At 34.2% G+C, this 144,179-nt stretch overlaps 6 protein-coding genes across 6 annotated transcripts; 2 read left to right on the plus strand and 4 right to left on the minus strand.

The window, feature by feature from the left end:
• Window positions 1–31,545: 31,545 nt before the first annotated feature.
• Window positions 31,546–48,174, plus strand: Axud1 (AXIN1 up-regulated 1). Its single transcript, XM_089631463.1, has 2 exons — window positions 31,546–32,262; window positions 45,497–48,174. Exon 2 carries the CDS (start codon window positions 45,518–45,520, stop codon window positions 48,002–48,004), a length of 2,487 nt encoding a protein of 828 aa, XP_089487589.1. The 5' UTR covers window positions 31,546–32,262; window positions 45,497–45,517; the 3' UTR covers window positions 48,005–48,174.
• A 2,286-nt stretch (window positions 48,175–50,460) lies between these two features.
• On the minus strand, window positions 50,461–75,546 carry LOC149424684 (protein FAN-like). The gene is made up of 13 exons (XM_089630937.1): window positions 75,414–75,546; window positions 74,695–75,304; window positions 74,389–74,460; window positions 71,902–72,104; window positions 69,605–69,848; window positions 67,194–67,316; window positions 65,950–66,211; window positions 64,452–64,914; window positions 63,123–63,211; window positions 61,221–61,368; window positions 58,851–59,049; window positions 56,795–56,939; window positions 50,461–55,622 (listed from the first exon to the last, which is right to left on the minus strand). Exons 1-13 carry the CDS (start codon window positions 75,425–75,427, stop codon window positions 55,522–55,524), a joined length of 2,673 nt encoding a protein of 890 aa, XP_089487063.1. The 5' UTR covers window positions 75,428–75,546; the 3' UTR covers window positions 50,461–55,521.
• A 2,415-nt stretch (window positions 75,547–77,961) lies between these two features.
• Window positions 77,962–79,330, plus strand: LOC149424685 (uncharacterized). Its single transcript, XM_089631465.1, has 3 exons — window positions 77,962–78,137; window positions 78,229–78,547; window positions 79,005–79,330. The coding sequence occupies exons 1-3, from the start codon at window positions 78,097–78,099 to the stop codon at window positions 79,182–79,184; spliced, it is 540 nt and encodes a 179-aa protein (XP_089487591.1). The 5' UTR covers window positions 77,962–78,096; the 3' UTR covers window positions 79,185–79,330.
• Window positions 79,331–79,451: 121 nt separating this feature from the next.
• Window positions 79,452–80,776, minus strand: Prosalpha4 (proteasome alpha4 subunit). Its single transcript, XM_089631464.1, has 3 exons — window positions 80,580–80,776; window positions 80,021–80,491; window positions 79,452–79,724 (listed from the first exon to the last, which is right to left on the minus strand). The coding sequence occupies exons 1-3, from the start codon at window positions 80,676–80,678 to the stop codon at window positions 79,548–79,550; spliced, it is 747 nt and encodes a 248-aa protein (XP_089487590.1). The 5' UTR covers window positions 80,679–80,776; the 3' UTR covers window positions 79,452–79,547.
• A 1,442-nt stretch (window positions 80,777–82,218) lies between these two features.
• Window positions 82,219–114,514, minus strand: Set2 (SET domain containing 2). The gene is made up of 17 exons (XM_089630938.1): window positions 114,299–114,514; window positions 111,821–113,899; window positions 110,632–110,760; window positions 109,249–109,548; window positions 108,410–108,494; window positions 107,611–107,832; window positions 104,233–104,453; window positions 102,558–102,924; window positions 97,533–97,738; window positions 96,726–96,945; window positions 93,615–94,283; window positions 92,929–93,094; window positions 89,022–89,147; window positions 88,808–88,914; window positions 87,075–87,245; window positions 86,187–86,384; window positions 82,219–84,437 (listed from the first exon to the last, which is right to left on the minus strand). The coding sequence occupies exons 2-17, from the start codon at window positions 113,863–113,865 to the stop codon at window positions 84,279–84,281; spliced, it is 5,391 nt and encodes a 1,796-aa protein (XP_089487064.1). The 5' UTR covers window positions 113,866–113,899; window positions 114,299–114,514; the 3' UTR covers window positions 82,219–84,278.
• Window positions 114,515–118,443: 3,929 nt separating this feature from the next.
• On the minus strand, window positions 118,444–123,821 carry LOC149424688 (outer dynein arm-docking complex subunit 4). Its single transcript, XM_089631091.1, has 3 exons — window positions 123,300–123,821; window positions 118,838–119,136; window positions 118,444–118,735 (listed from the first exon to the last, which is right to left on the minus strand). The coding sequence occupies exons 1-3, from the start codon at window positions 123,819–123,821 to the stop codon at window positions 118,444–118,446; spliced, it is 1,113 nt and encodes a 370-aa protein (XP_089487217.1).
• Between the last annotated feature and the right edge of the window lie 20,358 nt (window positions 123,822–144,179).

Below are 144,179 nucleotides of genomic sequence, written 5' to 3' on the forward strand. Positions count from 1 at the left end.
GGCATGAAATAAAATTCGGGTAGGTACTTTCAAAATAAATTTTCCTCGACGTTCGAATATTCTATTTTTAAAGTGTAATGAAAAAGGCAAGAGTCGCTAACGGTTGAATTATTTGAGGAAAAACTGATTGGGGAAATAAAAACGGTTTGGGACCATTAGGGTTACATGTGGGTTTGTAATAGGTTAAAGGTTAGTACGTAGTGATTTGGAAATGATTTGATAGGGGTAATTTTAGGATAGTAAATAGAATTTAAAAGAAAATATGGAACTATTTTTATTTTCGTGATTTTTATGCTAAATTTGTATATGACGTTACAATGCACCCAGACTCTATAATATCTCACCAACCCAACATGAAATGTGGCAAGTAAGAACACTCTTGTTTCCAGTAAATTATTAATTCAATCGTTGTTCATACAAGACAAATATGGACATTCAAAGAATGTTCGTATGAACGAAATAAACGATAGCGAGCGGCGTTTTCGTATTTACGTCGAATACTTCATTCGCTTACTCGCTTACACTATAAGACGAACACGGAATACTGTATGAGACGACCTAGTGGTATTAGGTACTGGTATTACTTGGCTTTTATTAGTGTTTGCCAAGTAATGAAAACATTTTCTCATCACACACAAGTACATTTTTAGACTTTTCAATGCAATTTACTTAGATGTAGCACCCGACTTAGTACTACTTAGTACGACGAGCATTAAAACTACGAAATTGAAAGCAATTTATATGTATATATAAATTATATATTTTTACCTGAGGAAGGAACGGTTGTTCCGAAACCATGCATTGAAAAAAAACATCTTTTTCCAGCAAATGGCGCAGTTTAAAAAAAAACATGGTTTTACCTGTCACAGGTGACATCTTAATAAAATAGGTATATAAAAACACACGCGTATTCGAATGCAAAGTTGTGTCAAAATTTAAAAGCAATTTGTGAAGAACTTTCGTAGATTTAAGATTTTGAACAAACGAACATCATTTTTATTTATATAGAAGATGGATAAATACATAGTGGTTCAAACAAAGTTAAATTGTTTCATATATTTGCAATACAATTGTCTTGCTTTTGGCTTACCGCTTTGAGATTCCTACAGTGCGTCTTTATATATTTTTACGTCTTTGCTATACCTAATGTAATTCGTTCCAAAACGTAATTATGAATTGTGAAAACGGCGCTGCAAAAACGGTCTTAATAGTATTGTAATTAACGTTGCTCAAGTTTTATAGATTTACAAATAAATCGGTAGAGGCGGTCAAAAGAGGATATCATGAACAAACCTTTTTACGCTGTCAGCCCAATATAGAATTTTCCCAAAGTTCGCTACCTATCCAAAACATTTAAGGCGATGCCATACGTAGTAATGCAAAATCATGTGTTTTTGGTTTGAAAATTTGGTCGCCTAGAAATGTTTCAGATGCTTTAATTAAATACTACGAGTAGAATACATCTTGGCCTTTGAAATAATCGAGTATTTTTTAGATAAGTCTTTTTATAATCCAAGAAAAAATAATGTATAGGGCCTATGAAAACTGCTTTCAAGTTCAAAATCTCCTACTTACGAACCCATTTTCAGTAATGATTTTATTGTATAATGTGGCTAATCAAGTTATTTATAAAATTATCGAAAAAAATTAAATATCTATGACCGAACATCCACAAAATAAAATAAAAGGCACGTTTTGGCCGTGTTTTTTTTGCATAAATCAAAACAGGCGGATGGTGTTAAGCGGGAATTTAAACCTTATCGCCATCTACGTAAGGGTTGTTATTGATATCGGCTCAATTTAAAATATTACACGACGTAGTGCATCGCCTTAAATAAAATTTTATTAACTAATTTTTTTTCCTGTTAATTATGCGCTAAACTATTTTTAAAACGAAAAATATTTGGTTTATTTATCACATTATTTAAAATATATTTTTTTCCTCCGTTCTAATGCCGGGCGAAGCCGGGAGGTGAAACTGGTCAATTTATAATAAATACCTTATTTACATAAAACTTATTAATAACAGTATTTTTACTAGCTGTGGCCTATTGATGTACACACTTCTACGAATATTACTGGGAAAATTTGTTGCATGTCGCGTAGCTACAAACGCCATTATCATTTTTACGGAAATTGGTTTATTTATTGAATCATACTCGCGAACCTTGTAAATTGTTTCTTTATCAAAAGACCAAACATCATTATGTCCCGACTTTTGTCACAACATTTCTACAATAATAAGATTTTACTAATAATATATAGATCAATAAACGCTGATTCTGAATACATAAGTTATATTATATATTATTATACGTAGAATTTAAAAACCGCCATTTAAAAACTGATTAAAACCATCACAATATTAAAACACACCGTTTGGTTGGTAAGACTGAATCTGCTGATTCTGTCATCACAACCACGTGAGTAATCAATATAATATGGTATATAAGGTCCAAGTCACATAATATGTTCATTCGTAGTAATGCAGGTTTTTAAACACTGGTAAATTGTTTATCAGATGCGGTCATGGATGTATTTTTGCACTTTGGTTCAATACAATAATAATCTTAAGAATAAAAAAGGTCTCGACTCCCATACAAAATACAGCGCAGGTTGGAAAAAAACGTAGGCTTCTTGAGACCGGAAACTGGTGACGTCACGGTTCACGTATATTTTAACTATTAAAACTAATTATAACGATAAAAAATATATTTTGTTATTTAAGTTAATAAAAAATGGACTGCAGTTCCTTATTATAATAACCATAGACAACCAAATAAATAGACTTGCCCTAACATGAAATCTGGATATAATTTCAGCGAGCTGGAAGTAAACCACGTGACAATATTTTTGGCACCAGGAGGGTTAGAGAATGCTTGTGTAAACTAAGACATAAGTCGTAAAATAACCGGTTACAACAAACTAACATATAAACCTTACTTAATCTATTTAACTTAGTTTTTGTTTTATCACTTTTCATAACTTTATATCACTTTTAAAGGTGTGTTGAATCATCATTTTGTTGAGTTATCCGCTTACCAAATAACCAGACTCTGTACAGAAAAGTAAAGTTCATACGTGACGTCCATAATCCAATAATCGATGCGATTTTGGGAGAAAACTAAAAGAAAATAAAAAACTTAATTAACTTAAAAACTTAACTTATAACTAAATATAATTATATTTAAATTAGAAGATTCCCTATCGTTTCAATTGAAGAGCCTACAGGGATCATGGAATGGCTTATCGAGTAAATAATCGGAAAACCTGATCAAGTTTCGTGTTTTTTTCTCTGGTTAAGAATGAGTTTCCGATATCGTATATGAAAGGAAAAACTTGTAGAACACGGAAGCTAGTTGCAGATAAAATCAGTAGGTAGCGTTATTGTGTTGACTCAGTTATATTTCCAAACGTGCTAAAATTGGCAGTGGTGTGAATCTGAAAAAAAAAATTAACAAAATAATCCATTATTCAAAAATATGCTTTCAAGAATTATGATTTTGTTTAGGTAAAGCTACAAATTAAGTAGTGATTGAAACTTTTTTGCTTATCCGCAATATATGACTCTGACGTTACTTGAATCTTCACTGAAATGTTAAATTTTTTTAAATTTTTTTTAATTACTTTATTTATTTTCATTTCTTCACACATATTAATAGATATTATATAATAACACAATATATAATACCAAATAGTATTCACAAGAAATGAAAACCCACTAAGGCACTGCCTGAGTGTGGGTAATATAAAACGATTACTATATTTCAAGTACCTAAAGTATAATATACATTAGTTGAAAAGTTTTTTTTTGTTTATTGTTATTAGTTACATTTTATTTTTTTTTTTTTTTTTTTTGATACATTATTTTACAGTATTTCATATCTTAATTCAGTAATGTTGGCCTCACTGGGTTATTTACCCGTGCTGAGGCCCCCATTTTAAAATATACGAATTTATACATTTAAACAAAAAACAACATTAAAATAAAGATAAATTTAAACTAAAAATAAAGATTAGAGATTAAAATTTAATTTTCACACTAAAATAAAAATATTAAAAGAGAATGGAAATCGGCATTTATAATGATTTATGTTTTCATTTTGATCTTTTGGAATTCGACTGACCGTTTGACATTTCATCTATCTGTAAATTTGTTTGTATGCTCCGTTTCCGGTTTCGAAAAAGTGCTGCATTAATTTTATTATTCAAGCAAGCCTTGTAGTTATGTTCGGTATTTTTTTATTAATAAATTACTACGAAACTTTGCTGAAGCGGTTTTTAATAATACATCCGAAAACAATAAATAAACGTAGAAAATACAAAAAAATGATTTACGAAAGGAAGGTTCGAGAATGTTCCGATGTAGGTAAAATAATTCGATCTCGATGTCGCGGTTGCTGGTACTGTACTGACTATTTCGTTCACGTTGTCGCTTTTCTAGGTGGAAAATAAAACATTCTCGAACATTCCAATTGCTACAGAAACAAATATTAAAAAATAAAAGAAAATCCAAGAAGCTTGTTTGGAAACTTCTAGAATAACGTTTGAGTCAAGTAGTGGTGTACCACTACAGCCTTACTTTGACTACGCTAACTTTAACTAGTTGCTTTTGATCTAAATCTAAATTGGAATGCATTTTTATCAATTCGACAATACATTAATATGTGTACCATACCATACCATGTTGGTATTACCGATATTCGTACAGTTTAAGATGGCGGACATTATTTGACAACTGCCACCTCTTATTGTTTTATGTTACTATATTACGTGAAAATGTTGCATGTTTATTCAGTTTTATATAGTATTAATAAAAAGACTAGAATATGTATTAATTACTGGTTTTGAATATGTATTAGGTACTGTTAGGTTACTGTTGTGAATTTCGCATGTATTTTTGATTATTTGACATTTTGTTGTGAGGAAATAATGCACGAGAACTTGACATATGTACTGTTAACTCATCATTATTAACAGTTATTAATAATTATTATTTAATAGTACTATTTATTTATACTGGGTTTTTACAGACGATCTCACTTACGTGAGAACAATCCAGTTATAAAAACTCAGTTAACATACAAATACACATACAAAGACACATTAGTACTAACATCAAATTATATTTATTTATTTATTTATTAATCTTAAGTTAGCTCACATCTTCGTGTGTGCTAATAGTTTTATAAACATATAAACTTTTATTTATTTATTTATTATTGGATAATTTGTATAGCGCCGCTTTTGTGAGATATCACCTCAGGGGCGCTTTACAGTTGATGCAGGTATTACAGAAAATATAAATATTACAAAAATAGAGTGAAGTTAAGTTAAGTAAAATGAAGTAAAGGAACAGGTGACACGAAGATAGAAGATGGAGACTCTGCAGCAAGAATCCCAGGTGGTGAAGAAACTGGTCCAGCTGCTGCAGCGAAAGAGTCCACCGCGTCCACCAACAGTGCCAGCACGAGGTTCGTCATCCGTCCAGGTATGTGTCTGCTGCTAATAAAGCGCTGACACACTATCCTCTCACAGATACCAGACCTTGACAGCACCGCTGTGACGTTCTACGAAGATAGAAGATGGAGACTCTGCAGCAAGAATCCTAAGTGGTGAAGGAACTGGACCAGCTGCTGCAGTAAGAGAGTCCACCGCGTCCAACAACAGCGTCCAGGTATGTATCTGCTGCTAATAAAGCGCTGACACCTCACATAGATAAGAGACCCTGGCAGCACCGCTGTGACGTTTGGCAAGTCCATCATTTATCTCCATGTAATCCTGTTCCTGGTAATTGTTGAAGTGGTGCATTCTGTCCGCAATAAAAAGCGACGGTTGGGTAATAAATTGCCCTGGGCTTAGTAAAAAACTTGCCAGTGTCCAAGCTTGCCCAGTTTCCGAGAATTTTGTTGAAAACATCTGGATTCTGGAGTGCATTTACCGGTCGCCGTTCGTTTCGAAAGTCCGATATTTTTGAGCAAATTTCAGAATATTCACTTTAAATCACTGCACTCAAATCACATATTATAAAGTTCTAATAATTATTAAGTTTATTTTTATTTAAGTTCAAATGTTGATGGATTGATTTTAAAAATAATTTCAAAGGGATGTTGCCTCATTTCCCTTGAAAATACTAAAAAAACACAAAGCGGTTGGAGGAAGCGTTAGGACGCGTCCTGCTGCCACGAAGGGCGCTACATTCAATGTACATTGTTTGGCAAACATAATCTTTCTTTAAATATTTCAATAAAGTCACAAAAAAAAGAAACATTAATAATTGAGATAGACATATTTTCTTAATTCATTTTTGAACTTGTTAATATTTTCTATCACAGCAATTTCCTTCGGGATTTTGTTATAGAGTTAAACGGCCTGGTACATCAGAGATTTTTGGGTGCTTGTTTTTTTTCTTGTTGGCAATATGGCAATATTGTAACATACTCTCTAATTAATTAATAGAGACAGGGTTGTGACAGTTATTGCTTTGGCATCTGCCCTGCTATGTTTGATAGTTTTACCTCATTTATTATATAAACATCGTATCGATCAAGATACGGTTATCAGGTAGGAAATTTTGACAAGGCAAATATCTATAAAAATCATTTTCATAAAATTTAAAAGACGAATGGGTAAACAATAACATAATAATAATATAATAATATTTGGATGATTTTTTAGCGCCGTTTTTGTGCAAAATCACCTCAAGAACATCTATTAGATAATGACCAAGCACGTGACACAGCTCGCAAATAACAGTGACAGATGCTTTCATGATTGTGATGTATGGTTATATTCTAGGTGTTGCCATTTTTTCACGAATAGTACCGTCTCAAAATATTATTTCTTCTCTAATTTCAACTATCTGTTTAAAATCGAAAGTATGAAAGTAAGGATCGTGTAAAGCGAAAATAATCGTGGTTCCGATATAGGGATCGGTATGAAAAAAAGTATCGTGTAAGGCAGGTATAAGGAAAAATAAGCTAACAGGGAAGAAATTCGAGATTTGACAACAGTAACAAAAATAATTTACGTAGCAGGAATTGCTACAAAGTTTTTTTTTATTTATATAAGTTGTTTTCACCAGACCATGGTATAAGGTTTTTTTATAGCGATAGATCTTTTAAATTACACTTATTTCATTTCAAATCGAATCGTTTTTCTCTTCTACATTGACTGAGCGTAGCGAAATCCTATTTTAACAATCTAGCCTATCTGTAAATTTGTTTGAACGTTCCTTTTCCATTTCAAGATAATGGCCGTTTGATGGTAAAGTAATTATTTTTTTCAAGTCGTGTTTATTTGGACTTCCTTATTTTCTTGTTTTTTCAATAATATTATATATATTATTATGGTAGGCCTACCTGCATGAAGAAAGTTTGTAAAAAATAATTTTAATTGTTTTGTTTTTCATTGAATTTTTTTTTTCAAATGTGGGTAGGTAATTTAGTAGCTACAACCATACTTACAAATCTGATGATTTCTGAGGAAAATTTGGTGTTTTTAAAGAGAGCTTGTATTTAAATGCCGAATAATTTAAAACCGACGTGTTACTGTACAAATAAAAGATACCAACGTAACATAACATGTATTCCTAGGCACTTATTGCCTATCAACTATCTAATCAATATATCTAACTATATCATCATACCATGGTAACGACAACTTCTTTCGCATGTACCGTATAAGAATAAGTATAGGAATAATGAATCAACAACCGTGGTCCTATTGAAGACCTGGGAAGTAACGCACAAGTGTGACAAAAACACATAACGTTTTAATGATATCTTTTAACCTATTCAACTCAGTACACGGTAAAGTTAGTAGGTACAGGGAAAAGTCGTAAAGCGTAAGCTTTGCTGTTTCACAACTTACGCTGATGTATGGAAGTAATACATTGTGTGAGCCAAGAGTCAAAGGAACAGCGATCCGCGGTAAGGTTACAAGTCGGGACCCCGAGTCGCTTCCTCCAAATCAAAGGTCTTATAACCTTTCAGTGGTCACAAACCTAAATGAGACTTTTTTTTGGGTGGGGGTAAATAGAATCATATAAATAAGTCGTCTCAATGTGACCTAACCACAGATCTGGAAAGGCGTTGAACGCCGAAACAGATCATCTGATGTTAAAAATATTTTTTTCCTATTTATGACTACTAATTTATTCAACTTTTTTTAATAAGTGGTTGCTTCTGAAAGATAACTTGCATGTAACTGCTTGAACAACTTACGATTAAAAACGTAAGAAAAAGACAAGTAAGTATCATTATTTTAAATTTTGTTAAACTATTGCACAATAATAATGTTTATTATGTACTGTCAAATATTAAATGAATGGAAAATGGAATTTTACTAAAAAAACGCTATTTTTTACAATCTTACACGGAGAAAAATGAGCATTGGTAAATTATGAATCTATTCAAATTATTTTTAATCCGGTTAAAAACGCGATTGCAGACCGTTCCTGATAAACTTTTAGTAAATTCCTAATATATCGGAACACCTGCACTTGCTTTGATAATAAATAATGACGAAATGCGAAAACATTCGGATTTTTATGAACACGTATTCATACTTTATAAGTTTATCAGGAAACATATCAATTCACTCGTTAAGGGCCTGCAATCCCGTTTTAAACACGATTACGAATAATTTTAAGATATTCTCAATAAATTAGAAAAAGTACTAATTTTTCTCCATTATTAATAAGAAATCAGAGAAAGCAGTAAGTACATTTATCTAAATCAATATTCTACATTTTTTTAGTTTTTTTAGGAACTTGTACGTGTAAGTGCTTTTTTTAGGTCTTCAACCCAACTTCAACATGACCATAAAATCTTTAACATGACTTGACTGGCATACATTTTCATTTTGCACAATTTCAGCATTTTGTACCATCTTGCTTTATTGCGACATGAATTACAAAATGCACTCCGCACGACCTCTTTAGGGTTAAAGCGAATTCTGGGCGTTGGCTGACATGGAAATATACACAAACAAAACCAAATCAATACCCTCTACACATCATATACTTTGGTATCCTTAGTATTATAAAAACGCCTGCATTTTCATATGAATTAAGGGAAAAACTGTTTATTTAATACGATACTCATTTGCCACATCCCGTTATTTCTATAACTACATAGATTACTGTACATACATTGGTAATGCAGTTTGTCGGTTTGGGTTAGTCTTTGAAACACCTAGAAAAAGGAATCAAAAGATTAATAATTGTCTACTCACACTATATGATAATGATTAATCTTTTTTACATTTAGCAAAAATTATCCAACCTAATTTGAATGCTGTAGCTCACTTCATACGTACTTATTGTGATCAATAATCAACCCGAAGAGAGCCGAACTAAGTCGAGGATGCCCGAAGTTGTCCACTGTGCACTTTCAAGCAGTAGCCCGAGTAACATGTCCGAGCATAAATTTAGTTCGTCTAGTATATCTGTCTCAATCTTTTCTATGGTGAATAACAAGGACACAACACTCATGACAGTTAATTGAAATATGTTCGGACGGAATGATCGTTCTGACGAGATATTTCAGTACAGATCAACGGCGACAAGCAACGAGGAACAGAATTCAACGGGTAAAATTACTCAATCTTATCCAGAAAAAAATACATGATCAAGGCTATTAATGCATCGAATTTAGTTATCAAAACATATGCATCAATTCGTGAAGTTTTTGTAGTTCGCTACAATTTGTGACCTAACACTGACATCAAATTATACTACGATATTATTCACTTTTACTGAACGCTGAAATTATATGCGCTGTATTTCGGTTAAGTTTGAAGTTGTCTACAGGTCAGAATACATAATATTGTCGCCAACTGACGTAGAGGCCATAAATAATAAACTATATTTCCCGTTTTGTTGTGGAAGAAAAATAACATTCGTAGCATTAAAAAAATCGTTACCATTGTAGCTAACGTAATTTCAACAAATGAAATAAACTGTAATGCAAACGTTGGCTAACATTAACAGATACAAAACTTTAAATGCAGTTTATATAATAACATTAGTTCTATGAGTATTAACATCAGTATAAATCTATCCAGTATTTTGTACGTGTATATGTTTTTATTTGAAACTGTTCCCATCCGTCTGAAGCCAGTGAGATTATGGCAGCACCAATTGGAGTGTGTTGTGAGGCTGAAGGTAGATGGAGATGTTGAAGATGAAAGTGGGGAAGTACCTGGCTAATCAGATCTGGTCACTAAACAAGGCCAAAGCCATTTCAAGCAACTTTTCAATTCTGAACGTGGTCTTACACAATGGCGACAGTGTTGCCAACGAAGGCGATTTATCGCCATTTAGGCTACTCAGAACGAGAATCGGTGACGTAAAAATTAAAAAGGCGAATCATTTAAAGGGGGAATCAAGCTCACGTAGAATATTTGTGGGGAATATGTGGGCAGAATTACTGCAACTGAAATTCGGCTACATTAGGCTACTAAATGTTTGAAAAACGGCGACATTAGGCCAAGATCCGTTGGCAACACTGAATGGCGACACTGAGAGTATCTTCCACTCTGGAACATGCCGCAAATATACTATTAATTACTTTAAAAGACCACGGAGGCCTTAAAATATATCAATATAATATTTAACTAAATTTCGTTGTACGCACTACGTTGTAACACTAGTCTAAAGTATTTGAGATGATAAACACGAAAGCAACTTATAAAATTTGGGTCAATCACACACAATATTTAGTTGGAACTCGTGAAAAGATGGTTGATCCGCAAATTCGAATTGTAGCTTCCTGAAAATGCCGCTAGATGGTTCGAAATTACGAAAAGTTCGTTGACTTGCATTGTTCTTGCAACTCTTTCCTAGTCTACGATTTCGACACACGAGTACAAATGCATTTAAAGTTCATTTTTATGCACTTCAAATACAAATATGTATTTATACTTTCATGAATCGTCGTCAGAATGAATGCATTAGTTCATTAGATGTACGAGTTTGTATTTCAATGGAAAATAACACAATCATAAACGTAATTAATTAGAAGCAGGATGCAATTATTTGTCCTATTTGTTAAGAACCTGTTGTTTCATCAAATTTCAAAAGCAATATTCAAGTTCTGCACTGGGGAAAATGAGTATGGCTGATTTTTTTAAATCCTGTGAAAAACGCGATTGCTATTTATTTTCTCATAAAATGTTAGTCATTTCGGAGTGTATCGGAACACGTGGACATGAACATGCAGATGCTCTTTTCCTAATATATATAATGACGAAATTCGACACTATTATAATGACATCTTAAGAACATATTCGTGTTTTACAGACGGTTTGTTGGGACACCTATCAATTCATTCATTAAAGGTCTGCAGTCCCATTTTAACAGGAATACAAATAATTAGACCATATTTTTTAAGAAGTAATATTTTATATCGGTAAGTTTTCTCCGTGTATATTCTATTCGGTTCCATGATAACTCAACACTGTGACAAGTCAACACACTCTTAAAAAGTGATATAATGTCATTAGAAACGATGAAAAAAGAAATTTAAACCTAACCTAACCTAACCTACTTAACCCACTTAATAAAGTTTTTGTTTCATCACTTTCCATGACTTTATACATATAACGTTTTAAATATGTGATGAATTATCATTTTGATGATTTATCCGGTCACCATTCTATTCATGTTCCGTTATTATTCCATTATGGGTCAGTTGTTTTAAGGTATTTCAGCGCCCTTGAGGTGATTTCTCACGAAAACGGCGCTATATAAATTAGCCAAATATTATTATTATTTAAATATAACTTTCACAGAACTTTTAATTGTTCAAATTCTGTGACATCTATACATTAGGTGAACATATTTTTAGATTAAAAATTCTTCCATCCAACTTAGTAAGTAACTAATTAAATCTAATCATCGAGACATTTCCCCGAAGGATAGGCAGAGAGACTCGGTCTTGACACACACTCCTTGCTACATTCACATTCATATATCGCCTCATACATACTCCACTTTCATTTTACTAAGCGTGTACGTAATTAATATTATTCCCATGATGAATACAATGACAAGATACACTTGTATGCACCGTTTTCTGTGTAGGTACCTAATTCAACACAGATTTTCATAAAATAAACAAATAATATATATCTTCTTTTCAATAGTTTGTCAAATTTCTTTGTGGGGTCATTTAGGAAGAGTTGTTTCAGAGAATATGAACAATTCTTCAAATTTAATTTTCAAGTTTTGTGAAATTTCTTTTCAAGTGCTGCTATTATTTCACTTCTGTCAAGTAACTGTCCCATAATGATATAATATCAGAACTTGAATAGGACTTTCACGGAACCCGAAAATGAACGTTGAAATTCTATGAAACAATCCATCCTTAGATTAATATTCAATCAATAATAAATTTGTTGGTAATATTTTTCCTTTCTTATTTTAATTTTAGCTTTTGCTATTTATATATTTTAGTTACTCTTTGATTATTTTATATTAATTTATGAAAATTTTCGATTAATACATAAATGTGTTATTTTATAAAAAAAAGTTGCTATGTACATAAATGAAATATTTGACCGGTCGGTGGCCGAGTTGACATCGCGTTTGGGTCCCACCCAGGCGTAGTGTGTTCAATTCCTCGGCTGGCTAAGTCCTCCATCATAACACAAGCAACATTTTCCACTTACTGTGGTGGTAGTAGGAGATTTTCAAATATTGTCAGGTTATTCGAAACCCGGGAATGTTTGTCTTTCTTTAAAAAAAATTAACTATTTTACAAATATTTCTTAATTTATTATCATTTTTATAAAATTACCTAATTAATCAATGTTCATCATAATATTTTTATCTATATGTACTTATTTGTATAAACTTATATATTTTAAAATTCGTTAATTTTCACTATCATGACGAAGAAGCCATTGACTTTGAAACGTGTGGATTATTATGATGTAAAGAAAGTATTTAATTTAGATACCTATAAACTATTTTAGATACCACTTTGCCTCATCAGGGCATGCCCAAGGATGGTGTTAAATAAATATACATGTATTTGAATTATTTAAACAAGAGATTTGCGTTAATTAATAAAGCTGTTGTTTTTTTATGTAATATAGATAATTATATAATTATTTTCGTATTTTCTTGTGAAAATATGGACACATCATTAACATTTAAATTAAAAACGTTCTTGTATTATTCTTATAGTAAAAAAAAACGTCTTTTGCTCCAAATCCAAACATCTTTTGTCCCTGATCCAAACGTCGCCTGGCGCGAGTAAAATTTCGAAGTCCCTTGTTCTTGTCCCAGTCGCCTAGGGCGGTGTGTGACTGTTGGTGCTGCCACACGCAAAGCTCACATCAAAAGTTAATGTACAGCGCATCATCTTTTCTACCGACACACGACGCTATCAAATATTTCTTCCTATGGTAGGAGAGGGGGTCAGTTGAATTCGAGAGCGGCCGAGGAACATAATTTCATCTGTCAAAGTGACAACTTTACTTACTGACAGCTTGAGCACGTTTTCGAAATGGATGATACTTGTCGCCTATTGCTGGATCTGTTGGACAGCTCATCCTCAGATGATGATGCCGCCAACTATATAATTATAAATGCTATTTATAAACTTTTTAGATTTTAAACAATCTGCGCGTAAATAGCGCATTTTCACATAACCTGACATAACCTCTCCGTCGAATCAGGAAATTCGCAGTTCGCACGCCCATCGACGAAAGCGACATATAATAAATTATTGTAAAATAAGCTCACGTCGATTTCCAAAAATGTCGAAGGCAAAGGCGGCAAGGACCAACACCAGGGCAGGGAACGAGAAGAGAGCACGAGAGCTGACGAGAGCAAACCAGATTACCCAGGAAAACAATTGAAAACAATCAACAAACGAACAAACTAGAAGCTTCTCTATGTAGGTATCAGGCCGTCCAACTTTATCAAAAAACCGAATGATATTACCATATAAACATACTGAGTTAAAAATATGATTAATTTTGAAAGGGCGAAAATTTGTTTACTTCAAATTCAAATATTGATTATATTTATATTTTAAATATATGTTAAGTATGTTTGCCAAATAAGGTTTTTTTTATGTTTCTAAATTTACTAGCACACATGACGATATGAGCTAACATAATAAATAAGAAATGCATTATTAGGCTGCTTATGTCATGGCTGTCAAAGGGAACACGGAACTTAGTTGGTAACTCCGTAATTAAAATGACCCCCTCTCCTTTTTACGACGGAGAGGGGGACGCATAACTTTTCAAATATCGCGTCGGGAGCGGTTACGTAAAATAAATTCGGTTAGCGAAGTTCAGAACCACACTTATAGCGCGTTATCTTTTTACGTGTGTCGGGTCTGTATGGGATTGTATGGCGAGCGCTATTGTGCTTTATATTATCTGTTGATGTGAGCTTTGCGTGTGGCAGCACCTTTAGGTACGGCTTGGCGCCTTGACAATTTGGCTCCCTGACGGACTGTTCCATTGCGCCTAGGGCCGGCCCTGAAGTTAGATTGAGTTAATGAAATGTGTTATAAGTTATGCCAAAATTGCATAAATGACAAAAATCAATACGAAGTGAAATGATACAATGTTATTGGGTTTTCAGTATAAGTTTTATATTGAGTTATCTTCCGTCACACAGAGACGACCACAACACGTTTCTATCAGTTTACCTCCATCGGTGGATATACCTACATGCATAGTTACCTACCGTAGTTCCTACGCAGCTTTAGATAGGTATCTTCTGCGTAGCGTAGGCGTAGGAGCGATTCATTATCAAAAGTATCTTAGCCGTCAATGGCTACAAACAGCTATTTAACGGGTAGGCGGGTCTAACCCTATTGGTATGTAGTTAATCTGATGTAATCTTTCCCTCTTTCTAATATACTGGAGGTGTTACGGAATGAGAGCTTACAACGGAGCTTTCAGTGGCTGGTCCAACGTGTACTTGTCGGTTTTCTTGCACACATCAAAGGATCTTGGCGCCAATCCACTAACATTGTTCACACGTTGGTCCAGTCTTCAGTTCGCAATAAACGTTCAGCGGAGACAGTCGTGTTAATTATTGTGTGAGTGATTATTTACGTTTACGATTTACGAATTACGAATTCCCATGATTCATAATTAAACGCGCTGTACCATAAAATGGTCGCGACTGCGATAATTTCCGAATCCATGTAGATTTGACGGCCTCCGTGGTCGAGGGGTAAGGCTCTCGACTAGCAATACGAAGATCACGGGTTAAAATCCCGGCGTGCGCAAGTAAATTTTATTATTAAAAATTAATAAAATACTTCGTTTTAACCACTTTTATTGTTTATTACCAACATGTTTCATGAGCAACGCTCACTTCTTCAGGGTTTTTGATAAAACTAATTATAAATAATAGACATAAACAATGGTGTCAATAGATAATTAATATACATAGACAATGGTGTCATTAAAAAATAATAGACAAAAACAATGACAACAATGAAAAGATAAAACGGATAGGGGAAAGAGAGGCAATATGGAACAATTTACAAAGGGAATAGGTTTAATATTGGGTCATTTAAAAAATATTATTAACAATCAAAAATTATTTTTAAATGACCCAATATTAAACCTATTCCCTTTGTAAATTGTTCCATATTGCCTCTCTTTCCCCTATCCGTTTTATCTTTTCATTGTTGTCATTGTTTTTGTCTATTATTTTTTAATGACACCATTGTCTATGTATATTATTTATCTATTGACACCATTGTTTATGTCTATTATTTATAATTAGTTTTATCAAAAACCCTGAAGAAGTGAGCGTTGCTCATGAAACATGTTGGTAATAAACAATAAAAGTGGTTAAAACGAAGTATTATATTTATTTTTAATTAAAATGGTGCCACAAAATAAGTTTGCTGAGTTAGAAGAAGTAAATTTTATTAATTTATTGAAGACAATATTAGCGTTTCTTAAACGAAAATTTGGAACAGCAAAATTATAAAAAGATACGGTCGCATCTAGGAATTGAACCCAGGTCCCTCGCCTTGCCGGAGCGCCATTCTACCAAAAATAAATTATATTTGATGAATTTGTGTTATTTCACAATTTATTATTTTAAAAATTATATATTTGCGACACGTTCAAGAGTGGATGATACTATCAGTATCACCCTAGTGTAAGACCACCATGCAGAGACGTTGCTTGAAATAGATTTAACCGTGTTTGGTGACAGGGTACTCCCCCACCTTCCTCTTCCCCATCTCCCTCCCCTCTCCTACCTTCAACCCCACAACATACCCCAACTGGGGAGCCGTAGTCTCATTGGCTCGTTGTTGAGAGCAGTTGGGTCTCTTATGCGGTATTTACTTTAAAAAAGAAGATTAAATGGCCAGCGCAGAATAGGGTATTTTCATTGTTTTATTATTTCTCTAAAAAATACGATATTAAAGGTATTTCTATTAGGTTTATTTTATGTTGACGAATAAATTTTCTATGACGATTTTAATTGTGCCATTATCGATATGTCGCCTAAGTGACATGACAGTTTTTTACTGGCCAACGTTAGCGAGGGCTAACGTTGGCAACGTTGTTCACAAGTTGGCCCAATCAATGCATTGGGCCAACATGTACATTCGGCATTACATTCAAGTGGAAAATAATAAAGTTTTGCCTTAACCTAACTTTTCTTATAGATAAAGTTAATGGTCTAATCCCAATAATCTACAAATTGATCTGATATATCGTAGTAGCATACTAACATGTTGTGTTACCATTATTTGTTCATTACTGTTAAAAAACATGTAATATTTTAGTTATCTATCAATAAATAATATTTACTTGCGCACGCCGGGCGTAGCACCCGCGACCTCAATTGTGGGTTAGACTCTTAGTTCACTCTTGCGCCTGTGCACGGAGAAAAAATACTGATACTGGAAATTGACAATTTATTAAGAATCCCGTTAAAAACGGGATCGCAGGCCCTAAGTTTCCTTATAAACTTTTAGTAAGATACAAACGTCTTATGACGATGTCCATAAAAAATCATAATATTTCCGCATTTCGTCATTATATATTATCGGTTCCATGATAACTCAACACAGTGACAATCCAACACATTTTTAAAAAGTGATATTAAAGTCATTAGAAACGATGAAAAAAATTTTTTAATCCTAAACTAACCTAACCTAACCTAACCTACTTAACCCAGTTAATAAAGTTTTTGTTTCATCACTTTCCACGACTTTATATAACTTTTTAAAGATGTGATGAATTATCATTTTGATGAGTTATCCGGTCACAATATTATCAAGGCAGGTGCATGAACACGTGTTGCGATATTTGAGGAATTTACTAAAAGTTTACCAGGAGACGGCCTGCAATCCCGTTCTTAACCGGATAGTAATTTGAAGAAATTTTTAATACATTAGCAATACCTACTCATTTTTCTCCGTCTGGCCACAATTGCTAGCTTAGCAATATTACATTGTTCGTGTATTTATGTAGTTTCATAAATTAATAAGAATCATAAATAAATTGATTGTGAAAGTAATAACTGCCGTAATTTAAAATACTACTGTTAGGTTAGGTCACGGATATTGATTTCTAGTATTAGTTACTTTTTATTAGCAAACTGATTGGCTAAAGTGGAGATATGTATTTTTGCTTCAAACAAACGGGAGAGAGGCTTATTCGAGTCTAAACCGAAATATCGAATACGATTCCCAAATAATATTTCATATATTTTAACCTCAAAGGCACAAATAAAATATGTTGATCCTTTTAGGCAACTCAAATGGCGAGAACAGTAACGTTTTTGATCGATATCAAGTTTAAGAGGAAGCTACAAGCCAAACATGTGTATATTCTTGGTAAACCTTATATCGTTGGTAATAGGCATTAAAATCACTTGACAAACGGAGTCTAGAAACGTTCGATTTCAAGCAAAAAACTTTTTATTTATTTTGTAAATAATTTTATAACAAAGCAAAAAAGTTAATCAAGTGAAACTGTCACAGATAATCTTAGCTATAATACTGTATTTTTTAAAAGTTGTTTCATTTATTCATTCATACATTTCTATTGAAAAAATATTTTTTTAGTAGTTTGCATTTATATTTTTTATTAAGTATTTTATATATTTATTTGTATTCTACTCAAGCGAAGCGATAGGAAAACCTTCAATTTATCTAAAGAATATTTTTTGTATTCATAATGTACACCAATTCGTTATAAAGATTAATCAAAATAGTGATTTGGCATTAACCTTCGCCTTAATTTGTAGAGCACCATTTTATTTTTTGGTTTTTCTATTATACAATCAATAAAATGATTATTAAATTTGCTAAGAACAGGATCGACTTTTTCTCTAACTTTTTAACCTCTAAGTTTATAGTTATCAATGTAATACATCACTAAAGAATAATAATTAATCTAAACGAAACATGAAACAGAACAAGACACAGAAAAAAATATATATAACGGTCACAACTAGGAATCGAAACCAAGATCTCTTGTTTTACCGGGACAGTGTATTAACCACTTGACTATTGGGACCTATGGTAGTGGTAAGACAAGAGATCCTGGATTAAATTCCTAGTTGTGACCGTTATCTTTTTATTTTCTGCGTCTTGTTCTGTTTCATCTTTCGTTTAGATTTATTAGTATTATCTTCTTCTTCAATAATATATTACAAAAACCGTTTATTTATTTACAATTTCTGCTGTGTAATTACTATTACGCGTGACAGCTGTTTCGCCCTCTGGAGGCATTATCAAACTGTTTCATGCCTTCTGACTTTTATGAATGCATTCAGAGAGCGAAACAGCTGTCACGCGTAGAAATAATTACAAAACAGAACTTGTTAATAAATAAGCTGTCTTTTTGTAAATTTAATAATAATATTGTTCAATATGTAAAAGATAAACTAACATTTTTTTTTTAAATATTGTTCCACGAATTTTTTTTAGAAATAATATTTTGATACTTCTCCCGCAATACCAAACATGACAGCTTTGACAAAATTCAAAAATTGACATAACATCGATTCGTCTTTATACCATAATATATTTTTCTTAGAACAAATCCTTAAGCTAACGTCATTCAGTCCCAAAAAGCCAGGAAAACATATTTTCCTCTCCAACTCTCTGCTGATTTTCAATGCTCTGATCAAATTTGCGTACCTATTCGCTGTGTTATTGACTCACCTTCTTCGTTACGACTAATTCTGTTCAATATCCCTTCCCGCTAATTAACTTAGTGTTAATAATTAGAATTTTCTCACTCAGGTATTAATTACCTATAAAATACTTTAATTACAGTGAAAAAAAAATAAAAGTAACAAACTTATGAAAATTAACTCACTGTTTAATATGGTTTATTATTTACTTACATTGTAATTAAAGTATTACATTGTAAGTAATTAATAAATTACTAATAAATTATAAGTAATTAATAAAAGTAACAAAAAAATATTAGTTTGTTACTTTTATGAAAAAAAATAAAAGTAACAATCTTATGAAAATTAACTCACTGATTAAGGCGATGCCATACGTAGTAATGCAAAATCATGTGTTTTTGGTTCGAAAATTTGGTCGCCTAGAAATGTTTCAGATGCTTTAATTAAATACTGCGAGTAGAATACATCTTGGCCTTTGAAATAATCGAGTATTTTTTAGATAAGTCTTTTTATAAGCCCAGAAAAAAATAATGTATAAGGCCTATGAAAACTGCTTTAAAGTTCAAAATCTCCTACTTACGAACCCATTTTCGAATATGATTTTATTTTATAATGTGGCAAATTATACAATAAAATGATCGAAAAAAAAAATTATGCCTGAACATCCACAAAATAAAATAAAAGGCACTTTTTGGCCATGTTTTTTTCTTGAATAAATCAAAACAGCGGGAATTTAAACCTTATCGCCATCTACGTAAGGGTTGTTATTGATAGCGGCTCAATTTAAAATATTACACGACGCAGTGCATCGCCTTAATATGGTTTATTAATTACTTACAGCGCAGTTTTCGTAAAAATAACTACCACAGGAAGCTTTTTAATTTTAATTACATTAAAGAATTTATAAATATTATTGTTTCCCACATAAGTATCTACATTTTAATTTAGCTCACTAATCTTTAGAGCAAACAGTTTTATCCTTAACCCCTCAGGCCTCTGACATATTGACCGTTATATTTCGTAAAGAAGCTGTCAGAAAAACGGAGAATTTCCGCTTCTTAATAAAATCCAAAATAAATGGGATATTTCTGAACGTATTCAAAAACTAACTGTTTTTAAAAGGTGATGAAATATAAACTTTCAAATTTTAATAATTTGTAATTTTTGAAATATTAAAATTTTGAAAACGAACATAAAAAAGTTTAAAAAATGGGTCGCCTTAGGTGTTCGTCTAAACTAAAATTACTGATAACAAAAAAAACTTTATTTTAGAATTGGAATATAATATGAATCGTCGTCTCGACGGGTTGTTTCGGAGAATTTGAACAATTCATCAAATTTCAACGTTCATTTTCAAGTTCTGTGAAAGATTTTTTCAAGTTCTGTTTTTATTTCAGTTTTGTCAATCAACTAGCCTATAATGATATAAAAACAGAACCTGAATAAGTCTTTCACAGAACCCGAAAATGAACGTTGAAATTTAATGAATTGTTCAAATTCTCCGAAAGTTATAAATGTATTTTAAACATTTCAGACACCTCACTTTTTGTCTTTTCATATAAAAATAATTTATTGAAAGTTCAAAATATTTCATAAATGTTTGTCAAATTGCGGTCGGAACCTTTGGTTTTATAAAGGTGTACATTTTTAATTATTCTGTGGTTAACTATTTCTATTTGCGAATATAAAGCTTGGTGTTTTCCTTTTTACGTCGTTTAATTCATATTTCTAACTATAACGGTAAGAGAGACACAACGATTTATATAGGAGCATATATGAGCTGTTCATAAAAGTCAACACGTTGACTCTACGGGTACTAGCTGTTTGTTTAAAAAAATTGAGGAATTAAATGTATTCATTATATTCACTTTTGTCAGGCTATCGGGAAGGAGATTGTATATGTGTATACCCTCAGAGTCCACAATGGAGTGCTGGTACCTACCCTGATGTATGAAAGTGAGGCATGCAACTGGCAGAGAAAGGATGAAAGCAGACCGAATGCTGTAGAAACAGAGGCGGATTTGCAGTCTTTGCCACCCTAGGCCCCAGACCATGTAGCCGCCCCTTTCTCAGTACCCATCATATTGACCAGGAGTATCCAAACTTTTCAGTAAGTTCCTAGGGTCAAAACCGTTTTAATTTTCCTGCCATTATCATTCATGGTTCATGGGGTGAGATTTGTCCAGGTCTTGGCGAGCGATATGCTGAAATACGCCATCCCACGCATATTATAGCTCTGTGTGTGAACACGCTATTATGCATAACAATACCTAACGCGGTTCAGTCACTAGCGCAACTGAATCACGGTAGGGATTAGAAATACGCGAGCGGGCGAGCGACGGAGCATGATAGGTGTGGCGGGGGCGGCTGCGGGGCGTGGGGGCGCGCTGTGTGCTGTGTGTGAACACGCTCTTGCATATCGCTATTTCGTACGTAGAATATTTAGGTACTTAGGAAGTAATTTCATCTTATCATCTGTGACGTTTTTGTCACGATTGGCCGCCCCTAATATCTGGCCGCCCTAGGCCAGGGCCTACATAGGCCTAAGGGCAAATCCTCCTCTGTGTAGAAATTAGATCCCTGAGGCGTACGTGTGGTAAAACCATGTATGATCGTGTGAGAAATGTGGAGATCCGCAAAGAGTGCAAGGCTGATATAAGCGTAATAAGAAATTTTAAGAAAATTTAGAGCGAATGGGCGAAGAAAGGAGTGTAAGGAGAATATATGATGCAAATGTGAAGGGTAGGAGAAGTCGGGGCGCCCGAGGAAGACATGGCACGACCAAGTGAATCAGATACATACTTGAGTCGGGCCATGTCAAGGGTCAGAATAATAGAAGAGTATGTATGAGACGATGTATGAATGTGAGTAATGAGGCAAGGAGTGTGTGCCAAGACCGAGTTGTTTGGCGGTCCGTCCTCTCTGCCTACCCCTGCGGGGAAACGGCGTGATGGTTAGTTAGTTAGTTCTACACCCTCAGAGTCTATGTTTCTTTTACCACTTTCAGTCTTTACTGAATGTGTATAGTTTATTATGTTGTCTTGTGTAGTGTTCATGTACTTGTGATGTTTTCATAAATGTTGTGTTCGTATGTATAAATCAATTTTGAATTTTGTAGATTAATAGGCATATGTTTATTCGAACAGATTATGATTTTCCGTAAGTTCGTTTTGGTATAACTTTAATAAATATTGTTTGTAGGTCGATTAAGTACGTAATGTATGTGTTTTCCCATATTTCCGTTAGATAATTAAGAAACTAAAGTAAAATTTTAAACTTAAGTAGAACTTTTCAACCAGCATTACTATTTAAGTAACTTGAAGTTCAGTGAACAGTAGACCTCGCGTCCAAAATTAACTTGTAGTTCTGTGAACAGTAGACCTCGAGTTCAAAATTAACTTGTAGTTCTGTGACAGTAGACCTCGCGTCCAAAATTAGCTTGTTGTTACGTGAACAGTAGACCTCGAGTCCAAAATTAACTTGTAGTTCTGTGAACAGTAAACCTCGCGTCCATAATTAACTTGTAGTTCTGTGAACAGAAGACCTCGCGTCCAAAATTCACTTGTAGCTCTGTGAACAGTAGATCTCGCTTCCAAAATTAACTTGTAGTTCTGTGAACAGTAGACTTCGAGTCCAAAATTAACTTGTAGTTCTGTGAACAGTAGACTTCGAGTCCAAAATTAAGTTGTAGTTCTGTGAACAGTAGACCTCGCGTCCATAATTGACTTGTAGTTCAGTGCACAGTAGACCTCTTTGAACAATTTATCAAATTTCAAAGTTTATTTTCAAGTTCTGTGAAGTTTCTATTCATGTTCTCTTATTATATCTTTATTGACCAGTTGCTTTACAAAACTTAAATAGTAACAGAACTTAGATTGTACCTCCACAGCTCTTGAAAATCAACTTTGAAATTTATTACCTTTGCAGATGATACAGTATTATTATTTGAAGGAAAAACCTGGGAAAAAACTCATAGTAAAGCAGAAATTGGCATTAACAAAGTTAAAAAGTGGCTAGACAGCAATCTCCTCACTCTAAACTCGGATAAAACTAAACTCATCTGCTTCAGTGCAACTCAAGCGGGTCAACCTAAAGAGATGCATAGCATTTTTGTACACCATTGCAATGCCATAAATGTATGTAAATGTAGTACCTTAGAATGTGTGGACAGTACTAAATATCTAGGAATTATCATAGACAAATTTCTGAGGTGAGATAAACATATAGACTTAACTTCCTCAAAAGTCAGGAAACTTACACATCTTTTCAGGGCTATTAGAAATATTCTCTGCATTAAAGACATGAAAAGAATTTACTTTGCCATGTGTAATTCCTTATTAGATTATGCTTCCTTAGGCTGGGGCGGTTGTACTAAAACAATACTTGATCCCTTAGCAAAAGCTCAGAAATCACTTCTTAAAGTTATACTTAAAAAACCGTTCAGATACCCCAGTGATTCATTGTTCGAAGAGTTTCGTGTTCTTGATGTAAGGCAATTATACATGAGGAAAATCATATTACATACCCAAAGAACGCGTCACCAATACACTTCCGTACTCCATTATCACGATACTAGACATGCTAAGAGGAACCCAGTTTTTCCTCCCACCACTTCTTCATCCTTAGCTCAAAGACAATTCTCGTACTTAGGCCCTAAATTGCTTAATCTTATTCCCGATGCATGGAAATCAAAAAGTGCTAACATTCTTCGAAATCTGGTAAATAATTGGCTTCTGATCTTGGAGAGAGTTGAATGCGAAAATATACTAATTAACAGTCATTAAACTTGCTTTTCTTAAATTTCGTTTCCGAACTACCCTGTATTTTATTTTATATATATATATATAAAATAAAATACATATATATATATATAATACATATATATATATATATATATATGTATTACAGTAAATTTATGTGTTTACCATTGTAAATTCAAAATCTGCTTATAACCTTTCTTTACATCTTTTTATTTTATTTTTCTTTGTTTTAGTTTTTCAACTCTCTTTTAAATTTTTTTATTTTTATATATATATTGATTCTCTAGAGCAAACAAAATTTATTCAACAAAAGCAAAACAAAATTTCATGGAATGGAGAAAAAGCAGATATGTTTTTTTTTAATATTAATTTATTTTTCAATCTTCTATCTATTTCTACTCTTCCTTTCAATTTCTTTTCTTTTTTATATATTTTTGATTCTCTGGCGCATTAATTTCACCAAATCAAAAGTAAGATTTCACGGAATGGTTGAAAGGTTACATGCCTCTATTTTTTTATATTTATATATACATATACTTTTTTTTCTTTTTGCATATTTTTTAATTCCCTATTTGTATTTTTTTTGCTTATTTTTATTCTCTATCTTTTAATCTCCTTTCTTTCTTTTATCTATTTTTGATTCTCTAGCTTATTAATTTCATCTAAATAAAAAGACAAATTTCAATTTGATAAACTCACATATCAATTTTTTACTATATTGCTATTTTTGAATTATCATATTTGAATATTCTTTTAGTCTATTCTCTAAGTTTATATTATTTAAAATATATAGTTAGCAACTTCTTAGATCAACCAAGAAAACTTTACAAATTATTTATAAAGTGCAATAATTAAGTAAAAGTCAATACACTAGACAAAACAAGAATCGCATTTAATAAATCTGCCTATTTCTGATTGTCCTAAAACAGGTTAATCTCATTGTTGGACAGCCAAAGATGACTGTAATATGTAATATGTCATGTTTTTTAAAAATTGAATAAATAAAATGTGTTGAATTATTAAAAAATTCAGTGAAATAACTCGTCCTAAGAAAATCCAAATGATTACGATAATTTTACATTTCAAAAAAGAATCTTTAATTCACATACTTATTTTATTTGGTACTATAACTTTTTATTTGATAATGTGGGCCTCGCTGAATGCTTTATCCATACTGAGGCCCCCATTTTACAATGTAATAAAATTCAATAAAAAGATTAAATGAAATAATAAATTGAAATAAAATATAAATGACATGAAAGAAAATAAAATACAATAATTAAATTCAAAAATCTCAAATATTATGATGTACATTAAAACGACCACCATCTTGAAACGGAAACGGAACGCACAGATGAAATGCAAAACGGTCGGATTAAAAACAGGTTAAATTAAGAATGTATTCAGGTTTGTGCAACGTCATTGGTTTATTTGTTAATTTTTTTTGCGTCCCAAAATGAAGTTTTCGACTTTCAGTCTTATAGATTTTGGTTTTATTTTTGTTGTTGTTTAAACAACAACAATAACAAAAAATCGTTCTCGTAAATTTATTACAGTTATATTATATTTTGTGAAATTAGAGCTTTTTTTGTTATTAGACCTCGGACTCTCGATGGGGGTTTTGATGTATTTCTTGAAAAGTGCCAGGCGCATGGCCGCACTAGGAATTTATTTTCAATTCAATCTGGAATATTCTCAGTTCTCGGAAGATTGAATGCAACTTACCTGAGGTTTGTGCAACGTCATTGGGTTTTGTGGCAATTTATCTAAAATAATAATTCACACCTGAAAGCTTTGGTATTTTTTCTAGCTCACAAATAGATTATTGAAAAGCTTTATCAAATAAAATATTGTATGATGCAAGGTTATTGTTATGTTCGCAAATAAACGTATGTAATAAAGTCTGATAAGGTCTGCTCGAGTATGACTGTAATGAGCCTCATTCGTTATGGAGTAGCTAATTAGCTAATGTGGCGTAGAACGTCAACGTAGAACTAATTATTATATTGTAGGTAAGTGCTACGCTGCAGCTAAGTGCTCACTTTAAAACCCCTCATTACGCATTTCTTCCGATTTAAAACAAGTCTTAAAGTTGTTGTTAATGTTGTAGTTGCTTAATAGATGTTATTTTTTAAGATAACATCTATACATTTGTTTAGCTGAAACGGTAATTATTTGATATTCCCTCGATAATGTAAACTCCGAAAATTATTAAAAACACGTTTTGTTCTGATGAAAAAATTCTCAGTGTATCATTAAATCGCAACTTGCGAAGCTTAATACTAAATCACTATTTTGATTAATCTTTATAACGAATTGGTGTACATTATGAAAACCTAAAAATATGCATTAGATAAATTGAAGGTTTTCCTATCGTTTCGCTTGAGTAGAATACAAATAAAATAATAAATTACTGAATAAAAAATATAAATCTAAACTATTAAAAAAAATCCAATAGAAATGTTTGAACGCGTAAAGGAAACAACTTTTAAAAAATGCAGTATTATAGCTAAAAACGTTCTCCATTTTCCCTTAATTATTATTTTTTTTATATCAACGCTCTTCCTTTAACTTTCGTATTTACATGACACCCTTAATAACCATCTTTGATCGCTTACTATGGAGCCTTCAATTCGTATTGTAATATTATTCCCGATATTAAATACCATATTAGTATATGTATATGAGAAATTTAGACCTTGCGTCCAAAAAAACAAGTTTCTAATTTTTCACATTTAGTATAATTATTCTATTATCAAACTTTTTTCAGAAAGGTACTATACCAAGGCTAGTCGGGAATCACGACAAACGGGTGCTCAACATTTGTATATGGTTGGCATTTTTCACATGAGAACAAGTAATTTCTAGAACTCTTTCTTGTGTTCAAAAGCTCGGCTGTGGAAAGATTATTTAAAGAGGCCCGCAACACAGTACCCCCAAAGACTATGCGCCCTTGACGTATTTTTTCACGAAAACGGCGTCATGGAAATAATCCAAACATTACTATTATTTATCATGACATGGGCCCTGGGGGAAATTATTTTCCTCGGGGCCTCCTGGCGGAGTTAATGTAAAATATATATTTGGAATATTATCTATTACATAACTATTTTATCATGATTTAAAACAGTTCATATGCGCTGTGAGGCACTTGCTTGAACGAATTGATTTATTGGCGTTCTGTTTTTCCGTTAGTACGTACGTAACTTTAGAGCAGACATGCCCAACCTGCGGCCCAATAGATTTTTTTTGCGTCCCAAAATGAAGCTTTCGACTTTCAGTGTTTTGGATTTTGGTCTTATGTTTGTTGTTGTTTATACAACAACAACAACAAAAATCGTTCTCGTAAATTTATTACAGTTATATTATATTTTGTGAAATTAGAACTTTCTTGTTATTAAACCTCGGACTCTCGATAGGGGTTTTGATGTATTGCTTGAAAAGTGCCAGGAGCACGTCCGCACTAGGAATTTATTTTTAATTCGAACCGGATTTTTTTTTACCTCACAGTTCTCGGAAGATTGAATGCAACTGACCTGATGTTAACCTTTTGTACTCCGTTGTCGCCGCCACGGCGACATAGAAAAAATCTAACAACTCCGATGACGCCGCAGCGGCGACATAAAAAATTGGGTTACTTTTTTTTAAATTAAAGTACCTTTTGCAGGTTATATTCAGTTGTATACAGTACCCACTGGCGATAAGTTGTGCTTTTTGCTCTGTTTTATATTCATAACATTAACTACGTATTCATGTTATTTGAATAATTTTTACTGCGCAAGAAATATGGAGGAGAATTTTTAGTTCAGTGGCAGTGAAGACGAGAATGTTTTTAAACTCATACATTATTATGTAATTTTTTTTTAAATAACTACAAAAAACCATCGAGCCGTTTGATATTTATCAAAATTTTAATAGATCAATTAGTGGATGAGTACAAAAAGCCTCAAAATATACATTCTACTTCCACTCCATCAGAGACCAGGCTCAATGGAAAACTCCATATTTTGAGAAAAGGTCCCAATAGGGACTGTGTATGTGTAGTCTGCTTGAAAGGGGCAGAAAAATATGGCAGACTGAAAACCAGTGAGTACTGTGACACGTGTCCTAACAAGCCACGTATGCATTTGGGCGACTGTTTTCTATGATTCCAAACGTTCAAAAATATTACTATTAGAATGTGCAAATGTTTCTTTTATCAACACAACTACATCTTTTTATTTTCTGCCGCACCAAAAAATATCGTAATTTTTACATTACAATCTATGGAGTATCTGGATACCATATTAAAAAAATTGAGTGCAACGGGTTAGTAAGTGGAGGGTGAGTGCAAATGACACGCATAGGCGCGTGAAGAGCGAGAGAGCTAGAACGCCCGTTAAACACGTGACATTTTTTTTATTATTTATAACGCGCCAAGGGCAAACAAGTGGAAGATGCAGTATTTAAACGAGGATAATAATTTAGTGAAAATATAAAACGCAACATCGATTCGTGTCTGAAGATGTCAAGCAAACATACAATGAATAAATATATACAATAAAACAAAACCAAATCGAGAGTCCGAGCCCTGCTAGCGGCAATAAAATAGTGATGGTACGCTTTTTAAGCAACTGTTTTAAAAGGCGATGCACTACGTCGTGTGATATTTTAAATTGAGCCGCTATCAATAACAACCCTTAAGTAGATGGCGATAAGGTTTAAATTCCCGCTTAACACCATCCGCTTGTTTTGATTTATGCAAGAAAAAATCATGGCCAAAAAGTGCCTTTTATTTTATTTTGTGGATGTTCAGGCATAAATATTTAATTTTTTTCCGATCATTTTATAAATAACTTAATTTTCCACATTATACAATAAAATCATAACCGAAAATGGGTTCGTAAGTAGGAGATTTTGAACTTTAAAGCAGTTTCTCATAGGCCTATACATTATTTTTTTCTGGGCTTATAAAAAGACTTATATAAAAAATACTCGATTATTTCAAAGGCCAAGATGTATTCTACTTGCAGTATTTAATTAAAGCATCTAAAACATTTTTAGGGGACCAAATTTTCAAACCAAAAACAAATGATTTTGCATTACTACGTATGGCATCGCCTTACCGATATTTGTGAAATTATGAAAATCAACCGATTTTGTTTCTTAAATGTACCGAAGTTTTTGAAACTTCGTATATCTTAGGGATTTTATTTTTCAGAAATTCTCTAGCTGCGAAGCGTAGGTACACCAAACGATTTGGGTTGGGTACCCCTGTCTAAGAGACAAATGGAAAGGGTAAAACGAACCTTATAATGATAACGTTTACTATAAACTAAAATAGACTCAAGGAAAGAAATTGGTAATCCAAAAGGAAAGTTTTTTGTGTTACGCCCCGTTTACATTTGGAGTTAATTTTTTTGATTACAGTTTGTAAAGGGATCCCTTTGAAAGTTACCAATTAATCGTCTAGAAAAATAAAATCTGGTGCTTACGGCTAATTTTACAGTTATAAAATTTTCAAAAGAGTTTTTCCAAAAAATATTCGTATTTAGCGTGTACAGCTGTTCAAAAATTTTACCATTATTTGTATCACCTACTCTTAATTAATTAAGAATATTCATAAAATAGCTACGGTGATTCCGTGCATGGAAAACAATAAAGTCAGATTTTTCAGGACACTGACTTTTGCGGACACTAAAAACTCCGAACGCAGAATGCAGATTATTCCGCACTTATTTTTATTAATAAGGCTTACAATTTTTGTTCTTATTATTGGACTTTTAAAATTCCTATACCCGCGGACACGAAATGAAGAGAGATAATTTATTATTATTATTTTGTTAGATTTCATTAAAGTGTATTAAAAATAGATTTAAGGGGAGCGGTTGCGCGATCCTTTTCATAATTTCCGACACAAAGAACGCTTTTTTGCAATGTTTTATATTTCAATATATTAACAAAGTATACTGGGAAAGATTTTTTAACAAATATTATTAACTCACAAAAAAATTCTTTAATGGTCCATATTTTCTAACAAATAAATAAAACAGCACACATCCATACTAGAAATTTGTTATATCTTTGGATTAAAAAAATATTAATCCGTTTTGTCAAGAATTTTTACCTCAAATCCAAATTTTTGTTTTGAATGAAGAAGGCCGCAGATCCGTACCTCTTAAATTTTCATATCGTATAGCTGATGTGTGTCTATTTTTTTAAATTTTATTTGGATTTTCTTATTAATTTGCATTGAGAAAAATTTTTGAAACAAAAAAGTCAATGTTAAATTTGTGAAAATAATTTATCTTCAGAACAGCTTGTGTTCGGAATTTTCAGTGTGCGTAATAAACTGTCAGTTGAATAATCCGTTTTCAGATTTTTCATGTGCGGAATAATCTGTGCGCAAAATTCGTAGCCGAAATATTCGTGCTCGTAATAATCAGAGCACAATAAATCCATCGTCAGAAATCACCGGGCACAACTTTCATCGGGATGTTATAATAGACATGGCGGTAAAAACATAGCCACCGGAAAATTTTGCGTTCTGCATTTTTACCCATATCTTATCTTGCTAAAGATAACGATTAAAACGTGAAGATTATTTCAACCACTTTAAAGGTCACGTGGGTCCATCCATATATTATTTTGAATTGTTGAAATACATACCTACATATTCTTTTATTACTTAATAAAAGTTTAAAATATTTTCCAAGAAACCTGAATGCATGGTCCGTGATAACATGCATCAAAATAATACAGGCCTCACTTTCTGCGTTGTCAGTGAAGTTTTTGTTTTGTTTTTACAGTGAAATCAACCATCGCAACCGTCTACAACCAACACTATAGTAAAATTATTATAATAAAACAGTTTCACCAACGCACGTTCAAGGCCCTAGCGACCAGCAGCTAGCGACTTGCGCCTTATTGATGATGTGTTGATTTCGACTCGTGTGTGTATACGATAGCAATTTGTGTTGGTGTGCGGTTTGCTGCATGGCGCATGCGCACCGGGTGGGTTGTAATAATTTACTCGATTCGACGCCAGTGTTGCTAAAGTAGAAAAAATCCACAGATGTGCGTTAAAATATATATGCGCGTATGTGGACATTCGGAATAATTACTTTCCACAATAGATATAGAAAGAAAAACTAGTAAAATGGCTTAGAACTTTATGGTAAATTTTGTACTAAGACATGATATATTAAAATAACGACAATGTTTGTTGTTTGACATCATAAGATAAAAATAAGTGTTAAAATACAGAAAAGCGACTTTCTCATTGTACAACAAGGGAAAGTATTGTAAACATTGTATTAACATCTTTTCAGCATCAATAATAATAATAACGTTGAATTTATATGGCACAATTTTACAATAGTTCACCCCAAGTTTCTGCACCTTGCACCTTATCAATTATAATGTTATTACATTGTCAATTTGGGAGAGGACAGTAATAATTTAAGAGCGGTTTGTAAAATTGGTATGTTTTCACATTTGTACAGAAAATATTACATTTGGCCTGTTTTGCCTACATATTTTTGGTAAACCGCCGTCTCCTACCTGGCAACGCTGTTGGAAGGAGAAACGAAACAAGCGAATGGACGGGCAGGCAAAACGACGCGATCACTTTTGTTCGTCTTCGCTGTTTCCAGTGCGGAGGCGCAGCTCTATCGAGTCGGACCTGTTCTTATTTTCTAATTATAAAAAAAACTACAAAACAAAGAAAATAATTCAACAGTTAGTTTTTTTTAATAAACTAGTAACGTTAAAAATCGTTTTACTGCATCGATAAAAGTGGCGAAATCAGTGAACCCGCTAACATTTGAACTGTTATAACGTCGTGAATAAGTGTTTACAAACAAGAAACGTTATTTTCATCGGACAGTTCATTTAAATTTTGTTACAATTATTATTATTCAGTGTGTGACGTTTCGTAAACATAACCTCAATTATTTTACGCTGGGAGCGGACGCAACATACTGTGAATAGCTGCGCTGCTCTGAAAGGCCAATTTCCTGAGACTTCAAAAACGTTTTAAATTCCCTTTTGCACCATAGTTTCGCAAAAAAAAACTCACGTAAAGCTAGGGGCTGCATATTTGTAAATCATTTCATATTTTACGATCGCCTTTTACGAACTAATCGCAGTGGAAAAATAATATCAAATAATGCCCGGCCCACATAGCTTGGAGCTGCCGGAGCGAGTGGGATAGAGTGAGAGGCAATATATCGCGCCCCTTGCAAAAGAGAGAGACGCAGCTTACAGACCAACGTAGAATGTTTCACACTAGCCATAGTTTGAAAAATAAACCGGTACGAGCGCTGAAATATCTTTTCAGCGAATATAATCTTCTGCGTTTATAAGGTGAGCACTCTGTTGTTATTTTATATTATTACTTTTATGATATCTATTTAATAGTTTGTACATGGTTTATTATTAGTTTTTATCTTTGTTTAGCATAATATCCGCTTACAAAGTTAGCGCGACGGACAAACCAATACATACAATATTAAAAGTAGTGTTGTGTTATCTGTACAGTACCGCAAATGGGAGCGGTGCGGAGTTTAGAGTACAAGCGGCAAATTATTGACTAAAATATTTTTATGATTTTTTTTGGTGGTGTGCTATTTTTAGGTTTTTAGGTTACAAAAGTATCAACCGTAATCAAATAAAAAAGTATTACTTCTTCATATATCAATTAACATTTTCGTGCATTATTTATTAGATCTAACATTGTGAAGGTATTAGACGCTAGGAAAAAAATACTAAAAGTACAGAAAATATGTTTTCTAAAGTAACAAAAACTCGTGAACAGTGAGCTGTGGCGTCATGAAATTTGTACGGATTTTCTGTCTGAAGTTTCCAGATCATCTCAACTATTTTCTGATCGCAACATAATTTCTAACTTAGGTTATGGAGCCTAGAAATATCCATTTAACTCTCAAAACGACTCAATAGTAGTAACTACTAAACTACTAGTTCTTAAAAAAAACGATTTCACGAACAGCACAGTTTTTTTCACCTGCGGGGCAAATTTTGGTGTATACATGTAAAAATGTGTTCATAAATACGTGCAAATCGGAGTTTTTGCAAAGATATACATACCTTTATAAAATTTTGACGTGTAGGTAATAATAATATTGGATATTTTATACATGTAGGCATCTATTTTCAGTGACTTATATTATTTGACATAGAATTCGTGTACAGTTTGACACGGTTAACGTTGCAGTCTGTACTGAATATAAGTCTAAACTTATGGCGCACAGTTTACACGCGTATCAGCATCGGCTAAAGTTTAAAAAAAACTTAGTTCGTTAGTTGGCCGCCTGCAAAGTTAACCTTGTCAAGATGTTATTCTATTTGGTTTACTAATAAATAGATGTGTTTCGCTATTTATATTTTTGCAAATTCTATAATATTCTATAGTATATAAATATTTTTTTTTTACTTTTTGAAATAATGGCATACAGAGATCCAGGCCAAAAAGGCCTTTCTCTTTCATCATGATTAAAATGAATAGGTTGTTGAAAAATAGGTATAAATTAAATATGTACCTTCCTATTTACGTACAAAATTTCTAGGTACCTACTTACCTGCTTATTTACGTACTAAAATTAGAAGGTACCTGCTCAAATGGCATGAAGAAACTTCTTAGTATTATTTAATTTATGTTTTAAGGTACCTACCCATAAATGTTTCAAATGGGTAGGTACCTGCACCTGCGGTAAAATACCAACCTTCTAAGGGGGAACACTACGAAACGAACGATATTCCGAATGTTGTTGTTCCGCAAATAGATGGGAAATGTAAGCAAGAACTAGTCACAACTCAACTTGTAGGATAGGCGCTGGGCCTCGCCGGGCCGGTCCACCTGCCAATTTCGCCCACCATAGTTGAACAAATACCAAATGAATGTTCGTAATCGTTACCCAACTCGTGACAATAATAATAATATTTGGCTGATTTATATAGCGCCGTTTTCGTGCAAAATTATCCCAAGGGCGTTAAACTTTTTTTAAAATTTGTAAAATATTTTTTTGTTACCCTCGTGACAGAACAGTAAGATTCTCGGACGAAAACATTTTTTGTTGTTTTTTTTTCGCGTGATATAAATGAATTAAAATGTTGTGTGCATATTTTAAGTTTATTCTTTGTTTAAATAGTAACATTGTCATTGCATTATAATATTGGTGGCAATCACGTACATACATACACATGCGGACATATACGCATTTCTCTGAAATCGGATGACATTATAAATGCCGGTCCTACCCGATTGGCATTTGGCGAGGTTGTTACCGCGATTGACTCCAGTCCTCGGGAAGGAAGGTACAATCCTCAGCCAAACATTTTTTCTTTTCAATTTTAAAATAGGTGTATAATACTAAAAAAACTTTGTTTCCAATCCGCCACACTCATTAATCTGATGATAGGATTATTATCTTAATGACTGTATAGTTTTGGATTGTTGTATACGGAAGTGGCGCCCTCTGTTAATTTCAAAAAGAACCGTTGAAGTTTTCAAACCGCGGCGGCGTGTTTTTATCGGCTAGTACGCAAAATTACCAAAAATAATACCTCCTTTCAACGTAAGAATGTTTTTTTTTCGTAAGAAAAATGTATTCAAATAATTATTATTTTATCAAATTAATCTATTGCTTTTCAAGGCTGAGAACTGCCGCTTAGCACTGTTTTAATGTTTAATTAACATTTATTTTTGTTAATTAGACATTCTTCACCATACTCTATTTAAATGGTGGTTGTCCAGAAATTAACAGAACATAGTCAAACAGATTGAAAACTATGGGAAGACTGTACTCAAGTTCAGATCAAATGTAAAGGGGGTGACAGATTACGATATACGCATCAAAGCGTTTTATATAACTCCATACAGTCCTATTCAGACCTGTCACACCTGACAGATGATGTTTTATAAGTGCGGGCGTGGCGATGATGATGCACCGTGATCTACTAGCCAGGCTATATTTGAAAATGATGCCGTAGGCAGGACAGAGGGTCAGATCAATATACGGAGCACCGTGATCACGCGGCTGTCATCAGTCAAGGATAGATCCCATTCAAAGAAATAATATTCCGCGGCAGTTCCCCAGTTCATCTTACCTCCTGATCTGAGGAAGCTTATAGCGTAGTGTAACACCTCAACATATTATCTATATATGCCACGCCCAAAAATGCGTACTAATACTTGCAGAACTCGAAAATAACATTATTATTAAATTTAATTTTAATTAAATTTTTCAAAAATAAATGGAGTTCTACGAATTAAACACAAAAACAATAAATAAAAAAAACTATCTTTTGTGATTTCTTAAACTGTTTTGGCTTGCAGTGTAAATAAAATATTGTAAACTAGACAAAACATACTCATATGTAAAGCATTTAAGCATTAAAATGAATCATCAACATAAAAAAGTTTTTTTTTCAACGAAGTTTAAAAAAAAAAGCGCAAGTTGCGCCACAATACGAAGTATTTCAAAAAAATACACACAAATAGTAGTATATCTGTGTCTAAAGATATAATGGCCAACCTTATGATTCCAGAGATAGCCTCATTTTTAATGTCAGTGCCATACAATTTTTTCTTAAAAAAATTAAGAATAATGAAGAAAACTCCTTCATTTGTACACGCAATTGCTTCATACGTAATTTTATAGCATAGTAATGATCAGCAGAATCCATTTCTAGCCTAAAAATACCCTTAAAAATAAGAAAGGCGATTTTCAGCCCACTGTGCGCCGTGCTGAGGGCCAAGGTACGAGTACGTACGCGTGGAGCGACTGGCTATTGTCATACTGTCTTGTCCAACCGCGTTTACACGCGGACAATGCGGCCGGCGCACAGTGGGCTGAAAATCGGCTTTCATAGACATAGAGACTTGAATTTTCAAGGGTATTTTTTTGTTGCTAGAAATGGATTCTGCTGATCATTACTATGCTATAAAATGTCGTACGAAGAAATTGCGTGTACAAATGAAGGAGTTATAATTTTTTTAAGAAAAATTTGTATGGCGCTGACATTAAAAATGAGGCTTTCTCTGGAATCATAAGGTTGGCCGTTCTATCTTTACACACAGATAATACTACTATTTATTTGTATTTTTTTGACATACTTCATATTGTGGCGCAAGGTGCGATTATTTTTTTTAAAATCCTCAAAGTTGAAAAAACCCTTTTTATTGTTGATGATTCATTTTAATGCTTAAATGCTTTTAGGCTTGCAGTGTAAATAAAATATTGTAAACTAGACAAAGCATACTCATATGTAAAGCATTTAAGCATTAAAATGAATCTTCAACATAAAAAAGTTTTTTTTTCAACTTTGAGGGTTTTTAAAAAAAAAATCACAAGTTTCGCCACAATACAAAGTATGTCAAAAAAATACATATATATAGTAGTATATTTGTGTGTAAGGATATAATGGTCAACCTTATGATTCCAGAGATAGCCTCATTTTTAATGTCAGCTCCATACAAATTTTTCTTAAAAAAATGATGACTCCTTCATTTGTACACGCAATTCCTTCATACAAAATTTTATAGCATATTAATGATCAGCAGAATCCATTTCTAGCCAAAAAAATACACTTGAAAATACAAGTCTCTATGTCTATGAAAGGCGATTTTCAGCCCACTGTGCACAGTGTTTTGGCTTGCAGTGTAAATAAAATATTGTAAACTAGACAAAGCATACTCATATGTAAAGCATTTAAGCATTAAAATGATTCATTAACAAAAAAAAAGATTTTTTTTCAACTTTAGGATTTTTAAAAAATAAATCGCACCTTGCGCCACAATATGAAGTATGTCAAAAAAATACAAATAAATAGTAGTATTATCTGTGTGTAAAGATAGAACGGCCAACCTTATGATTCCAGAGATAGCCTCATTTTTAATGTCAGCGCCATACAAATTTTTCTTAAAAAAATTATAACTCCTTCATTTGTACACGCAATTGCTTCGTACGACATTTTATAGCATAGTAATGATCAGCAAAATCCATTTCTAGCCAAAAAAAATACCCTTGAAAATTCAAGTCTCTATGTCTATGAAAGCCGATTTTCAGCCCACTGTGCGGCGCGGTGATGGGGGTAAGACACTGTCCTGCGGAGATAGCTTGTCTGGTTCATTGTCCTGTCAACTGCTTTTCACACTAGGTCAATGGGTCCAGATATGTGACAAGACAGTGGTCTATGACTGGGTGGGTCAAGTTGGTCCGGGCTACATTTGTTTCTGGACTTCTGTGCATAAGTTAGTAATGCAAGGTTCCGTGTTTGCATTATCGCGACATCTGTCAGTTCGCTAAGCCCCCGTCAACACAAAACGCTTCTACAACTCCCACCATCCCATCCTTCTCGTGTATCATCTGCGGAGGTCACTGCACTAATGCCTTGCCTTTATCATTCAGCAATGATTATTCTGTAGCACTTGAGTAAGATATGTGCATAAGTTGCACGGATAAAGTGAACTTGACGTATCTGTATACATGTATCAAATAATGTCGTGCAAAATGTATAGCGAGACGTCTAAAAGATGTCGCTGAAAATAAAACATTAATATTTTTTGGTTCACGACCGTCCATATCACTCACCCCTTTCAGTGTCGCATTTTTTTTCCACATATATACACCATATTTTATGCTTGATAAACCTACCTAATTATTTGAAAAATATTGGTGTGTAATTTAGATTTTATTCCAACTAGATTTTTATTGTTTTTAGGCCTCAAAGGGTTATTTTTATTAGTAAGAAAAAATTTCATTTCAAAGAACGCAAAAAATTAAAAAAAAAAAAACAACATAAAAATAATAATAGATCCCAAGTCAAAACAAAATAGCCGAAACGGTTTATTGACGGTATTTGTCGCTGGAATGAGGATTGCAACTAGCAGAAAAAAATAGACGCCATTAGGAATATCCTTCAACATACATTTATCATTTATCACAAGATTATGAGATATTATTTTTTTCTTTATGTTCCTGAGGGAGAACACTGGTATTGAAGCTGGATTATACAATGCACATCCTTCTTTGTGGGGTTTTGGGTTTTACTGGGTTTCTTAAAAACCCTTTGTCAAAAGGAACATTCCGGGAACCTATTGTTACTTGTTATGCTTGCAATAATGAACTCCATCGAAAAATATTATGGTTTTAAAATTTTCATCTAGGTCACCTACCGCTGATTCTGAATATGTAAGATTTATTATATATTATTGAGCATTTTTCTTATTAGTTATTTTGATGGCGTCACACCCATCTTCATCGTGGTAATTATAGTTTTGGAAGACGTGGAAGGCCGAAATTGTTTATCAAGAGCGGTCACGGGTGTATTTTTGCTATTTGGTAGAATACAATTACTTTAATGAAGAGCTGCTGATATTTTACCTCAAAAGCGGTCGAACTTAAGAATAAAAAAATCTCGACTCGACGCCGTCATACAAAAATATACGAAGGCCTCCGTGGTCGACCATATCTGATTAGCCAGGTACTCCCCCACCTTCCTCTTCTCCATCTCCTTCTTCTCACCACTACCTTAAGCCTCACATACCCCAATTGGGGACGCCATAGTCTCACTGGCTCCAGACGGTTGGGAGCAGTAGAGACTATTATGCGGTATTCACGTAAAAATAAATGGTAATTCTTTCTTCGATAGCCACGTACTCCGATATCCGCTCTGATGATGTGGATACAAGAGTACTATCCGCGGCTTAATCAAATATTCCCCTGAAACTCATACATTTGACCGTTTTTTCTGCTGAGCAAAAATGAATCGGATATACCATCGAAACTTTTCCAATGCCTCCCTCCTCACTCCTTCCTTATAATAGCTGAAAAACGCTGTTTTCATCTCCAACCCCAGTGTTGTCCAACATTTGTACATGGCTTCAAAATCAGGGTTTGGGAACAGGTTCTTTCGATTACTAAAAGCAATAGTCATTATTATTTTTATTTACGCACATCCTCAGATGAATAGAGGAAGTTGCGTTATAGGTCCTACACACGATCCGACTTGCAGAACCCGACATGTCGGGTAGTATCGTTTGTAGCAAAACCTCCGAGCGAATTTTATTATTCCCTCTAATGATTTGGTTGGAGGTTCAAAATGTCGGGTTCTGCAAGTCGGATCGTGTGTTATGGCCTATGAGTTCAGTGGACACCTTAGCGGGCCGTTCATTCGTAAACACATTATTTGAATGGCTATCCTTTTGATAAGCGATGCTACACGTTTTGTTCGATTAATATGAAGATAACGTGTCTTGTATTTTTATAATGTCATTGCGCACATAGTTGACATGACGATGTTTCGAATAAATATTGTCAAAATTGTGTAAGTAATAATTGTTTGTCATCAAACTACGATAAAAAGATAACTATGTGTCGTTTTAATTTCCGAAAACCTCAACAGGGAAGGAATATTCTGTTATCAATTTGTCGATTATTTTTTAAACGTGCCATTTCATGTTATGGTTTCCTACACTATTGCAATATAACTTTTTTAAAATAATAAACGAACTATGAAATTATAATAAGGCAAGTGCGTTTACCCGGCGTTGTTGGGGGTTATTTTTAGGAGATATACATATACATTAGGGTGGATCGATTTTTTGTTTTTATGTTTTTCTTAGTAGCGGGGTGTGGAATGGATGCTCTATGGGGATACTTTTAAAAGTCATTATGACAGCATTAAGATATTTCGAGTGCAAGTACTGCCCCAAGTCAATTCAAATTTAAAAAAAACAGCGAGAAACTATAAAAAGAAGGGGTTAATCTTTGCTCAATAAAAGTAGTAAAAATATTAAAAAAATAACATTTCATTTACTAATAATATTATCTACTAATCAAGAAACAATAAAAGTACCATTGCTACACAAAAAATCAAAAAACAATGTTAAAAAATAAAGTCAAAAATCATAAAAGTTATTGTGTTTTATAGTCCTTCTTCGAATTGAATTCTGGCATTATTCGACAAGATTCTAACTTGTTTTGTATCCACCCTTCACGTCTTTCAGGGTCGCAAATAGCAAAGCATGATGCCGTTACCACTTTGATGCATCTTTCCGTGGCTTGCGTGTGACTGGGCATAAAACGGAACTTACACAAAATGTTGGATTCGATAATTTCGTGGTCTGCAATGGCATCAATTAATGTCTCGCTAGATATCAGTTTTGTAAGAGGTGGTTCTGATGGTTTTTCCCAGTAGATCAAGTCAATATAGTCTGTTGCGTTGAAATTATAAGTGGGTAGCTTAAATACTCCTATTGGAGAGAACCGTGAAGTACGTTCTCGGATACTTAGAATACGTCTCAGAGCCAACTCTCTAATTAGTCTTCCTTCTTCGTTTAACATACTAATAAGTGTATTTGAATTACGGGATCTACCACCTTTTTCAAATGCTCTGGAAAGTAACGAGACAATTTTATGGTTTCGTGGAGGTTTCTCGCCCCGTAAACACACGAGGGTTGTGTTTTTATTTTAAACCACATCGGAGCATACACTCTTACTACAAATTCAGTCAACATCACCTGATTTTCTGACGGATTCTTGGTTGAAATGTAAAGTCAAAGATTAGAATTGGCTGTTGTTAATCAACGCGTATGACAGATTTTACTCGGGTTTCTTTTCGCTAAGTTTTCGTTACATTGTCCTTCGGCGATTGCTCGGCACATTTCCAATAAATAAATCTAGTCTATACTAAGGTCGTCACGGAATTTTGTAATGTCCGGTAAGTTGCATTCTATTGCTTGAAATTCTATCACAGAAAGATGTTCACAGTTCTTGCGTAACTTTCCTAGTTGGCTGCTGAAGCTTCTAGGACCTGTTGTTGTTCCATCAAGATATTTGAAAAGGTGTCTTAAACTTAACTCGTTAGCATGTAACTGACAGACCAACCACTGAAGTGGACGATGGAGCTTTACTTCGAGAAAGTCGAATAATTCCAGACTCAGTTCCAGTATTAACTGCTGTTCCGTCACATCCGATAGCCACGATGCACGCTAAATCAATGGATTTAGCCACAAAATATACAAACAATTTGTGAGCTATTGTTTTAGCATCGTCGTGGCCAATGTATTGTGAGCCAGGTTCTTTCAAAAGACTGATATGTTCTTCTATCACAACTTTTCTGGGTCCATCCTCCGTGATTAATGTTTTATCCTTTCGACTGTCAAACGATATGCAAATGCACGAATCAAAATGAGGCTGATTGATGGCAGTCAGTGTGGTCCTAGTTTTAGCACGAGCACGTCGAATCTTATAACGATCGATCACGTTTGTTAGATTATCTGTTGTCACTAATCCAATATCTTGTAATGTGGCGCAGACGATGGCAGCACCTGCCCGATCAGAAATACTGTATCAATCCAATGTTCTGAATACAACAGATCCACTGTCTGTTGGATTTATTACATAAGAAGAAGAAGTAGATGAAGCAAAGTATTGTTGGTCAGTTGGAAGATCAACGTTAGTAAAACTTGAAACTGTACTGCGAGATGTGGACGGTTGATCTAAATATGTTTGTTGTTTTTTTGGTAAAGTTTGCGCTTTAATTTTCTTAACATATTGCTCTCATTTTGCTCAGTAGTTTTTCTATCTAAAGAACCAATCATCATTTTTCTGTCACCTCTTTGATCTATCAAAAAATGTCTTTCTTTAATAGGTACTTTTTGATCTTGCGCACAAAACAATTTTCGAACGAAGAACATTTGCAAGCAGCGATATCAAATAACGTCTGGGTGCGTATTTTGAAATCATCCATTTTTTTAAGGTAACTCTCACTATGCTTTCTACCTTTGCATGGTTTAAGAATCACCCGATATTTTTCATGGTAGTCATTTATTCGCGCCAAAATTGTGCGATGTTCGACGATCGGTAGAGACGGTCGTTTCCAAATACTTTCTATTTTAGTAGCAACAATTTCACTAGTATCTCTTACCAAATCCTGGAATCGTTTTTCTGTGCTTTGCGAGACGTGAATAAAATATTTCATCATGTCTTCATAACTTGGTAACACACTAGCTGCTAATTACAATTGTTTACTGATGATTGCAATAACGCATGCAACACCCCCGCGGCCCCGCGTCATTGCGCGCGGGAATGCGCGGTGCGCGAGCGAGGCGCGAAATTGGACTCAGCAATTTGTCAAATTTTCGCGGGAAAATAAATATTATCACATTTTTTTAATGTTATTATTTAAGGCGCGACAATTTTTATTCATTATGATATGTAAAAGTAAAAATTGAAGTATTAATATTGACACAAAACTGTTTTACAAGGGGACATTTTTTCATCAGATTTTAAATAATTCAACTGCTTTGGGGCAGTACTTCCTATCAAAATTTTAAATTGATATTTTGTATGCTTAATTGTATGTACCTAGAGCATCTATTCCGCACCCCGCGAAAACTGATTTATAAAAAATAAAAAATTCCATACAATGGCGATCCACCCTAATATACATACCTCCACGGACTTTTCTGTAAACTTTTCAAGATATACAATTCTGTGGAACATTATTTTGATGTATCTTAGAAGGTTTCGCCAGCGTTAGCAATGAAAGCTCCCGAAAATATTTTTTACGTCTTGATTAAAAAACATTGACTTTTCTCTACTTTCTATAAGTATAATATGCATGCGTTATATATATAAACCTCCCGGAAGAAATTCTCTAAATCCTATCAAAATTCGTTGCGTAGTTTAGAAGAACTAAGCGTACAATTAGACAGACGTGGATAGCGACTTTATTTTATAGTGATGATGATGATGAAGACGACGACCACGATGTCGATGATGTTAATGACTGCCACTAATAAGTTCACTATTGTTGTCACAGAAAACTGCTCTTGGTCAACATTATAAACAAATAGTTTTAAAAATGTCACACACTTATGTGAATTCGGTTAAACACAATATTTTTCTTTTGAAATTTCAAATAATCGGTAGTATACCAATGAAATCTTATACAGTAATATGGGTAACAATCCATTTTGGGGGAGATAAATGCTGTACATGTTTTGTAATTTGGTCGTAATATTTTTCCACAACCTAAAACCGTAAATTAATACACTTACTTACTCATTTACTGTAAAACCTTTTTGTTCGAGCTTTTGGTGGTGACCACATTATTGTTTTTTGAAAATAAATTGACGGCGCACGTATTTACATGCAAGGTGTCCGGGGGTAAAGTGAACTAACTTTGGAAAATGATTCTACATGATAGTACATTTTAATCATCAAAATGTTGAAAAAACACCAAATATACCTGTGGCACACTAAACCTCCCCCCCCCCCGCTCCCTTATATAAGTCCTTAGTACCTATTTAAATAACAGGCAAAGAAATCGTACCTAATCGAAAATACGCTAGGGGTACTTCAAGGATCAGTTTTGGACCCGGTACTGTTTAAACCATATCATATAAATGCCTTAGTGAAAAAACCAAGTGCACATATTTACGTAGAATAATAATAGTTAATTCCAGAATATATGCTGGGGTAGTGCAATGCAATACATTCCATCTTTTCAAATAACAAAAAAAAAACAGTCAAATATAAAGAAAATAAATTAGTCAAAATAACAGTACAAGATAGGCACAAAAAATGCGGAAAAGAAGTGAAAAAATTTTCAACACAAATAATTATGGAGGATATGAGAACATTACATTAATTACTTTATAATTAATGACATTCAAAAATTGTGTACAATGAACATTTAAAATTGTGCTCTTATTTAATTATTATGTTAACAAAAATTTAATTTATTTATTTAAAAAAAGAACTGTCAGATTTTTTTTTTCTGTCAATAATACTCCATAATAACATCTGCGTTTATTTATTTTATTTATTTGTCTTGTCCTTTCTAATGTTGTCTTTCCCGAAATGAGTTTTATAAACTCACTGGGAATAATACATTATTACTTTGTTATCATTTTGTAATGTATTATCTTGTAATAAAAAAATAAATCCATACATGAAGCACGCAAAGTACAAATGTAGTATGGTGATAGAATAAGTTTTTTTTTCTGTAAATTTTTCACAAAAATAAAAACTGAACATCTCATCACTGATTGACAAACTCCTTCTCCAAATAGTGTGCTTTTGCTGATGGCTTCAAAATTTTTCTCTCCTGCAAAAATCAATGAAATTATGGTACATTATACAGGGTGTATCGGCACTAACCCGACAAACTTTAACCAGCTATTCCTTAGCACATTTGGAGTAAAAAATGTTATGGGCACTTTGCTGTCCGGTAGCATTTTTTTTTCAATTAAAAACAAAAAAATTTAAAATTTCCACACTACATCACTGTCATTGGCATTGCGTTTCGTGTTCAATAGCTGTTATAAGCAAGTATGTCAAAAAGCGTCTTCGCTCTTTCGCACACACTAAATAATAATAGTTAAAAATGAGACGAATGGTGCCGTGCCATTTCGTTGTGATTGTAGAAGTGCGCCAATATAGGTATACACGTGCATTATTCAACGGAATGCGAATAAAATATTTGCCAGATGGGTTTTCAAACTTTGACAAAGGATAAAACAGTGGTGACATGTGGTGAAAATATGAATAGTAAATTTAAAAAAAAAAACTTTTTGCCACACAGCAAAGTGCACATAAGATTTTTTACCCCAAATATGCTAAGGAATAGCTGGTTAAAGTTTGTCGGGTACGTGCCGATACACCCTGTATATAGACGTGTTGTAGAAATCTCAAAGTGGCGAATCAAAAGTACGTCAATCGGAGTACTTTCCATTAACGTAGTTTTAGTACTAAACGTCACATAAGGGCGTGTGTTACCTCTAAGTAAGTTGCCTTAAAAAGTGCCAAAATGCCCTTGTGTGTGATAAAAAAATGTTTTCATTACTCGGCAAACACTAGTAAAAGCCAAAAAATAAAATTTCATTCTTAAATACACAAATTATTTTATTATTAATTCAGTATTACGTGTTTGTCTTATAGAGTAAGCGAGTAAGCGAATCTCAGTTATCTTCTTGTCTCAGTCACGCCTGTGATTTAGAATGTAGTATTCAACGCAAATACGAAAACGCCGCCAGCTATCGTTTATTTCATTCATACACACAATTTTTTTTTAATATAGAATTTACTTTGATAATAATAATGTTTCTTACTTGCAACATTTTATCTTGAGTTTGTGAGACAATAGCAAGTCTAGGATGTATTGGGTGTAACACCATAATTTTTCTACAACGAGATATTATCTAAATAAATAGAAAGTATTATTGGGTTTATAAAAACAGTTTATTTTTAAACAAGTTCTGCTGTGTAATTATTATTACGCGTGACAGCTGTTTCGCCCTCTGAAGGCATTATCAAACTGCCTTCAGAGGGCGAAACAGCTGTCACGCGTAATAATAATTACACAGCAGAACTTGTTTAAAAATAAACTGTTTTTATAAACCCAATAATAATATTATTGAATATATAAAAAATAAAAAAAATAAAAAATAAAAATAAAATGGAGTTCTACAAATTAAACTTAATAACAATAAATAAATAGAAAGTGTCTAAAATTTTTCTAGTTACTTAATAATGCATCATATTAATGAAGTTTTCAATTATTGTTTCAGATATATCAGTAAGAAGTCACAATGGGGACCAATATGAGTGAGGATCATCCCATGAAGGGTCTTCAGATTCCTTCCAGTCCGGAGTCGGTTCCAACATCTGGATCTTCTCAGGAAACCATTACTGCAGCTGCTTTACAGAACCAGGATATCTCAGATGTTCTAATGCTGTCTAATTCTAATGAATGTGATAATAGTTGTGTATTAAGTAACAATGAACAAAGTTCTTGTGATGAATTCAAATTGTATACATTTGATAAACAAACCGTGGGTGGTGATAGGGTCGCAAACAGTGATATTAAGTTAGATTCACAAGTTGGGAAAGATGATGAACGTCAGTTCAATATTTCCCATAGCTTAATAGGTAACTTTGGCGAGAAACTCGATATTGATCTAGTCAGTGACTTTGAAGATAACAAACCAGATGTGGTGTCAGCTGACAGTGAGGACTCTGCCCTCGGAAGTCTGCCCTGTGAACCTCCAACGCTGCAAGAGGGAGACGATGAACCACAAGATAGATCAGATGGGAGTGACTCTGGTTTGGGGTCAGAAATAGCCGAGGATATAATCGCTCAGCAGCCTTTTAATAATATACCTCCTGTGGAGGCCAGTGCCAATGAAGTCATCACAATGGACAGTAACAATTTCGAAAACTTCGAAATCCTCAGCACGGAAAGTCCCAGTGACAAATTAGAAGATCCATTGAGTTTAATGACCTTTAGTGATGTAACATTTCCTGGTGATAAAACTGTTAAATTTAAAGGTGCTTTGAAAAGAAAACGGGAAATGGATCTGTGCGATGAGCCTAAATTAAAAAAGCGAAAACGTTTAACATTTGACGATGTGACAGTTTATTATTTCCCTCGAGCGCAAGGATTCACCTGCATTCCCTCACAAGGCGGGTCTACTCTTGGAATGGCTAACCAACATTCCCACATTCAGAAGTTCACCCTGCCTGAACACACCACGGAGCAGCGGAGATTACACCGGCAGATTCTGCAGCAACTCCGCAGCGAGCGGCATACTGTACAAGGATCATCAGTATCTTCAAGCGATTACAGCGATTCAGAGGATGAACCCAGTGAAATCTCAGAGTCTGAATTGGATCTAGACAGTTATTATTTCTTACAACCCGTCCCCACTCGGCAGAGGCGGGCACTCTTACGCTCTGCCGGTGTCAGAAAAATTGAAGCCTTGGAAAAAGATGAATGTCGAGACATTCGTTCGTCCAGAGAACTTTGTGGATGCTCTTGCAAGGGTTACTGTGATCCAGAAACATGCTCTTGCAGCCAGAATGGTATCAAATGCCAGGTTGACAGGCTCAACTTCCCCTGTGGCTGCACAAGGGATGGCTGCGGCAACACTACGGGAAGAATAGAATTCAATCCAGTCAGAGTCCGGACACATTTCATTCACACTCTCATGAGGATAGGTTTAGAAAAGAAAGCCCAAGAGAATTTATCAAAGGCTGAAGCGTCCAATGAACATATTCAATGGGCCGAGTCTTCCAGCAGATTATCAGCCGCATCCACAGCATACATAAACCAGCCCGACAACACAACAGCCGGGATCAACAAGTACAGTGGAAATCTACTGAGAGACGTCAATCTCACATCGCAGGTAGAAGTCGAGTCCTGCGTCAATTCCGGAACATTCAATAATCTGCATTATGACGTGAATGCAAGTAAAACTGCTGCAAATATGCAATGCAGAGAAGATGCCTTGGATTTGTACACTTTCCGTGAAGATTGCTATGGGGAAGAGCGTCTGAACCTTAACCAAGATAGGTTAACCAATAACAGCAGCACTCCAAATCAGCTGATTGAAGCTTACTCCTCCAGCGCTTCTAAAGGTCACGCCACCTATTCCGGGAGCCCTTCTCCCATGTCTCGATTTCCTTGCGACATTAATAACTTTCCGTACCCCCCTCACCCGGAGCCCGGCCACTATCCCAGCCACCTCCCCGCCCACCAGCAGTATTCAGCTGCCAGCTTCGAGGACTTCTCGCAGCAATCGCACAATGTATTCAACCACTACAACTCCATGTACATGAATGAGTATGTGGCAAAGCCAACTACGGCTGTGCAAGATCCAAGTATTAATTTGGCCGAGTATCAAAGTGTTCCATCAGCGGCAACATACAGTTCTTATAGGGCTGCAGAAACTGCGTGTTTTGCTCAAGTTACTGAAAACAAAGAAGCGAATCAATATACAAATTTGCATTCTCCAGCCTACCCTATGACTAACAAACTAGAATCGTTCTCCGAGCTGATTCAGGGGAGGTATGCATACAGTTCATATGATTCTGGAGCTAATACCCCCCTGCTACCGGGAGTGGGGACAGAGCCGGTCTTGTCCACTGCTCCTCCCCTGTCGGCTCCAGTGCAGCCTACCCTGACACCTGATGAAGTCCCCCTTGACTCCCAGCGGGTGACCACCCCTATTCCCAGTGAGTGTGATGACTTTGGAGAAATCATCAAAAAGACAATGGTTGAATCTGTGTCGACGTAAATAATGATTAGTAATTTAATTTATGCTATGTATTGAACAATAAAGTATAATGTCACATCCGTTTTAAAGAATTACTTTACACACCTGACCAGTTTTAGTTTAGATCTTGTGTAGGACACAATGTTAAGTGATAATTCTTTAAACTGTCAAATACTGTTATGTAGACTTACTTTTTATAGCAAATATAAAACATATTCAAATACAACTGGCTTTCTTTCACAAAAAGGTACCTACAGCTGTCTAAAAACAGACTTCTAACCATAGGGGTTAACTGAGTAACTCCGCCATTACAATACTGCCTCGGTAACTAAAAACAGAATGTATTCCTTGAGACTCTCGAGGAAGACACATGTTTTTATTTACCACGGCAGAATAATTCACCAAGTAACAAAAGATGTTAATATTTAATTTATTGTGATGGATTGATGCACTCCAAATGAACGCATGTGTTTATGTTTATACATAAAAAATTCTACAGTATCGAACAAATGAAATAGCAGAGAAACAGATTCATAGTAGGTAATTAATTTAAATATAGAGTGGAAACTCTCATAACGAGCATAATTTGTTCCAGATATATAAATCAATTTGCAAATAAAAATAAAAAAATTGAATTTCTAGTTGATTATTTTATGACGAATAATTAATTATTTTATACAAGATAGCTCTCTAGAGACATTTGTTTTTGCCGATGCTTCAATTGGAAGAATTGTTGTAGAATCACCCCCCCAAAGTTAGTGCACTTTACCCCCGGACACCCGGTATTTATGGCTTACTTTGCTAACCACCTTTAAAAATAGTTATTGCACACAAGGAATCTAATAAGCCAACATAATAATTTCAATTGTGAAAAAAAAGTTCACATAGTTACCTACCTCGAATGTATCTAGTGTGAACATTTCATAGGAACCTGTAGGTTGGATAAACTAGACTGAAACTAACTGCATAACTTGCAGAGGTAATTTTATGATTTGATGCCAGACGCCTGTTTGTCTAAAGCACGTAAAAAAAAAGCACGTTGCACCTAGAACAACGAGTGGTTCGAGTGGAAAGACTTTTGATGTTTGGCGTATGTAATTATGTACCTTCGACGAGACTCAAGAATAAGAATGTCGAACAATGTATGTACTTTCAACGGCATATATTTTTAACTAGTAGTTCTGTGAACAGAGAAGACTTTAGATAGAGTAGAGGTGTCCATAAAAGTATGTTTAAATTTTCACTTATTTTATACCTAAATAAAAACCAAAATTTCCCCTCAAATCATAGTAATTATAAGTAGGTACTTAAGATGAAGCTACAAGCCAAAAATGTGTATATTCTTGGTATACCTTATATCGTAAGTAATAGGCATTACAATTGCTTGACAAACGGAGTCTAGAAATGTTCCATTTCAAGCAAAAAACTGGTTTTTATTTATTTTGTAAATAATTTTATAAGAAATCAAAAAAGTTAATGAAGTGAAACTGTTACAGATAATTTTAGGTATAATATTGTATTTTTTATAAGTTATTTCCTTTTTGCATTCTAAAAAATTCATATTGAAAAAAAAAATTTTTTAGTAGTTTGCATTTATATTTTTTATTGAGTAATTTATTTTTTTATTTTTATTCTACTCAAGCGAAGTGATAGGAAAACCTTCAATTTATCTAAAGCATATTTTTTGGTATTCATAATGTACACCAATTCGTTATAAAGATTAATCAAAATAGTGACTTGGCATTAAGCATGCATTAAGCTTCGCCTTAAATACCTACCTACTTTCTTAAAAATCATATAATATTTTATCTATTTATGTTTTCCATAAAACGGTTATCCACCCAACTTATTATGGAGAAGATAACAAATTTGAGAATGTAAGTATAAAAAGCCATGGGGGCAGTTTTACTATTTATGTGACATGCGTCAAAATATAATTGCTGAAATGTCTGTGAATATATACACGTAATGCCAAACAGTCAAGTTAAAACAAGACTTTTTACGTTTCAACAATACTTCACCTCTTCAAGCTCCTGTGCAACTCTCAAGCGGTGTAAATAAGATAGTTTTAAACACCCAGGGCCGGTCCTATGCGGGCGCAATTGGAGCACTCCGCTCCGGGCGCTGAATTGTCAAGGCGCCAAGTTGCTGATAATATCTAACACATCGCCCTTGGGATTATTTTTCACAAAAATATCGCTACACAAAAATACAAATCATCCGAACATTATCGATTAGAGTACCTAGGCCGTACCTGGAAACACTAACTCAGTTTCAGGAACCTAGAGCTTCGGGATTTGAGCATTTAGAAGGGAGCTTGAAGCTTTGAGCAAAGGCACCTGTCAGGAATAGATTCCGCAATGTACACTTTTTGGAAGCTAAGCAGATTGCGTAATAATCAAGACTATATTAATGGAAATTATAACAAGGCAGATTTTTACTATTCAAATTTATTTATTATTTAAAAATATATTCACACAAAAAATTAATGAGCGCTTGGGGTCTTTTGACTTCCGATGCGAAGATGTAGGATTTTTTGAGACAAGGGAAAATGCGCTTTATTGCCAAACAAACAGAAGTGAAAGTCATCAAAATTAATGTATCAATTTGTAAGCATTAAATTATGAAGATATTTGAGAATAATAATAAAATTTAATCCACTCCGTTGTTTTGGGTGCAACGGTCAAACTGCTAGTATCTTATATTATTTGTAGAATCAGAAACTTAATTACGTAAAATAACAGGAATATCAAAAGACAAACAATATTACTATACAAATCAGTCTTAACATTATCATCTCAAAAAATCATGTCACATTCTGGGTAGCTAAGCACAGTCAATTGATAAAGGCTTTATCGATAATGTCGGTAACTTGTCATCGTTCCCGAGCTAGACTGTAGATCACCAATGAACAAACAACATTTCACAAAGACCAAGTGATCTGAATTCATTCAATGAGTACTGTACTGTCAGATCACCAAACACAGCTGAAGCCATTTCAAGCAACGTTTCAATTCTGAATGGTGGTATTTCGCCAGGGCGATACTGAGAGTATCTTTCTGTCTGGAATGTACTGCAAATATACTAGATATTACTATACTGTACACTCTCGTCCAGGCCGTCGCCCAGTGGAAATAAAATTTTAGTATGTACCATGTTGTTATTTAACCAAGCAGGGACAATATCAAAGTACAATCTTTGGTTTGGTATATCCAATGCGTGTATGCTAATTAATACTTATTATGCATTAATTAGCATACACATGTTAGGTGTTAAGTGTTAGGTTAGGTTAAATTAGGTAAGCAATTCTTCAAATTGGGTATATTAATTGGAATGTATGATATGGAAAAAGTGATTGCGAGGCAAAGATTTTCAAAACTAAAAATTAACTTCTAGCTCAACTAAACTTGGGGGTGGATATTGATGGAGTTCATATCAATAAACTTAAGATATTTCTTTTGATTATTGTACTGGAATACATCGATCATACGTCACTATTTATTACTTCCGCATTTATAGAGCAAAAAAAAATAGCAATTTTAAAATGGGTTCCATGGTAACTCAACAAAATGACAATTTAACACAACATAGTGATACAAAGTCATTAAAAGCGATGAAAAAAAACTAACATATAAACCTAACCTACTTAATCTACACTCAGCATCACAAAAATCGCACATCTTCGAAAATAAGATTCCAGCGTAAGTTTCCCCGAGCCAATACATCTAACCCAAACAAAATTAATATCAATTGAAAGTACATTTAACAACCACTTATTAGTGGCACAAGTGAAAACACCACTGCTGACGAAGCCGCTCAAGTGGTGACCCTACTGCAATCAGGGATGCGACAGCGTGATGTTGCTCAGCAACTTAACTTGAGCCGTTTTTCCGTTCAATTGGTTTCAAGAGACTGGTGGCTTCATCCGGAAGCGTGGATCAGGGCGCCAGCGTTGCACACCCGAAAGAGACAATCGCTTTATTGTCTCATAAGATTTTGCAATAGGTGCGATATTTTTTACGCCGAGTATAGTTTTTGTTTCATCACTTTTCATGAATGCATCACTTCTTAAAGATGGGTTGAATTGTCATTTTGGTGAGTTAACCGGTGACCTATAAAACGATGAAATTAAACGACAACTAACCCATTCCCGAAATTAAATTCCCTTTCTATAAAAAGTTATGAACTAGGTACCTGCTTAAGATAATTTAAAAAAATGTATCAAGAGATCGTGTAGATTCAACAAATACATTTAGAATCATAATTATATTGTCGTTGGGTGGTTAAAACCACCAAATTATTATTTTGCTTAAAACACATTATTCGTGCGTATTATGTATCCTAACAATGAGTCATAAGTTTTAACTTATTTATTAAATATTGTTTAGTATTATGTACTATAGAGTCAGCTGTTGACTGAAGTCTGATATTTAACATACTATCACAAAAATCAATTTGATTGAAATTTTTAAACAAACTTCATTTTAACTGCCTTATTTAATCTTCTTATTATTATTTGTCTTATTCGCCTGCCCTGATGATGAACACTGTAAACACTGTCCGAAGCTTCGGCTAAAGAAGGAGAAAATGCAACACGGTATAATTACAGAAAAATTTCATCACAATGTTTCATCTTTGTGGCCATGAAAATCTCAAATCAAAAATTTCGGTCTTCTTCCTGTTTCACTGGCTATTAAAATGCAGTTTTAATATACCCCATTAAATAATCTCATTTTAAAGACGTGTCTCTTATGGTGACCGGGTATATCATCAAAATGACAATTCAACACACCTCTGCACACACTAGGTTAAATAGGTTACAAAGGTAACTATTAAACCTAGTTTATGTTTTATCACTTTTAATGACTCTTATATCACTTGTTAAAGGTGTGTTGAATTTTCATTTTGATGAAATATCATAAAACCGTCTCTTATATCTGGTTTTATATGAATTTCTGAAAGCTTGGGTTTAATATGAAATGAACCATTCTTAAACTCTGGTCATCTATTTAAAATATAATCAAAACAGAACAACAACAAAAAATTGGTTAAAAAGTCCGTGAAAGCAAAATAAATCTTTGAAGGAGTTAAAAATATCACAAGAATATTTATTAAATCGCGGGGTAATTACTACATAAAATATGTATTTGTGGCATACAACATGTACGCCCGTGTAATGCCACAACAGGTATTATGTGTGGGCGATATAGAGGTATGGTTTTGATATATACGGACGAGGAAATAAAGGTATGTTTTTGTGGTATCACAGTGTCATTATTTTGGTAGTCAGTGTAGTTGTGTCGGTGTGCATCGTAATGGGATGCATGTAGGTCACATCACAGCAGGTGGAGACTTCTAATGGTGATGTTGGTGGTGAAGATCGCGGGTCTTCCAGGTCCCCCAGTGCCATGTGGTTCGGTCCTCGACGCCATGCGGGCAGAGTGGACCTCGACAGTGGACACGCGGCAAACGCACGGCGGGCATGGTGACTTGTGACCTGAAACTGAAAGCCGGATCCGGGAGCAGGCCCGCGGTGCGGCTTGCGACGTGCGTGTCGCCAGTAGCGATTGTAGCTCAGTTGCTGCGGCTGAGAGCAAATGCGTACTAGACTGACTGTGAGCGCAGTGGTGGAGTTTATAAAGAAGCACGCGTCTAGTAGGGCCACACGGAGAATTCTAGAACTTGCAGGTAGACCGGTGCGCTTTCCTCGTGAATCTGGAAGCTTTCAGGTATAATGCATGCTGGCCATACTGGAAATCTCGAAGATTAGAGACTGTGCTGCGCTGAGAATGGCTCGTATTATTATAGTAGTGTGTCGTTACAGTTTTGTGTGCAACTCGAAAAAGCCGTCAGAGTTACCTAGTTGAAGTAATTACCCCACGATATTATAAATTGACTAAAAACTAATAATATTATATGCACATTTGGCTTTATTTGTATAATATAATATGCATTTTACTTTCACAGGCGATCCTTCGGAAAAATCACATATAAAATATTATTCAATACAACACATTATTATAAAATTTAGTACATAGCGATACAACTTTCTTACAATGACAAAAATCACGACTTAAGATTATCGCCACATCAGAAATATAATTATTATTGTTTTTAAATAATAAATTTCATGCTCAAAATTAATGTACATATTAACAGTCATAAGAGGAACTAATTTGTGAAGAAATTATTTTTTAAATCCACAGATTATTGTATCCACAAAATCTACACTTAACTAAATTAATTATTTAATTTTCGCACAGACAAAGTAACAGCTTCCACGGTAAAGTGAAATTTGACTTATCAAGAGAATATGGGTACACAACAATATATTGTCGCCGCAACCAAATAATTAAATAATCATTTTATTCTGGGCATACAAAGATGCGGCTGGTCTGGGTGTTGTTGAGATAACTTAGGCTGAGAATACATGGACTGCTACAAGCAGTCGATATCTACAGCTTCAAGCAATGCTACATAGTTCTCATAGAAAAAAAAAAATTAAAAAATGACATGGCAATCTGCATATTTCGAAAATCAACCACCTTTAGCAGTCCATGTATTTTCAATTATACAATAATTGCTTTATAGTTGTCGTAAAGAGCCTCGATATGTAAACAAATTTTAAAAAAACTCCAATTTAGTATGAAAGGGTAAAAGTACCTACTTTTAGTTATTTTTTTGTAATGAAAAGTTTGATGGCTTCAACCATTGTAAATTTATAGGCATAAATCTTTGGCATGACCAGAGACAACAGGACACTGTAATATATTATAATGATTTCCATTTGAGTACATATCTCCATCTTTAACCACTCAGAACATTAGAATGTCAAAAGACGTAAATATGATAATAGCGGTCAAGACATTAGAACGTCTTTTCACGTAAGCGCGCGAGATTTTACAAAAATCGATTTATTTCCATCACTAGTATACGGATTGCCATGATTTAAAAAACAGAGTATCGATAATGAATAACACTACGCGTCTGTATTCAAGAATATCTATGGAACGTAGAGGTGCATTATCTAAGCCGATTGGATCTGTCATCTTGTTCGTTCATAATTTATTGCGTTTCTAAATAATTTATTAAAAATATTTTAGTTTGGACGGTTAATATTTTGAGGTGACTAATAGTTTTTAATTATATTTCTTCAATATATGAAGTGTTATTTCTTTATAGTACATTTTTCACGGCTTTGAAATAATGGTCAGCGATTTTTACATATTTTTGACGTTTTCATAAAATGTATATTTAGAAACGCAAATATTTACGTATTACAACACAATGCGATAGTGGATTTCATAATCTTTCCAAAAATTTTTTTAGAATGAGGCTACGTTTCCCAAAACGTGAGTTATGAAGCTTTTAGCAAAACTCGTAAATAACACAAAAATTATCAGGTTTTGACAGTTCTCAAAGGAACACACAGTAAATAAAAGTCTTTGTCTGAGAGGTTAACTTAAAACTCAAATCATCATAAGTAAAATTTAAATCAACACAATGAATTATGTAGTGAGAGCATGGGATTCTTGTATTTAGTCATCTGCCACTGTGTCCCAAACCTTGACATGACGGTCATCTCCTCCAGTGACGATGAAGGTAGAGGCAGCACTAATGGCTATGCTGTTGACAGCCGCTGGAAAAGAAATAATAAAAAAAACTAAATAGATTCAGAAGGAAAATGTATGAATTTCATAGGAAAAAGTCTCAGACAAAATTAACAGTTTTTTTCAGAAATCGTACTGAATTTATTTTCCCTTTCTTAAAATAAAATACATAAATGGATGTTTTCTGTGACTCTTCACAAATAATCATGTAATCCCAATCAACCTTATTATTCAAACCAGCTGATAGTCACTGCTATTTAGTACTTACATACATTTATGGCGTGTTGACGCAACAATCTTCCTTTAAAATTGTCCTTGATATTTTCCCATCCTATTACCTACAAGTACCTGTCATTATCCGACAATACCCACGTTTGTGTGACATTTACAACAATAAACTTAACTGTCAAATCAGTTTATTGATGAAGCCAGTGTGATGAACATCTCTTTGTGATCATCTCCTGTGAGTGAACCAACATCAACATCGTTGACGAACATCAAAGGGGTAAGTCGGATTCCTTCCTTACTCCCTCCTGTTCACCATCTCTAACCATCGTTGTGTCAACTTCAAGTTCACAATTAATTTTACAGTCCATTCTTGATTCGCCTTGCGATTACATGGCGTTTATCATAATCATATTTTTTAATAACAATATAGGTTTATTAAATATTGGTTACGCCATTACACATTATACATCAATTTATACACACATCTCAAGCATACATATGTACATACATGCGACCACTGTACTGATATAATATTGTTGTTCCCTGTCCTACCTTCATTCTATTCCCTCACCTTTTCTATGCACAATGAGTTGCTTTTGTAAGCAACACAAGGTTATTGTTAACCTGCACTGTTTCGTCTATGAACCGCTCCCGCGCGCGATCTTATCATAGCTTAACCGCTGGCTGAAACATATTTATGAACTGCTTTATCTGCATACATTCTACATCCGCAGACGTCTCGTGCCAAACCACTTTGTGTTCAGTGCCACCGCTGTGATACCTGAGGAGGATAGACAGGAAGAAAACGAGTGCCCTTTTTCTAATGGTGAGTCCTTCCTTATCCATACAACATATTATTGTCTTACGTGCAGTGGTAATTACTCTAACATTCAAGGTCCTTCAACAAACATTTTTTACACTCCTTAGAAACATACCATAACATCTTTTACACACCAGGTATTGTTGAACATACCTGCGTGTACTTTGACTTGTACAATCTGAGCGACAGTTTGTAAATTCCACAGGAATAGAGATCCGTTTGCTCCTCCCAGACAGAGCAGCCTATCGCCATCCCATGCCAAACATGATAAACCTTCCGTCATGGTTTTACTGAAAACCTGTATGAAAATAAACAAAATATATAAACTGCTACATAAATAAAGTAAACCAATGGCGTTACAAAATATATAGACGCACTGTAGAAACCTCAAGTGGCAAGCAAAAAGTACGTCAATTGTAGTGCTTTTGATTTCGTAGTTTTAGTACAAGCGTTTTAATTACTCGGAAAACACTAGTAAAAGCCAAGGAACAACATTTCATTTGTAAATACAAGCAAATTACTTTTTTTTAGATTATTTGCAAATTGTCGTTGCTTTATTATGGCACCGCACTGACTTATCACTCGAAACCTCAAAAACCATAAAGCACCCAGGCTTGTAACTTTAGTCGGCTTTGAGATAGTATTCGATGCAACTTTTGAATACAAAAACGCCACCCGTTCTTCTAGTTTATTTCGTTCATACACATAACACCTTTTTTAATGTTTATCTTATTTATTTATTTATTAAACGCCCTTAGGGATTTTACAGACATAATATAGTTAAAATAATGCATAAATTTAATACCTAAGTACATTTTGCACTTCCAGAGTCTTAACTCTGCTTGGAAGTCATACAATATATTAAAGCGAACTTGCATTGGAATATTGTTGAGCTAAATATATCTACAACATCGGAGTAAATGTTTCCCAAATTTTGGATTCGTCTCGCGGCGCGTAATACTGCGAAGTTGTAGAAAAATTGTTACAATAGGTACTAGTAGCTACTGTCTTGTAACTGTCCTGCCAGGAACATGGAACGCAATTAAATGAAGCAACTCAGGGGTATTCAATGACGAATTAATAATTTTAAACAAACACATCAAATCGCAAATAATTCTTCATTCGGATAATTTTAATAAATTTAATGAATAAAGAAGGTAGCCGTAATTTAGGCATTCTCTAGGAATAGTAATTCTAAAATTTACATATCTTAAGAATTTATTTTGGATTCTTTCAATGGTGTGTGAACTTCATAATATATACAATGTTTTGATAGTTTAGATATTGTGAAAATCATTAGATAATCTCAAAATAAATCTTTGTCACACATGAGCAACGTTTGAATTAAGAATTTACTGGAAACGAGTGATTCTTATTGCACCATTTTATCTTAATTTTGTGAGACAATAACAGGTCTAGCTATATTGTAACATCATTGAAGTAAACAGTACTCTACTCTGGCCATGTTTTTCCCTCCATACACATCTGTCAAAACAGCATTATTTGATTTTGTTTATTATAGCTTTGAAAATAGAATGCATTTGAAATAAAAATAAAAAATAAAAACAGATCCCTATCCCATTTTTCCGCAAATCCATATTTTCATGATGAAGAAATTCAATTAAAGTTTGAATATCTACTCGAGTGATTGCGTTAATAATTCGAATACCAGTCCAGCGACCATGTTTTCCGAGCGTTCGATTTGAAAATTTCCCGCCCTCATTAAAATAATCATACCTCCGAATTTTAATATGGAGACATATAACCCGATTACCGTGCTATATAGCTAATGAATCTAACTGTATTTTACTGTTTTTCCCATATTTTTAGAATTTATAAATAAAATATTAAAAAATCGTAAACTTTAATATAAATGCGGGAATTCTGCGTGTTAGTTCCTTCCCATGGTACGTGGTAGATCAACTTATAATAATTTCAATTTAAGTATGTTGTCTATGGCCTACTTGATAATCACAGATACAAATATATATTAGAAGACTCAATTTTTTTATGAAAGGTAGATAAATTTGATACAATATGGCAAACTTTCACATTTTGCAAACATGCCATTCAATATGTGCCCAAAATCGTTTGAGTGGCTAAATGTAAACAGAAGTGAACATACAGCTTGACCTACCTACTTAAATTTGCAGTCAGCTGAAATGTTAAGTGTATCAAGCTGTACATTGCAGAAAGTAATAATTAATACCTGAGAGTTAGTAGAGATATCTGTCACTCTAAATTCTCCATCAATACTGCATGTGACCAGCCTCTTGTCATCTGATATGAAACAAGCGCCGGTGACAGAATTTGTGTGCGGTGGCAAAGTGTTCCTAAATGCCTTTGTCTCCAGATTCCACATCATCACTTCTCCATCATCAGTGCCAGAAATCAGAGTACTCCCAGACCTTCAAAAATAACAACATGATAGTCAATCAGATATAAACAAATGGATTGTAGCTCGATATCCTGGTATCCTCGCAGAGGAGCTTGTAAACCTCCCTTCATGGTCTAATTTAAACTCACTTTTATTTTCTAAAATGTAACAACGCTTGAATTTTATTACCTTTAACCCAGCGTGAATGAGGTGAGAAATTGTTGAAGTGGCCGAAACTTTGTTGCCGAATTTTTGATAATATAATTTTGTATTAAGTATTTTTTTTTACTTGGGATATTAAAAATAGTATCAATTACAATATGAGGATGATGGAGGAGATGGGGACTTCAGGGAACCAAGGAGGAGAGATGAGACCCGGGAAGACACATTTTGGAACCAGAAGCCATAGCCTCATAGCTAATGACTGAGTGAACTTTACAACAATAACATTCAATGACAGCTGTCGTGTTTTTATTTCACTCTTGAAATATCTCAAAATAAAATAAAAAATTCTAGCTAAAATCTAAATATCTATATTTTAATAGCTTTAATAGTGAAGTGAAGTTATACTAATTAATATTTCGTGCCAAAATGACTACACGAGCAACTGCAAAAACACTAAATACTATGGACACCCAACTCCTCCAACTTCTTGACAAAAAGTTTGAAGAATTTAAGGTACAATTTCTGGAAATCATCAGAAACGAGTATAAAGAAGAAATCGAGGAATTAAAAAATAAAATATTAACTCTAGAAAAAAAAATTGATACAAAAAAAAACAACAACCTTGAAAAAACTCTGGAACAAAACGCCGTAATACAAAGTGAATTTAAAGAATTACAAAAACAATTGGATGCTAACGAACAACACGCACGCATTAATAACATAGAGATCATTGGGATTCCAGAAAAAAAACAAGAGAACCTGACGGAGATTATCAAAAGGATCTATTCAGAATTAAATATAGTAAGCGACGACATTGAATACGCCACCCGAGTCACCCCCAAGGAGAAGATTGAAGGAAGACCGCGGAATATTATAGTAAAACTAAAGGGCAGGAAACAGAAAGACGAAATCATAGCAGCAATCCGGACAAGAAGGGGCCTAACAGCAGAGGATATTAACTTTAATGGAAAACAACGGATCTATATAAATGAACATTTAACTCATAAAAACAAAGTACTCTACAAAAAGGTCAGAGAGTTTACCAAAATTAATAAATTCAAATTCTGTTGGATCAAAAATTATAAAATTTATGTAAGACTTAATGAAAACACAAATCACCATTGCATAAATAATTATAATGATCTAGAAAAACTAAAAACATACAATATTTCCATCAACTAACTTTCCAGCAACTTTATATTAACTGCACTATACACTTAATACAATGGAATCTTTAGAATTATACTATCAAAACTTAAGAGGTCTCAGAACCAAGACACATATTTTTCTTCAAAATGTATTATTAAACAACTATGACATTATATGTCTCAGTGAAACATGGCTTAACAATTCAATCTTTAATGAGAAACTTTTCGATCCACGGTACCATATTTACAGACGAGATAGAGATTATCATAACCTCAATCAAAATGGTTATGGTTATGATATGATTTATATGCACAATATTGTTTGTATTCTTATGGTTACCAATGTATCGATAATCTTTTATTTTATATAAATTTTAGTTTTTTTTCCCCTTTATTTTTATTTTTGTTGTATTATTTTGTTCTATTATTTTATACAATTCTTTTATTTTATATAATTATAACTTCACATTTCTCATAAATTTAATTATTTCTTCTAATGCTGTCTTACGTAAAATCACAAGGAGGAAATCCGTAATTGGTTTTATTTTGGCTATTTTACTTTTGTACAATCTGTAAAAATGTAAACTGTTGATTTTCCCAAAAATGAATAAAAAAAAAAAAAATTAAAAAAAAATAAATAAAATAAAATAAAAAAAAGTGACCGGGATACTGTTAAAGGAATTAGGTAAAATAGGATATAGCAAAATGTCTCCGCTCTATAATAAAACAATATAGTACTAGTCACGGGAGGATGGCATTCCGAGGGTCAAGGTGTGTACAGATGAGAATAAAATAACAAATAAAGGAAGGTATATTAAACTAAATTATTTATAAAATGAAAGCAAATAGATTGACACTGAATCAGAGCAGGAATTTTATGAACTTTTACCTGTTGAGAGCAAGGCAGGTGATTTTGGAATCATGATCTAGTTCGGTCTTCAACCCTTGCAGAGGCCTAAAAGTACCTTTGCCGAAGCCTGTTAGAGATCCCCATACCCTCACGGCACAATCCCAACCACCAGACACCAAGACACCATCTTAAAAGCAAAATTTCATACACAATTATCATTGAAGAACATTGGCGTTTTTCTCTAAAGTGCGTTAGTCCAGTAAACCCCTATTAAAAAGATGAGAAAATATGACAAACTTGCATTATAATAATATTAGAACTTTATAAACAGCATGCCATTAAAATTCCTCCTTTAGAATCCACGCGACCGAACAACCTGATGTACCCATGTTATGCATTATAGAATCAGTACAAAAATCAACATAATCAACCTGATGGTGAAATCCGATAACCTATAACAAAATAAGACAATGTTTGTGCTCTGCCATAGTACAATGTTTGATGCCACGTGTCCTCTGGAGTTAGACGAGCATGTCACCAAGATTGGTCGAGCCCTAAACCCGCGCCAGCAGCTGGACCTTGCACTTAAATGCGTGTTGTTATTTTAATTTACAGTAGTTGGAAGTAAACTTTTGTACATTTTTATTTTCTTGTTCCTCCATTTTTTCCAATTTCTCCAAATGTTGCTTAATGGCATTTGTAAATCTAATAATAAATTAGATTTTAATGCAGTTTGCTTTTGTCTTCGTATTCAAAATTCAACCTTTTTTAGATTTAGATTATTGTCTTAAGTCGCTAGCTATGCAATATATGTTGTTGCGCTTTCTCTAGTTTCGTTTCGGCTTTCAACTTTCAGCAGTTGCATTTATTCATTCGTCGCAGTTATTCTTGTTAGGTTTTTAAGAGTGGAAGATACTCTCAGCATCATCCTGGTGTAACACCACCATTGAAACGTTGCTTGAAATGGCCGTGTTTGGTGACTAGATTTGAATAGCCAGCAACTAAACCCCCACCTTCCTCTTCTCTCCCTTACTTCCTTCAGTCTTACAACACACCCCAATTGGGGATGCCATAGACCATAGTCTCAATGGCTCCAGATGGTTGGGAGCAGTTGAGACTCTTTTGCGGTACTCAAATTTTAAAAAAAATATATATTCTAAGGATGTGTTGTTTCACGAAATTTGAACAATTCAACAATTTTCATAGTTGATTTTCAAGTTCAATTACTATATCATTATTGGCCAGGGACTTCACAAAACTGAAATAATAACAGAACTTAAATAGAACCTTCACAGAACTTGAAAATCATCTTTGAAATTTGACTAATTGTTCATATTCTATGAAACAACTCGTCCTTAATATTAAACCTTGGTGAAATACAGTTTTGTCTTCATAAACAAAATAATATAAGTTCATCTAAAATGGGGCTTGAAATTAAATATGAGGTAACTCTGTAATACTTAGGGCGGGTTGTTTCGGAGAATTTGAACAATTCATCAAATTTCAACGTTCATTTTCAAGTTCTGTGAAAGATTTTTCAATTCTGTTTTTATTTCAGTTTTGTCAAGCAACTAGCCTACAATGATATAATAACAGAACTTGAATAGGACTTACACAGAACCAGAAAATGAACATTGAAATTTGATGAATTGTCCAAATTCTCCGAAACAACCCGTCCTTAAACTTTAATTTTACAAAATAGGTATATATCTAAATACATTATCTTCCTTTTAATTTATGAACCCCCCGTGAAAATATCAATTGTAAACTTATGTCATATTATTAAAATACTGGATGATATGTTTCCGAACCATTCATTTTTTCTTCATTCTCAATTTTTTTGCAATTTCTGTCACTACAAAGTAGGTAACAAAACTCATTATAAGCGTAGTATGTACAGCAAACTGGTTCTACTTTACTAAAAATAACTCATTAATTTACCTTTGGAAGACCAAATCAAACAGCTTACGGAATCATCATGTGCTCTGAAGCTGTCCACAACTCGGCCATATTCCAAGTCGTACATGACTCTGAAAAAATAAAGCTTTATAAAATTGTGTACAAAAAAAAAATTCAACCAATGAATATTATGACATAGTACTCCAAAACTTGAATAAAAAAAATGTATATTATGGAATGTAACATACAGTCAAAATGAATTGAATAACGTAAAATTCCTCAGTACAATGAATTCAAATAAAGATGACAACAGGAAAAAAATTTGTACAAGCGGATCATTTTTAAGAGGTCTCGTTTGAAAATATTTGTGCACACCGATAGCATCTATCGAATGTTTCAAAAAAGTTTTTCATACTACATAATTTAGAACACCCTCTCGCGGTCCCCTCTTACCCCGCAAGTGCCCAAAGATATTGGGTAGCGACGTCAACCATTTCCGATTAAATTTAGACTCGCGATTCAATTCGACAAATGTTTTTTGTTTCATCTAATTCCTAACAAAAACTAAACTCCCATTGAAAGTATAAACTATAATTACTTAATGCAAAAATTAAATTTATTAAAATTCTCAGATCGAAGAATTATATCCGACTTAATATTTATGTTCAAAATTGTAAATGGCAGTGTAGACAGCCTTGATTTAATAAACTTCATTGAATTTCATGTACCCATAAGAGCTACTCATTCTAAAACCCTGTTTAATTGTAACAATTCCAAGACTGAGCATTTCAAACTAGCTTGTACCTAGATTACATGAAGTTAGTAATAGGTACGCAGATGTAGTGGATCTGTTTAACTGCTCAGAAGCTAGGTACAAAAAGGCTTTACCATCATATCTTCTAAATCATTACTAATACAATGTAAGTCTACTCTTACTTGTTGATAATATTTTGTATATACTTGTATCTCCTTCTAGTATTAATTTTATTCTTTCTGTCGTCATTTTATGATCAAATGCCACAGTTAATTGTTATTCCGTGACATGAATTATGATGTATGGTATATTTATCCCGTTGATATTCGATAAATACATAAATTATGTATTGTTAAATAATTTTTTCATCCATCGAGTACACCACTACAAAAGCAAGGGTCTCTATAAAATGATTTACCTGTAACTCTACAATTGCACATATTATAAAATATAAAAGATATTATATCAATATTTACAAAAAGGTTTCCTGTGCACAAAATATTTACAAAACATTGAAACAAATTTGTGTATGCACACACAATGTTTTTGCTGTCGTGGCCAATGAAAAACATGTTATAAATACATGTAGTGGGCAAGAGACCAGGCTTTAGACCTACATATTATTGTCCCACGATCCAACGATGATTGTATTATCGTCCATCTGCACACAAGAACTGAGACACATTGTTCCGATGCTCACACTCCGAGTTTGCCGTTTCTCTTCCAGGCAATAGACCTTCAACAAGGCATCTTTCCCCGCAGAAATAACTCTCTTTCCATCTTCAGAAATCAACACACAGCTTACGCCTTCCCGGTGAGAATGAAAGGATGCGCTTTCTTTGATATTTGTTATATTGCATTTGGTTTTGTGAATTATTTCATTGATTTGTTCTTGCATTTGTAAATGATCATCTAGAGGTCTTCTGACTGTTTGTAGAATTCTTCTGACATGCGGCTTCCTGAATATTTGCTTGGGTATCTGTCCAAACTCCATTATTTGAACTTCTAACGCATGTTTTTCATTCATGTCGGCTATGTCGTCTAGATTAACGGCTCCTTCGTAACAGAGATGGAAGAATACTGGAATAGAAACAGAAAAACTATTTTAGTTGCATAAAAAACATAAACATCATTAACTTCTTGATAGCTGATGCTAAAATTTTCGCATTGAGCCAGCTGATTCTATTTTCGTAATAACTTATTTGTTTTTTGCAAAATTATGAACTTCTTAAACGAGTTTCACTGTACAGATTTTGTAAAAGAGAGACAAAAGGAAACTTAAATGAAGATTTACGACAAAATAACAAATAAAATTATCATAGACAACAAAGAAATAGAGGAAGTAGAGGAAATCAAATACTTGGGCATTATAATAGACAATCGACTCAAATTTTACTCTAAGTTTGAATTATTAGCTAAGAAAATGGAAAAAGGGGTAAATTTTTAAAGAATAATAAGGAATAAATTAGATGTAATTCCAAGTAAATTAGTTTATAATAGTATAGTAGCATCACATTAAAATTACTGCTCTAGTGTCCTTTTTGCTGTAGAAATGAGATCCCTGAGGCGTATGTGTGGTAAAACCATGTATGATCGTGTGAGAAATGTGGAGATCCGCAAAGAGTGCAAGGCTGATGTAAGTTTAATGCAAGAGATCAAGAAAGGGACGCTTAGATGGGCATGTAGACCGAATGAGCAGTGAAAAAAGGAGTGTAAGGAGAATATACGATGCAAATGTGAATGGTAGCAGAAGCCGGGGACGCCCGAGGAAGACATGGCACGACCAAGTAAATCAGATACTTGAGTCGGGCCATGTCAAGAGTCAGAATAATAAAAGAGTATGTATGAGACGATGTATGAATGTGAATGAGGCAAAGAGTGTGTGCCAAGACCAAGTTGTTTGGCGGTCCGTCCTCTCTGCCTACCCCTGCGGAGAAAAGGCGTGATGGTTATTGTCTTTTTTTGTGCAATAAAACACAGATAACTAAATAAAAACATATTATAAAAATAGAATAGAAGATAACTAAAAATAAAAAAAAAAAGCTGGATGCCAGACGGCCAGACGAGAAAAGAAAATATGGTTTTATATAAGGGTACAAATCAAATGATGATTACCGTTATCTGCCTTCTCCGCTTCAAGTCCCGTCTGCTTATAGCCAAAGATGAGATCAATCCAGTGGTGCAGGTTCTGGGACACATAGGGGGACTCGAGTGCCTGGCGCATGGTCTGCACCAGGTGCAGCGGAGAGGCGGCCCACGGGGGCAGGTGCACATCGTCCACCCGCGTGCCATCATGCCGGTGCCCAAACTGGATACCGTACTTGTTCACAAGGAAATCTCCACCACCTTCCAAATCGTAAAACTCCGGAATAGACTCCTAGAAAGTAATGATATGAATTCATTTTCCTACAATTTGCCATCTTGTAAAATTTCTTTCTAATGTTTTTTTTTTAGTTAGTTTAGTCAATTAGTCAAAAAAACATTAGCCTTGGGCCAGCATGAATTGCGAGCTTGTTTTACAACCTCTTTAACCTTTAATAATAATAATAATAATAATTGGATAATTTGTAGAGCGCCGTTTTTGTGAAAAATCACCTCAAGGGCGCTGTACAATTTATTTCCTAGGATCTACAAATAAATAAATAACAAATTATAACAAATCTTTCCCATACAAAATTCAAAAACTTCTACCCGCCCCCAAGATGAGACGACAGCATTACTATAATATGAACATTAGAGAAAAAAATAAAATAAATAAATAAAAAAAAATAATAATATTAACATTATAAACATTAACACTTACAAACTCATTTTGAAAATAAGACTACGTGCATATTTAAGTCATACATAATAATACATGCATTTTTTATTGTGTGTGCCGCACAAGAGTCCCCAACTACTCCCAACCGTCTAGAGCCAGTGAGACTATGGCATCCACAATTGGGGTATGTTGTGAGGCTGAAGGTAGTAGCGAGGGGAAGGAGATGGGTAAGAGGAAGATGGTGAGATACCTGGCTATTCAGATCTGGTCACTAAACACGGTCAAAGCCATTTCAAGCAACGTTTCGATTCTGAATGGTGGTCTTAGACCAGGCCGTTACTGAAAGTATCTACCATTCTGGAATGTGCCGCAAATATATTTATTTTAAATGAATAAATTGTGAAATAACAAAAATTAATCAAAAATAAACTTTACTTTGTGCACAGGATTTGAACCCACGTCCTCCGGATTTGTAGCCAAGGATTGTAACCACTCAATCACGGAGGTCGTCAAATTTAAACAAGAAATTAGAAAAACATATTTTCAGGAATGGCTAGAATATAAGGCTAGTATAGTGTAACATATGCTTCGAAATTACCTTAAAATCAGACATGTTGTTTAAACAGTTGCGATAGACATCCGATAAAACATTGAACATTCTGTCGGGATGATTGAATCTTCCGTTCTGAAGGCACAGCATGTAGTGCGGACACCTTCGGACCTGGAAAACCAAATTATGTAAATGAAATTCATGAAACTTCTTACCATACAATCATTAAAATATTTTACTAAAAATGATGTTCTGATACGCCCGTTATAGAATAGTTCCCATGAACACTTAGGCCATAGGCCCATTGTGCTATCACCCATTTTACCTCATTCCTTTAACATCACCAGGTCCCTTTTATAAAGTTCACCAGGGTTGTCATTGGATATGTGGCTATGCCTTCCCCACAAAGGAAGAGAGCCTCATCTCTCCTCTCCATTCCCCTTTGGTTCCCTAAAGGCCCCACGATGGAAGAGGACTTCGTCTCTCCTCTCCACTCCTCCTTGGTTCCCTAAGGCCCCATGATAGAAGAGTCCACTCCCCCTTGGTTCCCTGAAGGCCCCACGAGGGAAAAGGGTCTCGTCTCTCCTCTCCATACCTCCTTGGTTCTCTGAAGGCCCCACGACAGAGGAGCCCACTCCCCATTGGTTCCCTGAAGGCCCCACGAGGGAAGAGGGAGTTTTCGAATGGTCCAATTTTTGTCCCACGATTATCTATGGAAATAGAAGGTCTACTCCAGCAGAGCCCCGAGTGCTGGGATAAGGTCTAAATACTCCAAGATGCGACCCTGTTTCTCAGAGACACCGTTTGTTACACTGTTCCCCAAGTCATTCAGCCTGAGCACGGCAGCTCACACATTAGCTTGGAATGGCTATTGCAAGTTGTGTTTCCACTTCAAATTCGAGATAATATATGTAGACGATTTCAGTATGCAAATTAAATGAGCAATTATTAGTTACAGCACATACATATGTGTGACTTCTGTTGAGTCACTCACCGGCTCCTATGACAGTCATGTGACTGCCGCAATAAATTATTTAATCTACAATTATTACTAGTCATTTAGCCAGGAATTAATATATTTATTGATAGTTTTCAAACAGATATTGATAATAACACTTTCATCTTTGTCAAAAATGCTTACACAAAACCAAATCAACAATACAAAATTTTATTACAGATAAGAATTAAAAGCCATGTGTCTAAATGCAAATTAGTTTCTTGCTTGTAATAAGACTTTTTAAAATTAAATATCATTCTGTAGAAGTATATTGTTATAAGAAATCAATACCACTGTAACCGCCTTTATCTATGAATAAATTATAAACATAATGTACTATTTACACTTTTATTTCGTAAGATTATTTTTCCTCTGATATTTAAATGGTTGCATGAGGATTATATGGCCAACAGCTTAACCCATCGAGCGTCTGGCATATTCTGTCAGAAATATTTCCATTTTGCAATGAAATCCAAGTAAATTGAGTATTTCTGAACGCATCCGAAAACTATTTTCGAAAGATGATGAAATATGCTTTCAAAATTTACTATTAGAAATAAACGAGAAATTTTAAAAATGAAATTTAAAAAACATAAAGAAATTTTAAAGCCCCTGTGGTAAGCGTTCAAAGATGGTTTGAAAGAAACATGACTCATTTCAAATAGAGCAAAAATCTCTCGACAAGTGCTTAAATTGCATTTAAAGATACCCTGAATTTTTTCATGCCGCATAAAATAACAAAAGATGTTTTTAATAATTTTTCAGAGCTTACTTTAAGATTTTTTTCTGTGGAGGGAATTTCATATAATTAATGTTTCGGCATAACAAATGTTATAGATATTATCTCAAAAAATAACATAATTTTTTGGGAACTTAAAAACTTAAAGAATTAACGAGTACGCAGTGTACGCAATAGTGTCTCGTGTCGTCTCACGCAAATTCATAATTCGAATGGCAGTGCTGCAGTACTGCCGCGCATGTACCGTGATGTTACACGCTTTTCGGCTGACTGTAAATATCAATGTTTTAAGGATTAGTTAGTTAGTTAAAATACATAAACTTTTATGAGTTTGTCTCATTGTCTCAGTTAGATCCGCAAACGAAACAAATCAACTCTACTGCTGTCGATGTACGGTGTACTACGCAAAAGGGAATAATAAATCCAATGTAGGGGTTAAAATTTCATTTATCCATATATAATGTGACATGAACTTCTTGACTCTAATGTAAAATCGGCTGTTACAGCAGTATTACATTTCTGCAACGATATCTATACCAAGCACTAATCACTGAAAGAGATTTGTTGTATTTTTCTTGCTTAATGTTTATTTATCAACTTGCTACATTCCACACAACGGATTTCTCGCCACAACACAAAAAAACATGGTTTTAGAAATCTTTTGGAAAATAAGTCTTGATATTTTTAGTTAAGAAATAAAAGTCAATATAAAATGACACTTACTAGATAAAACAAAACTAAACCTGGAGCAGAGTAGTGAGATCCGTACAGAAACTTAGGTGGAGCCATCTCTTCATATCGGTCCTTCAATCTTTGCAGCCTGTCTTGGCTCAGCGCCCCTATTGGCTTCTTTAAGTCTCGGTAAATCTTCACATCGTCCAAATTAAGTTCTGCAGAGGAATAATCATTGATGACCCATGGGAAAACGGGATATTGGGTTAAATCATTCTTTGTGCGGTCAGCCAAGCTGTAAAAAAGTTTTTAAAAAACATTTTAAAAACTATGACTTGATATAAAATAAATATTTATGGATGCTGCTGGAATTAATACTGTAAACATTTAATTAAATTATCTACAATGACAGAAAATTAAGTTAAAAAATTTAATTAATTGATTAATTAATCCTGAACTATGCGCGGTATCTGGAAATATGCAGTACAAGCGGGAAACTGGTGAATCTACGTCACATTTGTAGTCGTTTTTACATTTTTGATTTGATCTTTCGTTTTCGAGTAAATGGAGTCTGAAGTTAGAATTTTTTAAATCATTGCCAGGGGGTTAATATAAGCTGTTTAACCTACTGGCGGGCATGCCCGAGCGAGTAACACGGCCAGGCGCACGCCGCACTGCGTGTGATTTATCAAAAATGCAATATTTTCATCAAAATGTTGTCATATGGAAAATTAAAGTTTAAGACGGGTAAAGTTGTTTTGTATAATTCACATGTATTTCGACAATCATAAAATAGAATGTAATGTCATAAAACGAAATACAGAATGCAAAAACTTCTGTGATGAAAAAAAAATAACAAAGAACAGAAATACATTGGATACTCTAACAGCATAACTGAAATTAAGTAAAAATGGAATAAGTAGTATATTTGAACAGTAGGAGTATACTTTCATTTTTTTTAGTTCATTCTTCAGCCTCATTTTCAACAGAATTCGCTGTGGGAATGGAGGTTTGGCAAACTATTTCCCGAACAGAATGATTTTTGCAAATGTGCTTGACCCATTTCAGACTGCGGATGAAAAAGGCGTAAGATGTCATCTTCACTTATAAAAAATGAACTTGCAAAAATAAACAACAAAATTTTATTCATGTAAAATAAAAATATAACAAAAATGTAATTTTTCTGAAGTTTTTTAGACACGAGAAAGTGGTTGACTAAAATGAAAATAAACAGTAAAAAGTGGACGGTAATACAAATTATACTTACATGTCAGGAACATCAGGTAATAATATTATTATGAGCGGGAGCGACACCCTCTTCACTCGGTGATCAGATCAAAGAAAAAAGTTTTTTGAGTTCTACATATGATGCAGATGCACCAGATTCCCGGATGTACTACGAGTTTCCGGACACCGTATACAAAATCATTTAATAAGCATATCAAACTACATGCCAAAAAATAGCTGATGTAATTCTGTAGAAAATACTTACTTCCTCTTAGGCTAGCTTTAGACTTGTAAGTTTTTTCGTAAATTTACGACTTCTAGCCAATGGGCATATTGCATTTTAAAAATCCAATATGCCCATTGGCTAGAAGTCGTAAATTTACGAAAAAACTTACAAGTCTAAAGCTAGCCTTACAGAAATTAAATAAAAATATTCCAAACAAAATCACTTAAATTATAAAAATTCTGTCTATATCTATATATTTTTATATTATACAAGCTTTTACTCGATTGGTCCCGTCTGAACAATTTCCAATATGAAGTGGAAAATACACACAAGTTGTTTAAAATAAATTGTGCTGTAGGCATGGACTACATTTGCTTATTTAATTATCATAGTATTGATTAACAATCAATTGAATGACATGTTATTGAATCGAAAGTCATATGTATGTACATATCTCTTCATTCGATATTTTATAATAAACCATATTCTAAAACTTCTGGTAATTGTTTGGTTTCGGTTGCCTCCTTGTACTTTTTAAAATATCTGCTCAGAAGATTCTTATTTCTGAGCACAAATTGCCTCCTGTTTTATATTATGTTTTTAGTTTTAATATACTTCTTTTGTCCTGTCCTGCAGTTATTGGTATTCTAAGTTTTGTCATCACTTTGAATAAACTGTATATTTAGTGTTATAATATTAGATCTGTATTGGGTAAGGAACACTGTAGGAATAATTTTAAGAACATGACCACTAATACTAAATTACCGTTTTTAAGTTTGTTATAGTTAAACGCACTTGAAGTGAAATGACACTAAACTGCGCTATATAAATGCCATGTTATTATTATTCAATAATTTGGTGAATAAGAGCAAAAAACATATTTAATATCCCTTACCAGTTCAGATACAGAAGGTAATCATAGTTGGACAGTACTCCATTCTGCCATTGCATAGTCATTTCATTCTGTTCCATGTTATCTAGTTTGAGTTTGGGCAATTCTTTTATTTTGAAATAGAGTTCATCTCTGTCCTCCTGGTTGCGCATGGCGAGGTAGATATGCGGAATTGCTGAATTATTGTCATTGTAAATCTCAAGGCCCTAAAAATACAACAAAAATTTGATATAAATGAAGATACAGCCACCTTAATCAGAATATCAAGCGGAATATTTTATAAAAAGATTTGTGAATTTATTCAGAAGTTTCTGGTATTTTTACTTTTATTAGTAAAAAAGAAGTGTTAACATATATTTTTTTTAATTATTAAAATTTTGAATGCAAACATAAAAATATATTTAAAAAAATGGCTCACCTTAAGTTTTTTCGTTTACACACTGAACTAAAATTACTGATAAAAAAAAAAAAACACACATTTTATTAGACAAATGTATTATAAACGTTATTGTCACCTCACTTTTAATGTTGTATCATACAATTTGTTTTTTACAAAGTTTCATAAATTGCAATCGGAACCTTTGGTTTCATAGAGGAGCACATTTTAATTAATCTGTAGTTAACTTCTAGATTTGAATATAAAGCGTAGTGTTTTCTCTTTCTACAAAACCACGAGTTGTTCCCAAAAGCGAACAAATTGACCCTACGGGTAATACCTGTTTGTTTGCAAAACTGAAGAAATTAGCCTGAGGGGTCAAATAAAAGAAAATTAGAAACATACTGCTTTAGATATGAGGTCTACTGTTCACAGAACTACTAGTTGTGGTATTATGAATTAGAAACATACTGCTTTAGACGCGAGGTCTACTGTTCACATAACTACTAGTTGTGGCATCATGAATTAGAAACATACTGCTTTAGACGCGAGATCTACTGTTCACATAACTACTAGTTGTGGCATCATGAATTAGAAACATACTGCTTTAGACGCGAGATCTACTGTTCACATAACTACTAGTTGTGGCATCATGAATTAGAAACATACTGCTTTAGACGCGAGATCTACTGTTCACATAACTACTAGTTGTGGCATCATGAATTAGAAACATACTGCTTTAGACGCGAGATCTACTGTTCACATAACTACTAGTTGTGGCATCATGAATTAGAAACATACTGCTTTAGACGCGAGATCTACTGTTCACATAACTACTAGTTGTGGCATCATGAATTAGAAACATACTGCTTTAGATGCGAGGTCTACTGTTCACAGAACTACTAGTTGTGGCATCACGAATTAGAAACATACTTATTTATTTTATTTTTTATTTATTTATACAGGGTGTCCGGAAACTCGTAGTACAAGCGGGAAACTGGTGAATCTACATCACATTTGGAGTCGATTTTGTAGTATATATTTTTTTTATTTGAGCTTTCGTTATCGAGTAAATCGAGTTTAAAGTTGATTTTTTTTTTTTTTTTTTAATCAAATTCTTATAAATTATTACTGAAGATCAAAGTACCCAACTAATTAAAACTATTTGAAAGTAAAACAAATGAAGAAACTCGGATTTGAAGCATTATTTTGAAATCACCCTTCATTTAACCCGGTGTAATCATAAAATATTTCTGCTCTGCAGGGTTAAAACATCTGTTATTCAACCCTAAACACCAGAAAAAACTTTAACCCTAAAATAGCCGAAAAATATTTTTTTTTGGTTTTTTTTTTTTTTTTAAAAAAATGCTCAAATCAAAAAACTTTATGTTTTTTTGGGTTCCCCATGTGGTGTAGATTCTCCAGTTTCCCGCTTGTACTACGAGTTTCCGGACACCGTGTATATAATTTGTACATTTATTTATAACAATTACAGGTAATAAAGCCTAAGACGTTATAATTGTACCATTTATGCAGTGTATATGCAATGCCAAAAATCTCGCAAATGCGCTATAGGACTGCTTTAGACGCGAGGTCTACTGTTCATATAACTACTAGTTGTGGCATCATGAATTAGAAACATACTGCTTTAGACGCGAGGTCTACTGTTCACATAACTACTAGTTGTGGCATCATGAATTAGAAACATACTGCTTTAGACGCGAGATCTACTGTTCACATAACTACTAGTTGTGGCATCATGAATTAGAAACATACTGCTTTAGAAGCGAGGTCTACTGTTCATAGAACTACTAGTTGTGGCATCATGAATTAGAAACATACTGCTTTAGACGCGAGGTCTACTGTTCACATAACTACTAGTTGTGGCATCATGAATTAGAAACATACTGCTTTAGACGCGAGGTCTACTGTTCACATAACTACTAGTTGTGGCATCATGAATTAGAAACATACTGCTTTAGATGCGAGGTCTACTGTTCACAGAACTACTAGTTGTGGTATTATGAATTAGAAATAGGAACTTCAGCCCATAAAATCGAATTGTAACAGATTTCACATGAAACCTTTTATGAAAGTAACACAACACCACTTACGATTTGCCTTAATAAGAATCTTCGTTTGAATATCCTTTTCATATCACATATTTTTATTTTGAGCACAGGATTCTGAAATCAAAAAATAATGATTGCACATCAATAAAAATAAACTTGATAATAATATATATATTTCATGGACAATGAAATCTGGGTTTTGTAAACTGTGTTGGAATCTCATTGGAATCATTATGTATTATGCAGTAAATATGTATCATGTAAAAGCCCATCAGGGCGTTTAAATTAGTAAATAATAATAATTCTCAAAATGGCAGAATATCTTGCGTTTCACATGTTTTGACTTACAGGTTCTATATTGTTGCAAGGCTGGAAGAACAGTGTATTTGATGTCAGTACAACTTTCCCGGGATTCTGAACGAGTGGCGTCACACGGTCTGCATTAATTTCCAGAATAATCTTATCATAGAGATCATCGAGCCACAGCGGATCAAACCTCATTCGGGAATAGCGCGAGTGTGAGATGGTGGCCACCATGCTGTTCTGCTCGCAGGCGTGCAGGGAGGACGCCCTCTTCAGTTGATTCATCTGCTGAGTACAATCGGCGATCGAAGCATAATTTAAAAGAAATAAAAATTCATTATCCTCTATTTTAAATTTGTAAGGTGCAATTATATTGCCTTCCAGCATCTCCGCATACTGCTTACACTTGACAGTTATAATATTATTCGTATTGCAGTTGACATTCTCTTCCCATTGACATATCATAGTGCACTCTTTGTATTGTATTTTTATCAAAGGTTTCACGCGATCTTTCGGCTCGAACACTAGCGATTTAGAACATAGTTTTAGGCGACCAGTTTGCTTTTCTTGTATTTTAGAGGATTCCTTCATCAGCCAAACCGCAGAATAGTCTTCAAAATAAATTTCCCCCGGCTCCAGAAGCAACATAGAAAACCTGAAACATGACTCATTGAATTGTGCAATGTTTTGTAATTGCAAAATGCATCTAAAACTAAACAACGTAATGCTCTATTTAACAATATCTTCAATAAATAAATACTGACCTTTCTTTGTCCATTTTAAGTTTTATAAATCAAAATGTGAATAAAATTTCTAAAACTATAATATCAAAATACTATTCAACAATAACATTCAGGCAATGCTAGCTTCAAATCTGTCAAGCAAATAACGTTCCACTCCGCACTCTACTGTCAAGTAAACGTCACTTCGGTACTATTCTTTTTGTTTATTTTGAAGATTGGGGTAGGTTTGGATAATAAACGACACTGGGGGCATTCACTTTCTATAATTTCTAATATACAGCGAAATTTCGTGTTATTTACAAATAATGCTGAAGACGGAACTGAATTCATGAAAAATATCTTATATTCAAAATGTTGATATTTTAGGAGAATCTCGCTGGCCTGCTGATAATCTTGTGACGTCAAGGTTCATAAAATGATTGGCGTAGCAATATGCGTGGTACCTCAATTTGAATCGTTAATTGTGGTGAATGTGTCTCATTTTGAGCAGTCGTTTGTTTTACTCAAATTCACTTTGAAAGCTCAACTTTGTCATTTTTGGGGACATTGAAAAAATAATTTTACTGCCTTCATTTTACCTTTAAATTAATACATTTTTATCAAGATAAAATGAAAAAAATAGGAGACAACCTAGTTACCAAATTTTCAAAAAATGTTTTATCATCCGAACACGTCTTGTTTTTGTTATGAAAAAATGTATGAAAAATATTTGAAAAACTAATCATGTCGATAATGCATTTATTTTATATTATTATTTATTACAAAGTCCAGTTACGATAGTGTGTACTTGCGTACCAATCACCTCGGGTTTTTATTTAGTTTTTTATGAAGCCTTATTATTTGCAACTCTGGGTAAGTACTTAAATAATTTATATATGGCATCAAAGTTTATGTTAAAATAGCGCCAAGTTTTGGAATAAAGCAATGACTTTTGGAAAATTAATTTCCGAGCTCGTTTGTCTCGCTTCGGTTTTGCTTTGATTCGGCGATATTCAGCGATATTCTTTATTCCACCTTCCACTCTTGAAAAGTTATAATTCTGTTGAAATGTTCCAAGGCGATGGTTATCTGACTCATTTAAGATTTCCTCAAAAATTATGGTATTTATTGAATTCAAGAACGGATACCATAATTTGGGGGACCATGGGAAGAACTATTCTTCTGAATTATACCTTATTGGATAGTTATCTGCGCTGCAATAGATCCATCTTCAAAACGACTCACATTTCGAGCTTTATCAGACAGCTGAATTTATATGGTTTTAGAAAAGTTACTTCACACTTACAAGACCCTCTTTGCAATGCAAGTAATCCAGACCTACATGAATATATGCATGATTTTTTCCAATTCGGTAAAGCCGACCTGCTAAACAATATCAAAAGGAAAAGTTTCAACATGAAAAAGTTTGCAACGGTAAGTGTGGCAAGTCTTCATCAGCATTCGCACTAACACAATTATTTTCAGATTCAAAGATATGATACTCTCTGCGACTAGAGTGAGTTGATAACGTTATCAACAATTTCTAAGGAAGAGAGAAGAGTTAGATCTACTATTAGGTGTAGGCAGTGACTAAATTAAATACCTAAAGAGTAAGTATAATATTTATGTGGAAAGTCTGCCACTGACCAGAAAACATCATTGGAGCATTGAGAGTGAAAAATACTATTTGCAACTTCACAAAGGGCTTCCAGTTTCAATGGTGGCAGGTTGGATGGTTTTCAAAGTCACTCCATAGTAGAATCTTGCTATTCAGGGCACTTTATAATCCCCTTTGTCTAGAGTTGTAAATATACCTATTATCTTTTTTTGTATTACATATTTCAGAAGTTTGCCTATCCTGATATGAAGATTAGTCGCAGTTTTGGAAGCTTTCGATTGCGCAAGGCTCGAAAGTCCTTAGAGGATGCCATACGAAGAGCTTCCCTGCAGCATGATAGAACGATGAAAGACATTGATGACAACCAAATGACTGAAGGTACAGTTTGTAAAATTGGGACTTATTTATGCGTCATTTTTTTTTTATTAGTAAAAAAAAAGATACACGAATTACATTACACAATATAAAACAGTTATTAATTACATAATATAAGTATTTGATGTACCCCCATAAATAAGCAGGGCTTGTCATATTTGTCGATCTTATATTTCAAATTCAGAATTAACAATATCATCTTGCAACAAAATTTTCCCATATTTTTGACATCTACCTTTTTAAATATGACGTTTAATAAATAGGTCCGAGTGGTTTAAGATGCCTGTCCCGATAAGACAAGATTGCTAGTTGTGGCCGAACAAAGCAGTTCAAAGGAATATGTATTTGCCATTTTTACATGATTTACTATGTTTCTGATATTCTGAATTGTTGAACCCTATATTTCTCTACATTAAAAATAATATCAACTTTTATTTTCAGAAATTCTAACGATTGAATACAACCAAGAGCCTAATAGCGCCATGCTGCCAATAACTTGGTCCAACAAAACGTCCCAAGGTTTCTCTTCCCATCCTGAGGATTATGTTCCTAACTTTTACGTCCAAGGTATTTCCCACTCCAATCCTGTAGTCCTGATAGATATCCCTTACCATATTCTTTGTTCATCTCCGAGCCCTACTTCACTCCTGTTAGAAATCCTTTACCATACTCTCTGTTTATCCCTTGATTCCAGTCTCTTCCCCACTTTCCAATCCACCACGCAACGACTATATGAGGGAGATGAACCTGTCTACTTACATTGAAAACTTCAGGTGAGTTTCATTTATAAATCATATCATCTTCTGATGCAATCATTAAGCGTTGATTATATTCTGTAATTGAAATATGATAATATTTCACCAGAGTGTCTGAAAACATAAGTACACCTGCAATTGAGGAGACATGTGTCACGGCACCGCAGGATATATTCCCAGAATACAACTACAGCAGGCCGCCTCCAGAGGAGCAGGTCCAGCCGATAGACTACAAGTCCTTCCTGAACGACAACATGGTGGTGGTGGAGGTACTGAACCACGAGCAGTCAGAGTATATTATCCCGGAGCAGAGTTCTTCGCAGTGGAACGATATTTCCGGGGACATCTCTTTCGCAGAGAACGAGACCTTCTTTGATCAGTCAGATGTGATTAAGATGGAGAACCCGCTACCTGATCAAGATTTTGAGGTTAGTTAAATTTTTTGATTGGTTCTACACACTGTTTATCTTCAAAATGTCTTTAACCTCTAAGAAAGTAAGTTTTTGAGAGCACAAAGAGGGTTCAAAAGAGAGATTTTTTTCGTGAAAATCAAACTTTGTTAAAATATCTAAATATTACGAAATAAAGTCTGTGCGCTTAGTTCTTCTAAACTATGCAGCGGATTTTGATAGGGTTTTACTATCACTTAAAGAATTTCTTCCGGGAGGTTTATATATATATAAAACATGCATATTATATTTATAGAAAGTAGATGTTCATCTAGAATCCACAACCTCACAACTTTACTCCATACTCCAAATCATTCACAACATAGAAACATGGCCGTATGGTGTACGTCTATACTACTAAAGGATAATAATGAGCAGCATTTTAAGGGTGTCAATCAGAACTATCATCTAATAATGAAAATGTTTTGTTTCTCAGGATCCTTGTGATAAGAGTAAAGATGAATCCTTCGCCGATTCGTTTGGGGCGCCGTGGGAGTACAAGGAGATTCTGAAGGACATTGTTACAGAGAAAAGTTTCCCTGACCAGGAATATGGAACAGAGCTAAAGGAACTCTACACACAAATATCCAAAACTATAGATTTACTGAACGCCTAGTTTATCCCATTAAAGGGCAAGTCTGTTCCTGCTGTAAGCCATTCCATAAGCCTCATATTTTAATTTTGATAAGTAGATAATTAGAATATTTATTTTTGCCTACGTCATTTATATTATCAGTTTATTTGTTAAATTTAAAAAATGTTTTATTTTAATGATAATTTTGTTTGCAAATACCAAACAGATACATTGTTTCAATTGCACATTTGTTTTTCATTTAATATAAAATATTTGTAAAAAATGTAATTAGTTTAATAATTGAGGATATTTTTGTTTCTTAATATTTATTTATATTAGAAAAGGTGCATAGCCAAATTAAGAAATTCCTGACAAAATAAAAAAAATTACATAATTATTGTGTTATCACTTCTTTTGCTTCTTCTTTTCTGCTTCCTCCTCTTTTTCCTTCTCAATAACAACCACATATTTGTCTATAGTCTCTGCATCCAGCATCTGTATCTTCTTCCCGCGCCGCATGACGGCGATCTCCAGGTTCTTCTGCCCCGACTGCACCACCTCCAGCAGGGCGCGAATGGCGAGCTGCAATATAACACGGTCATACAACATCTCTTGTGGTGTTGGCAATCTTTTTTTTTTACATGTTGTAAAATTGTGTATTTATTTTATTTATTAAAAATACCCCTAAGTAGGCAAATACCCGTATTATGGTGGCGTTGGCAGAGAAGGAAACATTTCTACTGTGATAAGCCACTAATCGATTTGTATGAGTAAAAACATTGGGAGTACCTATTTCAAATGAAATCTAATGTAGTGTAGTAACTTATATAAAATGACAGAGTACCACAATATTGCAAGGACAATAAGTCAATACATACCTTTACTGCACCGTGTTCAGTTGCAACCTCTTCCAGGGTGTAATGTTTCTCCAAGAATTCCCTCACAGTCTTAGCGGACCTTCCGGTAGCATTAGCCTTCCATTCGAAATAAATACCGGAAGGTTCAGTTTGGTACAAATGTGGCAGACCATCGTAGTCGAACCCTCCGATCAAACAAGAGATTCCGAATGGTCGGCGACCGTTGCTCTGGGTGTATTTATGCTTTAATCCCGCGATGTATCGTGTGATGTATTCAAGGGTAACCGGATCCTCGACAGTCAACTTGTGAGATTGGCACTCGATTTGAGCTCTGTTAATCAAGATTCTCGCATCGGCTGTCAAACCCGCGAATGCCATTACGACATGATCGTCTAAAAGGCATATTTTCCTAACCGTTCTCTCCTCCTGAAGCTTAGCAACGGACTTCTTTTCAACTCCAAGCACGACAACGTCGTCGCCTCGTACGCCAACCTAAAATAAATGCAAATTTTAATGTTTGTTCACTGTGTAAAATGCACAAATCCACCGGTTCAGTTTTTAGGTTAATGTGTAATCTTACCGCTGTAGAGCCTTTTCCCACGGCTTCTTGGGCATATTCTACTTGCAACAGATGACCATCGGGAGAAAATACGGTAATAGCTCTGTCGTACCGTGACATTTTAACAAAATTTTAGAAAGATGACAATCGAAAATGATCAACAGCAAAACTTTGCTTAGTAATGCGCATAGACAAGAAAAACCAGATGCAGAGCAGAGAACACGAATTAAAAAGTCATAGAAATTTTGACACTTTATTCTCAATTCTATAAACAATTTCGAAGTACAGAGCAAAAATAAGTAAAAGTCTGCACACAAATCATATGTTAGGTATTTCATTTATGAAAAAATACCCTTCGCATTCGACGGGCAAGAAACCGCGAAAAGATTCATAAAAAATCGGGTAAATATTTGCTTAACTGCCGCACTTTAAATAGGCTCAGATTATGGAAATTATACAAAGTTTAAATATAATTCGTACAGGTGATTGTTTTATTTTCAACTACAAGAAACAACTATTTTCGTCAGAAGAGATGGTAAAAAATACATTGTAATACCATTTTTGTTCAAAGCTCAAAAAACGATCTCACTGCCGCCATTTTAGAATTCATTAATTAACCGAAACTAAGAACCTATTTTGTATATGTAATAGTTGTTTCTTGTAGTAGTTGTTGAAAGGAAGTGTAATTTCTATAATCTGTGCCTAAAAGTGAACCGGCTAGGTAAATAATTACCAAAAATCGAAACTTCCAGAAAGACCATAAAATTTATCGTTAGTGACTGTTGTTTTTCTCTCTATTTCTAAATACCTCCTATCCTCTCCGACGATAAAAAATTGTTATAAAGTAATAATTCAATTTCTCCCCCTTTTCGATAAAATGTCAAATACCACCTATCCTTATCAGGTGATGTCATTCTACCGTGAATACGGAGATATACAGGAAACCTCGATGTAATGGACACAATATCCATTCGCAGTCGAATTTAAGTCATAATGTCACCCTGTCATAGACTGAACGTGAATCCGCCTAAACGACTGGTTTGCCCAGTAAGTGCCAGTAAGTTTCACCCAAACTGGGCAAAAGGAGTCGTGCGGAGGCAAATTTTGCAACACTGACTGCTGATTCACACAGCAGTTTTTAATTTGTTTACGCAAAGTGAATGGACTAGAGATGGATGATAAATAATATCTGAAATGGGTTGTCAGTGCGGTTCCAACTACCGGAGAGCTAAGAACAATGACTAAAGAAATGGCCGAGACCGATATAGATAGTAACTTTTGGAAATGGTTCCTATAAAAAAAGCACACAGCGAATTTATCGGGTAAGTGTGTACCTCCACTAAGGATTTTTAGTAGGTGTATCTTTTTGTATGGAAAAAAAAAAGTTGGAATTTCAGAAAAAGTTATTATTTTTTTGCTCCTACCATCATGTAGAATCACCTCCCGAAGTTACTGCACTTTCACCCCGGACACCCTGTATATAAACCTTCTGGAAGAAATTCTCTGAATGATAGTGGAGACCCTATCAAAATCCGTTGCGTAGTTTAAAAGAACTAAGCGCACAAACAGACAGATGCGTTTAGTGACTTTGTTTCATACTATTTAGAGAAGACCAGGAGAGTAAAACAAAAAGCTTCTTTAAGAAATTTATTGATACACTGTTTAATAAGGGCAGCTTTCCATTTATACCATAAATTCGTTTATATATGAGAACATATATATATTATGTAAACACGATTTTTCTGATGGTAGAGATAAAAAAATCATAAAACATGATCATAATATTTACACTATATGTAATGGCAGACATACATATTTTAAAACACTTGTGAAAAAGCACAGATGTGAAGATGATAGATAATTCACGCAAAACTATAAAAAATGGAGATTACTTAGTTGCCTATCAGATGATTCACAGGTACATTATGTTTTTAATTAAAATTGACGACTAATCAATGCTCTTTCAGCATTGTAGTCGGCCATTTAATAATAATATTACTGGCAGTTAGGTAAATTGCATTGTCTCAAGTTCACAAAAGCCAGTTCCAAACTGAGCACCTTATGGCCTATTAGGCCGAGGCACTAGGTACATAATATGTACACCTCAGCCTAATAAGTAAAATAATATAACCCTTTCAGACCAAATGTATATTTAAAAACACACAGAATTCAGAATTTTTTCCCCCTCGCTATCTTTTCGTTTTCATTTTCCAATCGTTTGGATACTCGAATGCTATTTTTTTTTATTGGTATTTAGCTACTCGTTCAGGCAGTAGCTATTTATATTTTTCGAAAGGTGATTTTGTGTTCAATCTCGACTGAATTTTTTTTAATGTGTGTTTTCAATGTTCATTTTATAAAATGTTGTATTTTTGAAAAAAATATTAATTCAAGGAAAAATTAAAAATAACTCTGCTAATTGTTATTAGCATCAAATTAACATGTTCTACCACTGCCAGATTTAATTCAGGTCTGAAAGGGTTAAGTCGAGCATCACTCCTTCAATACATAATAAAGTTATTACATTGTACAGTTAGAGTACAATTATCCAAGCTAAATAATATTGTGAGGGGCATCGTGAGGATGTTGCAGAACAAATAGAACTGACCTGTGATGACCAATAGTTTCCTAGATCTTCCTCAGTCTTTTCGATGCTTTAGATAAGTTATTTTTTACTTTTGACAATGTAACAGATTCTTAAAATCGGTGTTACAATATATCCACTGGAGCGATTTTCAGCATATTATGTGATGTTTGCAAAAACGTTTTGAGAGATCGCTTGCCATAATGTGCCTTATTTATAGAACCTAACAATACAGGACTAACGGTGAAATCTAGGTGGATTCATTGGCTTTAAACCGCAGTAAGCAGTTTCATATGTTTCCATACTAATATTTCGAGGAATGGTATTAATTAAATAATATGGTAAATGTATATATGACGCCAATCGCTCAAGTGGATATATAGTTTATAATATTTTGACTAGTCAGATAGGTCCAAGATGCCCAAATCGGCACTCTATCATGTTGTTATTTTTCTAGGTCATACATACTCCAGTGGTTATCAACTCTCCAAAATGTTAAAAAGGATGTATTATCCTGTATAAAATGGAAAGACTGCCATTTATCAGCAGTAGATCATCCTATGATTTATTGGAAATTTTTTCCATAAAATTACTTTCATCGCATAGTTCAACAAATATAATACAAACATTGTTCATAAAATAAATTTACAGTGAACCGAAACACATAATCGCATTCGTAGAAAATATATACACACATAGCATTCAGCAAATGAGTTCATTTCAAATTCTTCGTCTAACATTCTTAAAAAAATATTCATTCGAGTTTGCACGATTTAACCGAGCGACCTTTAAAAAGAAATTCCAATATTCAGTCATCTTTTGCTACATATAAATTTACATTAAAAAAATAACTAAAATCCGATCCACATACTATAAAAAAAAATAACCAAAACGTATTTACAGAATTTCTTCAAAACAGCTATCACTATGTACATAACAAAATAGTAAAAAAATATTTGTAACTAAATTTATAAAAATGAAAATAATAAATACTCTCTAATAGTTAAAAAATTGACTACTTTCTCGTTTCAATTCTTTTTTGAATTATTGTTTGTTCATCAACACTTAATTATATAATAATTAATATTATTTATCAGTCGTATGATAAAAGTAGTGGATTTGTACAGCTGTTAGTTCTAGTCTAATTCGTCCGGGGGCCGGCGGTAGATAGGGCCGAACTTAGCCATGTACTTCTTCACAAACTCCTTGGCTTTCTGTTTGACCGAGTCGTTGCAGTCCAGCTCGTTGACATCCTTGCAGTGCTTCAGCTCCTTCAGCATCACAAAGTGGGTCAACTGCAAACGTAAAAACATTCTGTTTACCTCGCTCGCTTATTAAAATACAATTTGTAGGCTTTTAAGACAGTTAAAATACATTTAAATTAAAATAAAAACTATAGCAGACTTAAGATCATGCGACGACCAGTGTTTTTTGATATAGTGTCCTCTGCGTGCAGTTCTATCTTTTATAAGCATAAACTTTTTAATATAAGTGTGTTTGTCGGAAGTGACTTGCCAGGTAAGTATGTTTTGATATCTTTTCTAAATAACAAATGTAGATCCTAGGAAATAAATTGTACAGCGCCCTTGAGGTGATTTTTCACAAAAACGGCGCTCTACAAATTATCCAATTATTTTTTAACTTCCGATTTAGTTGTCCGGGTTAAATCTTCCCCAAAGGAAAAACTTAACCCTTCCACTCACTTTTCCACAAATGATCATCTAGTCAATCAACATTATGTAAGTGCATTATATAAGCAAAATATATACAAAACAATACAAGAACAACACGTCAACTCACCAGAGATCAAATGGGAAAATAATTCACCGACTCCAGATATTTTCATATCAGAGGGTTCGGCTCGGTAGAACTTCTAACATTATTATTATTAAGGATACCTTATCAAGGAAATTTAATAGAAACATGAAGATGGAAGAAATGATATGTATGTAGTTCTAGCAGTGGCGGTTCTTCATGGGGCGACTTCACGGGGCTCACGGGGTTCTTGACACTCAGTGGCGGCTCGTGACTTTTGGGTGTACTAGATTGCTAATATTACAAAAAATGACCTTATTAATGTTGTTGTAGCTGAAAGCTATTTTTTATTTTGCCAAATTTCCTGAAAATCTTCATCCAAAAACAAATAACAAATAGTTTTCAGCTACAGCAACATTCAGCCTCACAAATCTTACAATTATAATATCCCGTGATTTATAATTGTAGGATTTACGAATAAATAAAAAATTATTTTGTTTGTGTTAAAGTAACTAACTTCTGCTCCGCTTACTTCCTTGTAGCGTACCAACACACTCGAGCTCTAATCTTGAATGATTGTCTGTAGGCAATGCGCTAACAATGTTACAGGAACATGCATACGCAGACAGGGGACGTCACTGAACATTTTCCATTGAAATTCGAAAGTTTAAGTACGTAAAACTGGGCATTTGCACTTGTATGTGGGTTTCATAAAGTTTGGGGATACACTTTTAAATCCCCTTGTGACGAATTATTGGAATTTAGGGCTGGAATCGTATGCATTCCAATAACAAATAATAAGTTTGATGATAATCCTTCAAGATATTGCATTATTTTGATTACACTATATTAACACGTTGAACGCCATTGTGAAAATGAAGAAAAATTACCATTTTAAATTTGAAAAAAAAAAATACTCAGATGGCATCGGCGACCATCAAAACGTGTTCCTTTTTTTTTGACCAAAATTTTCCAAGAAAATTAACTGCGGTCACCGGTGACCGTCATGGCGCTATGGGAGAAAAATAATGATTTTCATTATGAGGTCACCAGTGACCTACATGGCGTTCAACGTGTTAATTATTCGTATATATCTTAAGAGATTTAAATTTATTTTGTTTATAGACATTTGGTTGGGTGCATGATTTGTACACGAACATTTTTGTTTGAGAAGTTTTATATATTCTCCGAGTAGTGAGATTTGATTATGTACAAAAGTTGAGAGAAGTTGGGAGAAGCCACTCCAGAGGCTGGGCCTGCTATGGATAATCAGATAATGAATGCGTTACCTTCCTGGCCAGATGTTTAAAGTCAGCCGTGTCAGCGATGCGGCCCAGCGGACAGTCATCCTTGCGGAAGGGGTTGAGGTGGTGCACCATGACGCGAGCCATGCGACTGCGGAAGATCTCCTTGATACGGCGCTCCGACTCCTCAGCCACCAGCTCCACCTCCTTCTTCCTGCGCGTGGAGGATGGTGATGTGGGCAACTGCAATCACAAACATTACAAGTTGAGGGTTACGACTAGTATTAGTAATTCTTTGTCAAGTAAATGAGTTTCACTAATTTTAACAGGGACATCTCACAAGGCAGTGAGAATATTTTTGCAAACATAATAACAAAGACAGTTGATCACAATTTGATCAAAAACTGAAATGGACTATTTTACAAATACCTCGTTTAATTTAAAGAAGGCATAGTTTGCCCCGCCCCATCTTCCACAGGGATAAGCAAGTGTCCGATACTCATGTTATGTACTCACATCGCAAACAATTTGTTGCGCACAGTATATACATGTGGCTACTGAAATCACGAGACCTGCGTAGCCACCAATCACTGCTGAATTAACGTCAAAACTAGAATGCTTTTATGACCTAACTCCACCAAACAGTTGCTGTAGCTGTGATTTTTATATCCTGTCATTCTTTTTCGACTGTTTTGTAGCTAGCATTGATCTATAGCTCACACATTATTACAAAATGTCTGACCATGTTTAAAGTTTCGATGATGTGTGCGGGAAAAACCTCGCCTGGTCGCAAAGACTGGCATCGCCGACGAGTTTACAATGTTTTTGAAATGTCAGCAAAATTGCGATAGTAGCCAAGATACCTGAATCGTTGAGTATCGGATAGTTGCTTATCTCTGTGGAAGAAGTGCCTTTGTTGATCTGGGAACTAACCTTGGTCTTTTTATTTTTGTCTTTCAGCCTTTTCTTATATTTAAGAATAATGGCATCGCTTTGTGCTGCAGCCAGTTGGGCTTGCTCTTTCCTCCGCCGCAACTTCTCTTTATTCTCCTTGTAGCGCTTCAGCTCCAGTTGGTTTGCTAACCGGTCTTCCTCTCGACGAGGCTAAAAAATACACCAAACCCAACAAATAAATTAACGTTAAAAAGGTTTTTTAAGGAATATGTTAACATAAAAGTTTCCTTCTTCCGCTTACATCCTAACACAAACAAATCATTTGAATAACACTTTGTTTCAACTTAATTACTTCGAGAAACAATTATTTATGTAGATGGTAAAAGATGTGTTAAAGTTCCATTTTTTTCAAAGTTAAGATTTTCTTGTCAAAATATCTTTTGGTGCCATGTTGGATTTTGTTATTTAATGAAGTGACTAAAGTGACGTTTTTCGAAAAGTTCCGCTTCATTCTAAGTACGTACAAATTATTTAAATAACCCCTAACTAAGAACCTAAAAACCTATTTTGTAAATGTTTTTCCAACTCCCCGACGTAAATAGTTGTTTATTGTACTAATTAAGTTGACACGAAGTATTATTTCAATAATTTTGATATATTTATTTAGCAGTAAGCAGAGTAATGAAACGTAACTAAAAGTTAATAAGGGTCATGTAATCATAATGATTGATTTGACAATTCTCCAGTTTTAAAACGTACAGTAGAATCTCGTTAATTCGAAATCCACGGGACATCAAAAATCAAATTTAGAAATAACGAATTCCCACAAAATTCGAAATTTTTTGAAAAAAAAAAGATGCCGAAAATCGAGTTCCTCGGTCGCCCCTTCAAATTTGGGTAGTATCTTTGGAGTAAATTCGTATTAATACGAATTATTCCCATGTAAATCGAATTTTCGCAGCCGATTACCTCCGCGGTCGGCACTTTAAGTTCAGTTATTCTAAGTAAATTCGTAAAAATAGCACACATTTCCGCGTAAATCAAATTTTCGCCAAACCTTTCACGAAAAACGAAATTTCGCGGCCAGGTTCCGTCGCAGCCGACCCTTTAAATTCAGATATTTGGTGTAAATGCGTAAAACTACTACATATTTCCGCGTAAAACGTATTTTTTCAGCCCTTCAAACTCGGAGATTCGAAATAAATTGGAAAAATTACGACTTTCCAGTGTAAATCGATTCAGATTTACAAAAAAATAATATTAATTAGGACGATGTATAACTATGTAAAAATATATTTTTCGGCGTTTTACCGCCACGGCTGTCTTTTAGATTCAGATTTACATAATTTTATGATTTATTTTCGCAAAAATCGAATTTTTTCGAATTACACGAACAAATTTTCGTGCACGGACAAAAATAAATTTCGAATTAAAAAAACCATTTTGTATGAAAAAAAATTTCTGTGGATATTTTTTTGGTGAAAATCTCGAATTATGTGTTTTTTCGAATTAACGGGGTTCTACTGTATTGTGCTATTCAAAAGAAAACAACTTTTTTTTTAACTTTAGCTCCACAAAGGAGTCTCTGAGAAAAAAATACCCTAAGGGCCAATGTCATTGAGGATGCTGTGGGGAGGGTCTTTATAGGGAAAGAAAGGAGAGTAAGTTCTGGATAGGAATCTGGGGGTCAATATGTCCAGGAGTGACGGACTTAAGAATCCATCCCTCCGCTAATATGTGTGTGTGTAAGAGTAAGGGACTCTGAGACTTACACTGATGATCCAGCAATTGGTAACCAGGCCAGGCCTTTTCTTCTTCAGTTTCTTTGGTGACGCTTGAACCTCAATGCCGTTTTTGCCTATCAGATCTTCCTTGATTACTGAAAGCACATGAAAAACAATATTAGTATCACATTGACATATAATTATTCAGCTGCATAACCCATATTTATACTAGAAATTAAAGAGAATAAATTTGACATCGTACCTTGGTAAACTCCATCGACGCCTTCCACCAGTTTGCTCTTCACAGAAGGAAGCTCTTCCTCCATAAGCTCCTCCCCATTCTCCGCTTCCTCATCACCACTGGCCTCTTCATCCTCTGAACTCTCATCTACAACGACACATCACAAATAATAACAAATTGAACAGTTTCAAGAAGTTAAGTAGTAGTCAAATTATCAGATAAGAGTACATATTTTGTTGTTTGTTTATTCTTCTTTCTAAAACCCGAGTAACTGAGAGAACTGCTAGAGTAACTAAACAGTCAGCAGGTTCATTTTACAATGATTGGGATAGTTGTATGCATAAATAAACCACTCACAAGATTGATATCTTCGGGCCTTTTGTATGAAACTGGTCCTAAAAAACCATAGATAATACCAATATATAGACAGTAAAATTCTCATTCGGAGCCTACTTATTATACTATACACCAATGAAAAACTCTGAAAGTTTATTCCATAGAATAAATATGTAATGCACTATAAACAAACGATACCTACTCAAATTCTAAAAACAAAGTTGAATAAGAGAATAAAAGCATGAATTGACTAACAAAAGTACAAATAACTTTCTCATAAATATTAACAGAATATAATTGAAGACCCCAAGGCAAGAAGTTGTTAACTTACATTTTCGTAAAAAATGAGTTAGAATGCTCTCTAAACTAATTCGCATACGCTCTTTCCAATGAACACCATGCCAGAGCTTAAAAACGGCTAGAACATGCTTAAATCAATGTGATGAACATGTTAACTACGTGTTTCTGTGACATTAAGTTGATAAAATCAGGGCAAGAACTTGTTAACTACTAAGTTAGCAAGTTCTTGCCGTAATTCTGTAATTAACAACTTCTTCCCATCTACATTGGTTTAGATTTCTATGGTTAACATGTTATTCACTCACTTTAACGTTTACCTTGGTGGTTTTAAAAAGTTTTGCAGTGCGTGTTTTTTATTTAAAAATCATCGAAAATGAGTTCCAGAGGTGAAAAAATGGTGAAGATGTGTCAAAAATTGATCAGGTAAGCTGTATAAAACATTATCGTTCATCTTAATTTATCCTTAAAGTAGTTTGAAGATGGGTGAATCATTTTTGTTTTGGTGTTTTTCTGTCTTAAAGTCAACAATTTTTTATTGTAATGCTTATTAATTTGTTTCAGGAAGTGTTCAAGAGTCCACTAATTTAGTACAACCTGAGAAGCATTTAGAAATACCTCAAAATAATGTAATTTTAATGGATGGTAAATGCAAAAAAAATGTTTTACTCTGTGACTCTGAATATTCTTTTATGTTTTCTTATGTTTTGAATTCCTTCATTAATGCTTTACAATATTTCGTTTCAGAAAGTGTTCAAGACTCTTTGACTGGTGTTGAGTTTGGGATATTATTAGGAATATCTCAACATGATGTCATGTCAATGGTAGGTAAACATAAAAATACTTTATTGTGACACTAAATTCTTTTGAACATTGAACTAAAAATGATTATTTTAGTGTACTTTGTATTTTCAGAAGATAATCAGAGTAGTCTAGAGTATATCGCTACTACCACTGGTACAGGAGATATAATTTTGGAATACGTACAACAAGATGAGATACTCAACACTTTAAATCAAACTCACCAGTTTGATACTCAATACTTTAAATCAAACTGGTGAGTTTGATTTAAAGTATTGAGTAAATTGTACCTCGCATCCGATTTGTCAATCCCAAAACTGTATGAGCTCTATAATATGTTTTGTGGAGAAAAAGAGTATGCCCCTGTTTCGTTGAATCGTTACACTAGGATCTTTACAGAGGATTTCAACTTGTCGTTTGGTGTGCCTAAGACAGACACTTGTGGGACTTGCGATAGCAAAAAATCTGACCAAATTCATGTAAATATGTACAAAGCTGTATTTGAAATGCAAAAACATGATAAGAAAAAGGCATCTGAATGTGATGAAACTTGTTGCATCACATTTGATTTGGAAAAGACGCTACCTCTCCCAAAGATATCCACAAACGTGGCTTTCTATTTAAGAAAACTGTGGCTCTATAATTTGGGAGTACATTGTGTAACAAAGGAGTTAAATAGGGCATATTTACATGTTTGGATTGAAAACGAAGGGGGCAGAGGGAGCGAGGAAATTGCCAGTTGTTTAATGGCCTTTGTCAACACCATGCAACTTCAGAGCAACAAGTCTCACCTTATTGCTTGGAGTGACTCTTGTGCCGGTCAAAACAAAAATATAAATTTGATTATTTTCTGGCAATATTTAATTCTAGCAAAAAAATTCAAAATAATTGACCATAAATTTCCTGAGGTTGGTCACTCACATATGGACTCTGATAGAGATTTTGCATTGGTAGAAAAAAAAATTAATAGATGCCAGTCCATTCAATCAGTGGACCAATATGTAAATTTAATGATGTCGGCTAACACAAAAAATATACCCATCGTGACAATGATGGCTGATAAGTTTGTTAATATTAAAGAATTAGGACAGCAATTGAACTTTATACACAATACAAAAAACACTATCGGAAAAAAGGTTAACTTTCAAAAAGGAATTCGCTGGATAAGAGTGGAGGAATTCGGGATTTATAAATATAGCGAATCACTCTCCGAAGAAGAGCCTTGGAAAGAAGTGGATCTTAAAAAAAAGGTGTGAAACATTATCTTCCCCGCCAATGCTGTCATCAAAAGTGAGAGATAACAAAGAAATCGATGCGGCCAAATGGAATGATATCCAAAAATTGTTACCATACCTGGATGAGGTTTTTCGTGGATTTTTTAAGTCTCAAAAAAAAAAAATTGACACATGCTCTGCTACCTTTTCTTTTCAATAATAATTAATATTTAGTTACTTTATATCAAAAAAAATGTTTAATTTCTTTGATTAAATAAAACAACAAGAATTTAACATGTTCTTGCCTTTCAATTCTGTATCCTCCTCACCTATCCCTGAAGATGGCATGAACATGTTAACTACATTTTTTTGTAGAAAACATGTTTATTTTAACTTTTAGACTGCAAAAGTACTTAATATTAATAGATGTAATGTAAATTTGGTTTGTTTACTACACCATGAAGGATCAGTACATTGTATATGACATTCAAATAAAAAATTATAAGGCAAAACGCAAAAGTCTAAATATCTCAGAATGCCTTCAATGTAAGTTAACAACTTCTTGCCTTGGGGTCTTCAATTATAAAACTTTGGCTCGCTAAACTGGGGCTGCTCCTAGACTTACTAAACGGGGGTGCCATCGAAACCAGAGTCAAGTTAGTCTCTCGGAAGCTGGGCGTACTGTACAGGACCTGCAGATACTTTAATAGTACACAACTGCTGACCTTCTACAAATCGCAAGCGCGCCCCACTGTTGAATTTGGCGGCCACCTCTGGTCTGAAGCCCCAAAATACTTGCAAAAACAATTCCCATATCTTGATAAACGGAATGCAATCTTTAGAGCACAGGCGTCAGATGGGAATGCTATCCTTGTTCTATTGGTATTTCAATGGAAGATGCTTCCAGGATCTAGAATCATTGATTCCTTTGGCACCGATGCATAGTTGGTAAACAACAAACGCACGTCCAGCATATATACACGGTTGAGAAAAGGCTTTGTGTTTCCTCCCTCTTCAAGACCCATGTTCACTTCTTCTTCTCCTCAACAAGACCCTGCACACAGCATCAGCAAAGATAATATGGGCCCTTAGGGAAATTATTTTCATCAGGGCTTCCTGTGTGGAGTTTTGTTAATTTTTAAACTTCAAAGCGCTTTGTCTTCTTTGCAACGGTATTCAGATGTTTGTACTCTAGATTTAGCCTTATATAATCTAGAGCCAGAAACTAGTTTGATAAACATGTATAAGGATAGGAAGTTTTCTATCCCTGTGGAACCAACCTTCTCTGTGGGGGGTGGGCGAGTACATAGGGGGCTCCCACTGCGGCTCGCGCAGCTTAACGTGGTAGTAATAGGTGCGCCCTCGAGGGTCTGTCATGGATCTCCACATGGAGGGCAGGCGCACGGGGGCCCAGGGCAGCACCTCCGCAGGGACATCCACCGTGTCCTGCAATCAAGACAGTAAAACAAATACATTCAAATTGTCCGCAGATTTGCTTTTGAAATTACAAAATTCTATAATTTGTGCCACAATTCGGTAACTTTTGTAATGTGAAAGAAGCAACTCAAGAAACAACCTAAAAGTAATTTATGTATTATTAATGATTCAGTTTTAATGGTAGAAGTTAGGGAAGACCGAAGAAGAGATGGCACAACCAAGTGAACCAAATAGAATAGTGGCAGCATGTAACAAACTTCCACAACATATCATCGATGCTACAAATATGGATTTTCATTTGGAGAGAAGGATCGAGTTATTTTTTAAATATAAATTATTGTTAAACTTATTGTAAAATTAGAAATGAGTGCATCAGCAGCATACTGCTTGTATGCTGCTGTCAGAATAACAGAATGGTATGTATGAGACGAAGTTTGGCAGTCCATGCCGCGATGGTTAGTTAATCAGTCACTCAGTTTTAATTCCACTAAAGTTAAAGGATGGAATAATGTAAATCAATTTCATTTACCTGATTTTCATCAGTAGGTGTAGCAATACTCGGCAACACGGCCAGATCTGCTTGTTGGTTTTGGTAGACAGTGGAGACGATCTCTGGGATTGGGGGCGCATAAAACGGAGGGTTAATTTGTACAGACTCTTGGGTAGGGTAAGGATAGGCGGAAGCCGTGGGCATGCCGGCCACCAGTGAAGGAATCTGCTGAGGAAGAGGTGTGTTGGGCCGTGGGGGCATGGAAGGCGGAGGATTCATCATAATGATCTGGTTGGGGAGCTCCGCCAGAGGCAGTGCTAAGTGCGGAGGTTTCTGCATCATCGGAGGCGTAGAGAGAGGCATCTGCTGAAGCGACGGAATGTTTGGTGGGAGCGGAATATTTTGATACGTTGACACGGGAGTCATAGGGGGCGGCGCGTAGTTGGGATTCTGCCCCAGCATCTGCATGAAGCCCGGGTTGGGGTAGTTCTGGACTTGCTGGGCCATGGGGTCCATCATGGCCATGGGGAACATGGACTGCGGGGGCCCGCAGTAGGGCAGCATGAACTGCTGTTGTACCATATACTCGGGGGGAATGAACTGGCCCATGTTGGGCGGCATCATGAACTCGGGTGGGGGCATGCCCTGCATCTGCTGCATGCCGTTCATCATCATGGGGGCAAACTGGTGCGGACCTTGTGGCATACCCTGGAAATAATTATTGAGAAAAGACAAATTAATATACATTGAAAATTAATGTTTTTTAATGACAATTAATGTTTATTTTCTTTAGAGATATTAGAGGTAAATAACATAAACAAAAGTGCTGTCAAAAATGAATTTGCAAGAAACTTTGGATGGATTTGATTTTGACAGCTAGTATTTAAACGTGGGAGGTCAAATGACACAACACATGTAGTTGAAGTATAGCCAAAAAACATTAAATAAATTATTTATCAATCGGAACTACAGAGAAAGAATACACTTTTTTTTCCAAGCATTGAATGAATGTTTTATATTGAATATTATGCCTTTCTCTCAGATAAGTGACAGAAATGATGAAACCCCTATTTACTCCTTGTGTATATCTTAAAAAACACTAGCTGATGTGTAAAAGTAGATTTGATAAGGTACACAGTGTTTACTAGTTGTATTGATTACAAAAGAGGGCCCATACAATTGCATGTAATCACCCAGATACACACAATCATTCAGCTCCTTCCGTTTGGGAATTTACAGCCTCTTTGAAAAAATCATATGTATCTTCAAATTTTAATACGGAGACATATAAACTACTTATAGTTAGAGAGCCATTGAATGAACCTATAGATACAACTGACAATTTATCAAATATTTATAGGATACATAATTTTTTTTTTAAATTTATAAACTCATGAATTCTGCATATTATTTTAAAAATTGCCGTTTGTGGTACCTACTTGGAGCAATATTAAATATTATGACTTATAATCACAGGTATAAATTTTATTTCTTATTATCACAGGAATAAATTTAAATTCGAACATCCATTTTTTATAATGTAAAAGCATGAACATCATACGTCACTCATACATACATACATCGCATCATACGTCAATAATCGGCACCAAATCACGGTTGTCAATGGTTTTGCATCTTGCTTAACGGAAATCGTCTCAGGTGTGCCCCAGGGGTCGCATCTTGGACCACTCTTATTTAATATTTATATAACTGACATTTACGTTTGCTTTAAAAATAGTTACTTTGTTTTATACGCGGATGACATGAAAATTTATAAAGCTATACAGTGTTTATCCGATTGTATGGAATTGCAAAGCGATCTTGATAATTTGTGCATATATTGTGAATCAAATTTATTGTCCTTAAACATATCTAAGTGTCACTCGATTACATTTACTAGAAATAAAAACAAAATCATCTATCCATACAACTTGAATAACAAACCTTTACAACCTATGTCTACGTGTAAAGATCTAGGTGTTTACTTAGATAGCAAATTATTTTTTGACAAGCACATTGAACACATTATTTCAAAATCCTACAGAATGCTAGGTTTCTTATTAGGAATATGCAAAGTTTTCAAAAGTGCTAAGACTCTGAAAATGTTGTTTTGTTCATTGGTCAGAAGTCCACTGGAGTATGCTTCCACAATATGGAATCCTCAATATAAGGTATACATAGATTTAGTAGAAAGTATACAGAATAAATTTTCGAAACATTTACTCAAGAAATACAACAATACTACAAATAATATGTTAACTTTACAAAAAAGACGCACATTGTCAGACCTGTTGTTTCTACATAATCTGCTAAATAATAAAATAGATAGTCCCGAATTGCTATCCGTCATTGGTTTAAATGTTCCAACGAGGCGTACCAGGCACACTACACTATTTCATATTGAAGCCAACAATACCAATGCAGCAAACAATTCAGTTATTACTCGCGCAATCACAACATACACCCATTACGAAAAATTACTACATTTAGACATCTTTCATGATTCCTTTCTAACATACAAAAATAACTTATTAAATTTCTTAGCATGACATATTTCAAAAATATTTTCACATCATTTTTCAAAACTCCTATTTATTAACAGTCAATTACAATTCGTGAGCTTATTATAATTCTTGTTTTCAATTCATTTATTATTTATTATTTTTATTATTATCCACACACTTCCTTCCTTTTATAACAATCTCAGACGAAATTACGTAATGATATTTTATGGACATACGTAATAGGTACTACAACTATGTAATAACTAAAAATATCAAATTGTATCTAATTGTACTGTGTATGTCTTAACAAATAAATAAATAAATAAATAAAAAAATAAATGAACAATTTTTTTTAATGAGAATTTGTGATTTGTAAGAAAAAATATTTCTATAATTTGGGTCTGTGGAATGTCAACAACAAATAATTCCGAAGAGATGCGAAACACCTCTTGTTAAAATGTGAACTACTAAGTTAGCTTTCTGATTAACTTTTGAAATAATTCCAATAAATGTTTTAAAATATCTCTTCAAATTTACAATGTTTTGGCCAGCGGAGACTGAAACTGAATTTCTGTACCCTCGGGTACAGAAATCTCAGAAATTTCTTCTGAACCTTTTCCGAGAGTGAACACTATACTATACTAACCTGCATATACTCGGGTGGCAGCCCTTGCCATTGCTTGTGTGCATTGGGTTCAGGCAGCAGGGGTGGGCGCCGCTTGCTCTTGTCGGGGGTCGGGGGGGCGCCGGTAGGTGGAGGTAGGGGGGGCGGCGGACGGCTGCGGCGCTGCTCGTCACGGGCCGCACGTTCCGCAAACTCCCGGCGCCGCTCCTCCTTCGACAGGGAGGGGACACGTTCTTCAGATCTAGGAGTAGGCATAAAGCAGTGGATTGGTTAATAAAAACATTAATGATATAAATGTGTTTAGCTTAGAGGTTTTGAAGATTGAAAATTACATAATATTTGTTTTGATAAAACAACACAGCATTTTAAATACTTTTCTATTGCGTATTATGCCTTTTTCTCAGATAATTGACAGAAATTATGAAACCCTCGTTATCAGCAGTCAAGATATATTTAAATATAAAATGTAAGAATCAAAAAATGCTAGGACGCGCTTGCATCAGGTGTGTGGATCGTTGACCTGCCACCAGTGCACTTTCATCAGCTCGATGCGCTTCTTCTTGGGAACAGTGGATATATTGTCGACGGTAATCCATCACCGCGTAAATTATATTTGGCCGCTTTTCAGGAGAGACAAAAAACCTGCAATGATTTTAGTCAAACGGAAGGCAATTGAGATACTATTTTTGTTTTAAAACAATTCCCTTACATTGAAAACATCCTGTATTAATTCAACCGATGTAGGTTTATTACCGCCGTCAAATCTCATTGCAAGATGACTTACTCGGTGATGGATTGCCGTTGACGATAAATACATATAATACACACCTAATCTGCTTGGTGCGGGGCACCTCGGGACTGGGCGGGCGGCTACGCTTCTTGTCACGGTCGGGGCGGCTGTAGCGTTCCTCCCAACGAGTGCGCCGAACGCCCGCCTCCTTATCGCGCTCACGCCGGGCGTGCGGCTCATTGGCTTGCCGCTCGTGCTCCTTCATAAGTTCAATGCGCTCCCTCTTCGGGATCTTGAAGATCTCCTGGAAACACACCAGCTTGGTTTTATATAGTCTCTAAATACACTAAACATCCGGATATGTATAATGAAATAACCCGAACATTGCAGAAAACAAAGCTAGCGATAAAACCCCGAAAGTAACTTCCTTTTTGTTAACCCCTCGCATCAGAGGGCGTAAACTTCCGTCAAACGAAAGTTTTGGAAGTAACATCTATAATATAAATATATAAGTTGTTTTTTTACATCACATACTCTATAATTCAGGTTATCCTAGAAAAAATATTCAGTAATTGAACTGTATTTAAAAATAATTTATCCCGTTACTATTTTTTAAGATATCAAATTCTGACAAAATTACTTTCTCCTCCCGCCCTCCCGGATCCCTTTTGCTTTCAGAAAAATTTCCTCACAACAAATGCGGTCGTAAAAGATGCGTTTTACTGGAAAGTGATACAATAATACGTATTTGAGTAATGCTCGATTTCGTTTACCGATTTGCGATACTTAATAATTGACTGCCGGGCGGAGTCCAGTTAAAACGATAAGTAGTAACTAATATCCGATTTATTTTTATTTTTTGGAATAACTTAATGAGTAAAACTTCCAATTGTAATATTTAATTATTGAAGACAATATTAGCGATCGAATGCAATCTAGACAATAAAAATGGGCAGTGAGAAAAAACAAGGCAATGTCGGTAGTTCTTATTCGAAATATGATACAGTTAAATATCTCCCCCGGCAAGGCAAGGGTTCTGGGTTCGAGTCCTAGATGTGACCGTATCTTTTTCTGATTTTTCTGTTTTAAATATTCGTTTAGGAATTGCTAATGTTGTCTTCAATAATTTAATATCTGAGTGTTACTGGAAAGGACAAAAGAGGGAACATGGGAAACCCTAGAGACCCACTTCGGATTGTACGTGATTTTTCCTTGAGGTATGTAAAGATTATTGTATTTGAAAATGTCCTCGTCAAAACAACAACTAGAGTCATCATATCACAAGACTTGAAATGGGACCTGCATATCGCTGGGATTGTCAAAATAACAAAATCTAATACATACAATTATATATGTATATATGTAAAAAAAACCACTTAGGAGTGCTTTCCTTAAGTTTGAATTTGCCGTGTTACCGACAAGTTAGTTGGTGGCCCACTAGATGTCACTGCTGACAGCTTTGACATTAGCGAATTAAAGAGAGATATGAAAAGTAAAAGGGTCATCATTATTTCATTAAATACACCGAATACACCTGAATATAATATCTCACATTATTAAGAAACCTGAAATAAGGGCTTTAAATGTTGTTTCTTTTGTTTTTACAGGTGAGTGAATCTTTTGTTAACAGATAATGTGTTGGTTAAGGCCCAGGCTACACGAGCGGTTCTCCCGCCGCGGGAGAACCGCTTGTAAACCGCTACAGACGGGCCCAGGCTACACGAGCGGTTCTCCCGCCGCGGGAAAACCGCTCGAGAAAGCGACCGTGGACATTATTTGGTTCATTCTTCAAAATGGATCCGCCAATGATCACTGCTCTTGCAGCGCTTATTTTAATAGAGTTATTAAAAAAAAAACGACGAAGTGTTTGGGTGGCACCAATATTAAGTAATCGTTTAAATTCCGGAATATTTCATTTAATGTTTAGTGTACACCGAGATAATCTTCAAAAGTTCTTCACATACTACAGAATGTCTGTGAACTCGTTGGATGAACTTCTATCAATTGTGAGCCATAGTATTAACAAACAAGATACAAACATGCGACGATCCATCAAACCTGCAGAACGCTTGGCTATCACACTCAGGTAAATAAAATCACATAATATTATTTATTATTTTATTTAAAAAAAATTATTAATAAAAAGTAGACCAGAGTAATTTATTGAAGAGGTAGGTAAGATATAATATTATAATAATCATCATTTTCTTGTGATGTGTCAGAAGCAGTCTCATTTTGTGGCGATGCTACTCTGCTTATTGGAGAAAATGCTTCAGAATATGTTCTTGAGCCTGAGCTCCCATCCTGGTTTCTGCGGTAAATAAATTCAGACAAGTTGCTGGGAATATCGGGATTTGTATATTCATTATTTGCGTAGGTTGTTTGCTTTCTTTGTATATTTCTGAATAAATGTCCTGATTTTGTGTTAAAACCACAGGAGAAATATTAGACTCACGTTCGTCTGAAGTACTGGCAGCAGTAGGGCGTATAAAGGACAAGAGGTCAAAATAAATATATCTTTTTTTTGTGCTGATTGTCCCGACACTGTGTTGGTTTCTGACTTTACTTCTTTCATATAACTGTCTTTGATGTTCTTCCACTTCTTCATGAGATCTTTTACTGTAAAAAAAAGAAATATATTATATTTATAATGCATCTATTATTTTTTACGTTGTGGCGAGCTCTGAGACAGGCCTATGTTCAGCAGTAGACAATATTGGCTGATGATGACAATGATTTATTTTTTCAGATATTTGGCTTCAGGAGGAACATTCACAGATTTGGAATACGATTTTCAAATTTCACGAAAAACCATACCATTTATTGTAAAAGAAACATGTCAAGCTATTTGGGAAGAACTGGCACCTTTAGAAATGCCAAAACCAAATAAAGAAAAATTGATCAATATTGCTGAGAAAGAAGCGAACTTCCCTAATTGCGTTGGCGCCATGGACGGCAAACATATTAGAATTATTTGCCCTCCGAAAGGTGGATCTAAATATTTTAATTACAAAAAATACCATTCTCTTATTTTATTTGGAGTGGTGGACGCAGACTACTGTTTTACATTCACTGATATTGGTGCTCCAGGTCGAGAAGCTGACTCATCAATCTTCAAAAGTTCAAATTTTGGGCAAAAGTTAATAAATTCTCAGTTAGATCTACCAGAGCCCGCTTATCTTCCTGACAATATAGGACAACCACCTGTGCCTTTTGTATTTGTAGGTGACGCTGCGTTTGGTCTAAACAAAAATGTTATGAGACCATTTTCTTTACGAAACATAACATTGCCCAAGAAAATTTATAACTATCGATTATCAAGAGCTCGCCGTTTTGTCGAATGTGCGTTTGGTATTCTCAGTGCAAAGTGGAGAATTTTTCATTCAAGCATCATGATCAATCCACCGAGTGCCATACCCATTATAAAAGCAGCTTGTGTGCTACACAACTTTGTAAGACGCAGAGATGGGTATCGATTTGAAGACACGATTGAATGTGATTTCGAAGAATACGATGTAGTTCAGGCAGTTGCAGGCCGATCTACTGGCATTACAGTAAGAGATTCGTTTATTCGATACTTCAATGGTCCTGGTGCCGTTCCTTGGCAAAACAGGATGATTCATTAAGACGCTGGTTACTTACATTAAATTACAATTATTATAACATTATTATTTAGCGTTTATGATTTTTAAAAAACTGTATATTCGTAAATGCCATATGTGTGATCCCAAAAATATTGGTGAAACTTTTCAAGATGGAGAAGCGTTCATTATAATCGTCAAATTCGCGTACATTTATTCATACTCACGTTAACTGCATCGCAAAACCAAACAATTTCAAGCATATTTCAATTAATAGGAACTGATCTAGAATGTTCATTATCGATACAAAACCATCCTATAAAGTTTCTCTAACATTTTTGAGGTCACCCTGTATAAGAATAAAAAGTATACTCACTAGATCTGTTTTTATCTTCTGGTCCTAAATCATCCCAATGATCCATCATTTGTTGTCCTATCTCCATCCATAACTTTGCTTTTAATTCTCGATTGGCGTAATCATTTAACTTTACATCATATAAAGCAGGCCGATCTTGTATTTCAATTATGAATCGCTCCGTATCAAACATGTTGTAACATGAATCCTTCACGCGCACGACCGACCAACAACGCTCTCTCGCAGGGAATGAGCAAAAGCGGGGAAACCGCTCGTGTAGTATGAACGTGGCGGTTATCCGCTGCGGGAGAACCGCTGCATGCGGCGGTCGAATTTCTCCCGCCCGTGAACCGCGAGCGGCCGCGGCGGGAGAACCGCTCGTGTAGCCTGGGCCATACAACGTTCATAGTAAATTGTGTCTGGAGCGGTTTACAGCGGTTCTCCCGCGGCGGGAGAACCGCTCGTGTAGCCTGGGCCTAAGAGTTGTAAATACGTATTGTTAATAAATCTTTTGTTTTTACAGAGAAACGCAATTACACCTTTGTTTTAAAATTATAGTTTTAGATTATAAAAAAAAACTATTATATATATTTAATTAGGAAAGCCTTCCTTGACCTAAAACACTGGACATGATGATAAAAATATACAAAACATATGTACGACCTTTTCTGGAAAATGCTTTCCAAATATAGAGTTCGTATTTTGGAAGGATATAGATCTAATAGAGAGAGTACAGAGACGATACAAAATACACAAATACCAAGAGCTTTGAAAGACCACATGAAGATTGACTCGTAGCACTAAGATTACCAACATTAAAAGAAAGAAGAGAAAGGGGTGAATTGATTGAGACTTTCAAGATTTTAGTATAGTTGCCCTGATATATATTTTTTAACAAAACACCTTTTGCATCCAATCCTAGGAAACGCTTCCTTCCAAGTAGAGTAATGGATGCATGCAACAAACTTCCACAACAAGTCATGGATGCTACTAATATAAACCAATTTAAAGCTCAATTGGATTATTAAGAGAGAAGAAAGGATTAACTTAATTTCAAAATTAAAACAACTCAATTATTACTGTAAAACTTATAGGGAAATCAGATTGCATCAGCAGAATTCTGCCTTGCACATTAAATAATAATAATAAATGAACTAATTCATAAATAAAGAAATCAATAAACTAACCTTCAGTTGAGACCACCTGTCCAAGAGCAGATTACACAGCCTAGCAATATCTTCCTTCTGCGTATCGGTATGAATTACAACATCATTATTAATCTTGGCTTCCACGTTGTCTCCAGATTCGTTCAAGGGCAGCGTTTCCACCTCCACTTTGTGCGTAAACTTGAAAGGCAGCTCCACGGGCAGACCCGTGTTCTCGTCGATAAGGACCGGAGTCCCCCGCCCGCTGGTGTCGCTGGAGTCCTCCTTGGGGGACTTGCTGGGGCACGTGTCCGCGAGCCACTTCTCGATGTTGCCAATCAATTTGCACTCTTGCAGGATGGTCTTGTTGGGTATAGGGAGCTTCTCCAGGGCGGTTAGCATGTCCAATCTGAAGACATGCAAATTAAATATAAAACTTCTGAGAACAAAATAATTAGTTTAATTCAAAAGGTAAACAGTCTGTCACCCAATACAATTTCAAATAAGACTAACATTACTTTCAAAATGTTATCATTTTATCTGGACATTTCTATACTACAGTTGTCTTGGTGTTCAAGAAATCTTCACCACCAACATAAATCTCTGTAGACAATGAAAAAAATTAAATAAATTATTATAAGCAATAATTATTCGCCTGAAATACCTATACACATTGAAAAAATCTCCCGAGTAAGAATAAATGCCGCCAATTCCAGGTTCAATTCCCGTTGGCGGCATTTATTCTTTCTCGGAGATTTTTTCAATTTGTGTGGGTATTTCAGGCGAATAATTATTGCTTATAATAATTAGTTACCTTTTGTGCCATGCATAAAAATCTTGTCTTATGAACATTTGTTTACCATTGATAATAAAAAAAAATTAACAAAACACCTTCGTATCCAATCCTAGAAAACACTCCTTGCAAATATAGTAGTGGAAGCACTGAACAAACTTCCACAATGTGTCATCAATAGTAATATACAAATATAAATCAATTTAAAGAGAAGAAAGGATCGACTTATTGTGAAATTAGATGTGAGATATAAAAACCAGCAATTCTATGCATAAATATCAAAGCCCCGAAAAAAAAAAAAACTTATTAATATTTAAATTAAAAAAGAATAAATTATTTGGCGCCTTCACAAATATTGAAATTTAACCTCTCAGGCTAATTTGTTCGCTTTTAGGAACAGCTCATACGGTCTCATAGAAATCACTGTAGCTGTCACTGTTAGAAATATGATCTAAACAGTTTTAGAAAGAGAAAAACTACTCTTTATTAAAATCCAGAAGTTAATTAAGGAATTAAAATGTGCACCTCTATGAAACCAAAGGTTCCGACCGCAATTTTAGAAAAATAAATAAGTGCGTTTTTTTTTTTCATCATAAGTAATTTTAATCAGTTTTTGACGAAAAAACGTAAGGTGAGCCATTTTTTACGTTTGTATTAAAAATTTTCAATTTTTAAAAAAGTCTTTTTTTATCACCTTTCAAAAACAGTTCTCAGATTCATTCAGAATTATTCCATTTATTTGGATTTTATTGCAAAGTGGAAATATTCCGACCTTCTGACAGAATATGCCGGAGGCCTGAAGGGTTAAATAAATAATATTTGGATGATTTGCTTAGCGCCCTTTTTGTACACAAACCTGGATGGCACAACTCTAATCTTTTCATCCACATAATAAAATAACTGTTCCAGTATCGAGTGACAAACCTGAAGGTAGCGTCGGCATCCTGGCACCACGGAGCCAGCAGGCGGAGGCCCCGGTAGTCCAGGAACAGGCGGCGGCAGGGCAGGTCGGCCGTGGCAAGCAGGGCTAGCAGTGCAGCCCGTGCAGAAGTGCGCTTGGCTCGCACCATGGCCCGGCACAGAGCCAGGGTCTGCGACTGGTTCTTCACGCCACTGCGGTCTAAACTTTCCATATCATCTTCCAGCTGGGGAAAGTAATAATTAACACTTACTATATTTTTAATTTTATTTTTTATCAAATTGTGAAATTCCTACCTGACTAAATCTGAGATTCAAAAAATCTTTTTTCAAAATTATACTGAACAATTGAAATATTTTGGGTGTTCTTTTTTGACAGTTTCACAGTGATTTCACACAAAATAAGTAATGGATTCTCCTAAGGACAGATTTTTTTCACAGAACTTGAACAATTCATCAAATTTCAACATTAAAATTCAAGATCTGTGAAAGTGTTATTCAAGTTGTTATTGTTTCATCATGGGCAGGTTGTTCAACAGGACTTGGATAATAACTGAACCTGGACAGGACTTTCACAGAGCTTGAATATTAACTGTCTAAGGGGGTATTTCACTATGTCGGGCTAAATATCTGACTAGCTAGCCGTTGGCTGGCTTTAAAGATCAGAATAACTTCGTTATTCAACGGCGACCGTTTCACCATTGTTGCCGAGCTTCCGGATAGATAACACTCGAAATAGTCTGGCAACATCGCAAAATGTTTGCAGTTACCCAATCTACTACAACGGCTGTCATGTTTTGCCGCAATGTCTATGGAATGCTAACGTTAATGCCAATTGACAAGTTTCCCGCCACACCGCAAAGTGTGCATTTTTTTGGTTATGTTATGTTGATTATCAGGTCATTTTAGATAGATTCGTGTCGACTTAATACATTGTTTCTTATTTTGAACACAATCAAATAATTCAGGATGGATCATACAAGCATTCAAATTCATTCGAGCTCTTAAAACTCGCGGCCTTCGCATCGCCGCCCTTTCACCTGCTTCTGTAAATCATAAACCTCGGTATCCATAATAATTCGCAACAAAATTCGACTCACTTCTCCGCTGTCAAACTCGGAATGTTTTGACGCCATCTTTGATTCGAGGAATAGCGCCTAACGTGAGGTTCGAGCACTGATTAGTCAAATCGAACTTTAACCCGAGCGTTAGCGTTATTCAGATATAGTGAAAACGAAAAAATGACTAATCCGCGGATTAGTGCTTAGTCAGAACATAATCAGAGATAGTGAAATACCCCCTAAGTAATTGATAAAAAATTATGGTGTAAACAGAAAATATTGTATTGACCTAGAAATTTCAAACAGAAAAAGAAGGACCAATTTTATTTCTAGATCGTCCTTGGTAGTTTTTGTCAAAATTGGTTTGTTTAAGTTAGGTTAAAGTAGAAAAGCATGGATTCATATTTTTGGTAATGCAAATTATAACAACAATACTTAGAACTGACAAAGCAGAAGGTCGTGTCATGTTTCATTGATAAGGGCCTTCTTCCACAGGGAATGCAAGTATCCAATACTCGATCTGCAAGGAGGTTCGAACACAGGCTCATGTTGCTGACATATTGTAAACTCATCGACGACGCCAATCTCCCGCGACCGGTCAGGCGAGGTTGTCGCCATCGTATTGTGACTTTAAACATGGCGTCTCTTGTGTCGAACATTTTGCGTGTTCTTTAGATCAATGCTAGGAACAAAACAGTCGACAAAAAATGACAGAAAACAAAAATAACAGCAACTGTTTGGGTGTGAGTGACGTTATGAAAGCATTCTAATTTTAACATTTCGAGAATTCAACAAAGATTTGTGGCGATGCGGGTCTCGTGATTTCAGTAGCGACCTGTACTGACAGTGCGTTATAGGATGGTAACCGACGTTTTGATTGTAATCAAATGATTAAGCAAAAAGATTGTATGCAAAAGATTGCATGTAAAAAGATTGAAATTATTAAACTGAGATTATGATCGTAAATTACCATTTGATCGCATTATTTGCTTATTGTTTGCCTATCATCATTTTATCTATAACCGTATCGGATACATACATCGGATGGATATCCCTGTGGAGGAAGGGCCTAAGTGTTATGGATAATACAAAAAATGTATCAGATATGTGATTTTTGGCAGACTATTCTGTTAGTCTTCATAATTATGTATGAATTGTAAATGAAATTACATACATAATATTTCATTTTATTGGTATAACATCTTATAACATATGTTAATCTAATATTTGGAAAATTTGGTTAAAAATAATAAATAAGATAAATAGTGAAATTAGCTGTGGCTATTTGACTAAACAGGTTAAACTGTGATAAGATAATATTAATTAGGCTATTATAAAGCAGTCGACAAACTGTCATCGTGAAACTAACAAAAGTGATAAAATTACCTTACAAACTAAATTTTAATTAAGTTATAAACCAAAAAAAACATCAGACAAAATGGCATAATGATAATAGCCTTCCGACAGATAACAACCTGGCAATACATTACTAATTAATTAACTCTAAATATTGACAGTGTAGAAGACTGATTACTAAACTATTTAGTCTGTCATGTTTATCAGTTGCATTACACTTCGACACTTAACGTTGCAGGCGGCCGAAGGAGGTACAACAAACAAGCAAGCTATTTTTAAAACACCGTGGTATCACCACACATCGGCCAACTTTCCAACTCCGAATGCTCGGACGATTGTGTAGAGGAGTATTCGTGCGCGTTGGCTCAAATTGGCCCAGGATAGCTACGGAGACGGTAAACAACACGTGTATCAAAGGAGTTGGCCCAAATTGCATGAACCAGCAACACATCAGCGTGTGCTTGGCAGGCAATCGAGACAGAAGTGTCGTTAATATAACTATATTATTATGGGTGAGTGGTATAACACTTATTTGAAATGATAAATTTTAACTTTATGAAGCGGAACCAATATTTTGGATCCCAAAGAATCGCCTGCACAAAAATAAAAGGTCATCATTACGCGATGCTTGGTTACAAATTGTAGCCTCCATAAATAAGTCAATGGATGAATTAAGAAATAAAAGAACCTGCAAAGAGGAAGTAGAACTCAATAGCTTCTTGTTCAATTATTATAAAACCCGCTTTGCCTTTGTGGAACTTTTTACTAGCGTTCGTTGGTGGCTTGCAATGTCATTCTGGACGAACCAAGAGAGTGGTCTTTGGTTGAACTATAACGTTAATAATAATATAACAAAAAAATTTAAATAATAAATGTACGTCAATGAACTATTATCATTGGATGTTCACACAGAGGAGCCAATAAAAGTTAAGGAAGTCAGTTAAATGTAGTTTGGAAGTAAGCTAACATCAATATCCTGCAGAAGCTCCTTGGCAGCTCGGGCGTACTTCTTAGGACGGCCCCGTTTTTTAGCCGCCGCTTCCTCCGCAGTGTCTTCCGGGACGGCTTCATCCTTCACAATGTCGGGCTGCACCTCTTCCTTGATGTCACACACCTCCACTTTAGCTCCACCATCCTCCACTTCACTTTTTATCTCTACGGTCTTTTCTTCATCTTCTGAAACCTCCTCCTGAACAAAAGAAATACATAAAGTTAGTTACATATGAGATTCAGCTAATAATTACTGACTAGCTTTGCCCGGGATGGAAAGGATTTTTTTCTAATTGTTATAAAAATATGGTTTCTTGTCTTGTTTTTTGACGATAGCACGGATATTTCAAATAAAGGAAATGACGTTGCAACATGGTTGTAAATGTTACACTGACCTAGAAACACCAAAGAGAAACAGCTGTACATATGGCAATACATTCTCAGAACCCTTCAAGATGGCTTGTGGCTTAAGAATGGCCCCAGTTAAACTCTGATTCTAGGCCAGTTTCAGCTTTTGAATAATTTGTGATCAGCTGACAAGCATAACAACAAAGTTGAAATGGACCTGGAATTGGCATTTAACGGGGACCATTCAAATGTAAAAAAAAAAACAAAATGACATTGATTGGCACTTTGATGACAATGTTACATTTGAATATCGGTGAAACAACTGACCCTTAGAGTTACACCAAGATCAATGGATCATTATTTTAACCTATGACTTAAGATAAAAATATTGTCATATTAAGAATTGTACTAGAATAATGTTTACACACCTCTTCCTCAGAGTCAGTATCAGGTTCTTCACCAATCCATCCTCTGCAATTGCTGGCTTCACAAAAACACTTCTGGGCTTCTTTCCTGAAATGTACAATCAACCACAATGTTCATCTTTAAACGCATCGCATCTATAATCAGAGTTACATACATATAATATTAATCTCTAAATGAAAATGGTTGCCAATTGACTGTCATGACTGATAATCCCACCCACGGGACTTTGAAACCAAGAGCGGGTAATAACATTCCCTTCGCAATACTATTTGTGTTTAGTGCAATACATACATATTTAATAGCTTATAGAAAATTATGACAAATAGTAAAGACGTATTAATCATAACAATAAGAATTTAAATCCATCCTGGTTGTTTGCAATACACAACCCGTCATAAATACAATACAATACATACATACCTAGTGAGGTATGTGAAATACAACAACCCGAAAAACAGCTGGTCAAAAACAAGTTTCTGGCTTCATTCATGATAAGACTAAATGATGCTTTAACTGTTGCATTCTTTGAGTCTTTCCTTCATATCAGGGACTCAACTCGACTGCAGAAGCACTATGCAATAGTTAGGAAGCCCAAATATTCTGTAAGCGTATCGTAATGCACTTGTAGTAGGAACTTTATTATTATCGTTAGTTGCCAAACGGTCTGTAATTAATGTGGAAAATGTCAATGGAAAATGCAGCATCGTTAGGCAATTGAGTTGCTCTGTCGATTGACACATTCTGCAAGGCAGAAATCCTCACTTTCAGAGCAACAAAAAGTGCATGGAATCTCCCAAGAGTATACTTATTAGGAACGTATAAGTTAACCTCTTTCACTTACCCGTATCGCTGAAACTGGTAGTCAAAAGTAATCTCATCATTGGCATTGATGTCTCTCTTGCTGAAGAAGCCGATCCTCAACTCTCCGTTGACAGTCCACTTCTGTGTCTCAGCGTTGGGGTCGCAGGAGTGGTTGATGAAGCGTGAGATGTTCCCCTTGAGGGTGGCGTCAATCACCGCGTCCCCTTTCAGCGCCATGAAGTAGTGGTGGCGATTCTTGTCCTGCGAATACTCCTCGGCTCGCTGGTTGAAGTGCTTTGAGTTCAGGACCTCGCCAACGTATTCCATCAAGAAATCTCCACTGGAAATAATTAGTAAATATTCAGTCAGTTACAAATTTAAATAATTAACTTTTCTGCGGAAGTTTATAAAATTGAAAAACATTCAAAACGATAAGACTGCTATCACATAATGGAAAGATTTTTCATGTTTTGTAAAATGTACCACTCCCTATCTTGTAGAGAATCTGAACCAAACTGCAATTAATTTGACATTATAATACAATTCAATCTTTCAGTAAACATATTTTTTGGAAAGAAAAATAACTTAAGTTAAGCATAAGATTTTCAGGGATTTACTATTTATTTAATGCGTTACGCAATTTACCTAACTATTAAATACTAAAACGATGTATGTACTTACATCTATTTCCTTCACACAGACATTATTTGAATTTCTATCTTTTAAATTAAGTATTTACTGAAAGTGTTTGTTACTTGCCACATTTTGAGACAATAACGTGTCTAGATTTTTGTAATGTCATTGGTTTTTCACATAATATTATTGCATATCTCGCAAATGTTTCTTAATTTTAATAAAGACTTCAATATAAGGTAAGAAATTGAGAGTATTATTTCAAAAAAATAAGCAGCAGTTCAGAATTTTTACTTATTTTAGATAAAATATAATTTCGTGTGCAAATTTTACAAAATTTTCCGCTTTTTGGCATGAATTGATGATAAAACGCCAACAAATAATGTGTTATTGGTATAAAATAAATACATAAAAACATTCATAAATAACATCTTCATTATATGTAATATGTTTGCAGTAATGCAGTTGAAAATATCTCATTCAATCCTCCATCTCCTATAACGTCATTTCGATCAATTGGTTAATAAAAGCAATTTCCATTCTCAATTGGAATGGCAAAACCAAAAAAAAATACACATGATGCAGTCGCAACATTTTCCAATGCAACGGGCCTGGAGATGACGCAGTGAACATAGTATTATTTATCATAATAAACAATGTTGCCGTTGTAGTCTCTCTTTTCGTTGTATGAATGTTTACAAGAAAGGAGGAAAGGTTTCAATGGAGGTGTTAGTATTAGCGGTAAGCCTAAATTTGACCTCTGGCTTAGCAATAAAAAATTCATAAATACCCAGCTATGTTGGTGACGGCCTGAATGCCCAGACCCTTCTTTTCCGTGCGCATTGGACGTAAATTAGAATACTGACGAGTTTGGAATCTTCTATTTGTACAGCGGTCTCCCACGGGACATCGTGAATTACTGCAAAACATTTCAAAAATACATTAAAAACTGGAATACGCAGTTCTTTGAACAAAAAGGCTTCATCGGAAACTATTATCAACGTTAGCCCAGAAAGTAGATTTCAAATTCACTGACAATCCAGGTTTTTCAGAGTGGTCATTGTGGAAATTAATGTTTTAAAATTGATCTTGGGGCAATGATTAAGAATGTACCAAGATTTTATCTAAGCTATTTAAAAAAAAAAATAAACTGGGTTCAATTTTTCCTTGTATTTCCAAATTGTGTAACCTAAGAAAAAAATAAATCATACTAGCAGCTCCGTGAATAGTAGACCTCACGTCCAAAAAAGTATGTTTCTAATTTTCTCTTATTTAATAAATCAAAATCAAAATTTCCTGTGAAATCACATGACTTGTAAGTAGGTACTGAAATACCTATCTACTTAATTTTAAATCAAATGTAACATTTAAAATTTTGAAATAAGGAATTATACAATTTGTCCAAAGAAACGTCACTATCTTAACGAAAATTCTTTTTTCAAACTTTGTTCAGGTAGGTATCAAAATATTGAAAAAATGCAAATAAGAAAGTTGAAATAAACATGACGATTTCACATTGAGGAAAAAAAAAATTACCATTTAAACGGCAACCATCTTGAACAGGAATTGGAACGTACAAACAAATTGAATGCACAGACAGACTAAAAGCAAAACGGTTGAATTAAAACAGTCGAGTTACACATAAAAACAGCATAATTTCCAAAAATGCAAATCATCTTAGTTATTGAACTTTGACCATTGGACATACATCCAAAGATAATATGAATCAGGATAGGAGTTAGTTCGGTAAATATTTACCTACGACTACCGTTTTTACTACTACAAAAAATTGCCCCTTTAATAACGCCTGCTCGCGTCCCCTTTAGAGTTATATCCCAGTTTTCAAGTAGTTTGTGGGCTACGCTAGGTTTGTATAGACTGGTTTGTGATTTAATTCTACCTAATCCAACCTAACCTAACATGTACGGAATATTTTCTCAAACGGTAGTCGTAGGTAAATAATTACCGTTAGTTCTTACCATTCTATCATTAATAATCTATTAAGGCAATCTTCTCCACAACCTAGTTCCCCTCGCTCTATCTCCTCCTTGGTGAGGAAGCAATCGCAAGTCATCCTGCGGGCCTCCTTACTGATTGTTCTATCACAATGATATTCGTTTTCCAAAATTATGTCAAACTGCTTCAGCCTACGCTGCGTATCCTCGTCATACGCATTCGAGTCACTTTGTAACTTAGGTGTCACGGTGCACGTGAAGTCCGTCTTCAGAGCGGACGGGGAGTCTCCGCTTTCGGAGATCGCCGATAGTTTGGCCCCATTGGCAGTGGGGCTGTGCAGCGGGGGCGTCACCGGAGAGCGGCTGCCCATCTCCATCTCGCTGGACCTCCGCCACCGAGACTTCACCTTCACGGGCTTCAGGTCACTATCTAGGATTGGCACCGGGAAGGAGGGCGACGTAAGCGACATGGACACCGAGGACGCGGAGCACCGAAAGCTATCGGGTGAAGACTTGGCAATAGCTTCACACAGATTTTCAGACACCTTAACTAACACTTCTTTCACTAAAGGTACCTCTGTTTTTTTTTGAGGCGCTCTGACGAGACCGTGACCTTTGGACCTTTGCTTCAGAACACTGATGGTCTTGATACGATTCGATCTTCGCACTCCCGAAACACTAGAGCAAGAAGAAGAGTCAGTGGAACAGCCGAGAGTGGCCTCGTTACTTTCGCAGTTCATATTATCACTTTCTAATTTATTTACAGCGGGGGTATCCTCTTCAGAATTGTTGACAACGGGGTTGGCTATTGCTCCCGTAGTAGAACTTTTAGGCAGCGGAGATTGAGGAGTCAGTATGGGCCGCGCGGCAGACTCAGGAATGTCTTTTTTATGCTCCAACTGGGGGTCATGACTAACATGATTGGAGTGACTCATCTCATTTAATACAACGGAACAATCCATGGCTAGGCACTGTGCATCAGTTGGAGGCGGTTCCTCATTTGATCTTATTTTAATATTACTTAACCGGTTTTGGAAATCATTAACTATAGCGCTCTCAGCCGACTGCTCTACTTCAGTAATCTTTGATGATGAATGATTACTGTCAGAATTTTGAATGTTTAATGATTCGGGACACTGTGGAGAATTCTTAGCTACAGAGTATATTATGTCCTCAGTACTCATTCCTTCGTACAGATCTTGGTTATCAGAACCATTTTCATCTATGATTTCATAAACAGTCATCACTTCATCGTCTCCGTTATTATCCCCCAGATAGTCGTGATCATCCCCTACAGTGACCTCCGCCACCTCGGCACTGTCGCTGAAGCATTCCATGACGGGGGGAGTCATGGGGGCCGGTTCCGAGGGAGCTGGAGACAAGGTCTCCTCTACGATGATGGGATCTCCGCATACGAGCTTGTACCCTCTTCTGGGATCACTGTTGATGATGAGATTGAGAGTTGGATCCGGTAATAGAGTATCACATGAGAAGGAATCTAAGTTAATAGGAGAGTCTTGGGTATTGGAATCGCTAGAACAGTTTATGGTTTCCAATAAGTTGGAATGTATCACCTTTTCAGGATATATTTTGTTGGCGGTATCATGGTTGAGTTTGGAGAATGTTTTGACAGCTGGAACTGAATCTGTAGTCAAAGCACAGTTAGTGAATTCTATGGGAGTGCTGCAGTCAGACTCTGAGCTAACACAAGGGTCAACCACCCTCACTTCCACCCCACTACCAGCGTCACTGTCACTGCCACTCACTTCTAAGTTCCCGAGAAGCTGGTATTTAGAATCGCCCAGCATGAGACATCGGTATTTCCCAAACTTCTTGTGGCAGAGCGCGGTGACGGGAACTCCAGAGGGGTTGATGTTGGTGTGGTTGGAGTCCTGCGAGTCATTCTCCCCCGAAGCGTCCTGGCTCGCGGAGCCATTCTCGCTGTCGAGGGAGTTGGTGTCGGCTGCTGCAGTGGCCTCGGTAGTAAAGCTTGTGCTGGCTTTGGCCGACTGTCGGGTGCTTCTGGTGGTGACAGTCCGGCCGGTTGATACCTTTTTTTTACGCCCCATATTATTTTATTTGATGCAGACAGAAGTAATTAACCTGTAAATATAAACAAATCATCAGAAAGTGCATTTGCAATCAATAAAAGAAGAATTTCTAAATCAGTCAATCTGTCAATGCAGTTTTGTAGTTCTATTGTTTGATGTAGCAACAAATATCGTACTTCATTCCGCGTAACGCGTTTGGTAAAAAAAAACTTTCATGAAATTACTATGCAAATACTGAAATTAACCGATTTATTACAATAAAAATGTTTTTTTATTAAATTGTTCCAACACATATTTTAACATCGGTCTAACAACCTCGCAGAAAGAATTTGCCGGCAAAAATATTTTTTTTGTAATCAAAAAAATTTCGAAGCATGAATATTACTTCATAAGAGACGTTCCTTTTAAAGTCAAAATAAATGTGTTATTTTAAATACAGTAAAATAATTACCTCATACAGTTCTTAAAAGGTGCAGAACCGCGATAAAACCGCGTATATAATATTGGCTGTTGCTGCTGAATATTCTTCCAAGGAGCAAAAAATAATTCAACTGAGACATGGTACATCTAAAACTATTGTTTAAAATTGAGCACTATCTGAAGTTTATTGATAAAATTATATATTTTGATCAATTTACAAAGCAAACTACCGCAACACACCACATTGGCCATTTTGTTTCTGACACATCCTTCATTACCGACCAAGCATCCATAATAAATACTATGTTACCGAGCGAGATCATAGAGGGCCTCATGCGCGGGATAATACACTCATTCAAATTCAAATTCAAACCTTTTCTTTATTTTGATTTTCGCCTCCGTGGCAGTTATTATTGTTGGTTTTCTATATTACATTATATTAATTGGCTAATCGTCGTAATGCATAATTTTTTCACAAAAAGTATTACTTGTATTAAATTGTTGAGGTATGTTGTTATTTTATAAAATATTTCCGGTGAAATTATTTTTTTTCATCTGGCATAAGCGCCAAGGTTTCCAATAATTTATTATCTTTCAATAGGTTTGCTAGATTTGCATTTAATTTAAGTGTGTGGCTATATTATGTATTGTGTCTATTACATTTTATTATTCTATCGATTAAAAACGATATTATTTTAGAGGAGAGAAGGAGAATCGTGAAGTAGTATTTTAACCGTAACAGGTGGGGCGAAAAGGCAAATGGGCAACACATGGTAATAATTGATTTATTAAAACACCCAAGAGATGGCTAGCACATAAATAAATAAACCATTCAAATATTCTACACTGTGCTGAATTACCAAAAAATATTTAATTTTCAAAAATTCATTACTATAATTTAAAACAACAATATTGTTTAGATTTAAGAATCAATCTTTATTTACCTCATTTATCGCATTTTATTTTTATTCGTTATCAATTGAGAATTATCATCTTACTTATTACACTTGAATATGAGATGAATAAAAAATGTATATCGAAACTGTTTTCTATGGATCGTATCGTACGGCAATTTGTCAAACTGTGAAAGTTCAAAATACTTCAAGGCAGTTTTTAAAACGGTACCGGTCGCATTTTTACATATTTTCTATCGTACTTAAACTAGACGCCAATTCGACCGTATTCCCTTCGGTCATATTTAACTGTATCATACTTCGTCTAATTTCTTAACGCATATTTTTATTGACTGCTATCTTTATGAATTATTGCAAGACTCTTCCCGAACCAAATGCAATCTAGATAGAGTCTTGGATAAACATACCCATTTTGATTTTTATGTTCTACATCTATTGACTTTTCTGCAAGTCTAGGATGAATATTTTTGGAATAACTTAAAAAGTAAAACCTCATATTGTAATATTTAATCATTGAAGACAATGTATTATTTTTAAGAAATATTTATTACCCTGAAATACCAATATAAATTGAAAAAATCATCCGAGAAAAAATACAAGCTGCCGGCGGGAATTGAACCAACAGCCTTCTTATTGAAGGCAATATCAGCGACCCTCAAACGAAAATTTGAAACAGAAAATATTGTCTTCAATACTTAAAAACTAAATTATTATGACAGTAGAAACCACATTATACGGGTCAAAACGGTTTATTCAGTATCACGATGTTACAAGTTAGTATATGATTTTTGTTTGTATTTGTAATATAATACAGAATTAAATTTGAAAGAATAATAATAATAAACAAAACTTGTATACAAAAAGTATACAAGTTTAAGTTTAATACTGACAGCAATAAAAATTGAAAACTTTCATTTCTTTGGTTTACTATTGTGTGAAGTAGCTACTTTGATTTCGATTCAGCTGGTCGGCCAATCAAAAGCCACAACAAACAACATTGTATTCCTCCAAGCAAGTGACTATAAAGTCGGGTCTCCAGCGACAAAATGTTTTACAAAACTTCCCACAGAAATAAAAAAAAATTGGCAGGGCCAAATCCGTCGACCACGGAAAACAAAAAAAAAATCGTTTTGGCTCCGACCTAAGCTTTCACAAAATGTGTATATGGGTACCTTCGTGTTTTTTTCGGAGGAGAAACACACATACAAGGCTTCGTAGGGAATGCGTAAAGATTAATAAAGATATTTTTATTTTCAAGGCTTAGGAAAAAAAACAATAAAATTCTGTAAGATATCCATAATTTTTATTTAATAATTTTATTTTAGCCATTTATACATCCAAGTTTACAAATGTCTGATTTATTATAACTTACATACATGCATTATTAATATTGCTCCTACAATACAGCTTGAATCTATCAATTGGTGCAGCCTATAGTTTTACTATTGCATTCCTTTTTATAATAAATTATTGTGTGTACTAGCTTTGTCCTTTTTTGGTAGCATAATTTCATTGCACATCCTTCTATTATGTCTGTGAATGTCTTGTTGTATATTATTTGAATTGAAAAATATTTTGGTAAGCTATCAAGTTATCTATTATTTTATGTATAAATATCATCGTTCTCAAGGTAAGCATCTGTTTCAGATAGACAATCATTATTTGTATACCTAATACAAAGTTTATTCAAAAGCAATTTTATCATCCAATTCCATTATATTTCAGTGCAATTGGTTTATTGGCGAATGTGATTAATTATGTTATCTTTTCTATAACAATGATCACGAATGAGCACGACTATAAAGATACACATATTTTTAGGGATGGATGAAAAGCAGTCTGTTGTTATTTTAATTGCATGCATTTTTTATTATATTCTCGATGAAAAGCTTATATTGTTTGTAACTGAACTTTAGCATATTTATGTACGAATATAGGGTGTTTGGTAATTCAATGTAAAGCTTCTACAAAAAATATGTTCGGCGTTGTTTAGAACATATCTGACCATTTATCTAACACTAAACAACTTCATTTAGTTTTTGGTTTTTAAAAATATATGCTACAAGGTCTAGGTGTTATTAATGTTGATAGATTGAAATTTGAAAAAATCAATAAGCAATAACTGTTGAATGAAATACTAGAATTTATTGAATTATTTGGCGGTTAAAAATAAGCCGACGTAGCACAGTGGCTTAGTGCACCCGACCGGCAATCAGAAGGGGGCGGGTTCAATTCCCGTTGGTTGATGGCGCTTTATTTATTCAATTTATATTTGTATTCCAGGCTAATAAGTAGTGCTTATAATAATTTGTTAAATTTGATAAACCTTGCGAAAATGACTCTAAAGTAGAGCTGCCTTGGAACATACACACAAAAAGTTGAATAACTAACTTAATTATCATCACGCCATTTCTCGTAGGGGTAAGCAGAGAGAATTGACCGCCAAACAATTCGGTCTTGGCACACACTCCTTGCTTCATTCAAATTCTGTGAATTCAGTCTGACTGTTGACATGACTCAACTCATTTATTTTGTTCACTTGATCGTTCCATGTCTCCTCGGGCGTCCCTGATTTCTTCTACCATTCCATGTAAGTAGAATATAGCGTCATATATTCTACTTACACTCCTTTCGTAGTTCATTCGCTCTACATGCCCAAACCATCTTCCACTCCTTTCTTAATCTTACTCTTCAGCCTTGCATTCTTTGAATCTCCACATTTCTCCATATATCATTTTACCATACGTAGGTATGCCACAAGGATCTAATTTCTACGGCATTAAGTCTAATTTTATCCTTCCTCTGCCATCAGTTTAATGCCACCCTGCGATACATCAGGATAGGTACCAGTACTCCATTGTGGACTGCTAACTTCGCTAAAATAGGGTTTATTTGTGTAATTGAAACACTATTTCCGAATGATTGGTTAATTTGAGATCAACAACCCGCTAGACGGCTAGACTATAGGCTGATGTCACCTACTAGAAACGCCTCATAGAGACAATGGACAACACAACGAAAAACAACACCGGCGCATCCAAAAAAGCTTTTCTAAAACTACGGCAAGTTAAACTTTTGAAGGCAGGAATATTATAAAATTACCATTAAGTTTTTTTTAATTGCTTGAAATTATATCGTTGGTCGCCATTCAACGCCTTTTCCCTCAAATACAGTCTTATTATTTAACTGTTGTTGACATATTAGAAATCGAGAACTAGCATTCCTTTCAAACAACATTATCAAACACTAAAGCATCTGCTCTTCAAATGTTTTGGTTTTGGGCGTACCATTTAGGGAACGGTCCCAAATCGTTAACTTTTTGAGATTTTCTCCTGCAAGCTGCCGTTGTGGTGGGCCGTTGCTGCCGCCAAAACTCCTGCCTCTTGTTCAGAAACTGGACGGCTTCTTCCGCGTGAATGGCAATGTTGTTCGTCTTCCTATCGGCAACGTTCAAATCCGGGTGTTTTAAAAGGTTTTCCAAATACTCTTTATCCACGCACAGCTGTCCTAAAAGTTGTCGAGATAGTTTTTTTTCTGGATTGACTGCCTTCTTTGAAGAGTTGGTTTTTTTAGTTGGTGTTATCGTTTTTCTGGAGGTCTTATCATCTTGGACAGGTGTGCTGAGTAAAGATTCTTCAATGTCTTTCAGATCGATGAGAGGTTTGGAAGATCCGATGGTGTTTTCGATGGCTTCTTGGGCTTTTTGTACTCCTAGTCGAAAACCTTCGAGTTCTGGACGAATGCGAAGACCACGGTGGTAGAACATCAGGCTCAGTTCGAAGTCTCCGAGGTAATAGAGAGCTTCGGCTTTTTGGTAGATGGCTTTAACATAGTTCTTGTTCTTCACAAGGGCTGTTTCAGCATCATCTAGGGCCAGTTTGGGCTCCCCCAAGAGAAGGTAGCATTTGCTTCTCGCCACCAGCGCAGTTTTATCTTCAGGGTTGAGCTCGAGGGCCTGAAACAAAGGAGGGTCACTTATTATTAAGACGTATGTTCACTTAATCCGAATCTAATTTGATTTCTAAAGTTGTCTAAAAAATAAACCGCAACTATTGCACTACTGCTATTTTTGTAGGTAATTAGTTCAATGAGTGTATTTAAAATAATATTCGGGATCAACGCAGTTTAATTTTTGTAAACTGACTATTTATCAATTTATTTTAATATACAGTCCTCTCACACACACATCAGTTTAAATAAATAATGTCAGCAAAACAACAAAACAAACGTATACAAAAACGATATACACGGTATCCAGGATTTCGTAGTACAAGCGGGAAGCTTGTGAACATTTGGAGTCGATTTTGTGGTACCTATAACTTTATTTGTTTATTTATTTACGCCATTGGGGATTATACATAAAACTAGTCTTAGTAAAATAACATAAGTGCATTAAAATGTTCATAATATATACTAAAAATAGTTTAATTCCTATCCAATGGAATATGCAATTCAATTTATCCATATTGAAATATAAAAAATAAAATGGGAACAAAATGAATCAACGTAATATTCGTAGGTAATTCAAGACCTGGGTTCGGATTTTTAAAGGCATTTTTAAGGCTCTATGGCACCAAACTGAATTTTTGGTGATAAGAATCACGGTCTTAAGCGAAATCACTAAAAAAATCTGCATTAAGTTGCATTTCTGGGAAAAATCATCATTTTTACGGGCACTAATGCAAAACTTGGGTTCGAATTTTCGATGCAATTCCAGAGCAAATAACAAAAATCAACATAAAAAGAAAAAGTAAGGTAAATGGTAAAAATAAACAAACAAAGTAAGTTACGGATTATGTATAGGACTACTAGCTGAACAAAATGTTAGAATTTTAATAAGGAATAAATGAAAATATCAACGGAACTGAATTTATTTTCAAGCCTGTGAAGCCTTTGGACTGATTTGAGATTTTGTTTTCGATTAAATCTACTCCGATGCTGGAATTTTTAGGGACAAATATAAAAAAAATCGCTTGCTTGGAAAATTAATATCAGATGTTTAATGCATTTTAAAATGAAACCCGGCTGCAAACGTTTTTTTAAACCTTTTAGTTATAGAAAAAAAAAATCGAATTGATCAGATCGAAAGAAAAAAAAGTTTATTTTTCGTTCTCCATGCGATGCAGATTCACTTATTTCCCGCTTGTACCTACTACGAGTTTCCGGACACCGTGTATACGAGTAATAAAATTCATGTTATTTATTGGTGATTTCTATGTAAACTTAGATCATATCTCGTCCAATCATATTTTAGGAACAGTATTCAAGGTTTGTACATTGAACAAATAATATTATTTCGTGAGTTGAAAATATGAAACACGAATACGAGGGAAACATGCATGCTCCGTATGACAGTAGATGAAGCTAATAAACCATCTTTTATTGTTCATATTGGGAGTCAAAATGTTTTCTTTTCTAGTCTAAGGACGGGTTGTTTTACAGAATTTGAACAATTCAAATTCAATCAAAGTTTATTTTCAAGGTATGTGAAAGTTATATTCATTTTTTTTATTATTTCAGCTCTGTGAAGCAACTGGACCATAATGATATAATATCAAAACTTGAATAGGACTTTGACAGAACTTACTATATATTACGGATGAAATTTGGTGAATTTTTCAAATTCTGTGAACAACCCGTCCCAAACAGATGGCAATAAAATACATTGCGGATTGGCGGATCTTTTCATGATTTGTAATTAATTACAAATGCAATTTTCAAACAATGATGTTGCAATACATTTAGACTTGTTATTTAGCTCATAAAATTAAGATAAAATGAGTCAAGTGAAACACTCTTATTTATTTATTTTGTAAGAAACAAACAGCTTTTATATAATATGCAGTGATAGATATAAATATACAAGTTAATTGAAGTAAAGCCACAGAAGTTTCTTATGTGAAAGTGCATTAGAAATGAAGTTTTAGTTTCTTAAAATTAATTTGGTGTCAAAGGAAGGGGAGAGGAAGAGGAAAATAGGAAGAGGAAAATAGGAAGAGGAAAATAGGAAGAGGAAAATAGGAAGAGGATAGGAGATGCTGCCGACACATTCCACATACTCTCATATTAATAATCGATCGTACGCATTACTTCATATCGATATTTCTTTAGGTTATTACCAAAAATGTCAATGCTGTAAATTTTTTTATTATATTGTGCGAGGAATTGGGGAATTTTTTCGAATGTTTGTTCTACACGAGGGTAGATAAAATAAATCAGATTGTCGGGTTGATCTAGACGGAATATGAAAATTTATTAAATTGGTAAGTTCTGGTGAGTCCAGACCATTATTTAGGATTTTAAATGATAGGATTTGATCAAAAATTAGACTTCGTGTTTGGAGGGAGTTAAAATTATGAAATTTAATGGATTCGGTATAATTTGAGAAGTGTAAGTTTAGTTTATAATTAATGTGTTTAAATTTTTTTTTGAATTCTTTCTATTCTTTCGATATGGGCTTGGTATAAAGGAGTCCAGATCGGTGTACAGTGTTATGTTATGTTTCCGTTAAATTCTTAATTCAAACATTGTTAATATATGACAAAGAAATATAATATGTATGTGATCGGGCGGCGTTTTCGTATTCAAAAATTGTGCCTAACACCACTCCAGGCCGACTAGAGTTACAAGCCTGGGCGCCTGACGTATTTTGAGTTGTAAAGTGATCAAGTGTCAAGACAGTGTCGTTCCGTAATTGATCAACGACAGTTTGTTAATGGCAGCGATTGTTGTTGATACTTGTTGTTACTGCTGATTTGTGTATTGTTTTACTGCAAGCATATAAATAAACAAAGTGATTAGACTACTGCACTGAAGTTTAGTTGGCGATAGCACTTGACTTCGTAATTTGGCTGTTTGCACGCCCAGACCTCTACTCTAGTCGGTCTTGCATTTTCTGTAGGACACATTTTCAGGCGGGAAACATCTCTATTATTTATAATAATAAAAAAAATAAGTCATTTTCCTGAATTTACTAATGAAAAATTCTCTGTCTTTTACTAGTGTTTGCCGACTAATTAAAACACTTTCTTTTCACACAAATATTTTTAAGGCAATTTACTTAGCACACGACATTTAGCACTAAAACTACAAATTCGAAAGCGCTACAATTGACGTACTTTTAGCTGGCCACTTTGAGATTTCTACAGCGCATCTATATATTGTAAAGTCATTGCTTTCAAAGAATTTATTCTTCAAAATTAAAAAAAAAAATAGTACTACTGCAAAAATCGTTCTTCATAAAGATAAAATATTATTTTGATATATCTTCTGATATGTTTATTACATCACATAATTATTAGTACAGACATTATCAGTTCAATATAGCGCAACTAGTAACTTTTACATCACCCCTAAAATTGAATAAATACTACAAAAAAATATTCTATAGATACCGCCACCCGAAGCGCCCGTCTTTGATTATTTGTGATTTCTTAGAAAAATATATTATGTGTATCTATCGACAGCATGGATTATTAATATATTACTTTGATTAATTAATGAATTATTACTAAGGTTTAGCACCGACACCAAAATAAATCAAAAAAAATTCAAAAGAACTGACATTTCATTCGCATGTAAGGGTGCGTATACGTAATACGTTTATACGCAGCCTAATGTTTCAGTTTTCTTTCAAATTCGCCTACGAACAAAGCAATAAACACAAAGCTGTTTTACCCGGAAAATATGCAATTTAAATGGTTTCTATACCATATTGTCTTCAGCACCAAAATGTTTTCCATTGAATTTTGGTTGAAAATAAGCGCATATTAAGAATGGTAACAAAATAACATGCTGGCTGCATAACTCTACAAGCCTCAGAACTCAATTGGTTTCTGACGGTTTCAAAGGTTCCAAAAGGATCGATTTTGTTACCAACGTTGGTATTATTAAACAATAATGATGATAATACGTCAATATACTATTAAATAACATTACATATCACATTCTTAACTCAATTGGTCGCTGACGGTTTCGCCACTTCCACAACTTTATTAAACGATAGCGTCCCTCAAGGATCGATTTTGTTACCAACATTGTTTTTATTAAAATACAATGATGATAATACATTAATCTACCATTAAATAACATTAAATTTTAAGATTTACAATATAAAACCTTATTCACGAAGGTAAGAGCTATTTCCGTATTGCCTGCGCGAAGCTCATTCCTCCCCAGGGCCATCAGCGTGTTGGGATCCGCTTCATCAGGAAGCTGGAGAGCTTTGGACCGATCTGCCTTCAGCTTGATATTCAGGGACTGCTTGATATCCGTGGATCCCATGTTGACAGCGGCCGCCCGGTCCTTATCCGTGTACACTTCTTCATCCCTCACTATCTTCCGACTTCTCATCTCTTTCTCCTTCATTTCTTTCTTAATCTGTTTGAAGATCGCTTTGCTGGACAGTTTCGGCGGGATGAAAACATGGCGGGCTGAACTTCCTCTCTCCTTGTGGTCTGCTTCAGGAATATCAAAAGAAACTTGTCTTGCATTAGCATGCCTTTTGTGGCTAGATTTGCCTCTAGATTTTTCGTCATCAATACCAGTGTCCAATCTTACATAGCTCTGAAGAAATTCTGATTCTTTGTTAGACCCTAAAATCTTGCTGGCTCTTTCTTTAGCTATATCATCTGTCGGCATTTTGAGGGACGGAAATACACCAAATAATTACAAATTATCAGCAAAATCTTCTCAAAAAATAAACTAATAATCAAATAACACCACCAACTTTCAATTTGTCATGCATCGTAAAAACAACACTTTTAATGAATGGTATCGCTAGATAAATAGATAAACCGTCTAGGACACCACCTTCCACGCCACAAATATCACTTGTCGATAAAATATAACAATAATGATCACTTAATATTAAAAAGCGATAAAATCATTTGACACTCCCCAATAAAGTTCGTACGATCCTATTGTTATTACCGCACGCAAGGTAGGTGAACTCAACACGAACAATCCTTCTAACTGGCGTCGATACGATACCAAAACATGTAATTATTTGGATTGAATTGTTAACGACACTGGATGTTTAGTGGTTAATGTTTATGTTATAATAATGATGGTTGTAGTTAAGTCCCGTCTGACTGCGAACAGTATTCGCGTGCCGAATGGTGCAGCGTACAGGGCGGTAAGTGGGACTCTGGGCGCGTAACATGTCGCTCCTCCGTTAGCAGGGCGGAATCTAGGGTTTGTTTCACCAAAGTATTTATATGAGACATAAAAAAAGATGGCCAGTTATAAATGAATTGCTTAATTTCTTTTTCCAATGAGAAGAATGAATTCTCGCAGAAAATTGCAGTAATTCATTTATTTTATTTTAAATAACTTAATGAGTAAAACCTCAAAGTGTAGTCATGTTAGTTGGCATCGCGTTTGGGTCCCACCCAGGCATAGTGTATTCAATTCCTCGGCTAGACAAGTCCTCGATCACAATACAAGCAACATTTTCCGCTTACTGTGGTGTTAGTAGGAGATTTTCGAATATTGTCAGGTTATTCGTAACCCGGGAATGTTTGTATTTCTTCAAAAAAAATGTAATTATTGAAGATAATATTAGAGATTTTTAAACGAAAATTTGAAAAATCAGCAACAGATATGGTCGCATCAAAGATAATGTTGGTAGTTCTTATTCGAAGTATGATACAGTTAAATATGACCGAAGGAGATAGGGTCCCATCGGCGCAGTTGGTAGAGCAGTGCACCGGCAAGGCGAACTTACTGGGTTCAAGTCCCAGATGCGACCGTATTTTTTTCTGTTTCAAATTTTCTTTTAAAAAATTGCTAATATTATCTTCAATAATGAAATGGTATATATTTAATTATTTGTGTGATAATTTAATAGACGACCCAGCCGTAGGACTAATGAGCCGAACTGCCCAACTGAATCTCAACTTATGGGAAAGAAACGAAGCAATCGCAAATGGCGCCAAACGCATTTTGCAGTTGATTCTTTGCTTTCTCGTAATTCGTGGTACAGTTTGCATTTCGGTTCGCAAATGTATACTTACCCTAAGATGTAGTGTTGGTCTACACAGGGAAAATAAAAGGGAAGTAGAAAAGTATCTCTTAGAAAAGTAGTCTCTCTCTCTCTCTCTCTCTGTTTTCCAGTTTTGTAGAATTTAAAACACGGTAATAAGTATGTCATGGTAGAACTCCTATTAATATACATAAATCAAGTAAATTAAATGTAATAGTGTTAAAGATTTTAGTTTTTATTATTGAGACAGCTGTTTCAACGTTCTAGGCCATTATCAAACTGTAGTTTTCCACTTTGAGATGACTTATTTATACAATTTTATTTACTCGTATCCTATTTTTATTGAAGCTGGGGCTTACATTATAAATTGAAACATATTTTTCAGCCAGCAGACATTTAAAAAAATATATATATAAATAATTCGAGGTGGGTAAAATGATAAGGTAGTTGTATTTTTTTTATTTAGCCGGTTCTTATTATAGTAAACTGGTAGCCGTAAACCGAGCTTGGTTTAGTTTCATACATCTTTTATTTTACTTAATAATTATGAAACAATATTTATATGCCTAACATTATTTTTTTTTTCACATGTAGCAAACACTTTGTGGATATACATAAATATAATAAAATTACTTTGGTTTTAACATCACCAAGTGTATTAAAACATAGTTATTTTATTCTAATACACATTTATTATTATATTAGAAACTTAAATTAAAACTGTAACCCAGTACTCCCCATTTGAAACAGAAGAAAAGATTTCTCAACTGAAAAAGGACGTTCTGCTTAGTAAAATAAAAATACATATTTAGAAATACAGGATTTTCCAATGAGAGGTGTTATTTTGAATAGCCCGCTATTTCGGTAAATGTTACTTTTGAAGCTATCATTTTTTGACATTTGACAAGTAAAAACTACGCCATTAACAAAAATGGAACGATACACGTTTCAACAACGCATTGAAATTATTAAAATTCACTTGAGTGAATCAAATGCAAATCATCTTGAGTGATGAGGCCCATTTCCACCTCGGTGGCTTTGTCAACAAGCAAAATTGTCGCATCTGGGGCTCGGAAAACCTAAGAGTTATTGTTGAAAAGCCTCTCTATCCTCAACGTGGGACTGTTTGTTGCGGTTTATGGTCCGGCGGAGTCATTGGACCTTACTTTTTTGAAAATGAGGCTGGAGCAACAGTTACGGTGAATGGATTGCGCTATCGAGAGATGATTAATGATTTTTTATGGCTGGAATTGGATGGTATTGATCTGGACAACGTTTACTTTCAACAAGACGGCGCTACGTGCCACACAAGCAACGAAATCATTGATCTTTTACGATTGAATATCAAAATAACACCTCTTATTGGAAAACCTGTATATAACCTGTAAACAACCTTGAACCATAACTGTATCCGTATAAAAAAGCTGTTATGAATAAATTAAAAATTAAAATTAAAAACACTTGAATTTTTAAAAATAAAATAATATTTTTCAAATCTCTTGATGGAAGAGCTGAAAAGTGTAGGTCTAGAATTTTCTCAGTTCAAATTATGTGATCCTGCTCAAACTCTCAGATTTGCTGCCTCATAGTTAAATATTATTTATTTATTTTAGTTCGTAATGCAATTTAGTTTACTATTAACTAATTAAAAACACACATAATGATAATTGGGACTCCAGTTTTATTAAAATGATGTTTTAAGTGTTTATGTGACTTTCGAGAATCATGAAAATCTGCTTCTTCTGTAAATATTATCATGATTGGTTCTACTGTTTGTTATTATATATAAATGATTTTTCTGTCCCTAGATTGTCCCTAACGCGTTCCCATACCGTTCATCCGATTACATTATCCGACACTAATAAGAAGTTTGTTCTTATTAGTTTCAGGCGTGCTTAGAGAGTGGTTTGAATGGTAAACATAGTCGGGGACGCTCGATAAAGACTTAACGCTTTGCGAATGAGATCCGGAGTCGAATTAAATTCGACGTAATATAGTTTAGATGTAATGTAGAAAAAGTCGGGGATGCCTGAGGAAGACATGAATCAAATAATTATTTTGTGGTCAAATGAGACGTAAGGGATGAACGAAGAAAGAGGTGTAAGGAGAATGTATATAGAGGTGGAAGTGAATGGTTGAGCAGGTCAAGGGCGCCTGAGGAAAACATGGCACAACCACGTGAAACAAATGCTTATTACAATACCATTTGCACTTAAAAAATGCAGCTGTTTTCAGGTACTCTAGAATAAAAACAAGAATAAGTCCCGAGTAAAGCCGGTTAAAAGTCTGTTGCTTTATTATATTTTTCCAGTGTTGAATAAATAAAAATAAATACAACATCTTTTAAGCCGAAATGCGTCCCTGCCAACTTCCTCGCTTTTCGTATCCATGGACACCTAACAATTTCTTACATACCGATGTAGGCTGAAAATATTATAGGCCAGCTATGTAAACTTTCATTCCTTTCACAGCCAAATCAACTATTCTAACATTCCCAGACTCTTAAAAAAGTCTTAGTTATTATATAAACTTAATAATGATGTAATATAATACATTCTCTACCCTTTGTTTGTTGGTTAAACATATTACTTAATTTAAAAGTCTTACGTATTTTTTTACAAAGTCAGCATCAAACATGAAAATAACGGTAACCGGATAAATCATAAAAATGATAATTCGTCACATTTTTTAAAAGTTATATAAAGTCATGGAAAGTTATACTAATACTTTTTTAACTGGGTTAAGTAGGTTAGGTTAGGTTAGGTTAAGTTAGGTTAAACAAAAATTTTCAACGTTTTTAATGACTCTATATCACTTTTTAAATGTGTGTTGAATAATCACTGTGTTGAGTTATCATGGAACCTTATTTACTGGTAATGAACAAGAAACTGCTAAAAGTCTGTGTTCATCAATGCTAGTTATTTACTGATAATTAACATGAAACTGTTAAAAGTCTGTGTTCATCATTGCTAGTTATTTACTGGTAATGAACATGAAAATCTTAAAAGTCTGTGTTCATCAATGCCAGTTATTTACTGGTAATGAACATGAAACTGTTAAAAGTCTGTGTTCATCAATACTAGTTATTTACTGGTAATAAACATGAAACTGTTAAAAGTCTGTGTTCATCAATACTAGTTATTTACTGGTAATAAACATGAAACTGAATTTTTCGCGAACAATGCAGAAGAGTACACTATTTATCATGTTTATTATTTATTGTTAAAATGTATTTGTAAGAAAACCCAATTTATTTTAACAAGTGGCAAAGTGACTGTCATCGTGCCATCGCATCGTGTGAACTGCCGCCACTTTCTTTGTCGGAAAAAGTGAAAGAAAATAAATAATTATATATTATGTAGTGAATTGGCGTGAAGTATGAATTTCCTTCCATAATTAGGTTGACATTTGTAACCTTGGAGGTAGAATGTATTATTCATAGTAAGTAAGGAAACCTAAGGACGGGTTGTTTCGGAGAATTTGAACAATTCATCAAATTTCAACGTTCATTTTCAAGTTCTGTGAAAGATTTTTTCAAGGTCTGTTTTTATTTCAGTTTTTTCAAGCAACTAGCCTGCAATGATATAATAACAGAACTTGAATAGGACTTTCACAGAACCCGAAAATGAAAGTTGAAATTTGATGAATTGGTCGAATTCTAGTAAGATCCATAGGAATATTTAAAATTGCAATATATCAATTTTCAAACATGAATAATTTTCGAAAAGTCGAATAAAAGCGTACAACAAATGTTTTAAAATCATATAAAGACATTTTTTATTAGTAATAATTAGAACTAGAAATTGTACAGTTTTTATTCAATGTGCAACAAAAACACCGTTTAACGGGTGAGAAGTGTTTTTTTTATTAGTAGGCTGTTAATCTTCACAATGGTCATAATAAATACATATGTAATGATTGCCCGCTTAAGAAAATTTTGTCTTTGAATGGTTTAGGTTTGGTCCTACCCATTGCGTAATATTTCATTTGTTAAATATCAACTCCTTTTATAAATTATATCAACATAACAAAATTATTTTTTTTAATGACAAATTTAAATTTAAATGACAGAGATTGCCCACTTTAGCGATTCCATAAAAAATGTTAATAAAACATCTTGAATATGTTATATATTGATTTATTTTGTTTTATTATCTTAAATTATTGGTAAAACATTAAGATAATTTAAGAAAACCTGCAAAGTTTAAAAAAACACTTAAACAATGTGGCTGTTTCTGCTGTTAACGCAGTTAGTCGACTTATATTGAACTAATATAAACATAAAACATATTATGCCGTGTTGCGCTAACTCCTTCTTTAGCCAATGTTGATCAACACATCTGCCCTGATGATGGACACTGCAATGCTATCCGAAACGTTGGCTAAAAAAGGAGTTAGCGCAACACGGCATAACACCCCAAAAACAAATAACAAAAATATAAACATATGTTAAGGTTTCGGTAAAATATTGAAATAAGATAAATTGACAATCAATGTGAGGGTGGCAATCATTAGTTGCGGGCAAATCATAGTTTAGATTACCCTACCTCTCTATAAAAATTAAAAACGTGACAATGCAAGACCTGTACCCTCTACGCACCAAGACTAATCGATTAAATTTCCGCAAATGTCAGAGTTTCAACATTACAATAATAATAAGATACAAACACTCGGCAGGTGGTATTGATTATTTTAATCTATAGCGATATGCTGAAACAAATTCAATATTTGCGTTTTTTGCATCCTCATAAAGATAATCGATTTGCAATACACTTCTATATTTCAGGCAGACTGTACCTGTACCGTGTACACTGTACTAGTGATGGGTCACGACTCATTTTAATAAGATCGGCAGCCGCGGTACCAGCTCAATATTTTCGTACGATACAAAGAGTCGAGTCAATTGAACGAGAGCCGTGAGCTCAAAGCGTATGAGCATTCGGAATACTGTGCTCACCCGATACGGCTCCCCCGCTATATATAGATACCAGCTCCCCGCGTAAGCGTATGAATGATCGTACGACTCTTGGTACCGGTACCCCGCCTCGCTCCGCTGGAAAAATAAAATGCTAGGTAGTAGGCTATTACCCCGTTCACACAGGGCGATTTTTGTTGATCAAGTCTGTGTTGAATGACACTTGAAATCTAATCGACAAGTGTGAACAGCCTTTCAACACAGTTGATCAACTTTGTAATTGATGCCTCGTTCAGACAGAGCGATTTTAGTTGAACGACTTTCATTGAACGACAAAAATTGAGCAAGATATTGTTCAGACGTTTCAATTTAACTCGAACCGATATTATTAATCAAGATGGCGTCGGGTGGTGTTATCGCCTCGTGCGTCCCTATGATTTCGGACCTTTTACGGAACGAACTTTATAATATGAAAAATCGCAATAATTGGATTATAAGGAGAAAAGAATTGGGTGCTTCTAACGCTATATTGAGAGAGATGGCGTTAGAAGATACCGAAGTAGACGGGCTTTCAACTTTCGTTGATCAGCTAAAAACTTGATCAACCCTATTGAAAGGCTGTTCACACTTGTCGATTAGCTATTAAATGTCATTCAACACAGACTTAATCAACTGAAATCGCCCTGTGTGAATGGGGTATTAGGTACAGACTGTCAGACGCCGTTCACGTGTCTGAGTATGTAATAACAAATAATACTTGTATAATTTGAATAACGCTGTTTTTTTTCTAAAATATTAACTCCTGATAAAAAGAGTAACCGTTCAACTGAATCGTTGTACAGTTTACCGGGAGTCGTATGAATACGGCTCTCAAAAAGAGCTAACTCATTTGAACGACTCATCGCTACATTGTGCATTGTATACGGGGCGAGACCCTTCGTTCCGTGTCGTGGCGGCGTCGGAGTGTTCCTCGGCGCCTGGTATTCCACACTTTAACATCGTGTTTCCCTAACGACGCCGCGGCACGCCAAGCCAAAAGTTCTCTGACTTAACCGAAACCTAGACACAGAAGTAACAATCAATGGGACAATTATCATTTCATAGCTCATTCTTGCGGTGTAATTCGACGTTAAACTTTTTTTAAAGCTGTAGATATCACTGTTTCGAAAGAAAAATTAAACTTTAATTTTATTCGTAACGCTTTGTTAAAAATGTAAGAAGTTAAATTTACCATATTCTGAACATACTTTTCAGCGGTTTAAAAAATGGTGACCTGATAAATCATCACAATGATAATTCATCACATCTTTAAAAAATTATATAAAGTCATGGAAAGTGATGAAACAAAAACTTTATTAACTACGTTAAGTAGGTTAGGTTAGGTTATGAAAAAAAATTTCATCGTTTCCAATGACTTCATATCACTTTTTAAAAGTGTGTTGAATTGTCACTGTGTTGAGTTATCATGGAACCAAAAAAAATAGCAATGGTTTTATGTTTAAAAATCGATCATCTTGGTCAATAACGAGGACTGGTTACTAAGGACGGGTTGTTTCGGAGAATTTAAACAATTCATCAAAATTCAACGTTCATTTTTGGGTTCTATGAAAGTCATATTCAAGTTCTGTAATTATATCAATATATACTTGACAGAACTGAAATAATAACAGAACTTGAAGAAATCTTTTAGAGAACTTGAAAATTAACTTTTAAATTTGAAAAATTGTTCAAATATTCCGAAACAACCCGTCCTAAGGATGTGAACTTAATCGCGGTTTGTAAGAGAGAATTTGAGAAATTCCTCAAATTTCAAAGTTAATTTTCAAGCTCTTTTCAAGTTCTGTTATCATTTCAGTTCAGTCAGGTAAATAGCCTATAATGATAAAATAACTGAAATTGAATAGGACTTTCACAGAACTCGCAAATGAACGTTGAAATTCAAGTTCTGTTATTATTTCTGATCTGTGAAACAACTGACCGATGACGACATAATAACAGAATTTGAATAGAACTTTCACGAACTTGAAAATTAACTTAGAAATTGAATTTTTCAAATTCTGTGAAACAACCAGTCCTTACATTTAAATTTTTAAAATACTTACATTAATTTATACATCCACATTTTTATATATATTTTATTATCTTTTCGTCTTAATTGCTCCATTAAGTTCACTCCATGTAGTATCCTTTTCTATTCTTTTTGTGACTAAATTGTCACAATGTCTGTATAATACTCATAGATGTACTTTCTGCTACTAACCAAATATACAATACCATATTATCTAAATCATACTAACACCTCAGCACATGTTATCCTAGTGAGGTGTTCACAAACGTTACTACAGCTACTGACTTTTTTTCAATCTGCTGTATTGTTTTATATTATGAACATTTTTTGTATGCAGAGGTATTAAAAATAAATTAATATTATCAATTAGCACATAGTTTTTAACCACGCATTTATTTAAATTTTATCAACTGGTTTCGTAACATGTAAAATACATTTTTTACCCTGTTAAAGTTTGATCCCAATTTAAATAAATTAGTGGTTAAAAACAAAGTGTCCTTTTTATTTAATAATACATATGTCAAAACACAAATCAATTTTATATTTTCATAGAAATCACGAACTGTGGGGAATTTTAAATGGAAAACAATAATTTTTTTTTAAAACAACCATTTATTCCTACTTTAGAAGCTTACCCAGTTTCGCTTATACCCACTCTTCATCGGGGCAGGTGTTCATAATTATAATGGTTCCACGATAACTCCTCAAAATGACAATTCAACACACCTTTAAAAGATGATATGCAGTCATTAAAATTTATGAAATAAAAACTTAGGTTAAATATAGTTTTTGTTTCTTCACTTTTCATAACTTTATAACACTTTTTATAGGTGTGTTAAATTGTCACTTTGATGAGTAATCCGGTCACCCATTTTAATATATCAATATACTGATGTAGTTAAACGCAAATGCTTGTGAAATTATTTAGTACCAAGTGTCATTAATTTTAACGAAAAACGAAAGTCAAAAATAGTACTTATTTTATAAATGATTTTTAAATGGATTACGAATTTTCTGTCAGACGAATATTTAAATTTCAATTCATACGGTTTTCCAATAAGAGGTTTTATTTTGAATAGCCCGCTATTTCGGTAGATGTTACTTTTGAAGCTGTCATTTTTTGACATTTGACAAGTAGAAACTACGTCATTAATAAAATGGAACGATACACCATTCAACAACGCATTGAAATTATTAAAATTCACTTGAATTAATCAAATGCAAATCATCTTGAGTGATGAGGCCCATTTCCACTTCGGTGGCTTCGTCAACAAGCAAAATTATCGCATCTGAGGCTCGGAAAACCCAAGAGTTATTGTTGAAAAGCCTCTCTATCCTCAACGTGTGACTATTTGGTGCGGTTTATGGTCCGGCGGAGTCATTGGACCTTACTTTTTCGATAATGAGGCTGGAGCAACAGTTACGGTGAATGGATTGCGCTATCGAGAGATGATTAATGGTTTTTTATGGCCGGAATCGGATGGTATTGATCTGGACAACGTTTAATTTCAACAAGACGGCGCTACTTGCCACACAAGCAACGAAACCATTGATCACTTACGATTGAATATTTTGTGGACAAATTTGAAATGTTAAATTAATGATTCTTATTTATCCAAAAGACACTAATTACGCTTTTAATAATTGCGTTTTAAAAATATTTTTTTCATAAATACCTATGCAGTGCAAAAATATATTATCGTCTTTTCCATTAATGCTTTTCAAACTTTACATAAATTTAGCCATAAAATTGTCTTTCCCGCCAAATCGCTGTGTCATGGTGCCATAAAGTCATTAGAAACGATGAAAAAAGAATTAAACCTAACCAAATCTAACCTAACCTACATAACCCAGTTAATAAATTTTTTGTTTCATCACTTTCCACGACTTTATTTTAAAGATGTGATGAATTATCATTTTGGTGATTTATCCGGTCACCGGTGCCGACATTGATTTGAAGTACAGACTTTTTTTTAAAACATAAATAATGTATAACTTCTGTTATCGACGTTCAGCTATCGGCTTGATAACTGGTAAATTACCTTAAAAATACGCTATTTTAAATAAATAAACAAGTAGCCAAAGAAGGAATTCACTTACTCTATTGTACGAATTCAAAGATTTGGCATATTTTCCATTTTTCAAATGTCCCGCCGCTTCGTCGCAGTGTATTTTAGCCTCGGCGTAGAACGGCGGAACGCTTTCGTCTCTTGACTTCTTGCCTTTCTTCGATTTGGGTGCCATCTGTGGAGGGAAAACAGAAGTTTAATGAAACGTTGTTGTGAAATAATATTGTAAGCTAAGATAATGAGGTTTTCTTGACGCCGAAAAAAGTTCGAAGGAAAGTTTGAGCTTTCGGAAAAATCCGCCAGGGCATGAAAGTTTTTAAAAACTACGAGTTACTTGAAATCGGTTTCTGTGACAAGAGAAATATCGTTTAGCGTAAAAAAGACGGATAATCGTTTTGATGGAATATGAATTCTAAGGAAAAAGTCACAGTAAAGCCGTTTCTACTCGGAGAGAAATCGATTTAGCCATCACGATAAATTAACAGTCCTTATTAATAAAACATCAATTAAAGAATGTTTCATCGATTTGCATTGATAAAATATCACGATGATTTAAAAAAAAAAATAGTTTTGACATCACGATATTCGTAATTTACTATAAGTTTATCAGGAAACCTGTTTATGCATTCTTAAGGCCTGCAATCCAGTTTTTAACCAAAATTACCAATAATTTAGAGGTATTCTTAATAAATTAGCAATAGTCATTTTTTGTGCATTGTTGGGAATCGATCTCGTAACAACTTTAAGTCAAAGACTTTGACCACTAAGCCAAAAGAACGTTGTTGAATTTATATATGTATATATAAAGTGAATGTTTCTAGACACGATCATTTTACGTCTGAATACACGTGCCATCGATTTTACCATTTTGAAATAGGTATAAGTAATAAAATTAATAAGAATTTAGCTTTGTGAAATTACGGTTTGCAGTATAAAACACAGTAGGTAATCTAGAACACAAGTATAGTAGTGTATAGGTAAGCAGGTGAATTTAACTGGTTGTTTAACCAGTGAGGAAAATATCCGCCTGGGAACTAAAAGTTGCGCTGGCATGATAATGCCAAAGCTTTTAAGATGTTATCGGCGAAATTGAAACTATTTTATCACTGTTCATTTGGTTCACCCATTTCAAAATGATGTAAGAATACAGACGTCAGCACATATTTAATAAATAATGTTTTAGGAATGACCTTAAAATGTGGTGACTTCGATATTTTTGAACGTTATGCCAATTTGACTTGATTATGTCAGTTTTCTAAAAAAATAATAAATTAATGATATAAGATAAGTTTTGAGAAAGCATTCATTCGACGAACACTTACTGATAATAAAAAAATTGCTAATTTATTAAGAATATCTAATAAATTAGCAATATTAGCGTTGATAATATCATGTTAAATTTTATTTTTTACCTTTCAAAAGGCTATTTTATACTTAAGAGAGATAAGGATCTAAAGTCAGTTTTTATTTCAAGTTTAAAAATGATTATTTTGTTCCTAATACTTTATCTTCGTTGTTGTTGTTATTTAAATTAAAATTTGCGAATCTTTTGCGCGGTTTTATTTCGATTACTGTATAATAATGACTAGCCATTTAATACTTCGAAATTTTAAAATTGGAAATTCATATGTCATACGGCATATATTCTGGTCTAGTAATGTGTAATTTCTATCACCTAAGAAATTCTAAAAAAAAGTACTATAGGATTTATATGTCTTATACTGATTTTTAAATGTGGAAATTCTAACTATACAATTGTAAATGTTCTTCAAAATGCACTGGAAAGAATCTCAGACTTGTGATGTCCCGAAAGAAACCATTCATCTGTTCTGAATGCAATTACTAATGTTATCCAAATTGACCCTGGTAATAAATAACATCTTTGCTATTCTTTCAAGGATAAAGACACCATCCTGTCACTTCGAATGCAATCAACAATGTTCTCGAAATTTGTTTTGACAGCATCGCCATTCCATTGTAAGAATATTATGTACCAAATACACAATTTGGCTGTTCTGAAACGTGAATCCTTCCCAGTTGGACAGATAAAGGTTAATTTTGTTTTGTATTGTTTGTAATTTAATATATATAAAATAAATTTAAAAAAAAAAAAAATCTTGAAATTATTCGTAATCCGGTTAAAAACGGGACTGCAGGTCCTTGAAATTGGAATGGAATTGATATTTTTCTTGATAAGCTTTTAGTACAATAGGAATGCATTATCGCGGTATCGGTACACGTGTTCGAAAAAATATAACGTTTTCGTATTTCGTCTTTATATATTATAAAAGCATGGTGTAGGTGCATGATCATGTATTCCAATACAGTAGGAATGTACTAAAAGTTTAAGAGGAAACCTGCAATCCCGTTTTTAACAGTTTTATGAATAATTAAAAAAATATTTTTTAATAAATCAGCAATACTCATTTTTCACTGTGTTATCGTAATTAATTTTTGGGTTACTATTTCCCGATTTTCTCCTTCTTTAGCCAATGTTTGGGACAACTTTCAGCATCTGCCCACATTTCTTCATATCTGGTCTGATGCTAATTTTCTTTCAGTAAATCTTGTCACACTACTAAACTCTCACACTTAACACAGTTTTCTTTCAGTAAATCTAGTCACATTGCTAAACTCTCACACTTAACACGGTTTTCTTTCAGTAAACCTGGTCACACATGTAAACTCCCACACTTAACACAGTTTTCTCATTTTTATACCTAAGAGGAAAGACACAAATTTGACAGTTCTTAAAATGTAACGCTTCGGTGTTCAACATTCTTCGTTTCTAGGTGTTTCATGGGTACCCTATATAGTTGATAATCTGTAAACCGAAACAGCGAAAACACTCGAACGGTGAGCTCTGAATTTGCACATCATATTTCGTCAGTTAATTTTTGGGTTAGTCTACCCATCGCGATCGCATCGTTAAAAAATGTAGAATTACTTATATTTTTAATAAAGTTATGTGTGACGTTATTTTAGTCAGCAATTTTATTTTTAACCACGATCTGTTTACTTTAAATGTTTGCATTTATCTGTCAATTAATAAGACAACTAATTAATGTTGTTTACGAACAATTTTTATTCCATATTTTTCAAAAGTTGACTAAGGAAAAAGTTTACCTACAGATTGAAATGCGGACGATGTAGGGCTACAACTCGTTTGTTTAACTTGACCTTACTGTAAAATAGGTCATCAAATCAAACATTTACAAAACACAAAGAAATGGACTTTTGTAAATTAGTTCCTTACAAAATATGTAGCTCAAGGATCCAATCAATAGTTCCAATGACTTGATAAAATTATTCTCTTTCCTATATAATTAATGCTTTGATAAATTAGCTTGAATGCTGACATAAGGATTTGTCAATAGAAGTCACGATATAAATTTTTGCCTCATTTATTATATCAAGTCAAATAATATTGACGGGAAAAATTAGAGGAGCCCGCATTGTAAAAGTGGGTGATATTATGATGTACAATAATATGAATTTTTGTTTTGTACGTGAAATTATTTGTGTAATATCTCCAAATATACAAACAATTTAAACATAAAAGTAACTTTCTTTCTTTCTACGAACTGAGTTAATTAGTTACTTTGATTTCTAGGGATGCTGTGAAGAGGGTTAATTATTCAGAGAAAAGCAAACATAAATCTTGAAGTTACCCGTGTTGTAGGAGGGAGGAACTACAAAAGCCTGCAAGCACCGCCATCTTTATTAATACAGGCCGTGATGTAGACAATGAACTGACACTTAAAGAGACCTGTTTTCGGATATTTCTACTGGGTTTAGCAGGTTTGGTACTAATCCCTGCTACTAAACTATACTAACTAAACTACTAAATATACTAACCCCGTGCAAAAGTAAAAAAAAAACAAACCTCTTTAACTGTCAGTTTTTTAAAGCATGGCCTGTATCAATAAAAGATGGCGGTGATGCAAGTTATTTCACAGCAGAGTTGTTGAGCTTGAGAACCATTCACTAAGCCGAACCAATCCGTCAAATATCAACCATATATATTTAACGTTTTTATGGCGCATTAATGAAACACGACTTGTCGACGATAAAAAAGTATTTACTAAACTTCTTAGTTTCGATCTGGTTACGGTAAACGATATAGAAAAATGATACCAAAGACACTATCAATTATAGTATAAAATAAAATTCAACAAGGTTATTTTTTCCCCGAGATGAAACGATAAAATGTTTAAGAGGTAACTATCATTTATCCATCTACTTCGAAGTCCAACAATCCGTTTGTGTTTCTCTGCCATTTGAAAGCTTGACACAAACAACAACTGTAGTCTCGTAAATAAACTATCGTGATGGGTCTCATTTAGTGCCTTTAAATCCAATCTAGTGTATTGAATATCAATGCATCTAAGTAATGAAAGTTATGATAATAAGTTTATAATATCTGATATTGGGTTGGGGTTGAATAGAAAGATTCAGTCGTGATTATGCATGACGTACGGCATTATATGACAGATAATATATTAGAAATTCGTTTCTGATAATGGAAGAACTAGTATCGCGTGTGGCATTTAAATCATTCAAACCCAGATTTTTTTGCCAACTTATTTGTATGTACCTGTATTAGGCGCAGTAGAAATAGATTTAAAATTTTAAAGCGTGCCATTATACATAGGAGGGCGCATTCTTTTGAGGAAATCTGATACATCCAAGACAATTCCAATAAATAATATTGCTGATTTGGACCGTGAAAAACGTCAATTACTGTGACTAATGATACAAATTAGTGTGCTGCTATACCACTCCACTATATTAAACATTAATGTTTGTTTTATAATATGTTTTTATCCGTTATTCAATAATAGTCAATATGTATTCTTACTTTCCTTGATGGATAATTTAGACAAGATAACACATACTCATAATAATGTACTCGCTCTCTACCTAATATTATTATTATCTAGATCGACTGTTTTTTTATGTTTGTTTTATGAGTCATAACACCACCATGATATTGTACACGAGATTTAAATTATTCTTCTATAATCTATCAAGTATATACATTGACGTTTGTTTTATAATATGCTTTTATCCATTATTTTATAACACTACATAATATATGTATTCTTACTTTCCCTATTGGCTACTTTCGACAAGAAAACACATACTCAAAATAATGTACCTACTCACTCTCTACCTAATATTATTATTATCTAGATCGAATGTTTTTTAAAATTTTTGTTTTATGAGTCATAACACCACCATGATATTGTACACGAGATATAAATTATTCTTCTATAATCTATCAAATGTATACATTAATGTTTGTTTTATAAAATGCTTTTATCCGTTATTTTATAACACTACATTATGTATTCTTACTTTCCCTATTGGCTACTTTCGACAAGAAATAGACATAGTATAGAAATAGACTAATCACACACTATATGTATCTTCCACTATTCTAACTATTGCTCGTACACAATTGAAACATACACAACAGCTCAAGTTCGATTCTATCATAAGATTGTAACGATTAAACATCACAAATTATAACATTAATGAGATATATTATAGACATAGACAACACACACTTACTTTCACATATTTTGGTTTCTTGGAACGGGAAATTTGCCTAGTTAAGAACCAATAATTTCGATCTGATAAGGTAAAATAATCTATAATCACTAAAAATATTTTAATTATATCTTGTATCATATTGTACTGTGTGTAAATCTAAAGGAATATATAAATAAATACACGAATTTTTTAAAACAAGCAGAATTGGGTAACTTTCACTGGAGGTGAAAGAGGGGGGGGGAGATGATGGTTGCGAAGTACCTATCTATTCTAACCTGTTCACTAAACATAGCTAAACCCGTGCAAGCAATGTCTCTAGAACTTGAAACTTGAGAACTCATTGGCAGCGTGGTTAAAGGCGTTGTTATCTCCTAGACGGAGATAAATGAGTATGGATGATTTATTCAAATCCGGTTAGAAACGGGTTTACAGGCCGTTTCTGTTTAGCTTTTAGTACATTCCTAATGAGTTTTTTTTATTTTTTATTACTTTATTTATTTTCATTTCCTTACACATATTATACCTATTAATAGATAGTATATAATAACACAATATATAATACCAAATAGTATACACAAGAAATGAAAACCCACTAAGGCACTGCCTGAGTGTGGGTAATATAAAACGATTACTATATTTCAAGTACCTAAAGTATAATATACATTAGTAGAAAAAGTTTTTTTTTGTTTATAGTTATTATAAAAAGTAAAGAGAAAACATTATGTACAATAGTTTATAAAGTTTCAGCAAGTGAGTTGTAGAAAGGATCAATAAATTTATAGTAAAAGCGTTTCAATATCTGCCTCATTTAGCCAGAATTTTACCTCTTTAATATATTCTATCTTTTTATTTATCATTTGAGTTTGTAGTGGTAGAAGGTTAAATGTACGAGGACCAATGAAACTGCTATGTGTCTGCATTAATTTAGTATTGGTTTGGGGGTGTAAAATATATTATTTGTTCTTTTGCTCATTCTGTTTTCATTTATTTTGAAATTATTTTTGTTTTTAAATAAATATTTCATAGTTTGTAATATATACAGGGTGTATCGGCACGTACCCGACAAACTTTAACCAGCTATTCCTTAGCAAATTTGGAGTAAAAAATCTTATGTGCACTTTGCTGTCCGGTAACGTTTTTTTTTAATAAAAAATTTATTATTCATATTTTCACCACATGTCACTACTGTTTTATCCTTTGACAAAGTTTGAAAACCCATCTTCAAATATTTTATTCGAATTCCGTTGAATAATGCACGTGTGTACCTATATTGGCGCACGTTTACAGTCACAACGAAATAGCACGGCACCATTCGTCTCATTTTTAACTATTATTATTTAGTGTGTGCGAAAGAGCGAAGACGCTTTTTGACATACTTGCTTATAACAGCTGTTTAACACGAAACGCAATGCCAATGACAGTGATGTAGTGTGGATATTTTAAATTTTTTTGTTTTTAATTGGAAAAAAAATGCTACCGGACAGCAAAGTGCCCATAACATTTTTACTCCAAATGTGCTAAGGAATAGCTGGTTAAAGTTTGTCGGGTTAGTGCCGATACACCCTGTATAATTTACGAATGTTAAATAATTTAGATTCCTTGTATAATAGGTCGGTCGAGAATGTTTTATTTTTGTTATATATAACTTTAATTATGTGTTTTTGAATTATTTGCAGAGGCTTAATAAATGTATCAGGTGCATCGCCCCATCCCATTGTGCCATAAGTGATTGCAGATTGCACCAGAGAGAAGTAGATCATTTTCAATTTTTCAGCGTTTAAAATTTCCTTGAGTCTATAAAATATGTAGGTAAGATATCTTAGTTTAGAAGTGGTTTGATTAATATGTGATTTCCAATTAAGATTAATATCTATTGATACTCCTAAATATTTTATATTTTTGACATTAGCGAGTTCGTTGCACAGGAAGCACAATTCTTGATTGCAAGTTGTATTATGGATTCTAATTTTAAGGTTGTCTTTTGGTTTGTTTTTCATGTTTTTATAAAAAGGTAAGTAAAATGTTTTGCTGTAGTTTAAGACAAGTTTGTTGTATTTTAACCATTTTGAAAAAAGTGAAATACATACAGTTGCTTTCGAAAAAGTTTCTGTCCAATTATTACCATCCACTATTATTGCCGTGTCATCGGCGTAAGCGTAATTGGAACACGTGTTCATGCACCTGTATTTGTTCTGATAATATACGAAATGAATGTTAGTTAGGAAACTTATCAATTCATTCGTTAAAGGCCTGCAATCCCATTTTTAATAATTACGAATAATTTGAATAGATAAATTAGCAATATTTTATATCAGTAAGAGAGATCCTGTGCTCGATTCCCAATTGCGACTGTTACCTCTTTTTTCTGTGTCCTGTTTCATGTTTCGTTTAAATTTATGAAAATTATCTTCCTCTTCAATGGTTAAATATTATATCTATGGGTAAAACCTTCCATTCCGGTTATTCCAACAAAAAAATCTAGTTCCAGAAAAGATAAAATAACCAGATTTGAAAGTTATAATCCGCGGTTTGCGCATGTTTTGTACATAATCATTGAAAAGGATTTGTGCAAAAAGAAAGTGTTTTGTGTTTTCATTCAAGCAATGATCGGAAATATTTCCGAGTGCAAAAGTTTGTAAAAGTCGACATTATTGATATTGTTTAGTTCAACACGATTTTTTTATTTATTTTTGAAAGTTCTATTTTCCGTATGAAGATTTTCAGGAAATTTCAGTTTGGCCGTGCGCCGCACGGATTTTCTGAAAATCTTCACACATAAAACGGAATAAAGAAAGAAAAAGACAACAATAATGCCATATTGTAATATTAGCACTCTAGTACACCCACGTCACAAACGCACCATTATGTTACACGATGTATTGGGAGAACCGATAATTTATACAATGCCGAGACTAAGACTAAGACTAAGACTAAGACTAAGACTAATTTGAATAATTCATCAAATTTCAACGTTCATTTTCGGGTTCTGTGAAAGACCTATTCAAGTTCTGTTTGATATTATAGACTAGTTGCTTTACAGAACTGAAATAATAACAGAACTTGGAAAAATCTTACACAGAACTCGAAAATTAACTTTGAAATTTGAATAATTGTTCAAATTTTCCGAAACAACCCGTCCTAAGTATTAATATGTAAACTAATGAAGATTATTCATTTCTGACTTCTGTCAGCAGTTTATTCCTTGGCTTTTGACTTCGTGTTTTCAAAATTGGTATTGGGCAAAAAAAAAAACAAATAACGAAACTTCCGAATTTAAAAATAATGAAAATCACGGTGTCCGTAGTCGTGGGGTAAAGCTCTCGACTAGCAATCCGAAGGTTGCGGGTTCAAATCCCGGCGTGCCTAGTAAAAACCTAACCTATTTTGTAAAAAAAAATATTATTATTTAGCATCACTTTTCTTTTTTTGGTTGGCACTACTGAAATTTCAAAAGTATATAGTTATTAATTTGATTTTCTTAAGTCATAGTTGATAAATAAAACATGGTTTCTATGTATCGCGTACAAAATTTCCCCTATAACTCAGTTAATAGTGCCGACCCCCACCTAATTCTTACAGATTCGGATTCCCCAGCCCTAAATTAGTCTAAATCAAGTTCAATTTTGGTTATTCGAGTGACTCCCCTAAACCGAATTTTACCCATAAAAACTAATAACATTAATGCAAAGTAAATGAAATCAATGAAGTAGAAAACAAAAACAGAAAAAAAAATCTATTTTGCAGTGACTTCTTTAAAGTATGCAATTGTTTGACAAATTCAGTTTTATATAGGTATTGATAGTTTTTTTTTTAATTCGTAGAACTGCGTTTAATTTTTGTAAAAAAAATGTGTAAATCACATTTAATAATGTTGTTATTAAGTTCTGCAAGTATTTTCAAAATGATGGCCTTGAACGCCGAAACAGCTGTCACAATTATAAAAAAAACTAAAATACTTCCATAACTTAATAATAACATTATTTAATTGTATTTACATTAAATTATTATAAAAATTCAGCTTTATACATCAATATAGAGAGGCGTATTAAAAATATCAACCATCATCTAAATCAAGGCTGCCCAACCCCAGGCCCGCGGGCCACATTGTGGCCCGTGAACGAATTATAAGTGGCCCGCGTGAACCATTTTCAAAATACCCGCCAATTTAAAAATTACTTGGATCGAAAAATACTTTCGTATCATTGCATCGTCTACCAGGAGGCGTTGTGTGCAAAGGACATAAAGTTGAATGATATAATGGAGCCGGTAGTACGCTGCATAAATTACACACGTTCAAAAGCTCTTCACAGACGTCAATTCAGAGTTTTATTTGAAGAAGAAATCAGTAAATTTGGAGAGTTACAACTGTATTGTGCTGTGTGTTGGCTTTCAAGGGGCAACA

Source organism: Hesperophylax consimilis, chromosome 4 (genome assembly GCF_061612785.1).
Source record: "Hesperophylax consimilis isolate HC1 chromosome 4, BYU_Hcon_1.0, whole genome shotgun sequence".
Classification (NCBI taxonomy): Eukaryota; Metazoa; Arthropoda; class Insecta; order Trichoptera; family Limnephilidae; genus Hesperophylax; species Hesperophylax consimilis.

What these genes read in the sequence shown, in the direction of transcription:
- Axud1 (XM_089631463.1), top strand. Translation starts at nt 45,518, where the DNA reads ATGGGGACCAATATGAGTGAGGATCATCCCATGAAGGGTCTTCAGATT.
- LOC149424684 (XM_089630937.1), bottom strand. An exon ending in GTTTAGTTTTGTTTTATCTA is followed by an intron (nt 67,317 to 69,604) that starts GTAAGTGTCATT and finishes TTGGTTTTCCAG; the next exon opens with GTCCGAAGGTGTCCGCACTA. An exon ending in AGCGGAGAAGGCAGATAACG is followed by an intron (nt 64,915 to 65,949) that starts GTAATCATCATT and finishes TTTCTATTCCAG; the next exon opens with TATTCTTCCATCTCTGTTAC.
- LOC149424685 (XM_089631465.1), top strand. Translation starts at nt 78,097, where the DNA reads ATGAGGGAGATGAACCTGTCTACTTACATTGAAAACTTCAG. An exon ending in ACTTACATTGAAAACTTCAG is followed by an intron (nt 78,138 to 78,228) that starts GTGAGTTTCATT and finishes ATATTTCACCAG; the next exon opens with AGTGTCTGAAAACATAAGTA. An exon ending in TACCTGATCAAGATTTTGAG is followed by an intron (nt 78,548 to 79,004) that starts GTTAGTTAAATT and finishes TTTGTTTCTCAG; the next exon opens with GATCCTTGTGATAAGAGTAA.
- Prosalpha4 (XM_089631464.1), bottom strand. Translation starts at nt 80,678, where the DNA reads ATGTCACGGTACGACAGAGCTATTACCGTATTTTCTCCCGATGGTCAT. An exon ending in TGGGAAAAGGCTCTACAGCG is followed by an intron (nt 80,492 to 80,579) that starts GTAAGATTACAC and finishes CATTTATTTTAG; the next exon opens with GTTGGCGTACGAGGCGACGA. An exon ending in CTGAACACGGTGCAGTAAAG is followed by an intron (nt 79,725 to 80,020) that starts GTATGTATTGAC and finishes GTTATATTGCAG; the next exon opens with CTCGCCATTCGCGCCCTGCT.
- Set2 (XM_089630938.1), bottom strand. Translation starts at nt 113,865, where the DNA reads ATGGGGCGTAAAAAAAAGGTATCAACCGGCCGGACTGTCACCACCAGA. An exon ending in GCCGTCACCAACATAGCTGG is followed by an intron (nt 109,549 to 110,631) that starts GTATTTATGAAT and finishes AATTATTTCCAG; the next exon opens with TGGAGATTTCTTGATGGAAT. An exon ending in ACAAAAATAAAAAGACCAAG is followed by an intron (nt 86,385 to 87,074) that starts GTTAGTTCCCAG and finishes TTGTGATTGCAG; the next exon opens with TTGCCCACATCACCATCCTC.
- LOC149424688 (XM_089631091.1), bottom strand. Translation starts at nt 123,821, where the DNA reads ATGCCGACAGATGATATAGCTAAAGAAAGAGCCAGCAAGATTTTAGGG. An exon ending in CTCTTACCTTCGTGAATAAG is followed by an intron (nt 119,137 to 123,299) that starts GTTTTATATTGT and finishes CCTTTGTTTCAG; the next exon opens with GCCCTCGAGCTCAACCCTGA. An exon ending in ATCGGATCTTCCAAACCTCT is followed by an intron (nt 118,736 to 118,837) that starts CATCGATCTGAA and finishes AACCAACTCTTC; the next exon opens with AAAGAAGGCAGTCAATCCAG.